This window comes from Leucoraja erinacea, chromosome 6, assembly GCF_028641065.1.
Source record: "Leucoraja erinacea ecotype New England chromosome 6, Leri_hhj_1, whole genome shotgun sequence".
NCBI classification, from domain to species: domain Eukaryota; kingdom Metazoa; phylum Chordata; class Chondrichthyes; order Rajiformes; family Rajidae; genus Leucoraja; species Leucoraja erinaceus.
Window position 1 is genome coordinate 26603133 of NC_073382.1, and position 144179 is coordinate 26747311.

Below are 144179 nucleotides of genomic sequence, written 5' to 3' on the forward strand. Positions count from 1 at the left end.
GGAGATGCCATGGTAGTCTGGCGCGCTGATCTCGACAAGGTTGAGGCCACGAACCAACTCTCAGACATCTCCTCCTACTTATCCTTGGACCATGACCCCACAGACGAGCACCAGGCCACTATCTCTAACACTATCACTGACTTCATCACTTCCGGCTCCCTGCCCTCCCAAGCCTCCAACCTCATCGTTCCCCAGCCCCGCACGGCCCGATTTTACCTTCTCCCCAAAATCCACAAACCTGACTGTCCTGGCAGACACATTGTTTCTGCCTGTCTGTGTCCCAACAAACTTATTTCCACATACCTCGACTCCATCCTATCCCCCCTGGTTAAATCCCTAACTATGTTCCAGACACCTCACACACTCTTCGTCTACTCCATGACACCTGTTTTCCAGGCCCCCATTCCCTCATCTTCACCATGGATATCTAGTCACTCTACACCTCCATCCCCCACCAGGAGAGTCTTAAAGACCTTTGTTTCATCCTCGACCACAAAACCAACCAATCCCCGTCTACTGATACTCTCCTCCACCTAGCGGAGCTGGTCCTTACCACTAACAACTTTACGTTTGACTCCTCCCATTTCCTCCAAATACAAGGCATAGCTACAGGAACGCGCATGGGCCTTAGCTATGCCTGTCTCTTTGTTGGGTACATCGAACAATCTTTATTCGAGGAGTACCATGGCCCTATCCCCAAACTCTACCTACGCTACATCCACAACTGCATTGGTGCTACCTCCTGCACCTATACACAACTCACTTACTTCATCCATTTCACCGCTAACTGCCATCCAGCACAAACACACCAGGACCATTTCAGATGTTTCCCTACCATTTCTAGACCGCATTATCTCCATCGCAGGTGATAGGCTACTGACCGACATCTACTATAAACCCACTGACTACCATGGCTATCTGGACTACACTTCTTCCCACCCTGCTCCCTGTAAGGACTCCATCCCCTACTCCCAATTCCTCCGTCTACGCCGCATCTGCACCCAGGATGAGGTGTTCCACACCAGGGCATCGGAGATGTCCTCATTCTTCAGGGAACGGGGGTTCCCCTCTTCTTCTATAGATGAGGCTCTCACCGGGGTCTCTTCTATACCCCGTAACTCTGCTCTCACTCCCCATCCCCCCACTCTTAACAAAGGCAGAGTCCCCCTTGTCCTCACCTTCCACCCTACTAGCCATCACATACAACAAATAATCCTCTGACATTTTCGCCACCTCCAATGGGATCCCACCACTGGCCACATCTTCCCATCTCCTCCCCTGTCTGCTTTCCGCAGAGGCGGTCCCTGGTAACTCCCTGGTCAATTTGTCTCTTCCAGCCCAAACCGCCCCTTCTCCTGGCACTTTCGCTTGCAACCGCAGGAAATGTCGCTTGTCGCTTTACCTCCCCCCTTGACTCCATTCAAGGACCCAAGCAGTCTTTCCAGGTGTGGCAGAGGTTCACCTGCACCTCCTCCAACCTCATCTATTGCATCCACTGCTCGAGGTGTCAGCCGCTCTACATCGGTGAGACCAAGCATAGGCTTGACGATCGCTTCGCCCAACACCTCCGCTCGGTCCGCAATAACTAACCTGATCTCCCAGTGGCTCAGCACTTCAACTCTCCCTCCCATTCCGAATCCGACCTTTCTGTCCTGGGCCTTCTCCATGGCCAGAGTGAGGCCCACTGTAAATTGGGGGAGCAGCACCTCATATTTTGCTTGGGCTGTTTACATCCCAGCGGTACGAACATTGACTTCTCTAATTTCAGGTGGTCCCCGCTTTTTCCTCCCCATCCCAAGCTCTCCTTCAGCCTCCTCCTTTCTTCTTCTCCCTGGAGCCCTACATTATCAGCATTTGATTTTAGGAATATGATTACAAGTAATGTGCATTGATGATTTACTTGAACAGTTGTAATTGGCAAAATAGTAGGCTGAGCCAAAAATAAAATAAATGAAATAAAATGGAATAAGGCAGAAAATGTCAGAAATACTCTGGAGGTTATGGAATATCCATGAAGAGTTATTTTTTCAGGTTCAAGCCCCTTTGACAGAACTAGGAAAGTGAGGAAACATGCTCGTTTTCATAACAGAGGGGTGGCATAAACAAAGGGTATATCTTTGATAGAACATAGAACAGCATAGCAAAGGAACAGGCCTTCCATTCCACAATGTCTATGCTGAGCATGATACCATTAAACTAATCTCCTCTGTGATCCATATCCCTCCAAACCCTGTATGTCCAGATGCCAAGCTAAAAGCCTGTTAAATGCCACTATAGTGTCTGCCACCACCATAATCCCTGGCTCCACATTTCAAGCACCCTCCATTATGTGCACAAAACCTTTCCTCACACACCTCCTTTAGATTTTGCCCCCTCCCCTTAGAGCTATGCCCTCTAGTTTTTGTTATTTCCATGCTAGGAAAAAGGTTCTGATTGTTTAGCCTATGTTATAATAATTGTTTAACTTCTATCAGGTTATCCCTTAGCTTCTGATGATCCAGAGAAAACAATCCAAATTTGACCAACCTCTAGGATGAGACCAAATTAGTCAAAGTGGAAATTAGAAGCATGTTATGTTTCCTTGTTTGTGTTACATGTTGATAAGAGAAGGGCTGTGGAACATGTCCTGCAGGCCAGGCAATACGAACAGAGAGAGAAAATCTGAGCCAAGATCAAGATGGATTAGTCACATATATGGCCAATTCTGATACAGACAGCAAGAAAGAGTTATGCCCCTGTCCCACTTAGGAAACCTGAACGGAAACCTCTGGAGACCTTGCGCCCCACCTGGAGGTTTCCGTGAGGTTCCCGGTGGTTCCCGGAGGTTTTGGTCACTCTCCCTAATGGTCGAAAGTGGTTTCTGCTTAGTCGATGCGTCGTCTATATTCCTGCGATTATTTCAACAAAATCAAAACCAGCCTCGACTAAAAATGGGTTGCCGTTTGGTGAAAGCCAGTGGAGTTGGGGTTGCTATTTACTTACAGGCAGCCAAAGGCAATCTTCTTCGCTGACCGGTCATTTTGATTGGCTCATTGGAGTTTCCAGCAAAGATCCTGTAGGATCTTTGGTTTTCAGGACCTAGAAGATCCGCTGGAAGGTAAAATGCCCGCTAACTTTATTAAACTTCTTAAAACTGTCTTCACTTCTTCTCCCCACTTCTCTCCCCCTTCTCTCCCCATTATTTCTCCTTCTCTCCCCTTCTCCCCCATTTCTCCCCCCTTCTCTCCCCCTTCTCTCCCCCCTTCTCTCCCCCTTTCTCCCCTTCTTCTCCCCCTCTCCCCCCCTCTCTCTCCCCCTTCTCTCCCCTTCTCCCCCCTTCTCCCCCCTTCTCTCCCCTTCTCTCCCCCTTCTCTCCCTCCCTTCTTCTCCCCCTTCTCTCCCCCCCTTCTCTCCCCCTCTTCTCTAACCCCCCTTAAACTTCTTCTCCCCCTTCTCTCCCCCTCTCCCCCCTTCTCTCCCCTTCTCTCCCTCCTCTCTCTTCCCTCTCTCCCTTCTCTCCCCCTTCTCTCCCCTCTCTCCCCTTCTCCCCCTTCTACCCCCCTCTCTCCCCCCTTCTCTCCCCTTTCTCTCCCCATTCTCTCTCCCCTTCTCCCCCTTCCTCCCCTCCCCTTCTTCTCCCTTTCTCCCCCTTCTCTCTCCCCCCTCTCTCCCCTTCTCCCCCTTCTCTCTCTCCCCCTCTCTCTCCCCCCATTTCTCCATGTCTCCCTCTCTATCTCTCCCCTTCTCTCTTTCCCCTTCTCTCTCCCCTTCTCTCTCCCCTTCTCTCCCCCTTCTCTGTCCTTCTCTCCCCTTCTCTCTCTCCCTCCCCTGCTCTCTAAAGGACTTACCGTGCTCTGTGGCAGCTGTTTACCTTCCTCTTCATCGCGCAGACAATGCTCATCCGCTGTCCCTAGCCTCCACCATCGCGATGTGTTTGTGTGTGTGTGTGTGCGGTCAGTAACAAAGATCCTGTAGGATCTTTGGTCAGTAGATGCAGCTCACGCTTCGGTCAAGGCTTTCCAGGCAAGTGACCAAAACCCCTGGCGACTTATGGAAACCTTGGGTGGGGCCCAAGGTCTCCAGAGGTTTCCGTTCAGGTTTCCTAAGTGGGACAGGGGCATTAGTTACTTAAGGTTGGAGGATTCAGTGCTGAGTCTGGAAGGCAGCAGATTCCGAATTATATCTAAACCAGTAGAAAAGTTAGGAATTGCCATTCCTGAAATATGTAATTACCTCTGGAGTCTAAAAATGCAGAGTTAGCTTGAGTTACGTGCTTAACCGCCCTAAACATTCAAGAGTATAAGCAAATAATATGGTCTCACCAAATCTTGGCACAGCTCCAGCTTGTTAAATTTACGATTTCATTAATCCTCCATGATAAATAGCAAGATGAGTACTTAGTCTCTTATAAAATTCTGGTCAACTGGGACACATTATGCAATTTTTAGTGTGATAGTTAACACAGAGGTTCAACAGTTAAAATATGCTTTGGATCTGTTAGCATAGGCTCACCTTGAGGTGAAGCCTGCAGTCTTTTCCGTCTAATCCAAGACCATTTTAAATGAACTCCGAAGGCATTCTTAATTACCACAAATTTACAAAACTTTCCATACTAATATATTAAAAACTAACAGAACCCTCCCATACCCCCACCCCCTCGGGGAATTTAGATTGAAAAAATTAAATGCAAAAATGAACTTTATTTTATTAGCATTCAACTAGTACCAGCAGGCAGCCAAGCTACAAGAACATGTACAATTGACTGGACTATGCAATGGAGGTAGAGAGTTCTCTCTGCTTGTCTGAAATAAATGGAAGTTATGGGATCGACCGTCCACTCTAATCCTCTCTAACTTCGAAGGAGAGCGAGAGGGAAGTGCCATCACAACTGTGCCCACTGAGCAGTGGTGACAAAAAATATATCTACCACATAGACTTTTCGGCAGACTTAATTTTGTTAATCTAAAGGCATCACAGACCTGAAAGTGGGAGCTGCTAATGCACCAAGTCCAGATACCTCACACTGAATTTTATTTTGACTTCAAATGATCTAATTTCCAATATACAGTGCTTGAAACTCCGGTGTGGGAATGCAGAGGTGACAGTTCAAAGCTGGAAAATGCTAACATAACAACCAACCAGACAAAGAAAAAGGATCTCCCCTTTTTATCTTTTAAAGTGTGCCTCAGAGTGCACAGTATCTGCCTGCAGCCATGGTTTGCCTGCCTGGTTTAATTTGTCTTTAATATCAGATGCACTGGTATCGATTTCTTCTGTGTATGTTTTCATTCTGAATAATTCAGAGGCACAATTTTTTTCCATTATGGTCAATAGCAGAAGCAAATTTTTGAGGATAATCAATTGAGTCTTGCCTGACGATTAGTGGTGTTAGTATCCCCTGACGAAACAGGGGTAGGGAAGCCAGGCAGATAATATGACACAACAGTCAATCACTGCAATCAGCAGATGTATCAACACTGGTTTCATGTTGGGAGTCTAGATCCATAACTGAGACCCATAATGGCCTCTAATAGTTCACACTCTTGACTTTTCATCATATGTCATTTGTCAGCAGCTCAGTTAGCTGTGTGTGTTGCTTTGAAAGACAGTCACTTTGTCCATCTGCAATAGTATCTGTTCATTAGACTTCAGAGGCTGGCTTTGCTATTACTGCGTCAGATTTGTGACACAATCCATTTCAATAAAGGCAGTCAATGAAGGAGGTGTGTAAATGTGGAAATGTAGATTTTTAAATTAGTCTTTAAAAAAAGATGAATTGTTTAAAATTTGGAGGAGACGGACAAAAGTAAAGCGCCTGTTCATTTTAAAGTCATTGTAAAAAGGTTCTTGAGCATAATTTTAAGTTTAGTGGTTGTGTGATTTGATTTTTCAGTTGAAAGGGAAGTTGAGCAGACTTCACAATGGAACCACCCTGACTGTAACTTAAACTGCAATGTATTGGATGATCAAAGTCTTGGTCAACAAGAATACAATCACCCAAAGTGTCGAGGCCCAAGGAAGAAACCACTGCAGCCATTTCAGACGAACCAAAGCAGGCAAGAAAGGAACCTTGCCTGTGTTGTGAATCTTGGGAAGCATAACACTACTCAGTTGAATTTGGGGTGCTTTTTATTTTTGATCCATCCTGGGTGCAATCTGGGTTGAGCCAAAAGTCATTTCACCCACCCAAACATGGCAAAAGAGTTTGATTTGAAAATTAGAATTGTAACCGTGGTGACAACACATAGTCCTGTTTTCTTTACCACAACAATCAATCTGGTGCTGATTTACTCCTGTCCATTTAACTTCTTAAAACAAATCTCTATCTTGTCAGCTTGCAATATATTCAAACCAAGACCCCAGAGATGAAAGGACAGAAAACAATCCACAAGCCCAATCCTTGCTTTTCACCTCCATAAATTATAATGCACTTTAATTTTTCACAGTCAATGCATTTTTTTGAATTTCATTACACAGTGAATTCCCGAGTTAGCAAAATAGAATTGCCAGGGTAATAGAAGTGATGTAGTCTTCAACCACATCAATAACTATCAATATCATTTAAACCACCGATTGCTACACACTATGAAAGAACATAATTATTGCAGTTTCTCTGCATATAAAACTCAGAGGAATGTAGACAAATAAATCACTCATTAAATTCCCATCTGTTCCAAGAGGAGTGTATTATCTCTTGTGCATTACTCAGATCAGGGGGTTCTGACCTTTTCCTTCCCCTGTGTTTAGTATTAATAAGATGGATCACATAACAACCTTGTACTACAATACCAGCCCCGCACAGGCAGTGCTTGAAAAATACAAGGAAGCAATGTAAGAAAACTGAGGCTGGCAGAGACATATTCTTTCCCAAGTCAAACCTCCAGGCATATTTCCAACAAAATTAACACATGGAACATAATTATTTTTGAATGTCTGTTTGGTTTATATTTTCTGAACTAAATTATATGAGTACATTTCATTTAAAAGTTGATCAAAAGGATAGCATCGCAGTGTATTTTAAGGAGGGGGACCTGAAAAACATTTTGATTAATAATAAGAACACTAGAACATCAGAATTAGGAGCAGGAGTAAGCCATCTAGTCATTTGAGCCTGGCGTCACCATTCATCAATATCATGACAGATCTTCTACCATTGTTCCATTTTCCTGCACCATCCCCAAATAACTTGATTCCTTTAATATTCAAAAAACTGTTTTGCACTGAAGGGGACCAGTTGGCTCATTGTGACTGTGCCAGCTCCTAGAAAGAGCTTGCCTAAAAGCTCCATTACCCTGATCATTCTCCCAGAGGCCTGAATTTATTAGAGCATCTTAATTGGGGAAATCTAAGATTCATCGTAAAGAATAATGAAAGTAGTCACTAAAAAGGCTATCACGTGGTTGTGTATGATTTATTGTCAAAACCTTCAATAGGATATACACAATAACGAGAAGGTGAAATAAGTTAGGCTATTGTTTATTTCATGAATCTGAGAATTGAAGAATCAAGAGCAGTCCAACCCCAACTCACCCATGGCTTGCTAACTTGGTCACTGCAAGCGAGGAAGTACTGTCCCTATTCAAGATTTATTTAAGCCCAGTCGTGGAGGCTTCTAAATTATTTTACCGCCATTCTTTGTGAAGAATGGTCATTGTCAGTAAGATTTGGATAATATTCATGAATGCATACTCCTGGATAGAAAATCATTTTCGAAAAATGAATTTAACTTCAAAAACTACTTTTCAACCTGTGTTTGACTGTTAACTGGGGATCCCAATTGCTTGTTCTTGAACCAGTTTTGGTACACTTATCATTTGTTTTATTTTATTAGAGACACAAGATAAAGAAAGAACTTGTATTTACAAAGCACCACATCAAGATCTCCCATAATATGTCAATGCCAGTGAGGTACTCTTTAAATCCTTGTCATGTTGGAATGTATGAAAATGATGACCAATTTGCAATCAGCAAGACCTAAAGGCCAACAAAGTGCTAATGCCATGGCAAACAGGGACAAGTTGTTTCATGAACAAGCAATCTGTTGTTGTTTCAAGAATAAATGTTGGCTTGGATTCACATTAAGTGATAAGGAAAATCAAACATATCATAGTCCCTGCATCAAGTGTATAGTTTGCTTGGATATAAAGATACACACTAAAATATACGGAACAAAATTTGCCATATTAAATGAATTACTGTCTCACAGATTTTATTTTTCTGGGAAATCTGTCTGATTTGGAGAAAATTGAATACATTGTGATATGGTATGCACTCAATAAAATATTTAAATTACCAGCCACCTTCTGAAAGTCCATACACAATCCAATTGCCAATTAGTTTAAATTTCTGTCCACTGGTTACTGACCATCCAGTCATTGGAAAACAGTCTCTCTTTAATGAACCCATCAAAATGTTCCAGAATCTTGAACAGCAATGTTAATTATTTTTCAGAAAAAAAGGAACTTTATATTGCTTTAAAAGATAATCTTACACAATCATCAGGTGTCAAAATGTGCTCCTTATGCCTATTCTAATTTGAATCAATTGTAAGCTTTATGAAATATACACAAAACTAAGGGCAGCACGGTGGCACAGTCGTAGAGTTGCTGCCTTACATCGTCAGAGACCTGGGTTCGATCCTGACTGTGGGCGCTGTCTGTACAGGGTTTGTATGTTCTCCCCATGACTGTATGGGTTTTCCCCGGGTGCTCCGGTTTCCTCACACACTCTAAAGACGTACAGATTTGTAAGTTAATTGGCTTCAATAAAAAATTGTAAATTGTCCCTTGTGTGTAGTATAGGGCTAGTGTACAGAGAGCGCTGGTCGGTGCGGACTTTGTGGGCCAAAGGAGCTGTTTCCACGCTGTATCTCTCAACTAAACTAAATTAAAATTGTTTCTACAACCATTTTTTGAAAGGTTTGACATTGTCACTGAGCAGCTCCAGAATGAAACACCAGTCTATTGAATGAGTCTGAAGCACATTAGCTTATATTGCTTTGGTTCTGGATATCAACAGGTAAAACAAGTATGCTTTCAGATGATTTTCAAATCTCCACTACATTTCAAAGTTATCCAGAATTGGCACAAACGATTCAGGAGCACTATGTTTCCCCATTTACTTTAACCGTTACATTTTCCTATCCCTAAAATAGGAACTGTGTGCATGGCAAAGAAATTCCCGTTGGTATTAGTCAGGACAAATGAGTATATCCTAGTTGGAGCCAATGCTATTTTGATTAGTTTCAGATTGTAAATAGTTTATAAATGCACTCTTATAGTCTCAGCCATTTGCAACTCAGCCATTTGCAACAGTGTATAAATGCACCCTTATAGTCTCAGCCATTTGAGAGAATAAAGTCCAAAGATACTTCAAATTTGTCACAAATCCATTTTTCCTTTCTTCATTGGAAGTGTTTGCCATATAAGCTATATTGATGGCATAAAGTGGATATGACCCAGTTCATGAACTGAGCTGCTTATGTTCTTAGTGGCCATCATGTCTCTTTTCTTCTTATTGTGAAGCACTCTGAATGTGAAGAGGGACATCTAAATGCAAGATGTTATACTTGTTAAAAGCCGTAGCTTTCTTTGCAGCAATGCTGCTTTGCCTCAATATTTAAACAGAATTCTCTTTGTTAAATGAAAGAATTGCCAGAATAAAAACTCTAAGATAATGAGAAATATTGTGATGTCAAAATGTAACATAGAAACATAGAAAATAGGTGCAGGAGTAGGCCATTCGGCCCTTCGAGCCTGCACCGCCATTCAATATGATCATGGCTGATCATCCAACTCAGTATCCTGTTCCTGCCTTCTCTCCATACCCCCTGATCCCTTTAGCCACAAGGGCCACATCTAACTCCCTCTTAAATATAGCCAATGAACTGGCCTCAACTACCTTCTGCAGCAGAGAATTCCAGAGATTCACCACTCTCTGTGTGAAAAAAGTTTTCCTCATCTCGGAACTAAAAGATTTTCCCCTTATCCTTAAACTATTGGCTTATTTTATGTGTCATTAATTATGGCATGTGTCTTTAAATTTTAGACTGCCCGTTATTACGTGGGTGGGATTTATTACATATTCTAGGGCATGTTTGGAGCTAGGTTTCTTGCGCAGTTTCTTCTTTCTAGGTTTTAGTTTAGTTTGGGACTTGCATGAGGAAGTCCCTTTGACCATGCGCATGCGAAGTGTAACGGAGACACGAGTTTTCTAACCTTAAAAGCGATAAACTAGAGTTTGACGAAGATTAAAGTGTACGAGTCGGAAGAAGGTTGGATGTACCTTATAGTTTTTTTTATCAACAATAAAGAATCTAGTAATCAAAAGACTGTGTTGTGAAGATTTATCTGTGAAGAAGCTCTGAATGTCTCTGAGCTCACATGCGTATTATGACATTCTCCTTAATCATGTAGTCCACTTAGTGTCTAGAGGGAGCACTTGAACGATATAAAAATCTGCCGCTCCGTTAAGTCAAAGGATACTTCTGACGGGGAATGAAACCCAGTCCCAGGGAATGGGACAGAAGATTTGGCTAAGATCTCGATTGAGGTTTTGGTCAGAAGACCGGTTTCAGCCGAGGAACAGAAGACAATAGATCTCGGCCACAGAAGCCTAGAGGATTATCGACAGCAACACAACTTATCTGAAGACATTCATCTGAAGACATTATCACAGATATTGTGAGTAAATATTGACTATTATTTCTTTGAATTTTGAAGCTGCAAAGCTTTAATTTTTAAACGGCTTCTGTAAGAAGATAAATGAATGCCAGCCACTAGCTTGGAAGATAGCCAAAAAAAGTGTTTTTCCAATTTGCCTGGAGAAATCTAGACGTCCCACCTTCAAAATTGTTTTTGATGTCTTGATAACACACATTCCTTCTGAATTAACGTCACTGCATAAATCACGTGGTTGTTGATGAGATGTTGGCAACAATCTCAGTTTGTTATTGTTCTGATGAAAATGTTGACAAAATAAAATTAGAGCAACCAGCAGAGGACTTTGTTCAATCAATTTAAAGACTTGGCAATCTGCCAAGACTTCTTTAAAATCATGGAAGCCACGCCAGAGAAATCACAATGTGGCGAAGTCAAGCTTAGTCAAGGACCAGCTGCCTACCTGAAAGAAACTAAGAAGGAGGAACACTCGATATGGGAACAAGTTAACGAGTCAATTGAAAGCTACAGAGAACTCATGTATCGAGCAGAAACAGATAATACACAAGCTGCCTACCTGAAAGAAACTGAGAAGGAGAGAAACAAATTATAGAAACAGGTTATCAGATTAATTGAAAAACAGAAGAAACTAATGGAATCACTACATAACGCGATCAAAGTAGAATCTAATCTGGGCCAACTGTGGAACCTCTGCCAAAAGGTTGGAAAGAAACAAAATGTGTTGCTGTGTTCACAACTGCCTCGGGAAGAACGCGTAAGACACATCCAGTGGTGGGAAGACAGGGTGAAGATATTCAATGGTTTCATGGATAAGGCAGTAGAGTGGTTATCGGAAATTATACCCCACTTACGCACTCAACAACTGGAAGTGCGATGCAACAATGTGCCAGAATGGAAGATGAGATTACACCACACGATAGTATCTTGAATATATCAACACAAAGATCAGGACATAAATCTGGTTCTACAGCTAGTTCGGTATCAAAGGTTTCTGCTCGATTGGGCTTGAAGCTGATCTAGTCGCTCTCTCAATAGAAGCGATGCCTTGAAGAAGAAACATGAGATTGAACAAGAAGAAGAAGAAATGAGACGACGAGACGAACAGATGAAGGAAAAGATGACGCGACAAAAGGAAGAGATGACGAGACAAAAGGAAGAGATGAGGGAACGAAAGGAACAACTGGAACTAGACACAAAGATGGAGGTGGCCAAATCGAAGAAGGAGATACTGGAAAGTGAGGGTTCAAGATGCAGCTCTAGATCATCGAAGACGATGAATTCTGGACCAAGAGGAAAAGCTGCTCCAAATGAGTCAGCAGTTGGATCAATTCCACAATCGAGGTGCACCGAATTTCATGGCTTTGAAAACCCATTGGAACAGAGTAAGATAATGAGTGCTAGATCGAAACAAACTACTAATGGAGTGTCTGTAGATGCTTGGGACAAACCAAGAGCGGACTACGCTTTTCAAAGGCCTGGTGCACAGGTTCGAGCAAGCCATTTAGAGCCTAGGCCTGTCTATCGTCCGTTGGAACCAAGCCAAGTTTATCAGGATGGAGTATTGGTGTTGGTGAAAAGGCAAGCTGAATTCAACCAGATCATAGCTCGACAAAATACCTCTCTCATTCTATCACCGTCAGAAATTCGTACATATGATGGAGATCCTTTGCGGTATGAAGCTTCTGTAAGGGCATTAGAAGAAGTATTAGAAACAAAAATTACGGATGAAAAGGAGCACTTACGATTTCTGGTGAAGTACACAAGCGGAGATGTTCAGGTACTTGTAGAAAGTTGTCAAAACTATAAGGCGATAAAAGGGCGAGAAGGTTACTTAAAGAACGTTTTGGTAATGAACTGAGGATTGCTAACGCATATATGGAGAAAGTCCATGCTTGGAAAGAAATCAAGCCAGAAGACGGGGAGGCATTGAGTAAATAAGCAATATTTCTGAGATGTTGTTGCAGCTCAATGAAAAATCTCGGCCACATGAAGGAAATGAATCTTGCGTGTAATACTCGAGTCATCATTAGCAAGTTTCCCCGAAGACTGAGAGAAAGGTGAAGATATAAAGCAGACAAAATAATGGATAAGAAGAAGCAAGTAACCAGGCTACGAGACCTGGTGAAATTCGTAGAAAGAGAAGTACGGTACATGTTAGAGCCACACCACGGGACTATTGAAGACCAACAATTGCAACTAACAAAGGTTCTACCTTTACCAAAACTGAAGAAAGATCAGAACCTATGATAGTAGTTTTGCTACCACAACCATACCTGTGGAAACCACAGCTGGAATGAAAGGAAATGTATCTACTAGCAAGCAAATAGTATTTTGTTTGTTATGTGATGAAGTTGGTCACACCATAAGATGGTGTTGAAGATTCAAGATGAAAGAATATGAAGAAAAGATGGATCTCTTGAAAGAGAAGGGAATCTGTTTTGGATGTTTGAAAAAAGGACATACGGTGAGAGTCTGTAAGAGTCCTATAATTTGTTCTAAGTGCAGGCAATATCATCCTGAAGCACTTCACACTGAAGAAGAGCTACCAGAGCAAGTGGAAGAGGAAGAACTGGAACAAATAGAAGAACTATCAGAGCAAATAGAAGCGAATGAACCGGAGCAAACGGAACATAAGGAGAAGCCAGCTACTAGTGATGCTGTCACCTCACCTCAAGTAACTGCTCATATTGGGGCCGGGGTTGAAGCTTTTATTTTTTCTATCTTACCAGTACAGGTGAGGAATAGTAAGACAAATACAGTGTTATAAACATATGCTTTTCTGGATCAGGGAAGTTCGACTACCCTTTGCACAGAAAACCTGACGAGAAGGCTGAATATTACAGAAGAGACTAAGATTTGATTATGTACCATGACTAAACATAAAGAGAGCAGGAGTCATTACATTACAAGTATGGAGATGAAGTCTGGATGAAGATAATTTTATACCAATAACTGAAGTGTTTACACATGGAGCCATGCCTGTTGGTCGTCAAAATATACCAAGACATGAAGACTTGAAACAATGGCCTTACCTGAAGGATGTCAAGATATCTGAAATAAATTCTAGTGTTGATCTACTTATGGGAACGAATGTTTAGAAGGCATTGGAACCTATACAGAATGTTAGGAGCCAAGGTGATGGACCTTATGCTACAAAAACCCGACATGGATGGGTTATCTATGGCTCCTTGAAAAGGAACAACAAATACGAGAATCAGAAGAACTATCATTGTTGTTCATCAAATACAGTGCATTGAGAAAGTATTCAGACCCCTTCACTTTTTCCACATGTTGTTACATTACAGCCTTATTCTAAAATTGGTTACAGTCATTTTTTTAAATCCTCAATCTACGCACAATACCTCATAATATAAAAGCAAAAACAGGTGTTTAGTAATTATTGCAAAATAATTAAAAAATATCACATTAACGTAAGTATTCAGACCTTTTACTGTGACTCTCAAAATTGAGCTTTGGTGCATCGTGTTTCCATTGATTATCCTTGAGATGTTTCTACAACTTGATAGGAGTCTGCAAGTGGTAAATTAAATTGATTGTACATGATTTGGAAAGGCACACACCTGTCTATATAAGGTCCCACTGTTGACAGTGCATGTCAGAGCAAAAAAAACAAGCCATGAAGATGAAGGAATTGTCTGTAGACCTCCGAGACAGGATTGTGTTGAGACACAGATCTGGGGAAAACCTTTTTTGGAGCATTGCAGGTCCCGAAGAGCATAGTGGCCTCCGTCATTCTTAAATAGAACTTTGAAACCACCAGGACTCTTCATAGAGCCTGGCCAAACTGAGCAATCGGGGGAGAAGGGCCTTAGGATAGAGACTTACTAACATATTCAGGGAGGTGACCAAGAACCTGATGGTCACTCTGACAGAGCTCCAGAGTTCCTCTGTGGAGATGGGAGAAACTTCCAGAAGGACAACTATATCTGCAGCACTCCACCAATCAGGCCTTTATTGTAGAGTGGCCAGACAGAAGCCACTCCTCAGTTAAAGGCACATGACAGCCCGCTTGGAGTTTGCCAAAAGGCACCTAAACAAGATTCCCTGGCCTGATGAAACCAAGATTGAACTCTTTGGCCTGAATGCCAAGTGTCACGTCTGGAGTAAACCAGGCACCGCTCATCACCTGGCCAATACCATATCTACGGTGAAGCATTGTGGTGGCAGCATCATGCTGTAGAGATATTTTTCAGCGGTAGGAACTGGGAGAGTCAGGATCGAGGTAAAGATGAACAGAGCAAAGTATAGAGAGATCCTTGATGAAAACCTGCTCCAGAGCGTTCAGGACCTCGGACTGGGGCAGACGTTTACCTTCCAACAGGACAACGACCTAAAGCTCAAGTCCAAGACAACGCAAGAGTGGCTTTGTGACAAGTCTGTGAATGTTCGTAAGTGGCCCAGCCAGAGCCCGGACTTGAACCCGATCGAACATCTCTGGAGGGATCTGAAAATAGCTGTGCATCGACACTCCCCATCTAACCTGACAGAGCTTGAGAGGATCTGCAGAGAAGAATGGGATAAATTACCCAAATACAGGTGTGCCAAGCTTGTAGCGTGATACCCAAGAAGACCTGAGGCTGTAAATGCTGCCAAAGGTGCCTCAATAAAGTACTGAGTAAAGGGTCTGAATACTTATGTAAATGTGATATTTCAGTTATTTATTTGAATGTGCAGGTATATGGGACTAGGGGAGAATACGTGTTTGGCACAGACTAGAAGGGTTGAGATGGCCTGTTTCCTTGCTGTAATTTTTATATGGTTATATGCTTATATGGCATACCCTTTGACCATGTGTAGCATAATGGAGACAGGAGGAGTTTTCTAACCTTTAAAGTTAAAAGTTAGAGTTCGATGAAGATTAAAGTGTACGAGTCAGATGTACCTTATTGTTTTTCATCAACAATAAAGAATCTATTAATCAAAAGGCTGCTATGAAGATTTATCTGTGAAGAAGCTCTGAAGGTCTCTGAGCTCACCTGCGTATTACGACATTCTCCTTAATCATGTAGTCCACTTAGTGGCTAGAGGGAGTAATCTCTTGAACGATATAAAAATCTGCCGCTACACACATACTCTGACATTATGCGATCAGAGCTAAAGAGGAGCTTCTTATGGTCCAGTTCACCAGTCTCTGGAAAATCATGTGAGATAATTTGGATCGGGATTGAGTTCAGTTATTGGGGAATAGTTTGTCTATGAGCGTGTTGGGGGGTTCAAAGTGGTGGAGAGGTAGAGGAGACTGGGAAAGGATAACAGAGTAAAACTTGAAGGATCTTTTGGATCCCATGACAATAACGCTATGTAGGATGTGATTTTTCAGTTCAAATGGATACAACTAGAAGCAGTTTCTAACACAACTCCACACAGACTGAGAGATGCTCAGACACAATCCCATATAATCGATAACACATAGCAGGCCATCCATGAAGTGTATGAAAGTGTCACGGAATCTGCCGTGGTGCCACTACGAAGAAAGACCAGGTGGGCGGCCCGCAGCCCTGTGCAGCAACAGGCATGGTTCACAGCCATGAAGAAGGAAGAAGGACTGCTGCCTGCTGCTGGGAGGAAAATCGGAAGCTGCCGAAGTCAGCCCCGAAGCCTGGAGTGTGGAGGAGGAGGGAGCCGCAGGCGGTGACAGATGCAAGCAGTGGACCAGTAGGACTGGGACCAGGGTATTGCCTTCAAGAGGCATTGGATGTCATGGTGCATTGGAACTTTGCATTATTGAATCAAATAGATGAAATGTTCAAATGTAAATGGGCAAAATTTGAGGCACTTGCAGTCAATGTCAAACTTACTTTGACAATATTTTTCATGACTTTCAATCATTTATTATGCTTTGAGGTGAATTATAGAATTTGAAGGCTGTCTTATTTAAAGATAATAATTGCAAACTCACAATGCTTATATGAGTGGTACACATTTATCCAACTGAAGTGGTTGGGTTTTTTTCACAGTCAATTCCAGTCCTAATGCTGCTGCAGAATCCTTGCAAATCATGAGGTGCATGATCTATTTGTGTCTTTGCACATTGTTGTAAATGTGGTGGCAAGATATAGCTATGACACAGGGCACTCACAAGGTCACTTGCAGGGCGTGATGTACTATTTTGAGGCAGTATGATAAATGTGGTTAACCTCTTCACAAATGATATAATCATTAACCTAGATCTTGCAGTGCAAATGACATTAATATCCATTGGAAAGACAAGTCTAATGCCTGTATTCGTAGACAATTTGAAAATGTATGCTATTATCCATCAGAATACCAGCCTCTCTTGCTCTATCTCTCTCACTCTCTCTTTCTGTCTATGAGAAAGTACTGACTACATTTCTTGAGATGTGGCATCAGTAAGTGTAGCTGTTAATCATGAGCAATTTAGTCAGAGATCAAGACAGGGTAATATCAGAAAAATACTACATTCAGTAAAATAGAGGATTGTTTGCTAAACACATTGCTGTAAGGATAATTCTAATATGAACTTTCCTAAACTATTGTTCTCTAAAAATTAGCTCAAAAGATTGTGGCCTCACAAGTTACAACATTTATGACGATCACTGAGATTGCTGCAGTATCTGCTGCTGTAACAGTGGATAATTGTGCAACCAATACAGAGCACCATTTTCAAGATCACGGCAGGTTACTGAAATGTTAGGTTGAAATACATGACAATTCATTGGCCTTAACTATCAAATGATTTCATTATTTCAAGAAAAAGCCAAACTCTGAAGAGATTCTTTATTTCATAAGTTATAGGGGCAGAATTGGGCCATTCGGCCCATCGTCTTCTCTGCCATGCAATCATTGCTGATCTATTTCTCCCTCTCAACCCCATTCCACTGCCTTCTCCCCATTAACCCTGATGCATACTAATCAAGTATATATCAATCTCCGCCTTAAAAATATCCATTTACGGCCTCCAGAGCCTACTGTGGCAATGAATTCCACAGATTAATCACTTTCTGACAAAATAAATTCCTCCTCATATCCTTACTAAAGGTACATCCTTTTATTATAAAATGTTAAATTTTTCTGAATTATTTTGAAATTTTATTCTAAAAACTTTCATTCTTAAATTCAAAATGGTCTGGACTGAGAGGAATGACATTCAGAAGGAATTGGCATGTGCTGAGTAACTCATGTATGTTGAAAGAATCAGCCTTGCCTCTATATATGTCAACATTGGTTTTATGCTTATTTGACAGAATTCCATTAACTCAGCTATTGCACCCCAGTTTGGATTTGTGATGCAGTGTTGTTTTGTGTAGCTTCATTGCTTTTAGATACTGTTGCCATGACTTTAAAAGTGTGCATTTGCATTCAGAAATGATATGGGCTTGACAGACCAACAACCAAATAAGAGCCTTTTAATGAATGGAGCAACATACTCAAAGGCATCTTTGGTCATGTTTCATGAGTCAAGAGTCAACAGTGTTTTATTGTCATATGTCCCAGATAGAACAATAAAATTCTTACTTGCTGCAGCACAACAGAATATGTAAACATAGTACACTGTAAACAATATGATAACCAAGAGAGAAAATAAATTCAATGTGTACATACTCACAAGTACACACACACACATACATATATATAATATATATATATATATATACATTCTCAAAAAACAAACAATAGTAGTGTAATAATAATAATAATAATAATAATAATAATAATAATAATAATAAAAATAATAAAATAATAATAATAATAGTCTCTTGTAGTTCAGAGCTTATTTGTGGTTGTAGTGTTTAATAGCCTGATGGCTGGTGGGAAGAAGCTGTTCCTGAACCAGGACGTTACAGTTTTCAGGCTCTTGTACCTTCTTTCCGATGGCAGGGGTGAAATGAGTGTGTGGCCAGGATAGAGTGGGTCTCTGATGATGCTGGCAGCGACTCCGATAAATCCCTTTGGTGGTGGGGAGATCAGAGCCGGTGATGGACTGGGCAGTTCACAACTTTTTGCAGTCTTTTCCGCTGAACAGTCACCTTAAATTCAGAACTGGTTTCAGGAACAGCAGTGGAGTGTCATGCTCTCCTCAGGAGATCCAATTTCCATTTGCAGTTCATGCTGACATTAACACTCAACATTCCTTTTAGGATGTTCAACACACTCACCTGGGAAAACAAGGACTGGAAATTCTTCCTCTATTGTATATGCTAAATGTGCAATGTATTAATGTATGCACACTGAACTCTGCTTCTGAAATTTGCTTCCAGTGACAAATTTCATACACTGGCTTTTCCGAATAGAAGAGTCAAGACTCAAGAGCGTTTTAGACAATAGACAATTGCAGGAGTAGGCCATTCGGCCCTTCGATCCAGCCATTCAATGTGATCATGACTGATCATCCCCAATCAGTACCCCGTTCCTGCCTTCTCCCCATATCCCCTGACTCCGCTATCTTAAAGAGCTCTATCTATCTCTCTCTTGAAGGCAAGGCAGCGCCTTTACCACCTCAGGCAATTGAAGAAATTCAGAGTGTCTCCGAGGATCCTCCAGTGCTTCTACGCAGCGGCGGTGGAAATGCTTACCCCTTGTTCTTAAACATTGGCACCTGGTTCTGGACTCTCTGCCAAGGACAAGATGTTTCCTGCAGAGAGTATGTCCAATCCCTTCAGCCGAATATACTATTCAATAAGACTCACCCCCCTGCTAAATTCCAGAGTATAGGAGTCCAGCAACTCCATTCTCTCAGCAATCATGACAGTCCTCGCCACCCCGGCAATTAACCTTGTAAACCTAGCTGCTACTCCCTCAATAGCAAGAATGTCCTTCTTCGATTTGGGGGACCAAGACTGCACACAATACTCCAGGTGTGGTCTCACTAGGGCTCTGTACAACTGAAGGACACAGAGACTTTAAATTCACTGATGCAGAGCAAACAGAAAGATCTAAGTGCCCTTCTGTGTGGTGCCATTTATTCCCATTCACTCCAATGAGATTATTGTATATTGTATATGAGTCAGGTATATAGCCAGTTGATTTTGTAAACAAGTCATTTGTAGTAATAATGAAACCAGGCATTATATCAACCACACCTAGTTAAAATTCTTCTCACAATTCATTGTACCAGAATCGGAGGTCAACTGAAAAAAATAATCATAATTAAATTTGGGCCAAGAAGTTATTCTGGTTCAAACACCCTGGGATATGGAGGAATGTCCGACCTTTCCTTGGTATTGCAAAATGTTGGTTGCTTCCAAGTTACATATTACCACAAATTATTAACAGTGTGGCGTGTTTCATTTATTTATTCATGATTTTATATTCATTTTGATCAGAATATAAACCTCTTCAATTCTTTCAAGTGTTCTGAAATCACCTTGCTCCAGCATTTTGTGTCTTCTTTTTGTAAACTAGCATCTTCAGTTCCTTTTTCTACATCCTCCATTCCTCTTTACATCTGCCCGACATGGGACTCCAAACCCATTAATATGCTTGACTCTTAACTGCCGTGTGAAATGACAAAGGTTTAAGAAGCATTTGGGAATGGCCAGGGATTATAGTAAACCTGCATGGACCACTGCGTTGGAGAGGATGGAAGCAATGCAATCACTAACGATGGATTATACCAACAATGTTTACAATATGACTATACTGGTAAGAAATTGTAGTTACTTCATCCATGAATAGATAATAATTGTTAGTTTAGTTTAGTTAAGTAGTTTAGTTTAGTTTAGTTTACTTTAGTTTAGTTTAGTTTAGTTTAGTTCATTTTAGTTTAGTTTAGATACAGGTTGGAAACAGGCCCTTTGGCCCACCGAGCCCATGCCGACCCATACACCAGTCTATCCTACACACTCTGGACAATTTACAGAAGCCAATTAACCTAATAAGCTGCACAACTTTGGAATGTGGGAGGATACCGGAGCACCCGGAATAAACCCACAAGGTCGCAAGGGGAACATACACACCCCAAACAGACAGGACCCAGAATCAGGATAGAACCCGCATCTCTACCGCCCCACAGTGGCCTTAACAGCAACATCTACATCTCATAAATCAAAGAGAACAAGAGCAATTCAGAGGCTCCTGTGATGAGTGATTTACTTCATGAGTTCCCAAAGCCTTTCCACAACCTGAAAACCAAAATTCAGGTCGATGATGGAAAATTCATCGAAAACTCCGCACCATGGACAAGATTGACTACTTGATTGTCTTTCTATCCTCTATCCTAAACTTCCACTCCCTCCACCACTGATAAACACTGACAGCAATGTTTATCATCGACAAAGTGTACTTCAAGAACACACAGAAACTTCTCTGCCATTACTTTTCAAACCAGCAAACCAAGAGCATAGAAACATCACCATCTTCCTTATTTGGAAATGCACCCCCTTCCTTCAGGATCACGAGCCTTCCTAGTAGCTCTATGGAAATATATTTTCACAATGGCTGTAGTTTCCCGGAAATAGAAATCACCGCCACCCTGTAGGGTTATTAGTCCTGGGCAATGAATACTGACTATCAAGTGATGTGTATATATGTTTGTGAATTTAAAGAAACTTAATCCAAAATATGTTCAGTGATTACTTCCCAAATTTCACATCATAATGAGAGGTCACACACTGACCCATAGGGGAGCCCACCGAGATGCCGACCCATACACCAGTCTATCCTACAGAGCATGTGGACAATGTTGGAGAAGCCAATTTTGGTTAATAAGCTGCAAAAGTGTAAATAGTAATTGCAAAACCGGATGCACCATTGCTCAGCACAAGTTCGCAAGCTGCCTGCATTTGGACCCCAAACTGTGGTAGGATAATGGCTTTCAGGATAGAACCCGCACTCTACCGTACATTGTTTAACAAATGTCTAAGGGTTAAAGGTCACAAAAACAAGAGAAACTTCAGAGGCTCCTGGTACCATCTATGGAGCAAAGGATGAAGAAAGCCTCTCGACCCGAAAAAAGTCAAAATATTTCTTTGCTCCATAGATTCATCGAAAACTCCGCTATGTTTCTCAAGATTTTTGACTACTTCGATTGTTTTTTCATCATCTGCCTAAACTTTCTTAAACAAGCTTTAAAAACACTGACAGCAATGTTTGTCATTTGGACCCCTGTACTTCAAACACACAATGCCGTTTCTGCAGCCATACTTTTCAGACCCCAGACACACATAATTTACATTTTACATAAACACCATCTTCCTTATTGGAAGGCCAAATGCACCCCCTCTCCTTCAGGATCACGAGCCTTCCTAGTAGCTCTATGGAAATATATTTTCACAATGGCTGTAGTTTCCCGGAAATAGAAATCACCGCCACCCTGTAGGGTTATTAGTCCTGGGCAATGAATACTGACTATCAAGCCCCCGATGTGCGCTATATGTTTGTGGCCATTCCAAGCCGCGAAACGGTAATGTAAAATATGCTCCAGGAGCTACTTCCCAAATTTCCGCAACTCAGGCGGGGGAAGTCGACCCATAGGGAAGCCCTACAAAGCGGTCATAATTTAGGGCATGTGACCTCCCGGAGCAGTCCGTTTTGGCAGTAGCAGCATCCGAAAGTGTAATAGTAATTGCAAAACTGAATGGTGCATTGCTCAGCAAGTCGGATGCTGCCTGCCTTTGGAAACCCCGCGACGGCGAGTAATGGTTTTTACCAATAATAGAGGTCAGCTAATTGTTATTAAGGGCCGCTTAAAGTTGTTGACCCCAACGACATGATGGAGAAACTCAGACAAGAAAAGGTCGGGTCATCTATGGAGCGAGAGATTCAAAAGGGTCTCCCCCCGAAACGTCACCCCATTTCTTTGCTCCCCCCAGACACACTGCCCCACATAAAAGTTTCTCCTACATATTTTTAGACAAAAAATAATTCGATTTTTTCAGACTGCAGCAGTTCTTTCTTACCAGAGTCAAGCCTTATAAAGGTTTGTCATTGGATAAATAGTGCATTTCTGTCAACCTGTATCAGGTTTGTTTAAAAAGCAACTGCAAACCAAAGAAGAGAATTGAGCTTGCTCAACTTTCATGTTTAAAAGTTAGTCTTTGTGTTTGTGCTGAAGGATTCAATGTCATTTGAATAATTAAAATTAACATGCAATTAATTTTCTGTGAAGTGTAATGTGAAATTTAAATCCCTGTTGTATAGGTATTTGATTAGATGGAAATTCTGTGCTATAACTCCAGCAGTTTTCTGATAAGGGAACTAAAAGAACAGGGAGGTTTGTTAGTTACTGATGATTGAAATGCACATGCAATTTTCTTTTAATTCAAAACTAAAAACTATTATATATTGAGAATATGTTGGACACAAATATACATGCACATGCATACATTCACATTTGCATGTACCTAACATATATGTTTGTATATTGTGTATATAATATGGAAAACCTTTAAGATATATTTATAGAAAATAAGCTATGATTTGTGCTGACTGTGAGTAAAAATCAAACCTCTCTCAAGTTATTGAAAGCTGCAAGGCACTGGAACTACTGTGCTGACTGATTGTTGGCGGGAGTACAGTATCATTGTCCTTGGATCTAGAAACCGATACTTCAATACCTGAATGCACTGAGAGGATGTTAATGAAGGTGCTTAATGCTGTCATTGGCTGTAAGACAATCCAGGGCACAAAGAGAAATAGAACTCGGATGTGGCTTGCAGTGTTGTTTATTATATTCAATTTGAAAAAAAATCTCAGGCCTCCAGAGGGGCAATTCAGAAAAGCTGTAGACAGATGCTATGAACCCTGGAGTCCACTTCAAATGCACTCAGGTCAGAGAGGAAGATTAGAGCCACATTGTTACGTAAAATGAATGGAGAGAAATACTTTGGACTCCCATGACCTGATGCAGAAGTATGTAGATTATTTCCACTCATAATTTTCATTATGTTGCAACATCATTGAAGTTCTTTAAATGAGCATTTACTTGTAATGAAATAACATATTTAGTTATAAATACAGCAAATGAAGTAATGGATGATTATGAGCACTGATTTTGAAGATTTTAATTGGTTAAATCAACTGTGTCTAATGCTTTCCATCTGCTGGTAAGGCAAACATTTTCTGAAAATTGACAGCATGCAATATTACATTGTTTGCACATCACATTTATATGATTAAATCATTAATGTTACAAGATAATTGAAAGAAATAGAGTAAATATCCAACCCATGTTGGAACCTGGATGGACTCAGCTGTATGCTAATATGATGTCCGTATTGGCTATGACCAAAACCATCAAATTAATATAAATAGGCTGCATATCTGAATATGCCCATTGGTATTGCATATCAAGGGCCACTTGCAAGTATTAGGTGGAACATGTAAGGCATTGGATGTTGGGACCTCTGAGTTAAATATGCAGTTACCATGCTGGTCATAAAAAATGCAGATAGCAAAAAGGTAGAATCTTTTGTTAGACAAATGTGCTTTACCTTGCAATAGCTATGAATTAAAGTTTTATTCAGTCTGTGTAATTCCACTTCATGTTGCTGTCACTCTTTACACAGCTTTCCTTGAAACTACATTTTATTGGGAGAAGCAATTCATTGGAGCTTTTAAATTGCAGAAGTCACTTAAATTAAATATCTCTGACATGCACATTGTGAAAAAAGGTGGGACTGAAGTGCCACTAAAGGTTTCTTTTACAAGTATTATTTTTCACCACACTTTGATTTTGTTATGAATATTAGATGTAATATATTATAAATGTATCACAGTGAGTAAAACAAAATGTGTAAGCAGGAAATATTGATTATATTTATTTCATACCTTTCTGATTGAGAGAGAGAATTCCTGTTTTAAAGTGCCGATGGGCTTGGATAACCTTTTCTGAGTGGTGGTGGCATTTGTTTGCTGTCATTGTTTTTAAAATGGTTTTGAAACATAGAATAATAGGTGCAGGAGTAGGCCATTCTGCCCCTCGAGCCAGCATCGTCATTCAATATGATCATGACTGTTTATCTAAAATCAGCACACCGTTCCTGCTTTTTCCCCATATCCCTTGATTCTTTTAGCCTTAAGTAGCAATGTTACAAAATTTTGAGATTTTAAAAATCAAGTCTGCAATTTATCCCATCAGATAAAGCATAAAAAGAAGTTTAATTTGACACCTAATTCACTTTCATATCTTCAGTATTAAAAAAAGTTATGGCAATTTTCATACTCGGAAATTAGCATCTTGTTCCCTATTGCTTTTCCATTGACTTAACACAAAAGCTGTGATCGAGGACAGTCAAAAGCTCATAACTTTCTTTAAAATTAAGAGAACTGAAAGAGATGTTCAGTTATTATAGATTGAAGCATTCTGAAACAAATATGAAACAATCTTACTTGGATGACCTGAAATTAAAGCATATAATTAGTTAGTTAGCCAATTGTAGCTAATTACATAATTCAATGACTAGATCTAAACATCTATCCATTTCTTAAGAAAAGATCAACATTTTTAAATAGCCTAAGTGTCCAAATAACATACACACAAGAATTCATAATATTACATGATTTTTAAATCTCATTGTCATGGATTTATAGGCCAAATGGAAGGAATTTAGTGTTTAATACCTGAAAATTAATGGCCATTTAAATCATCATGCGAGTGGGTTTTTCTGGAACGCGATGGTTTGGAACATTGCGGTTGCAGTGAATTGAACCCCATGTCGGCATGAAAAATACTGCAAGTTCGGATGGGCTCCAAGTCACCTTCTCGCAACTTAAAATGTTGATTAAAGGCATCTTAAGAAGCACTTTTTAATGCCTACCTTGCCTTGTCCCCTACGTGAGATCCGTCCCGTTGTCGGCGTTCGCAGCTTTAGAAGATGATTTTTAATTTACTATAGTAATTAAATTATCTAACAGTTTAAAAATAAGTGCAGAGAATGGCAGTCACATTGATTTTTTGTCAGCAATTAAACAGGCTGATCGACATCGATTTAAACAGCATGGAGGAAACGCCGTTTTAAACCCGCCCCCCTCTCAAAGGCACCAAAGTTGCGCGCACGGGCAGTGACAGAACTGCAGCGCAGCTGAAGGTAAGTTTTGCAACATTCCTACCTTAAGAGCTAAATCTAACTCTCTCTTGAAAGCATCCAGTGAATTAGCCTTCACTGCTTTCTGTGGCAGAGAATTCCACAGATTCACGACTCTCCGGGTGAAGAAGTTTTTCCTCATCTCAGTCCTAAATGGCCAACCCCTTATTCTTAAACTGTGACCCCTGATTCTGGACTCCTCCAACATCAGGCACATTTTTCTTGCATTTAGCCTGTCCAATCTTTTAAGAATGTTATATCTTTCTATATGATACCCTCTCATCTTTCTAAATTTCAGTGAATACAAGCCCAGTTGACCCATTCTTTCATCATATGTCAGTCCCGCCATCCTGGGAATTAACCTGGTGAATCTACGATGCACTCCCTCAATAGCAATAACAATACCCAATTTTGGTCCCTTTGGCAAATTGGGAATCATAATTAAATGTCTAAAGTCTATGGCGCTATAAATGTGCTACTAAAGCTCACATCCTGATTTGCCAGACAATAAAAATAAACTGCAGTTAATTCTTCTAACAACAGGATGCCATCCATAAGGGACACAATACTTTCTGGGGGATTTCAGATATTATGTCTTTGGCAGGATAGGGAATATTTCAATTGAATATCTTTAAAAAATGCAATTTCCGTGTTCTTGTTAGAAATCAGAAACAAAGAAAGAAACAGCATTTATTTCGTTTCCACTAAACACTATTTTAAAAGGATTCAGGAACATAGAAATGACCAATGTAAATTAAACATTTGATATGAAGGCAAAGATAAGTCAAATTTGTCCTGCCTACTGAAAGATTGTCATTTTGAAATGATCACACTGCACACAGAGATTTTGTGTGCCTGCCATTAAATGACTTACCCAGTTCTGAGTCAATCTTTTAATTAAATAATTTGCATCCCTTTTAATATAAAAACATTATTGAATTTATGTTTGTCTTATGCCCATGTAAAAGTTATATAAATTAAATGACCCGTAATAATATAAGATGCTAACATATCAGTGCTACCTTTAAAAAACCCTACCTGCGTGAGGACTATTTATTTCTTCTGAATAAAAAGGTAACAGATGTAATAGCACACTAAAATTGGTAAATTTATATTTATTGCTTTGAAGTGTTGATTCTGTTTAATTATTAAACCACTAAGGTAGCTCTTGACTACTGCATCATTCCCAACACCAAGATTTATCACATCAACAACTTACATTAAATATTCAAACAGAAATCTGTTGATCACCGAAAAAAGTTCTCAAATAGGCTCATTAGTGAACAAAAAATATTTTTTTGTAACATGATACCAAGCCAGCAAAGATTATGAGGAGGACTTTTACAAAGCACAGAGCGAAAGAGTGTCACCTTTCTGACCACCCTCTGTCCTCTCTTCTGTACACCCTCATCAAATATTTATTGTTGATTCTGAATGACCATCCTCATTATTCTTAGAATCCTCCCAGATTCCCCAACGATGTCATAGAAATGTTAGAACCATTAGGTTAAGGCAAAACTACCATCTGCAATGTGCCTCATCTCAATCATGGAATCTTCTGGGGTCAGCATATGAATTTCATCATGAGACATCACTGAAATAGATAGCCCATGATTGCTTTCTATGTGCAGAATTAAAACTTGCATTGTGCTTTGAATTTATAGAGATCAAAGTTATAAAATAGTACTTTCCAGACTTTGTCATGATACATAAATAAATCCTGAATTCATTGCTTTGGAAGGAGTGGCGTTATGATCATTTGCTTATTTACTTTTGTGTCTCACAGTCGTTTATTATATCTAAGTATGTCTGTTTAGTGGATAAACTCAAAGGATAGCTTTCATAGAAACGTTGACCTCACACCCACAATTATAACCATCCAGTTACATATAACCAGAGAATTTGAAGCATTTGCAGCTTGTTTTAGTTTTCACGTTCCAATGATTTTTAAGGTGGTCTCTTTTCTACTATCCACATAACCTGCTGAAGCATCTAATGGTTTAATCATGCTTCATTGTCACATGTGTCAATTGACAGTGAAAATCATTTCCACAGAAGGCTGTGGATTCCAAGTCAATGGATATTTTTAAAGGCAGAGATAGATATATTCTTGACTGGTACAGGGATTATGGGGAGAAGGCAGGAGAATAGGGTTTAGAGGGAAGATAGATCAGCCATGATTGAATGGTGTAGATTTGTTGAGGCGAATGGCCTCATTCAGCTCCTATTGCTTATGAACTTATGGACATGAATTTATTTTCTTACAAGCAGTCCAGTAGAGTATAGCAGTACCTAAGCACATCCCGATAAGCAAAGTGTACAGAAATAGTCCACTGAGCTTCTCGCAAGAGGCGCCATGTTTGGTGCCATTTTCAAATACCAGTCCACACTTAGGATCTATGATCATTGCCCAATCAAGGCAAGCCCCAGGCTACTGCAGGCCTCCAGCCGTCACCTTCCTTGGATGTGTAGATCGACCTGTAAACTGACATCCCTTTTCTCGCCTGTCCACCTTTGTGCCCCGGGGCACCTCCTGCCATCAACCTGGAAGGTGTGTTAGGCCATTCCCCAGTTCCCTCTCCTAACGTACTTGCGCCCCTCTTCTCGCCTATTGCGTCCGTTGTCATCATCGGTCCATGCCCTCGGTCTCCGGTCTTCTGGGAAGAGCGGGGCCTGCTTGGTGGCTTCCCCTTTACCGACCGCAGTCCAGTGGGTTATAGTGCCTCCAGCCACTGGGGATGAGCAGGATTAGCTCGGCAGCTTTCGCCAACAGGCCTCTGCCAGTTGGAGCTTCTACCACTGCATGCCCTGCTGGGAGCTTCTGCTGCCGGGCCACTGTTTATCTGTGCAAAAATTTCTAGTAAAATCTTAAAACTTTTGCATTGTTTAGGAATAAAGCTGTAAAATAAATGACTGGCATAAAAATGGAGGTGAGCATTGTTAACCATTTCTACTAGTATTAGCAAAAAGAGCATGTTGTATTGTTGTTTAAATGTTAACTTAATGGTCACAAATATGAAGTCTTCAGTTTATAGAGATGGTTTGATTATGCAGTGCTTCCCACCTAAAGAAGTTCATTAGAACATAAGACAGAAGCAGAATTAGGCCATTCAGCCCATCAAGTCTGCTCTGCCATTCTATCATGGCTCCATTTAGAATGGAGATAAGGAAAAACTTTTTCACGCAAAGAATTGTGAATCTGTGGAATTCTCTGCCTCAGAAGGCAGTGGAGGCCAATTCTCTGGATGCTTTCAAGGGAGAGATAGATAGAGCTCTTAAAGATAGCGGAGTCAAGGGATATGATGAGAAGGCAGGAACGGGGTACTGATTGTGGATGACCAGCCATGATCTCATTGAATGGCGCTGCTGGCTCGAAGAGCCAAATGGCCTACTCCTGCACCTATTGTCTATTGTCATCCTATGGTCTATTGTCTATTGATCTATTGTCTATTGATCTATTTTATTTTGTCATGCTTTAGCTATATTTTTTGTTGGATGTGAATTATCTTCACTAAAGAGCAATGTAAATTGGAGAACAATAAAGGGTATACTCCATATTTCTTCTCGTAAAAAAGCTCCATAAGACCAAACTCCTTAATCTTAATTAATATTGTTTCATTTAAAACATGAAACATTATTTAATTACGTAAAGGTGTTTGGCCCACATTTTTCCATGGTAATGTTTCTGTGAAAGTCATTGAAAATTTCTTCTACTTTAAAGCATGCCATATAAACGGGAGTTGTAGTTGTGGTTGCTGAGTAACCTTGGTCCATGCACGATTGGCTCTATTTTATTCAAAGGCATTCCTGGGCTTTAAAAAAGACTATATGCACAATATTTCATATAATGCTTTAATGTGGAATGGAAGTAAAGAATTCTTCTGATGAAGCACTAATCTGATCATAGTAAGTCATTATTAAATATTTCACAGCATCACTGGTACTTTAGTCTTTCTGTTGCTCGGTTCATCAAATGTCTTTCAGTCATCCCCACCAGAAACAAACAGTTAATCATCTTGGGGTCCCTAAAGGCTGGGAGAGGCAAAAAAAAAAAGCATGTTTCTTTCTTTGACTGTGATCAGATCAAATTCCACAGAAGCAATGGCCACTGGTGGGAAGAATGGTGGGGAGAGATACTTTGTGGATGGGAATGCTAATAGAGGATGCTAACAACCTTTAAACTGTACCTCTGCAAAGACTGTCCTTTCAAGTAGAAAAAGATCAACCCGTGTTCAAAGAAAGATCAATGAAAAATAATCTGTAAATGGTTTTTGACAACTGAAATAACCATTGCGTGAATACTAGATTTAAACAGGATTATTAAAAAATAGTTTAAAATAATATAGCTAAGAAATGGGCAAAATCTTCCTGGAAATGTAATGGCAAATTTATTAATGATCAAATTATGGCAAATTCAAAGGATGAAGAGATACGCAGTCAGTTACAAACCTCCAGAACCCAATGACCAACTTGTCTCAAACAGAAATAAGCTTGCAAATTGCTCACCGATTAATAAGGAAGGCAAAATTAAAACATTAGCATGAAAATACTTTTTTTTAGAATCACTTTACACTTGGAAATCCATCATCCATTTCTCTCCTCTTTGAAATTGTAGTCATATATTTCACTTGAAGTATATGTTATTTTCTTTAAATTTGTATAATAAATTCTCAGTTGCTCGATTTCTGTGGAACAATTCAGCGATCCAACATAGTGTTGAACTATTCAGAATAGCAAGAAAGCAAGGCAGGCTACTTTCACTTTGCCAAAAATGTAGCCACTCAGTTCTTTGCAGCTGGCTTGGCCTTGTTTCTGAAAGCCAGATTTTTAAAAAGAGGAAAAATTCAGGTTTGCCAGATTTGCGACGAGTTTCCAACGATGTGCATCTTTGGGCATCATCAAAACTGTACGTTATCTCAGCTTACTCATAATGGTGAACTTTAGGAATAGACACTGATTCTAGCAGTTTAGGAAATGTCTAATCAATTTGGTTCCACAAACTTAAATAGTTTAATTCTGCTCTATTTTCTAAGTTGTTGGACAATATCAAGTCAAGTCAAGTCAAGTCAAGTCGTCAAGTTTATTTGTCACATACATATACGAGATGTGCAGTGAAATGAAAGTGGCAATGCTCGCGGACTTTTGTGCAAAAGACAAACAACTAAACCAAACAAACTATAAACACAATCAGAACACGCATATTCTTTTACATAATAAATAATGGAAGGAAATACGTTCAGTAGAGTTAGTCCCTGGTGAGATAGGCGTTTGCAGTCCGAATGGCCTCTGGGAAGAAACTCCTTCTCAACCTCTCCGTTCTCACCGCATGGCAACGGAGGTGTTTGCCTGACCGTAGCAGCTGGAACAGTCCGTTGCAGGGGTGGAAGGGGTCTCTCATGATATTGTTGGCTCTGGAGTTGCACCTCCTGATGTATAGTTCCTGCAGGGGGGCAAGTGAAGTTCCCATAGTGCGTTCGGCCAAACGCACTACTCTCTGCAGAGCCTTCTTGTCCTTGGCAGAGCAATTCCCAAACCAGATGGTAATGTTCCCGGACAAGATGCTTTCCACCGCCGCTGCGTAGAAGCACTGGAGGATCTTCGGAGACACTCTGAATTTCCTCAATTGCCTGAGGTGGCAAAGGCGCTGCCTTGCCTTACTCACGAGTGCTGAGGCATGTGATGCCCATGTCATATCCTCGGAGATGTGAACTGCCAGATATTTAAAACAGTTCACCCTATCCACAGGATCCCCATTTATCCTCAATGGAGTGTACGTCCTCGGATGATGTGCCCTCCTAAAGTCCATGATCAGCTCCTTCGTTTTTTTGATGTTCAAGAGGAGGCTGTTATCCTAGCACCAGAGTGCTAGACCAGCCACCTCCTCCCGGTAGGCCTTCTCGTCGTTGTCTGAGATCAGGCCCACCACCACAATGTCATCAGCAAACTTAATTAGTGAGTTGGAGCTGAACCTAGCCACACAGTCATGTGTGTACAGGGAGTACAATAGGGGGCTGAGGACGTAACCCTGGGGCGATCCTGTGCTCAGGGTGGGGGACTTCGATGTATTCCCTCCCATCTTGACTACCTGGGGCCTGGCGGTGAGAAAGTCCAGGACCCAGGCACACAGGGAGGTGTTGAGCCCCAATTCCATTAGCTTCCCGGCCAGTCTGGTGGGGACTATCGTGTTGAAGGCTGAACTGTAGTCTATGAACAGCATCCTCACGTAGCCCCCCTTCTGGCTGTCCAGATGGGAGAGAGCGGTGTGCAAGACCTGGGAGACCACATCGTCCGTGGATCTGTTCGGACGATATGCAAACTGCAACGGGTCCATGTTCCGAGGGAGGAAGGCGCAGATGTGTTTCTTCACCAGCCTCTCAAAGCATTTCATGACTACTGAGGTAAGGGCCACCGGACGGTAGTCATTCAGACAGGCTGGGGAAGCATTTTTTGGTACCGGTACAATGATGGATTTTTTGAAGCAGGCAGGGACCACGGGCTTGTCCAGAGAGAGGTTGAATAATGTAGTGAGCACTGGAGCTAGCTGCGTAGCACAGGACTTGAGTACTCGCCCCGAGATGCCATCGGGGCCTGCAGCTTTTCTCGTGTTCACCCGTGTCAGAGCCCTCCTCACGTCGTGCTCGGACAGCGAGAATGTGTGCACATTCCTCCCTTCAGCTTCGGTAGCCAGCCTGCTGGCGGTATTGTCGCACGTTAAAAAAATAAGAAGACCATAAAACAATGAATCGATGAGTAAATTATTAATGTTCACAGCAATTATCACATCCTGCTGCTTTAAATGCTTTTACTGTAATGGCTTAATTAGAGTTCATAACCTCAAAAAAGGCTGCTCACGGTAATCTCAGCAGTATATCTCCCTTGCACTATTGGATGCAAACCTGAACCTGCGGTGACAAAGCAGGTTGATATATTTAATGAAACTGTTGGAACAGGGATATCTCTCTGTTGCAGTAGTACAATAAGGTTGGTAATCAATTTGAAGTTTAATATTTATTGCATTCATTTATTCCACATTCTGGAAATGTGAAACACTAAAAGAATGCCCCGCAAAAGCACGGAGAGAAGAAAAGAATGTTTTGCTTGGAAAGAATGTAGATGAGATAAATTATAAAGAATTTGAACAATGTACTGTAAATATATTTCTGCTCTAATTACATCTAATATAGATGGCAATCCAAATAGTTATGCTAATTGATGCATTGATTACTAGGTCGAAAGTAGATATCCTCTGGCAATGCAGAAGTGATAATGATAGACAGTAGTCTTCACTGTGAAATTACTCCTTTCACGACATGTTCAAAAGCAGCTTTGCAGAAAATGTCAATATGAAGATGCAATTTAATATTGACTGTAAATGTTTCATTTATGACTAATGATTTAATAAAAGCTCCAGCTCCAGATGTTTAGTTTAGTGTATTGACTTCTCCTAATACCAATTGTTCTTGTGGCAGTTAAAAATGCTTATTCTTTCATTACATAACTGCCTGTCAGTATATGTCATAAGCCTTCACTGCACAATGAGTTTATACATGGAGTATCACCTTCAGTAAGAGAACGCATGTTATCATCAATATTTACTCATATTCAATGTACTTAAAAAAGGAAACATTTTCCAGTGCCTCATTCAAACCCCATTATAGAATTTAAACACCATTGCAGAAATTCAGTTAGATAGTATATACATATTATTCACAATCATGTGCACACTATTCCAAATAATACAATCCACAACATCAAAAACAAATAGTTAATCAATTAATTATTTTAGGTGAAATATTATGTTCTATTTAACTGTCTTCACATGGACTACAATGCACTTACAAACTCATTCAGTCCAAACGCAACATTTAAGGATATTTTTGAGAAGCTCAATAAGATACAATATAAATGTAAGCTCTTCTATTATTTTAATTTAAATCTATTGCATATCTTTTTATCTGTGTTTAATTGAGTGTTCTCATTAATGCTGCAGTTATAATAATGAAGTTGAGTAACAGGTCTCTGAAATTTTAAGTAGAAAATCAGTACTTCACTACTGAACAATTCTCCTTATACCTTATTGTACTTCATCATTCAGCTGTGTGGTCACATTCTGCTATAATGAGAAACATTTGTTTTCACAAACTAATTTTATTCTATATCCTTTGAGTGCAGCTCTTTTATCTTACCAGAAACTTGATGCATAATAAAAAAATGTTTTCTTTGCAGAAGCAAAGTGTTTTAATGAGCAAAATCCATTATTTTAATAATGGCTCAATTACTGAGGGTCTTATTTTCCTCATTTTGAATAAGCAGGACAAATTATTATTTTGTTTCATAATTTATGACCCACTAATGAAATTGCGGAAAAGAACAGTTTTGAAATGTCTATTTCCTGAGAATGTGATTTGAAATCATAGTCTGATGGTAATAATCTTGCTCTCGCCTATTTAATTGTAGGTAGGTTTGCTGTCATTGTGAAAAGGGTCAGTAAATACCATCAGTAATTCCCTATCTAAAGCACAACATTAGGAAAGATTTCTGTGCTTTATATTTCTTTTTTTAAATCATCTGTAAAGAAAATTTAAATTTAACTATTTATAGGGAATAAACAAGAAAGTCTGAGCCACTATTAATTACATTAGGTTATCAATCAATCATCTATCAGAGGTTTGAGGGATCTGATATATTTAGACCAGGTCTTCTAAATAACAACACAACTATGACAGTATCTATAGTGGCTATTGATACTTTCAGTTGCATATTTCCCTGGATATATCTCTTGCCATCCTTGAGATCCTACAGAATCCTCATTCCAGCCTTCTATTTAGAGGGCAAACCCCCAACTTTTATTTTAATTTATGTTATCTTTAATAATTTCTTATTTTTTTGATTGCTTTTATTTTGTGGCTATTATTTTTACTCATGTTTTATGTCTTTTAATTTATTGTTGTATTTCATATGTAATTTTTGCGCCTCATGTGAGCTGTTATGGTGTCTGTTTATGATGTCTTGTTTATTCTTCTGTACAGCACTTTGGTCAACATTGGCTGTTTTAAAGTGCTTAACAAATAAAGTTGGATTGGATTGGATTGGAACTTTAGGAATCCAGGCTGCCTGGAATCCAACTTGGATTCACCCCGAGTCTCTTTTCACTTTTTTCTAAAAAAATCCCCTTAAGATGCAATCCTTTGGTCTCACCTGTTCTCCTTAGGATCCAGCATTGGCATCTCTTGTTACAAAGAAACATAGAAACATAGAAAATAGGTGCAGGAGTAGGCCATTCAGCCCTTCGAGCCTGCACCGCCATTCAATATGATCATGGCTGATCATCCAACTCAGTATCCCATCCCTGCCTTTTCTCCATACCCCCTGATCCCTTTAGCCACAAGGGCCACATCTAACTCCCTCTTAAATATAGCCAATGAACTGGCCTCAACTACCTTCTGTGACAGAGAATTCCAGAGATTCACCACTGTCTTTGAGAAAAATGCTTTCCTCATCTCGGTCCTAAAAGATAGTAAGATTAAACGAGAACTTACCAGTTCGAAGTTTGATCATTATTTTATGAGGAGTACATTGAGGGAATACGTGAAAAACCCCACCAGGACCCCACCAGGACGCATGCGTGTCATTCTTCAAAGCAGCGGTGTGAAATCACAGATAACTGTAATAACTTAAACATAGTAAGATTAGAGAAAGAAATACCAGTTGAGTATATGATCATGGGTGGGAGCGGAGGGCACGTATTCCCTCAACGTACTCCTCATAAAATAATGATCAAATTTCGAACTGGTAAGTTCTCGTTTAATCTTACTATTTTACTTCGTGAGTGACTACGTGAAGATTTCAAAGCTCTGATTTCATGCCGTGGAAACTAGTCCATGCATCACATCTGCCTTAATGACTGTAGGAGGAATTGTGTCAACATATTTTAGACATGAATCCAACATTGAAATCCATGAATTGATTAACACAAATTATAGCCCCTATTTATGGGGTAATTAAATTGCAGAACTTAAATTGTTTCTGCAAATGTTCCAGATTTAATGACTGGTTTATGATAAAATAGTTGGAATGTTTTATCCCCTGACCATCCTGCTGCCTTGAGGATTTGGTCCATTGGTACATCCAACTGCATAGCTGCCGATGTAGCTGCAGCCCTGGTGGAATGAGATTTAAAATATTAGTATCCACCCCAGCCTGTGTTAGAACCTGTTTCAGCCATCTTGAGATGGTCTGGACCGACACTTTTTTCTGTGGTTGCTTATGGCTGACTAAAAGTGCCTTCTCATTGCCTCTGATGATTTTCGTTTTTTCCATATATAACGACAAATGTTTTACTATACAGAGATGAACGTCTGTTAGGTAAGACCTAAATTAGATATTGAGGCCCACTTCCAGATTCCTGTCTGTTCTGTTTCACTAATTCATAAATATGAAACGTAATGTTTTCAGATGAAGAAGTCATGTTGTCCAGTCTTAATTTATGTAATGACTGTACCCTTTGTGCTGTGACCAATGCCATTAGCATGACTGTTTTGTATGTCAGTCTATGTAGGGACAGAGCTGTTGCTGGAGACCAATTCCTGAGCATCTTCAGGACAATACTCACATCCCATATTTGGGAGTACCTGGTTCTTGGGGGATTGGTATTAAAAATTCCTCTCATAAGTTTTGTTACCAGTGGGTGAGTTCCAACAGAGTGACGTTCTGTTCCTTGCCATAGATAAGTCGATAAGGCACTTCTGGCGCAGTTGATGGCACTATAACTGAGCCCTTCATCATAATGGAGGCCTGCCAGGTATTCCAGAACAGACGGGATGTTCATATCTCTGTAGGTGATGCTGTTTTTGTCACAATCCATCTCCCACTTCCTGATATAGACCAGATACTGTTTTTTGGTGGACTGTCTTTGGGCCGCCGAAATCATGTTCACTATTCAGTCCGTCAGTCCCAGCTGTAGTAGAGGTATTTTAAAACTCTACAAATTAATAAATTCAAATAGTTATGGCATGGGTGGCTATCCCTTGTTACAGGATGAACCAACAAGTCTGGTCTATTCGGGATGGTGATACATGGTTCTAATACCATGTTCATTATCACTGGGAACCATGGTTGAGTAGGCCAATCGGGTACTACCAACATACCAAACGCAGAGTCCTGCTGTATTTTCCTTAATACCTGACTGATGAGGCAGAAAGGAGGGAATGCATAAATAAACAATTTCCCCCCAATGCAGTGAAAATGCATCTGTCGCCACTGCCCCAGGGTCTGGTTCCCATGAAACATAATTTGATAACTGGTGATTAAGCCTGGATGTGAATAGATCGATATCTGGTCTGGTTGATGTTGGAGGTTTGCGTATCTTCCAAGAAGGCCAGTCTGGGCCATGGCCTAAGAAGGACTCATGTTTGGTGTACCGGACCTTCGAGCTTTCACCAGTCGGTCTTGTTCTACTGGTGGGTGCGTAAGAGTGCTGTCTATGGCCGTGTGTTGCAAAGCAGTGCCAGTGCATCCTGTTGGTTCTGCGACATGTCCTTCTCATCCACTGTGCGGGTGAAAGCTGTTATCCCCGCTGTTTAGGAGTTTCCATATACAATTATTTACTACAGGAAACATTCCGGGATATACAGTTACCCGAGGTCAGCTGTCCTCCAGGTTTTGGCCAGTCTGGTCTGGCTGTATGAAGTTGGACACCATGTCCAGTAGATGTTCACGTTCCTGCACCCCCTGCACACTTGATTTCTGTTCTGCAAACCCCTCTTCAGGATCAGCCCAGAACTGACCCCCAGTACTCCCGGTGCGGAGGCGACATCGTGCACAGCTGATCCCATTATAGGTGATTCAAGTGCCGCTGGCCGCTGCTAGCCCACCAGCTTTGTCGCAACCCGTTGGTTTCTCCACCTGTAATCAGCATGGGAAAACACAAAAAGACCGCAGCTCTTACCTGCAGGTCCTGGTTTAAATTTTCGCTACGGGGGAACGTCGTTCCACCCCGCCTCCTGCCGTTTTTGACTTGTCAAAAGTCAACGGCCCCATGTGAATAGTCTCCCGCCCGACCGTGGTGTTCTGGCCAGCGCGGGACCAAAAGTCGGCACAGCTGATCCCTTACGGGGCTTGTGCCTTCAGCTGCTGCTGGCTCCCGCAACTTCGTGGTCCTCCCCAGCCAGCTTCACTCGCAGCACTTGTGGACACTATTTTGTCCAGCTTCCCCCCCTGTGTAAAAACAGCGCGGGGACAAAAACTACCGCAGAGTAAATCACTTACCTGCAGGTCGCGGTTTCAAACTTACCGCTGCGGGGGAACGCTCCACCCCGCCTGTCGTTTCACAAGCGTGAAAGCGATATGACACGCATGCGTCTTGGCGGGGTTCTTCACGTAGTCACTCACGTGACTCCAAAGTAAAATTTCCCCCTTATCCTTAAACTGTGACCCCCTGTTCTGGATCCTTAACATTGAATCCTTAACATTGCCATTTGGTTTTTTTATTTGTCTTTTCAAAGGGATGTGGGGGTTTTATCCTTTATAATGGAAACCGATCCCCATAAATAATTATATAAAGACCTGTGTACACATCCCCCTTTACAGATTCTGTTGATCTCTTGGCGTAAAGCTGCTGGATACTGGTGATACACAAGGAAATTCAAACCAATATTCCATATATTCTTTGTGCATTATACTATCCAATATAATTATTACATTATTCTTGTACATACATTATAATTACATTCTTCATTTTAATATCATATTGAATTGAGTTTTAGAGCACTAAGCATATGAATTGAGCAAGAGACAGGAAGTCGTAATGCAGCTTTATAGGACTGGTTAGGCCGTACTTTGGAATATTGCATGTCAAGTCAGGTCAAGTCAAGCAAGAAGTCATGTGGAGGATTTGTCACAACACATGCGAGATGTTTTTTGAACCGAAAACCAATGCTCGATGAGACTTTATTAGCTACAAGACAAACAACACAACAACCAAACAATTTTAAACACAATACACCGGAGATATTCTTTTACATAATAAATAATGGAAGGAAAAACGTAGGTCTAATGTAGGTCTAATTCAATGCAGGAAGGATGTGGAGGATTTGGAAAGATTGCAGAGGAGTTTTTAACAGAAAACCATGCCTGGATGAGAGGGTATTAGCTACAGGAAGAGTTTGGACAGACTTGGATTGTTTTCTCTGGCACACCAGAGATTGCGGGGATATCCACTAGAAGTAAAATTATGAGAGGTATAGATAGGATAGACAATCAGAACCTTTTTCGCAGGGTGGGAAAAAAATACTAGAGGGCATAGCTTTAACATGAGAGAGACAAAGTTTAAAGGGAATGTGCAAAGCAACTTTTTCCACAGAGGGTGTTTAGTGCCTTAAATGCACTGCCTGGGATGGTGGTAGAGGAAGATACGATAGTGGCATTTAACAGACTTTTGGATAAGCATGAAAATGCAGTGAATTGAGTGATATGGATAATGTGCTGGTAGATAAGAGATGGTTTTGGCATCATGTTCGGCACAGACATTGTGGACTGAAAGGCCTGTTCTTGCACTGTACTGTTCTATGTTCTGTGTTCTGTGTTCTGCATTTGGGAATCCAATTACCTTTCATGGAGCCATTGAATATTAAAGTGAAGTAACAAGCTATCAAATCAGCAAGAGTGTGCATCTCCAAATTGCATAACTATTTAATCCACACAGATACACAAAAGATTGCAGATGCTGGAATCTTGAGTATAAAGCAAACAACTGGAGGAACTCAACCAGCATCTGTAAAATAAATGTGCATCACCTGTCTATTTTCCTCACAAATGCTTCCTGGCTCACTGAGTTCCTCTAGCAGTTTTTTTTTACAGTTTTATCTACATGGTGGAAAGCAATGAATTTCTTCGTGATTATATCCTACTGTTTTTTGGGGAATTTCTGATGTTCATTGAAAATTATATTTTTACAAACAGGGATTTTCTGTATGTCCTCAAAGTCATAGTTATTGTAGTGAAAGTGGGATTAATATACAGCCCTGAGATTGAAACAGGTACCGGAATCAAAAATTCAAGCACTTTGTCAGAACACTTGAAAACCAGTTCATTTAAATTGACTTGGCAATATCCACATCATTCCCAGTGTATTCATGCAGCAATCATACCAACCCCGCTATTATTTCTCACTTACTGAGTAGTTTACGTATGTAAGGGGTATAATGGCTTAATAAGGGGTATTAAGAATAAGGGGTAAGCCATTTAGAACGGAGATGAGGAAACACTTGTTCACACAGAGAGTTGTGAGTGTGGAATTCTCTGCCCCAGAGGGCGGTGGAGGCAGGTTCTCTGGATACTTTCAAGAGAGAGCTAGATAGGGCTCTTAATGATAGCGGAATCGGGGGATATGGGGCGAAGGCAGGAATGGGGTACTGATTGGGGATGATCAGCCATGATCACATTGAATGGTGGTGCTGGTTCGAAGGGCCGAATGGCCTACTCCTGCACCTATTGTCTGTTGTCTATTGTCTATTGTCTATTGTAAGAATGTAGAGGACTAGAGAAAAAAGTATTCATTTCATTACTACCACAATTCAAAACTGGAAGACACAATTTATTACCTAACTCTCTTAACTGATATCAGTCTGGTCATATCCATTTAAATGTTATTGATCTTCCAAATATTCACTACCCAGAGCAATAAAAATAAATATCTGATGTTCTTCATTCACTATTCCACTGAGTTTCATCAATGTCACATACTTCTTGGTATCCGAAATATGATGAATGGATTCTTATATTCAAGTTACTGATAATTGCAGCAATCTTTACAATTTTGTGTCTTTCAATGTTAAAACAAGTACGCAGGAAATATAGCTACTTTTTTCCGTAACCTTGATGTCTTGGTGTTAATAAAGAGGCAAGAACTTCATAAATGACTCTAAAGAGAAATAAATCAATGTCCTGTACACATTCGATATCACACGCTGTCACGTAGGTCATCTCTGTGCCACATAAACAGCAGCAGATTAATTGCACTTATTGTTGTCACAGTAATAAAGGTCAATGGTAAAAGTCTTGAAAAGTTGGTCAATCTCCAATTTTCCCAAAATTAACGTGTAGATTGGGAAAACAATGTTTGGTTATTCTAAAAATATATAATTGAATGCACATCATTGGCAAAATTAATATGATAAAAGTGACAGTGAGACAATACGTTTAGCATTTCTCGCAAGTGTCACTATAACGCCATCGACTTAGAAGAATTTGAAAACAGCTCCGGAGGCCACACAACTTAAACTGCACAATGGAAAGATTACAGTGGCTTTGCCAAATAATAAAGCAAGACATCTAAGAAGAACATATGGGTAAGTACGCTATACCCCAGTGCAGTGATATGTTAGCTGGAATGCAGAACGTAAACAACGAAAGTCGAAATCGTAAGACTATGAAAGCTAAGTTATTACGTGTGATGTTAGAGGATATTTCATTAAGAAATTTCCATGCATGAGATTGTCCTCTCAACCCCCACGACCCTGGCGTTTAAAGGCTAATCTTGCATATAATTGCAAGGCTGCAATCTGGAACACGACCTCAAATCGTCAACAAATAACCGAACGTTTTATTTCGGTGAAATTTGGTGGTGGGGGGGGGGGGAGAGATATGTCTGGAAATAAATTTGGTGGTGGGGAGATATGCCTGGATTGGAGCCGAAGGCTCAATTCTTGCTAAGTATAATATTATTTGCCGTGGTTCATACCATAAAATCTTTCTGTCCCTTAAGCTCACACACACATGTCTCATTAGAGTTATGCTCCTTTCGGTGAGAGCGCCCAGCTGCACAACCGAGCATTGACTCTCCCACAATGAATTTAACACGAACTTAGCAAGTAAAAATTAGCTTTCTTCTCTCAACGTCCACGGGATCGCATTAACCTTTTTCCAAAGGTCATGAGTCCGGACGTCCCGCGAAGAATTGGACCAAAAACGTAGAATTGATCAATGTTTTCCCGTCAGTTCTGCACTGGTTTTATTCTTCGCCCGTGAATATACTGTTTAAATGACTGTACAAGAAAATACACTTATATTTTAAGATGTATGCTGAACTTAATCGGCCACCAGGAGGATATTATGTAATTAAAATTAATTTTATGTCAATAGAAATTATGAAGGGATATCACATTAATTTAGATACTTCTACTTATTATGTCTTCGCATTCTTACATCTACTAATGTGACTGTGCAATTTACACAACAGATCTTGTTATTACATGCACGTATCTCAAAACTTAGATACATGCTAAAAATAGACTCGAACTTAAAGTTGTCTTTGATGCCCAGCCCTGATATAGCTGTGACCTGTATCCTCCAATCCCCAGCTGCTTCGGATCCTAATTGAAGCTCCCTTTGTTGTTCCTTTTATGTGACGCCATCGGTGTTAACCCAATTCAATCACCGAATTATGCAGTTGACTGATATCTTTCTAAATTAATATGCTCCTAAATCCTTGAGGTGTGTGTTTCACAAATGGGTACCAATCTTTTATCCCTGCTCTTCAAGTTTAAAGCGAAACGAGTCTGTTTGCGTTTTTGCTCATCAATGCACTAACATTTTAATTTGAGAAAACAATCTCCCTTATAAATATCCTGCATGTAAAGCCTTTGGCTTTCTTTGTTCCGCCCGCAGAAAATGTCACACAGCTTCTCAAAACAAAAGTTTGCATAAAATAAAAATGCGTGTAGTGCACTTTCCGGATTGAAGGTTAAACGGCGATTGATATCAAAGTTTCTAAAATTAAGCAGAGCGTATTGAGTCCAATCTTTGCAATACATTTAGAATGGGCTTTAGCTCGCAGCCGACCCCTTAGGGCACCTTCGGCTCTATGAGGATGTAACTGGCAATGTTCGCTGGATTATTTGAAGCCCGCTCGCTACTTCAGTGTTATCAGAAGTGTGTGGTTTTGTACCTAGAGCGTGTCTGAATATGTGATTGCCGGATTTTGTGTGTTTATACACAAATATAGCGAAAATATAACAGCGACATGCTTATATGTTATGTGGCATGCATATATCGATAGAGATACCACATATAACACGTTAGCATTCAGGTCATACAATAGAACATATTTACAAACTGTAAGCGCAGAAAACCGTGCAAGCGTCCCATAGGTACAAACACGTACGTTTCTAAAAACATTAAAGTGGTAAGTGAGCTTCAAAAGTACATTCTGTGTTTCGAATAGGACAACTGCGTGATCATGTACGTGCTTTATGTCTGCACATTAAACAATATGTGCGGTGTGCATGTCTGTATGCACATGTTCATCTTGTCGGTCGCAGTGGTTGCATGTGTGACATGTAAGTGCATTGCAAGTATTGATACCCTTTGCATGCGATATATATGGCGTGTACGTGTGCTGTGCATTTATGTACAGGCACGATTTTAGGGTTTTCCATCGTATATGTTATACTTATATTGTTCTGTGTGCACTATGTGTGCACGTATGTGTGCGTGGTGTGTGTTTTTTCGGATGCTGTTGACTGTACGACGTCTAAGGGGCAATCTGGCTCACGGAAAAGACACGTTCCGAGCAGCTGTGTTTGAGCTTGTTTTTTTACAATACCACTCAGTACCTGCAGGCATTAAATGATCATCTTGATTCTGCATTTGCAAACCTGCTGGAATAAATGTGACTTTTGGGTAACAGGAGGTCAAGTACGGCTGCTCAAATATTTTTCTTACAAAATGACGGATTTATTAGACAAATAAGTAGTCCGGCTGATGCAAATACCCTAGTGATTGAATTTTTACGTTAAGTCAACAACAACTCGAACTACATCAGTGCCCCGAGATTTAGTGATGATAGCTGAGATTACTCAACAAATAGGATTTTGAAATGAATACAGATTTCTAGGGATCTGTTCTGGCACCTTGCACTTGACATTTCCACCACAGTGCCAATCAGCTTCCCTCGCCAACCCTGTCTCTGAAACCAGAGCTTAACTGCGAGGGGTTTAGCTTGCAATAAAAGTGTTTAGAAGTTACAGATCAGTAGATAATTGTGCTTTCAAATGACTGTAAACGCAACAGTCATGTTATAGAGAAATAACACAACAATGTCTACAATAGATAAAGAATTCATAAAACCATCCTGCTGCACCCGCTGAGTTTCTCCAGCATTTTTGTGTACCCTCAATATAACCTTTCCTTCTTCGTTAACTGATTGCACAAATGCGTTCCTATTCTGCGTGCTAGTTTGACTGCTTTGTGAGATGTCGTTGTTTGGATGTGAAAATAAGGCTTTAAAAACACACAGCTCAGAAACCACATTAACCGCTTGCCTTTCTTATTTGCACATTCTTGGGTGTTTTTTGGTCAAACGCTGCAAGAAACAGCTGTGTCTTTTTTAAGAGCTTTGAGGTTTCAAAAAGTATATTGCTTATTTGTCTGATGTTTATTTCTGTTGGGTTCCAGTCGAATGCTGATTCATCTTTAAAGCATTATTAAAAAGCTTCGACTTATTAAGTCGAATGGGTTTGAAATGTTGGTGGAAGGAACTGACCAGGGTGCTGAAATGTATCCCCTGTTTGTCTGGCTTCCTTGCAAATCACCCAGATAAAATATTTCAAATTGCTAAATGCAAAAACAAAGCCCAGACATCTGAATCGTGTTCATTCCTGTCCGATGTGCTGGTAGCAAATAATATGTAGGACCTAATAAATCCAGCTGGCATTTGCTATATAGCCTCTTGTAGAAATAATTATTGTACTGCCCCGCCGATGTCAAAAGGCCTCTTCGTCTCATCTGTCATGAAACCAATTTCACTTTATTTACATCCATTTGGTAGTTTAATTACTGTGCTGATGAATAGCCTAAAGGAATTAAGTTACGATTCCGTAGAAACCGGAATCGACAGATATATGGGTTTTTGTCGAGAAGGAATAAAAAGCTGATTGCTTGCATGCATGAAAATCAGACGGAGATGCGCCGAGTACCTCGTGTAGGCAACCATGTCAAACTCGTCCTCTTGCATGCTACAACTTAAAACGTGGTTGTATGTTTATTTCACGATATTCGCCACATGTCCGGCCGAACAGGCGGAGGAAACAAACAAACTGAACGTGCTCTCGACAGCCACACTTGTTTCATTACTTTCCCCTGACTTTGTTCAACCGACGCGGTGCACCGTTGAATATATATAAGCTCAGAAACGAGTCCACTGTGAATTTAATGCCGTAAGAAATCAGTCAGTAATTAACTAGTATGAGTTGGTTGAAGTGATCTTGAAATAGCGAGGAAATAGTTCATGGTATTTTTTTTTATATCCGCGCTATTCGTCCATTCCCAAATCCCATGAGTATTGCAAGGGTACCACTAAAACAACACAGCATTAATAACGCCGGTGCTATTGCTGTATATCTTAAAATATAGATCCAGTTATTTTTGTTTGTTTTTATTTCAGCTGCGAATTTCTTGATGGCCATTTGCGTTAACTGACGCATGCTATTCTGAAATATGGAGTAAATCGTGAATGTCTCAACTCATTTGTTTTCCTCAGTAGAACTTGGTTGGCGTTTCCGAAAAGAGGCCAGATTGGGTTTGGTGTGAATCATAGTAAGGTTCCGGTCACTTTCGGTCTAGCAGCACCATAAAATTGAGATCCTTCGGGGGGAAAACACCTGACAAGTACTGAATTTCCCCGAAGGACGAGTCATATCCCAGGAGAACCTAGTAAACTTAAATTTCTCTTTCCCACACCCAACTGTTACAACAGTGCGTTGAACACCATTCTCAATATGTCTTTAACATTGAAATATGAACTAGCGAAGTTATGTTTTACTTCTCTTAATTTCGTTTTCATATAAATTAAACCCCTGCCACGACAATGTACAGTCCGTGAAACCTTATCACTGAGATGGCTCAAAAATGACTCCTCTTATGTTGCCCATGTTAGAACACAATTAATTCAATTAATAAACGGCGTATATATGTTGAAGATGTTGTCATGTGCCAAGCATCAGCTCACGGCTTTACACTTTGCAGCAGGCAGGAAGAGACGTTAAATAATTAAGGAAACTAACATCCTATTAAAATTATAGCTTCGTAGCTTCGAGCTTTTTTTGTTCAATGTCATGTGCAAATAAAATCGAAACTATTGAGGTGGTCACACATAATGGTGCTGGGGGTGGGATGATGTTTTGCAGTAACCGCTAATGACCGCTGGTCATCTTTGAGAGTACCCTGTTCTGTTTTATTTGAAAAGGTCAGACTTTTTCTCTCCCTCTCTCTCTCTCTGAGATTCCCTGATCGTTTTGGGAGGTGCTGGCATGGTTGAAAAAGGTGGGGTGGCTGGTGGTTCTGGTGTGTTTCCTTTTGATTAATAGATACATGTGGCAAACGGCCCGACATATGGTGTGCGAAGCAGCTTGAAATGGTACCTTAGGCATCCCCTACGGCGATTAACATATTAGAGGCTTTTGTGCAGTCAGACAGTCAGACTTCATCTTCTGTATGCCTCGTAAAGTCAGAGCACCAGAGCTGTTTGATATGCTTTCAATAATGCATTACTCCAATGACAGACTTATACTTAAAGGGATCTCAGCTCTAATGCCTTTTATATTTAAAAAAAAAATCACTTTAAAATAGAGGTTCAAAGAGTTGAGTGAAACTGCTATCTCCAGCGCTCCTTGTAGAATTTGAAACTTCAAATGAGACTGCCATATAAACGTTGTTGTCGAGATGCTCTGCACAAAATTTATGTAGTATGGAATGTAGTGGTGACACTTTTCAATGAGGACCCGAACATGTCAACAAGCATCTGACTGCATTGCAACTACTTTCTGATGTTATTTCAGAACCATCGTTATGTTACTTTAGTCTGGAAATCCTTTAAAGTTTGTTAAACGCAGTCGTTATGTTGCCATTACAGTTGCTTGGCAGTTGTTTATTGCCAGTGTGTTCGAAGATAAAAACGGCAGGCTCCTTGACATTTAGAATGGTTATGTATATGGATAATGTTTTCTCTGGTAAATTCAATACGGAAAGGTATAAGTTCCGTGAAGGTTTGAAATTAGATCTGGTAACTGAGACGGGACAGCAACTGGTGGGCTATATCCTTAGAACACATTTTCTTCCTCAAAGAAAGTCAGGAAGATATTATAGTTAACAAAAGTGGTATAAATTATATTTTCCTTTCTGTGATACACATGCCTCTAGTTTTCCTGCTATTTGGCCCATGGTCGGCTGGATCGTTGGGGTTTTCAAAGAAATACCTCGCAATGTTATTGAAAGCAATACACAAACTCAAGAAGAGCTTCTCAAAATCTACCTGCTCAATAGTTTATGAAGAGAGCGAAATTACCCAGTTCGTTGTGTGCCTTATTAGAACGTAAGCATCCATAGAAATGATTTCTTCGATGTTAATTCCACATCACTATGATAACTGCATAATGTTTAAGATTTACAAATAGGGTTGGTTCTCACCAAATAAAGCCGACATTCATATGACATTGGTGTCTGATGGTAATTATAATTGGAGAATGCGGAGCAGGGAGGTGATTAAATAAATGTCGATTCCTATGTGTTTATTCAAGAAAGAGCAAAACGATGCATTGCGTTCATTTTTATTCCAGTCACTGGATTATAAATATAGGTTTATGGCTGTGTATTATATTATACGGATACGGCACCATTCCTTTTAAAAATTAATCGCTGAGAGATCACAATCTAAATTCAATTATATCTTGCAAATTTCATCAAAAAAGTTTTGAAAACTTTCGCATAAACTGCATGGTACACTTTAAATAAACAATTGCTAGTGCTATATTTTTAGAACCTTGATACGCCGAAGCTTTTTCTCTCTCTTCTTCGTTCCTTGCAATGCCCATCGTGGGCAATACACGCACAACACATTTCAGGCATTTCTAAAGTCGTTTCTTACTTTATCAGAGATCCCGATTTCAAATTTAGACGCGACGACTCCTGCTGCTCCGTGAACATTTAAAGATACTCGCTGTACTTCTTGCATTTCGCATTGTTTCTGCAAAGTTACCTGCTATCAGGGTTTATTAGATGAAATTATCTGTATACCAGGTCGCAGTGAATTATTTTATTGAATTTTCTTTTAGAATAGCTCACGGTCACAATGCACCTAACGACTAGTTTGCAAAAGAAAAGCCCGTTGCTCAAGACCTGTAACAGATACTTAAGACAAAGTAAATGTCCTTACCCCATAAACGTGTCTCGTTCTTGGCAGGCAAAAGTCAGACAATGGCTATAAATATAGCATTTTGTCGAGGAATGACTGCAGCTGTGGCTCTTTTCGTCAGCTCACTGATAGGAAAAAATCCGATTGCTGCCTGAAAATATTGAATTTTATATCACCGAAGGTGATTAATATTGCATTAACTATATTTAACATTTTTAAACGCGCTTTATTTCGGTATAGACTTAATCCATGTATTGAGAAACTGCCGCGATGTCAATGTTCAAGAAATATATATAATATATAAAATATAATAATATATAATATTATGTATTATATAACATATATAATGTACGCACATAAAAAATGTGGTTGCAAAGCACAGGGAAAAAGACATGAGATGTTCTTCTTTTGCACGTCTCCCCACAACCCCTTCCAACCGCCCTCCCCTTACACCCACCCCCCTCACCCCTCCCAAACTCATATAATCTGTAATCAACTCTTTGATGAGGGAAAAGTCATGCTAATGTTACAGTTAAATTATTCTGACACAGTCCCGAGACACAGAGGTCTCAAGTTTCATTAAATGTTTATTGTCACTACCTGACTGCCTGAGAATTCCTTGTGTAAATGACTTTCCCATAGACTGATCAAACAGTGAGGAGATGTAAAACGAATCCCAGTGTTTCGAGGGTAGTTAATCCCTCTTACAAAACTATAACGTGTCAAGTCCATATAAAATTAAGAGGCAATTATATTATACATCGGTATAAGTATAAGTAGACTGACACGAAAGAATGTTATGATAAATAATCGCCATGCATGGGACAATTCTTAACCCATTTGGAAGTGGTCCTCGCCAGCTTGACCTCTGACACTGCCATCTAGTGTTGATTTTACATTGTCGTTGATTCAACAAAGCCACTTTGCAATCTAAACTGTCAGCATATAAAATCTGTAAAAAACCAACTGTGGCGATGACTAGTACGTGGGTTCATAGACTAGATTTGATTCAGTCTAGTTATTACTTTTACAAGGGAATAATCGGTGTCATGTTTTATCTGTGATATCCACCTGGTAATGGCAATAGCGAGTTGAAGTTAGCACTTGTTCATTCAATCTTTAAAGATCTGAAGCATGTTATTTTTTAATTTAAAAAACACTGTCTTTTTCTAGTAACATTTTTCTGCCATCTTATACATTTATCATATTTAGCATCATTGCAGAAAGTCAAATGAATTATGCGGAGTTCTTTCCTGAGATTAACTTCGGAACATTTCAACCCTTCAAGAAATGAGTAAACGCTGTGAATTTCAGACAAATCTCTTTGTCTTTTTCTATTCCTGGTGATTTGCGGTTTTGCTGGTCAGCCAATTTTGGTCGCAATGGCTTCGCCCGCGCTTTAAAATTAGTTTTTTTTTTTAAACCTGTGCGTTGCGTAGATTTTTCCAATATAAATAATTCTTCTGTTTGTGTTTGTGAGGGAGAAGGCGGTGGCTAGGTTGCGGGGGTGTTGCGTTGGTTGAATTGCGGACGAGATTGCCTAAATTGGAGGCAAACAATTGCCAGCGTTTTTCAACACTAATTTCAGTGCTTTTTTTGGTAACCTTTGACGTCAAAAACAAGTCGAGAAGTCACTGAGAAACAGAAGGAAATAAATCAGTTCCTAAATGTAATTACAAAATTATTGTAAATTAAATAAAGTTCAAAGTGTTTAAGAGCCTACTGGGACATTTTTTTTATCAAAGCAGATTTTCGTTTCAAAGAAGGTTTGCACCGTGCCACACAACAAAGCTGTCGTGACAACAATTACCAAAGTTTTAATTAGCCTCTTGTCATCGTTCGTTTTATTAATTTGTTGAATCTCCAAACATGAATTATTTACAATGAATTGCAATTACATGTGTAAGAAAGATCTAGCATTAACAAAAAACGCAGATATGCGAACATTTTCGGGTCGGCGAGATAAGCTCCAGTTTCAAAGACTATGGTTATTACTGGGGAAAGTATTTAATTAATAACAGTTGTATCTGGTGCGTGAGTATTTCTATATCTTACAATATTGCAAAATTTAAGTCTCATTTGGCATAATGGAAAATATGTTTTCAATTAAAAAATAATTATGATATGTAATTAAATTAAACTCACAGCAAATCACTATAAAATATCGCGTTTTACTACGAAATTATGCGAATTGTCTATTTCAAATTCAAGAGATAATCGTATTTAAAATAACAATTTAATGGCAGACCAAATGCTCACGTGACCACGTCAGCGGCAAAGGTGCAATTCAAGGGAATTGTTTCAACAGTAATTTAAAATTGGGTCTTCTTCAGGCTATGCCCATGGTTTCTGAAATAAACCTCGGTTTCTCTGCAGCACTGGTGCGTTTATCTTGTTGAAGCAGTAGAGAAATTAGCCAAGGTATCAGACAAGAAGAAAATCAATAGGATCATGGCAGTGAATGTCTATTATTCATTTATGATGGTTTAATATAAGTTGAAACCAATTGCCGTACAAGTGTTACATGCGAAATCCACAGTTCTCACATTATTCCTTGTGGGTTATGACCTATTATTATCAGCGACTTTCTCTATGATTAAAGCGATGGAGAGCAGTTTGAGCAGAAATGCGTACAACTGTTCATTTCTTAACACCCCGCGGAAAGGCGAGATCACAGCCGTTAGAAGTTAATCTTAAAGTGTTTCTGGAGCAAATAAAACATATTTTACGGACAGTTGCATTTCCACGTGTTTGCTGAAGGTAGCAAAGGGTTTAAAATCTAATTTAATTAAATTAAATGTGTAGCATTTGTTTGTTAATACACATATAAAGTGTATTGTTTCCATTTGATTAAACCGGGTGAAGGCATTGTATCTTATTAACCACGCACTTTCCTTTACATTTGATTTGACATAACTATCATAATAAGAAAAAAATATTTGTGGAGTTATGAGATCTTATCAATGCAACAACTTGTGGGTGGGGGATGGGGGGGGGGCATTAAAGGTACGTGAATCATTTACATGCATAAATGTACGAGAGCGTCGTGCTCATTTTAATCATTCAGTTTATTCACAAGTAATGATTGCAACATTGGTGCGTTGCCAGAGTAGACGCAAAGTGCAGTTATAAGACTTCACACCCAACGCGTTTACAAATAACCAGTCCCGAAAAGGTCCACTGGATTAAGGGAGATGCATCCGTATTTTGCATTCATTATAGTGCGCTCTATCCTTCTATTTTAAGCGGCGAAAATTTATTAGAACCCGAAAGTTAACCTTAAACGGTTCAAGCTGAGACCCAAACTAAAAATGTTCCACTAGTGCAGTAGGTGGCATCACAAACGTGCCCAATGATGTTTCCGTAAGTGCAAGTGTGACGACAGGGAACGCATATTACTATGGTTTAAAGTACATTGGGGGGGGGGGGTTGTTTTTGAGTTACTACTTTGATCATGAATGCAGAGACTCATATGTCCCAATTTGGAAACTGTGAACAGCAAACATGTAAACGTCTGAAAACCATTTCCATATGGAAATATTGCTTCTACGCATAATTGGGATATCCACAATTAAGAATTAATTTGGACTGCTCCAATTTTCGAATATTTGCTTGTTTCCCTTTGCTGCTTTGGTGCGTTGTCATAGTTTACACGGTGACGATAAAATTTAGAAACTTATTTCGTATATCGATGCTTTAAGGATACCTCCAACCTTTCAGTTCTTTTTATCATCTAAGATCAAGTTTTACCAAAATTAAGCAAATAAATGCTACACCTATAAACAGACAAACGTTACCCTTATTTTCTTTTCTTTATTTGTAAATGTGCGAAGAAGACACATCTCCCTGTTGTATTTGGCTTACAGAAATAATTTAAATAAATAAGTAAATAAATTTAAAAAACACAATTCAGGAGAAAGCTTGGCAAATATACATTGGACAGGGATTGACTTAAAGTGAGACATTTTTTCATGTATGATGCACACGTGGCTGCGGTTTGTAAACACACATGTGCGCAAATTATAACGTTATTTACAATAAACATCTATGTACAATTATAAACAGGGTCGGAATGTTGTGTCTAGTGAAAACAGGCAGTTAACAGTGAAATCACACTATCCACAAGGTCTATCAAGCTACTCTATAGTGTTCATTTCAGTTCCAATGCATAGAATGTTTGCGCTGCAAACGGATAATAAAACAATTTTTTTTGTATCGAATCCTTAGGCGCCAAATTCGGTATCCATCCTCAGATCATGCAGTTATTTTGCCTCTGCGCACGTATTTTAGATGCCCATAAAGGAGATATTCCTTCCCAAAACAGAATCAATAATTCAGTGTGAATATTTTATGCGCAAACTTTTGGTAGTCCTATATCAAGCTTCGATGCAAGCATCGCTTGGAATTTTGATCGTAAACCATAATACACTAACATGTTTTCCAACCAGTACAATATACTAAATTCTGCAACATATTTTAGTGCAATTACCAAAACGGAGTGCCGACAGCTAATGCCCGTTACATTTCACGAAAAAAGGTGATTTGCTCAGCATGCAGACCTTTGGAAACGATTATCACTGTAAAATGTCAATTGTGTGATTATTTTTATATCTTTTTTATCTCTTTTTCTAAGAATCCAAAATAAATAATAATGACGCTATAACTTGATTCGAATAAATACTGTTTCAAACAGCAAATCAAGTCAGATTATCTACAAAGCACGCCTGTGCCGTTGTTTCCCTTGAAGGAAGGCTGTACTTGGGGAAACTATATTCTTATAGTGCCCTTAACTTGTACTCGAATGTGGAGTCACAAGACCATTATCGCTGCCGTTGTCAGATCTGCCTGAGTTGTTTTACTGTATATATATATATAACTGTAGGAATTGCCTTCTGAGAGTCAGAAAGACAATCTCAAACGGCATCGGATTCGCTGAACTGGATAGTAACCAAACACGAGTTGTGATAAATATAAACGGGTAAAATGAAACGAACTACAGCTTGAACAAAATACTGTAACGTGAAATAACACTGAAGTGACTGAACATCAATCAACTTTCATTCAGATGTTGCCTTCTTAACGAGATGGGGGCCGAGCAGGCTCGGACCCCACCGTTTTATCTAGCAACTGGGCGATCTGATTTACCTGTGATTTGCATACTTCACCAATAACGTGAAAAATTAACATAAACATCACGATGTGTCGAAAACCGGCGATTTTGGCATGGTCGTCATTAAACGCGTTTCTGCCTTTGCAAACCTCCGTTCGCTCCGCTACACAGTCCTGGACCCAAGTCTGGTGTCAATAGGGGAGGAACAACTGTTCCTTGGGCGACCCTCCCTTACCAATTGTCCGTTGCTAAACTAAGTCAGCCACGCGAAGGGTGCTTGCGGCTAGTGGCTGGCGGAAAATTTCATCCGTTTCTGCTTCTGTCTTTGATTGCAAAACCATACCCTAACCACGTTCTTTTTCAGGTCCAGTTTCTCGGCGATGGCCGCGATCTTTTCAGAGGACGGTCGAGGTTGCACGGCGAAGTAAGCTTCCAATGAGCGCTTCTCCGGGGCGGCGATCGACGTCCTTTTGCGCTTCTTCTCGCCGCCGTTGAAGAGGTCGGGCTTGCTGAGTTTCTCGCGGTGAGCGCCCTCCGCCTCTTCCAGCCAAGCTTGTAGAATGGGCTTGAGAGCGATCATGTTGTTGTGGGACAGGGTCAGTGACTCGAACCTGCAGATGGTGCTCTGGCTGAGCGAGCCCACTCCCGGGATCTTCAAGTTAGCCAGGGCCGAGCCCACGTCGGCCTGGGTCACTCCCAGCTTGATCCTCCTCTGCTTAAAGCGCTCGGCGAAAGCTTCCAGCTCCCGCGGGTCGGCGTCCACGTCGTTGAGGGTGGGCATGCCAGGGGCCACACCGTGAGCCGCCAGCCCATGAGGGTGCGGGGTCATGTTCAGGGCGCTCTGGTGGTGGGGGTGGTGGTGGTGAGGGTGATGAGGGTGCGGGCTGCTGAGGTGGCTCAGGCCGTGCATGTGTGCAGGGTGCGAGGTGGGCACCACCCCATTTTCTCCGTTACCGGCCTGGGCCATGGCCCCGGCCAGGCTCAGCGAGGAACTGCTCAGGTGGTCGAGAAGCTCTCCGGGGTCCAAGGTCTGGTGAGGTTGGTGGTGGTGATGGTGGTGGTGATGGTGGTGCGAGGACAAAGCGGACGGATGCGGCAGCGGCGCGGCCGAGTTAGACGTGCATGGCACACTATTCATGGTGTGGTAAGTGGCATCCGGCTTGTATGGGTGGCTCTTGCCTTGAGATACGGCGATATCCACGGCAGCCAGAGCCTCGGCGCGGGCCAGGAGAGTTTCATCCAAGCTGGCGAAGATATTGTTCTGCAGTTGCTACCAGAAAGACACAGAGAGGCCAAAACATGATCAACAAACCAATTCTCAATGGGAGGAAACTGACACACAAACACTTTAAAAACATTACTTTACACCTTCAGAATGAAGGGAGCCTAGTTGCAATTTTGCCATGCCTGTTGTTGAAGGCTTGCAACTCTAAACCAAATTTTAACAGTTGAATTGTTAAATTGCACGGCAGAAATTTAGCAACTCAAACCAAAATCAGAAAGGAGTTCAAGTTGCAGTCTTGCTGCGAGTCTGCAAGTAAGGATGATGGTTTACGTGGGTAACAACAACAACACATTTTAAGCAGCATCTGTCCCACACGTTCACCACAGACACACACAGAAAGGGAGATAGTTACAAAGCTACATACCGGTGGCGCTGGCAGGCAGGCTCTCCTTATTGCTTCCGAGCTGGAGTGTAGAGAAGTGTACTTGTGCTCAGGTAGGGTATGATGCATACCGAAGGCTGGCTGCTTGCTGTTCATGGACATCATTTTGAACACTGTACATAAGGATGCCAGACAGAGGAAATGAAACTGCAACAGTATTTAAAACGAAGTAAAAGTTCAAAGTATATATATATATATATATATTTATAAATGCATTTATGGTTTTTAATGTAAATAAATATGAAGCGACAGGCCGCTGTACTGCCTGCACACCCAGGCTGTGTGCGCGTCTCTCTCACTCACTGCTGTCTCCCTATTACTGCTGGGCTAGACAGATGAGGCGCTTACACCTGCTTCTGAGTCTCGTCCCATCCCCTCTGCATTCGCGCGAGATGTGCTCCCCCTTCTCCCTCCCTCCCTCCCTCCCCACTACCACCGTCCAGAGTCCGGAGCAGCGCATGAGAACCGGATGTCGCCAGGCAGAGGGAGGGAAGGAGGGAAGGAGGGAGGGGTGTGACAGACAGCGCGAGGGACCTCTGACCACCCTCTCCAAAGCGTGCGTGTTGTGATCCGCCTTAGCACTCAAACGCCTCGCCGCTCCCGCCCCCGGCCCCCGGGCACCGGCAATTGACAACCTGCCCCCCCCCCCCCCCCCCCCCACCCCCTTCAAACTCTGGCAGCAAATCCAGGGATGGAAACTACAGATCCCGTCGTACAACATCTCTCTCGCCAGTTCAAGGGTCTGAGCGCAAGCACGTGCAGAAACCAGTGGCAAATAGTTTCATTCACCAGCTACACACACATCATATGTTGGCCGCCCTCTTGACATGTCTTGCAGCATCCTGGGAAATATACATCGAATCGACGCCCATCGGTATTGTGAGCGTTGCAAGCATTTCAGAAAGAAATATCTGAAGAAGGGTCTCGACCCGGAACGTCACCTGTCCCTTTTCTCCAGATATGCTGCCTGACCTGCTGAGTTACTCCAGCTTTTTGAGTTTATCTTCGGTTTAAACCAGCATCTGCGGTTCTTTTCCTGCATATTTCAGACAGATATCCAGGCTCCGGTTGAAATTACCCGAACAAGTTTTAAGCGCACCGATACAGCGCATCGAGTAACAGTTGGCACTGCATCAAAAGGAAGTATTTGCAGCGAAAATAAAACAAGAGGATGTCAAATTATCCTTGAGCTGTATGCAATCTGGGTTGAGAAGGATATCAGTGGCCGGTGAATAAATATTGCCGTCACTCATCTTGGAGAGGAGGCATGCCGTGTGCGCACGCGCACCCAGTGCTCCTGAGTACATGTTCAGTGTCAGTTGGGATGCGAACTGCACGAATTTCTCCGTTTGTCTGGGTAGGATTTAATTATCCTCCATTCAAGTGTTTTTCTCCCCACTGGCGTGCAACGTCATGTTAATATCCCCGCCAACTCTGCAATGCTGTTGCAGCATTTAAGTTCTATCTCGCGAGAACGTTATTGAAGTAATAATATAATTAAATAGATATATTCCAAAACTCAATTAGAACCGAAGAAGTGAACGGGTGCACTTAATATAATTAATTCGATCCTGTCCGCGAGCATCGTCGGATAGATTAATGATGAATTAGTTACTTTCAGGAGTTCTGCCCTAATAATCTTGAACTCACATCAATCATTAATCCTAATAAACAAAATAATGGATCGGGAGGGTGGTAATGTTATATATTAAGTAGACAAGAACAAGGTATATATACACTTTGCAACAACTTTGTTCTACTATTTCAGAAATCTAAATATTTGAAAGTTTCATTAAAAAGAACTCGGAAAAAGTTTAGAGTAGTTATTTTTGCAGAATTGTATAATTCTGTCCTGGAATTTTTTTAACATTGGTTATATTTGCTTTACGCGTCCAACAATTGTAGTCTCGTTGAATGTGATTCCACCGAATGATTTTCAACAATCCACCTACTGAAATCATTCATGATAAAGAGTTTTTTTTTAATCTCATTACTCTGTAGATTCATAGCATGATGAGCTTTAACAATACTTCCCGGTTGTATCTGACAGTCCAATATATATATTTGTAATACTTGCATTCTATATCAGTGTAGTTACACATTTTCCCATACAGTAGTTGGGTGTAAGACGTTTAATTGGAGATCCACTGGGGATTGCCAGGATTGAAATGTGCTGAGAATAGAATACTGAAGATAGACACAAAATGCGGGAGTAACTCATCGGGACAGGCAGCATCTCTGGAGAGAATGAATGAGTGACGTTTTGGGTCGAGACCCTTCTTCAGACTGATTATTTCGGGACAGAACCAAAAACAAATGCTGAGTTTTATCGCTGACCACCGAATGTATTTAAACAGGATGACACCGAACAATAGTATTAGTCTGTTAATAGTTTATCACTCCACTTTATTAACAAGCGTAATCCATTCAAACCGGATTTCCTTTCAGTTCGAATATGTAGTTGAAATACATGTAATGCACAATAATGAATTGAGCAGCAGTGTTCGCGTTATTTTACAATTAATACTCAATGTAATAAAAATCAAACTTCGTTGACATAAACTAAAGTTCGGAAACACAATATGGGTCGGGGTGATTGTTTGCATGGATGCGCTCCCGCTATTAGCACCGGTGCAGCATAAGTAGAGATATTAACTGAGCAAAGGCACAAAATGTTGGAGTAACTCATCGAGTCAGGAAGCATCTCTGGAGAACACGAGCAGGCGATATTTCGGGTCGGAACTCTCAGACTTAAAATCGCCGGCTATCCCTGTTCTCCAGAGATGCTGTCTGCGCCGATGAGATTCTCCGGCACTTTATGCCTTTTCTTTTGCAAACTCCCATCCGATGTTCCCTGTGTCTAGATAGTAACTAAACGGTCAGATTCGGGGGATGGGTGTGTATGGTAAGTTTATATTCTTCAATATAAAAAAGATTTTCGATTCAATAATTAAAAGCGACTTCGGGAGTGCGTAGGAAGGAACTGCAGATGCTGGTTTAAACTGAAGATAGCCATAAAAAGTTGGAGTAACTCAGCGGGTCAGACAGCATCTCTGGAGAAAAGGAACAGGTGACGTTTCGGGCCTTGACGCTTCTTCGGTCTCGACCTGAAACGTCGCCTATTCCTTTTCTCTAGAGATGCTGTCTGACCCGCTGAGTTACTCCGACATTTTGTGTCTAAAAGCGACTGCGAGGTGGAAGTCTATGACTTTAACTTTTATATTTGTAGGACTACCAACACTCGTTTCCAGAGAAATGTTGCTGAAACATCAGACTATATGTGTTTGAAATAAATTCACGATATGGGTTTCGAATTGGCGTGACTTTCATATATTGGAAACATTTTAACGTCCTACAACAAGTTTAATGCTAACTTTGTTTCTCGCGCTCATCAATAGTCTATGACAGGTGACAGGAAAATAAATATGAAGCATCGCCCCTCATGTTCAATCTTCTCGTATTGTAATTGCTAAGCAAAATAGGCTTCACTAGGTGGACCAAGTTTCATGGAATTGCAATCACATGGGAAATGCAAGGTAGAAACTACACAGCCAACAAGTGGCAAGCAGAAGGGGATCCCCTCAACCATGCCGTGTCACAGGCAGTCGATGTCGATATTACCCTTCTTTCAGCCCGCGATTTTCTATCAACTGAAGCAACATTGGAAATTCGTGGAAGGACAAAAGCGGTAAGTATCTGCACCACATATTTATTGCAAATTGAGTCGTTTTGTTCTTTATCGAGCTAGTTTATTTCACTACCTTTTGATTTTTTTGGCAGGAGGCCATTAGATGGAGCGACCTCGAAGGCCACACGTTAACCATGACTGTGAGAAAGACTTAGTGGACCATTGTATATTTTCCCAACTGTTGATTTTTATACACTCCTCATGTTTCTGCAAATAAAGCGTATATAATAAACCCATGAAAGTCAAGTGAGTAATTAAAATGTTTTCTTCGGTAATCACATTTATTTCATACAATAAAACTTTACATCTAATATCTACGCATTAGGTTTCTGCAGGTCCCAAGCTGAACTGCCATCGGAGGTTACAACCCAGAGTAAGCAATGGTACATAGTAAAATAACAGTGTTGCGTAATGCAAGATGTAAGTAGAAGGAACTGCAGATGCTGGTTTACCAAAAAAAAATACACGAAGTACTGAAGTAACCCAGCGAATCAGACAGTATCTATGACCCACTCAGTTATTCCAACATTTTGTGTCTTTTTTTTAATGTAATGCAAGGATTATTTTTAATGCGTCTACAGGGTGTGTTAGTTAATACTCTATAAGCAATTACAGTGATGTATTTATAGCTGGACAGAAAATTAGCAAACGAGGAAAATTGTCACGGTATCGCCGGATTTAGCAGTGGACCAGATTATTCCAGCAGTTTCAACTCTTGAATTAATATGTATGAACAGCAGTTCTGAATGTAAACTGTAACAAATTCCGGAAGCATTACGACTATTTCTGTTTGAAAAAAGAGTCTGAATAAAGGCAGTGATTAAAAATAAATCTTTCCCCTTAAATTGTGTTTCAGTATTATAAGTAAGCACAGTAAGTGGGCTATTTAACGAAAAAAAATGATAGGCGTAAAAAGAAAATCTTTCTTATTTTGCCGCACCAAAAGTAATGAAGAAACATGTTCTTTGTTTTACAGGCAAAGATTGTTTTTATTTATTTTTAATATTTTGTCATCGGTTCTGTGAATAGTCTGATATATTACTACGTTAAGAACAGTTATGTGTGCTATTGTTGCAGATGACCTATCTAGGTAATTTAACACGAAGCATTGGGGAACAAGGTTATATACTTACTTGAAATTGGTAAGAGTTATGATTACATTCCAGGATCATTTTTCCCAAAGATCTTTCCGAGATATTTGACTGGATCTGCGCCCCTCTCCCTTACAACGTACATAATGTTTGGGACAAAGACCCATCGTTTATTTATTTGCCTCTGTACTCCACAATTTGAGATTTGTAATAGAAAAAAAATCACATGTGGTTAAAGTGCAATAGACAATAGACAATATTAAACAAGCATTAAAGGTCATTATTAAAGGCAATTTTTATACCTTTTGGTTTCACCATGTAGAAATTACAGCTGTGTTTATACCTAGTCCCCCCATTCCAGGGCGCCATAATGTTTGGGACACATGGCTTCACAGGCGTTTGTAATTGCTCAGGTGTGTTTTATTGCCTCCTTAATGCAGGTATAAGAGAGCTCTCAGCACCTAGACTTTTCTCCAGTCTTTCCATCACCTTTGGAAACTTTTATTGCTGTTTATCAACACGATGACCAAAGTTGTGCCAATTAAAGTCATATAAGCCATTATGAGACTGAGAAACAAGAATAAAACTGTGAGCGACATCAGCCAAACCTTAGGCTTGCCAAAATCAACTGTTTGGAACATCATTAAGAAGAAACAGAGCACTGGTGAGCTTACTAATCACAAAGGGACTGGCAGGCCAAAAAAGATATCCACAGTTGGTAACAGAAGAATTCTCTCTATAATAAAAGATAAATCCCCAAGCACCTGTCCGACAGATCAGAAACATTCTTCAGGAGTCAGGTGTGGTTGTTTTCAATGACAACTGTCCACAGAAGACTTCATGAACAGAAATACAGAGGCCACACTGCAAGGTGCAAATCACTGGTTAGCTGCAAAAATAGGATGGCCAAGTTACAGTTTGCCAAGAAGTACTTAAAAGAACAACCACAGTTCTGGAAAAAGGCCTTGTGGACAGATGAGATGAAGATTAACATATCAGAGTGATGGCAAGAGCAAAGTATGGAGGAGAGAAGGAACTGCCCAAGATCCAAAGCATACCACCTCATCTGTGAAACATGATGGTGGGGGTGTTATGGTCTGGGCATGTATGGCTGCTGAAGGTACTGGCTCACTTATCTTCATTGATGATCCAACTGCTGATGGTGGTAGCATAATGAATTCTGAAGTGTATAGACACATACTATCTACTCAAGTTCAAACAAATGCCTCAAAACTCATTGCGGTTCAAACAAATGCCTCAAAACGGTTCATTCGACAGCAAGACAATGATCCCAAACATACTGCTAAAGCAAAAAAGGGGTTTCTCAAAGCTAAAATATAATAAATTCTTGAGTGACCAGGTCAATCACCCGATGTTAACCCAATTGAACACGCCTTTTATATGCTGAAGAGAAAACTGAAGGGAACTAGACCCCAAAACAGCCATAAGCTAAAGATGGCTACAATACAGGCCTGGCAGAGCATCACCAGAGAAGACACCCAGCAACTGGTGATGTCCATGAATCGCAGACTTTAAGCAGTCATTGCATGCAAAGGATATGCAACAAAAATACTAAACATGACTACTTTCATTTACATGACATTGCTGTGTTCCTAACATTATGGTGCCTTGCAATTGGGGGGGGGGGGGGCTATGTATAAACACAGCTGTAATTTCTATAACCAAAATGTATAAAAATGACCTTTATTAAAACCTGACAGTGTGCACTAACCACATGTGATTTTTTTCTATTACAAATCTCAAATTGTGGAGTACAGAGGCAAATAAATAAATGATGGGTCTTCGTCCCAAACATTATGGAGGGCACTGTAACTGATTAACAATGAGCAATGATGGGAGGCGGGGAAGAACTCCGCTAACACGTTGCCATGGAACACGCTTATCACAGTTCCCATAGTTTAACACGTCTGCGATCCAAATCCTTGTTGTGATATTTAAATTGAGCCGTCTTTGTAATGCCACTGTCCTAAATCCGACAAATGGCGATCAGCTGGCTGTTAATTGGTAAACTCATTCACAGAAAATGGTGATTGTTTGCAATTTTCAGCATCCAAGAATATATTTTACCTTTTAAAACATGTTTCTACTAAAACCACATAGTGAAACGTGCCATTAAGTGTAAAGGTGATTTTGATACATTGTTTCATAAGTGCGGTGGAAATTATATAAGATGCAATAAACACTTTTGACAATGAAGTTCACTTTAATGCAGCCCGCTGTGTTCGACGGAGCCTACTAATTTACATGTACTGCATGTGTATTCTTTGAACAAATAAAGTTGTGGACCCGAAGACCAATTAGAAGGCTAGCCCTCTTTTCCCCCGATTTTATTCTCAGTGCAGCAGACCTTTAAAAAAAATACTGATCTATAAGAAGACATTTCATGTAACCAAAAACAACAAACATCACTTGACCCGCCGTAAGTATGTGTAATTCCACTCTTACCTACAACATTGCTCCGGAATTATTGAAAACATCTTAAAAATCCGCAATATTTATAAGCTTTTGAGACAGGAAATGAATGTACTATTTAATTTATTTCGCTCTTTAATTGGATGTGGGAGACGTGGGTGGTGAATCTTTGTGAGTCGTCTATTGCAATCACCAATATCTTTAGTTGGAGCAATAATATTCTCTTTTGATCCTATGGGACTGTAGAATTTCTTCCCACAAAGACACGCATACATAATGGACAATGTTCAGCTCCTACTGGAATTGCCAGTGGATCAGAATTCTGTTGAGAATTATGTGCAGGAATGTGTGATTGCACTCCTAGGGTCGGTATTATTTTGAATTATTTTTAATGAGGCACAACTAGTTCTGAATAATTCTTCAGTAGAGATCTTCCACAAATAGTTGGCCAAGATTTTGGAATTTAATGGTGCTGTAACACTAGATACAATTAAACGCTAAGGTGTTGTGATACGAACCATGAACTGCTGGATGAGAACTATACTCTTGCTTAACCATGAGCATTTCAAGGAAAGTTGTAATGATGAGCTTTTTTAGACTTACAACAATGATGCATAGAATGTGCACTTTTGCTACTTAATGAAACTGTTATAAATTAGTATTCTTCCTCTCCATGGCGATTATAAAGTATTATTGTGTAAAACGTTAAAAATTGCACAGGAATACTATGATTTGTTTTCATATTTTCAAAAACGAGGTAAACTAAATCACGAGACTAGCTTTGAGCATATACTTCCGCCTTGCTCCCTACCGCTGTAATACAATCAAGAATTTTTAAATCGATTTTAAATTTCAACAGCAGCACCCATTTCCTACAGAGGATGATCTATTTTTGGTTAGTTTTACAAACTCAGAATGCAGACAAGCCACATGTAGTGCTGATTTCAAAGGCCAACACCCAATAAGCGGGCCAATTAAGAAGGGGTCAAAGGCCAAATAATGCCTTTATAAAATTAACCTTACACTCGAATTTCAAAGTCTGGCATCGGGTAAGAGAGTAAAACAAAGGCATACTTGTATTTAATTGCAATCAGTTTTGACGCAAAATACGTAAATTGGAAGTTAATTTGTTTAATTACCGCAATTAACGTTTAATTTCAGTTACCGATTTTATATGAATTTTATTCTAAACGTTGTTGTTAGTATATAATAACATGGAACAGCTTATGAAGTGATATTGCATATGCATTCAAATAAATCAATTCCTTTGATTAGCAAAGAACAGCCAACTGTCTACGTCCGACGTAGTAATTGCGATTTCATTCATAACGATGTAATATTAAATATTGAAAGCCTTAATTGTGCTTTCCATCCCAGGGTACTTGCTGCTGTACCCCTTCAGGGGGAAGATAAGAGCATGCTTGCTTGGGATCTGGATGTTACTGTTCTGATTATATATAGAACATCTTGCAAAGCCCATTGTAATCTAATTACCGCTTACAAAAGCAGAAGACCTCTTGCGGAAAAAAAGCGAAGGCTGAATACAATCTTTGAAATTCGAAACCACTATAGCAGCGATTTCAAGTTCTGAGAAATCGCTGTCTTGTCCCGCATCTGATCTGATTTATTAGATTTTTTAACGAAATCATGCATCTTTTAGAAGCCTTTAATCATTCCATGAAATTTTAATTCATGAACTGTGGTGCGTTTAAATAAATGAAGCGTTAATTCATTAGGATTAATTAATTTGTTAAAAAGTTCTATGCACGACCGAGCAGCATTGATCTGTTAGTGTTATGTACTAATAGGATAATGAAGAGCTGACGATAAGATTAAGCATTTCTTAGCCGGGATCAACATTTACAAATGTTTGTTGTCCAAAGTTTATGATCTAATATGAAGTGACACATAGATAAACAGCAGAGCACATCCGTAAATCGAAATATTGTATTTCCTTTTATGTGTCCGCAATACTCTTTTATTCATAGGATTGATTTATTTTTAGATTCACAGCGCAAATATCTACCCGCGGTCTTTCACTCCATGCGATCTGAGTTTGAAATGGGCCGACAAAAACAAAACCGCGAATCCACCCTCACTTGACCTATACCTCTGGACAGGTGTTAGAGACGGTGAGTTCGACCTGCCTCTGTCCCTGCGCCTGAGTAGAATAGGCACCTTCAGAAGTGGATTGATCTTTGCAAAGAACACCCTTGAATGGATGGCGAAGAATTGTTTGCTCCGTCCCGTACTGCATTGTTGAATTCGAAGCTTTGTGTTCTCCAAGTGTAAACGGCGTTCCAGTTCTCGCCATTCATTCACTTTAAATCGATATCTTATAACGTGTCAATGAGAACGAGTTTAAAATCGGATTAGAGCGCATAAAACGAACCGACAATACTGCACAATCAACACAAACCGAATTGCGATTACAGTCTTTGATTATACCAGTTTTATTGACATTAGGGTGTTTATTGTCTAGAGTTTATACTTTCTAACCGAGGACGGGGGCGCAATGCGAAGAAGTGACGTGGACGTTTGACTGGTCGGCGTGGACTGATTTATCTCCCAATGCAAATCGCGACGAACGCACATGGTTACATTGACCCACATACTGGAGAGCCGATCGTGTTACCGTACTGCTGCAATACTGTATAGCCTTCAGTTTAGACAGCATTACCGTAAGATCAAGCCGCGGTACTCAACTTGCCAGCAAATGCGGGTAAAGTGGGCTTTCCACAGACAGCAAGCGGACTGAGACTGCATCCAAGTCGCTGAACCGTGTACACTCACTGCTATTGGGATTTCTCTTATTCTTTGCAGCCTTGCCAAGACCACGTTGCACGTTGTCCCAATCGGGGGTGGTTCAGAGACGGAAGCGCACAAGCCGGTCCGATAACCCCGTCGCTCCATCCCTCCCCTAGTGGCCCACGCAGGGGCTGCGACACTGCCGCCTCGCGAATGAGAAGTGTAAAATAAGTTGTCTCACGGCGCCCTAGACCCGGGTTGGATCGCGATCTCGGTCGCTGCCTGTTTGGAGTTTGCACGTTCTCTCTGTGACTGCGAGGTTTTCCTCCCACGATGCCAAAGACGTGCGGGGTTGTAGGTTAATTGACCTCTGTAAATTGCTCCCAGCGTGTAGGCAGCAGATGAGAGAGTGGGACAACATAGAACGAGCGTGAAGGGGTGACCGATGGTCGTCGTGGACTCGGCGGGCCGAATGGCCTGTTTCCATACTATATCTCACTCAATCAATCAATAAAAAATAACACCTCATATTTCCCTCGGGCAGCTTACATCCCAGCTTGGGCAGCTTACACCCTAGCGGTATGAATATTGACTTCACTAACTAAGTAACCCTTGCTTTTCCTCTCTCCATCCCTCCCCCCTTCCCAGTTCTCCGACCAGTCTGATTGTTTACGTATACTTTAATCTCTGTTTGCTTTGTTACCTTCTCCTTGTTAACAATGATCTATTCTATATGTTCGTTGCCCTGCATCCTCTTTGCCTTGTTTTCACACCTTACACATCCTCATCTCTGTATTTCCCTCTCCCCTGACTCAGTCTGAAGAAAGGTCTCGACCTAAACATCGCCCATTCCTTCTAGCCAGAGATGCTGAGTTACTCCAGCATTTTGTGTCAATCGTCGGTTGAAACCAGCATCTGCAGTTCCTTCCTACATAATAAAATATAACAGATGGACGCAAAATATCCCACGCAAGATGCTGGGTGCAGAGTAGGAGAGCCCTCCAATGCCAATGAAAATAAGGCATGTGGGCTCCAACTAGGTCCTGCTCGAGTGGCGCCTTTGAAATTACAAGCGGGGTGAGACTTGGCTTTGTTGTCTCAGAGACTAGCTTGGAGCTTTGTGGCATGGTACATGGAGTTGCTAAATGCGAGCTTTTCCCTTAATATCAAGCACACGAGAAGAATCGTTCACTGTATATAACAACCCCCTTCTCTTTACATAGACCCTTTAATGCACCGAAAACAACGGATGGTGTTTCCATTTCCATGGCTCCGAGAATTCAGGTTCGACCCTGACCACAGTCGCTGTTTGGGTGGAATTTGGATATCCTCCCTGAGACCACACTAGGGCGTTCCCACATCTCAAAGATGCGTTCAGGGGTGATCTTATTGAAGTGTATGAGAAGAATAGGGTAAATGCATAGTCTTTTACCCAGAGAAGGGAAATCAAGAACTAGAAGACATAGGTTTAAGGTGAGGGGGGAAAGATTTAATAGGAACCTGAGGGGCCACGTTTTTACATAAAGTGTGGTAGGTATATGTAGTGAGCTGCCACAGGAGGCAGTTGAGGTATGTACTATCACAATGTTTGAAAAATATTTGGAGAGGTACAGTGGTGTTACAGTAGTGCAGCTAGAGTTGCTGCATTTTCAGTGCCAGTGGCCTGGGTTCAAGTCTGACTTTGGGTGCTGTCTGTACAGAGTTTGTACGTTTTCTCCGTGACCACGTGGGTTTTCTCCAGGTGCTCCAGTTTCCTCCCACATTCCAAAGATGTGCAAGTTTGTAGGTTAATTTGCTCCTGTAAATTGTTGCTTGTGTATGGGATAGAACTAGTGTGCAGGTATTCGCTGGTGGGTGCAGATTCAGTGGATGTCTAAAACTAAAGGTACATGGATACGATAAATTTAGAGGGCATGGGCCAAACACAGGCAGTTGGGACAGGTGTATATGGGGCAGATTGGTCGGCATGGGCAGGTTGGGCTGAAGGGCTTGTTTCCATGCTGTATGACTTCATGACTATTTGGCCACAGTAAATTGCCCCACACTGTCTTGGAGAAACTCAACGCGTCAGGCAACATCTCTACATGTCACACTTACCACACCTCTGGGCACTTGAGTCCCGTAAGTTGGCAGCCCGGTTTATTGGCCCATTCTCAAGATTATTAACCGCTCTGCTGTCCGCCTTAGACTGCCCGGGTCTATGCGGATTCACCCCCACCTTCCACGTATCTCAGGTTAAGCCTGTGTCCACCAGCTCCCTGATCCCTGCTCCTCTGCTACCTCCGCCACTCCGCATCATTGACGGTGGTCTGGTGTACACGGTGAAACAACTACTGAAGTGGCAGAGGAATCCAGTAACTGGTTGACTGGGAGGGCTGCGGTCCAGACAGGAGGAGCTGGATTCCTGTCCATGACATCCTGGACCCCTCCCTGATCCGTGGCTTTACTCAGCAGTATCCGGAGCAGCCAAAGAGGATGCCAAGAGGTGTCCCCGGGAGGGGGACCCCTGTCATACTTGCTATGCCTCCAGCCACTTGACTCTTTCCACATTCATCCCCTGCTATTAGGACTCTCAATGACTGGTGTACCATGACACCCAGGTCTCGTTGGATCTCCCCTTTTCCTAATCGGCCACCATTCAGATAAAAGTCTACTTTCCTGTTTTTGCCACCAAAGTGGATAACCTCACATTTATTCACATTATACTGCATCTGCCATGCATTTGCCCACTCACCCAGCCTATCGAAGTCACCTTGCAGCCTCCTAGCATCCTCCTCACAGCTAACACTGCCCCACAGCTTTGTGTCGTCCGCAAACTTGGAGATGTTGCATTCAATTCCCTCGTCCAAATCATTAATATATATTGTAAATAACTGTGGTCCCAGCACTGAGCCTTGCGGTACCCCACTAGTCACTGCCTGCCATCGTGAAAAGGACCCGTTTACTCTTACTCTTTGCTTCCTGTCTGCCAGCCAGTTCTCTTCCACATCAATACTGAACCCTCAATACCATGTGCTTTAAGGTTGTATACTAATCTGCTTATGTGGGACCTTGTCGAAAGCCTTCTGAAAGTCCAGATATAACACATCCACTGGTTCTCCCTTATCCACTCTACTAGTTACATCCTCGAAAAATTCTATAAGATTCGTCAGACATGATTTACCTTTCCTAAATCCATGCTGACTTTGTCCAATGATTTCACCACTTTCCAAATGTGCTGTTATCCCATCTTTAATAACTGACTCTAGCAGTTTCCCCACTACCGATGTTAGACTAACTGGTCTGTAATTCCCCGTTTGCTCTCTCCCTCCCTTTTTAAAAAGTGGGATTACATTAGCTACCCTCCAATCCTCAGGAACTACTCCAGAATCTAAAGAGTTTTGAAAAATTATCACTAATGCATCCACTATTTCTGCGGCTACTTCCTTAAGTACTCTGGGATGCAGCCTATCTGGCCCTGGGGATTTATCGGCCTTTAATCCATTCAATTTACCTAACACCACTTCCCGGCTAACCTGGATTTCACTCAGTTCCTCCATCTCATTTGACCCGCGGTCCCCTGCTATTTCCGGCAGATTATTTATGTCTTCCTTAGTGAAGACAGAACCAAAGTAGTTATTCAATTGGTCTGCCATATCTTTGTTCCCCATGATCAATTCACCTGTGTCTGACTGCAAGGGACCTACATTTGTTTTAACTAATCTTTTTCTCTTCACATATCTATAAAAACATTTGCAGTCAGTTTTTTATGTTCCCTGCCAGTTTTCTTTCATAATCTATTTTCCCTTTCCTAATTAAGCCCGTTGTCCTCCTCTGCTGGACTCTGAATTTCTCCCAGTCCTCTGGTAGGCTGCCTTTTCTGGCTAATTTGTATGCTTCATCTTTTGTTTTGATACTTTCCCTGATTTCCCTTGTTATCCACGGATGCACTGATTTATTATTTTGCCAAACTGGGATGAACAATTGATCATCACCAATTGGGTGCTGACTTAATTATTTCTGCATTGTCGATTCGATAGCAGTTCTGAGGTCTGTCGGTTCTTGGTCTATATCATTCAGTTCCATTCGTGTCTGGGTTTTGGGTTTTCTTCAGTACTTCTCGGTGAGCCTGCGTCCTTTCCATTTCGGGGCCCCCTGACACTAGAGGACATTGACAGGTGATGTTTAGGGTCAGGACCCTTCTTCAGAGTCTGAGAATTGTGGGGTCTATCCAGCTGGATTTGTGAGTCTATCCAGCTACATGAAGAATACTGGAAACTGAGATCTTGAATATTTTAAGGTAAAGGCAAATAATTTCAATGAGCAAGAGTGTGAAGAATTATCATGGTTAATTCAGAATATGATTTGAGGTTACAATCAGAGAAGCCATGATCTTATTAAATGGCAGAACAGACCTGTGGTGGAGTAGCCTTCCGCTTATTAATGTTAGCAGGCATGCATAAGAACATAAGAGGACATACTGTGCAATTATACAGTATCTGACGATCATTTTCCATACCTATTCCCATATCCTTTGATACATTTTATATTCAGAAATCCATTGATCTCTCTTTTGAATGCAAGTAATGAGCAAACATTCATGGTCCTCTGGGATCGAGAATTCCAAAGATTCATCATCCTATGGGTGAAGAAACGTTACTGCATCTCGCTCCTTGGTGGACTATCCCTTATCTTGAAACTGTCATCCCAGCTCCAGCCAGGGGGAAATTCTGTGTGAATCTATCCAGTTGAGACTCCAATGATTTCTGTTTCAGAGAGGTTATTCTTCATTCTTTTTACGAATAGAGGCCTATTTTGTGCAATTATTTATATGATCAATGTGGCTTTGTAGAACATTGTCGAGTGAATCTTTGCTTTGTGCTCTGTCCGTGCCACATATGTAGTTACATATGAAAAGAGGACCTATGCCTCTCATAATTATATATTGTGTCTCCCCCTCAGCCTCTGATGCTCCAGAGAAAACAATCCAAGTCCCATGAGATTTTTATAGTGGCAAATATAACACTGCTACTTTACAGGGGTAAAATAGAAACAATATACCAGTTAGCCTGAAATCTGTGTTTAAGAGGGAACTGCAGATGCTGGAGAATCGAAGGTTACACAAAAAAGCTGGAGAAACTCAGCGGGTGCAGCAGCATCTATGGAGCGAAGGAAATAGGCCCGAAACGTTGCCTATTTCCTTCGCTCCATAGATGCTGCTGCACCCGCTGAGTTTCTCCAGCTTTTTTGTGTAGCCTGAAATCTGTCATGGGGTTAGATACAAGGACTGGTTTTGGCAAAGGAGTAAAGTGCCACTTGGAAAATCATAATCTGTAATCTGATTGCAGGCAATAAATCAAGTATCCGAGGAACTCAGTGTTCAGACAACATCTGCGCAGGGAATGGGACAGTCAACATTTCGGGTGAGGACACACTTCAGCGAAAGAATAAAGGTGTTTGCCAGTATAAATAGATGATTCAAATCTATTACAGGTCATTGGATTCTGCAACGTTCATTTAAATTCTTAAATATTCATTGCATTGAATCAAATATTTGTACCTCTAAGTGTTTCTGCTATTACTTCCATACTTGTAGGAACATTTGTTTCCATGTGATCATATCAGAATGCAGTCTTTTAAATGTCAAAGAACACCATGGACTGTCTAGTAATGGCTGCAGTACAGGCCGATAACTAAATGTTAGTGTTATATGTATTCTTCATATAAAGACCAAAAGGATATAAAATCAGTTGATGGAACCCACAGGCATGTCTATAGAATGCGTCTTTAAAATAACTGGTAAAAAGTTGGAAAAATCCAACTTAACGGTTATCTTTTACGATTTTTGAAAATATTTTATTGCATGAACACATTATTACGGCTGATACTGCATTTCTTCCTTACTTTTTAAATTGCTCTTGCAGATGTGTAAAGAATATAAAACAAATGTGCTTCCAGTGATTTAATATTGAAGCAAAGACAAATACATTTTTAAATAGATCCGTGCAACATTTTAAATGATCAATGTAAGAAAACATAGAATGCACAAAAGTTTTTTAAATTTCATTTGAGGTGAAATAGGACTTCAGAAGACCACACTTTATATTTTTCATATTGTACTCAAGGAATCTTTAAGAAATTCTAAGATTCCAGAATCTCTTCAACAGAATTTGCCTATTTGTATATCATTTGCACAATCCAGGGTGCTATTGTGGAGGTTCATAACTTTCACCAAACTGTTTTATGCTCAATCGACTGGCAAATGTAAAAAGTAGATCATTTTGTACTCTTTACCAATAATATCTTTTGAAAGGTTGATTAATTTCTAACTGTGCTTAATTCACAGTTCATTCTCCATTATGTTGAAAACTGCACGATGCAGGAAAAGAAAGCCTCACAAAAGGACTATTATAACAATGAACTATTTTCCTATTAGCACTAATATTTTAAGAGGTGGAATTTCAGAAATACTTGTTGGAAATTTACTGCACACAATAGCTCAGAGTGAACATTGTTGGGTGTTAAATTCAAAAGTAGTTGACTGGCTTACTTTTAGTTGCCAATTTGAAGTGAGCATGGCAGCTTCCAAATCTCCTAATAATTTAACTACAAAACAATGAACAACTGCAATTGCATTTGACACACCAGACCTGATATTTTGCTTTTCTATGCCTCATAGCATGGTTCTCATCCCATTTAATGAGGATTAATATAGGTGATTGGATTGTAAAAACAGGAAATGTGTACCCACAGGGAAAGTGTAATTGTGCTGTCCCAAATAATACAGGACATAATAACAAGATATGGTTTGGGGTGTGGGAGGAGAAGGATGAAACACAGTGTGATGATCAGATGGATTCACGATTCCACAGGGAGTGTGGGGGTCAGAGGAATTACCATGGAGTTAGGATTTCAAGGCACAAAATCTTTTTTTGAAGTTTTAGATGGACTGGCCAAGTCCTCACCATAATTTGGTGGCTTTCTCTTACTGGTCGGGCATCTGTTGGCTGGTCCCAGCAATTGTTCATTTTCAGCCATTAAACAGTTCCACAAAGACGGTTTCTTGTTCTCGAGGACAGATAACTCTGAAGGTACCGAAAGAAAAGGGGAATTAAACCTGCAATGGAAAGCGGATTTCTCTTCTGAAGACAAATATTCTTCCTTTAGGTTTGAAGTGACTGGAGACACTGAGGGCAATGGAACTGCACTTTTCCCCCTGTTTTTCATCTGTTCTCTGGTGTCAGAGACAGGCAGCTGATTTTGCCTCCTTTTCTGCTCTAATCTTTTCTCAGCTTCATTTAAAAGTTCAGCACACTGCGCCAGATCTGATGTTGAAGACGTGTCAAGGTCAGAAAGATCTTGGGATAACGGAGAGCACCGAGGATTTCGAGTATTCTCAGTTTCATCCAACATGAAATCCAGTTCCGATATCTTTTCCCGATAGGCGGCCTCCATTGATGTCTCACTGGAGGTCCTGGAACGTTGACTTTTAAACTCAGCAAAACAAGGAACATCAGAAACCAGGCTACCTATTAAATCTGACATTTTGCCCTTTGATTTGAGATTATCAGATACAGGAGTCTGAGAGCTCTTTCTTAAATTTCCTTTATGAGCACTTTCAGTAGAACCGGGATGACAATCCCAAAGCATCAAGTTTTCAGATACAAGGTCAGCATTCTGCACACGATTGCAATCAACATTTTGCCTCGACAAAATTTGCTCCTCAAAACACGCATTTCTCCAACGAGCATCATCAAAACAAAGTCTTCTCAGGTAGCCCAACTTCTTGTCTCCTCCTCTCTTTTTCATCAGGGGACTGGCTTCGTCATCTGTGCTATCAAGGTGGAGGCCACCAAGTGACGTAGATGGTGTACATGGGCTAGGAAGTTCAAATCGGATCTCACTCTCACTAGCAGACAAGACGCGTTCTTCATCCTTTGCATCGGATGCAGGACTACGCAAAACATTGTCAACAGTGGCTGTAGCTAAAAGTCCATTGTCAGTAGGGAGACGTTTATTTGGAAGAGACTCGCATGCTATTTTACCTACATTATCCTGGCAAGACTGAGCACTAGCCAACTGGTTGACAGATGACTGCTCAATTTCACTGAGGCTTCTCAAAGGCATAATCCTCTTTTCTTGGAGGTCTTCGCGTCCGTCCCACAATTCCCCACTGCTTCCATTTTCTCCAGCGTGTTCAGAAGAAGGTGATGACTCTGAAGAGAGTTTCACACCATTGTTTTCACTTTTCTGACTCTTTCCCTTCAATCGCTCAATCTGGAACTCCATATCCTCGATGTACTTGTCACTCCGTTCCAAAGCCCTTTTCAGACGATTCATCTCACGCTCGTTTTGTTCCACCTTTGACTGAAGGGCAGCAACAGTGAACCTTCCAAATCTGCAAGCAGAGATAAATATTTTATCACTGTGTGAATAGGCATAATATCTCTTTAACTATCCAATACTTGGCCACTATATCTGGCCAAAAATTCTGATGTAAAAGCAAAGTACACCAAGCACAGTGGTAAACGGAGAAGTGTTTAACCTGTGTTTAACCTACTGGAGAAACCGCTTCGGTCGCCTCCTCCACAGAGAGTCGACTTTTTCCATGTCGCCTCCCCCATGGCCTAACATCAAAGATCGGTGCGGCCTTTCCCGGACAAACGCCCGGGGCTTCAGCCACGGGCGCAGCGCGGACTCTCGTTGCGGAGCGGGCGAGCCCTCGCCGGGGGTCGTCGGAGGGCAGCGCTCTATTCGCTGGCCCACGGTGCTTCTGGCTGCGGCGTGGTGGGAACTTTAGATCTTCGACCGCCGGCCTGCAGCCTACACCATCTTGAAGCCGCGGTCTCCGGCCAGGAAGCACCGATTCAGGACTTACCTTATCTGCACATCTGGACGCCCGCAGCGGAGCGTTGTGGTCCCGACCACGGGGGAAAATGGAGGAGGGCTGACCAAATGTTTGTGCCTTCCACCACAGTGACGAATGCTGTGGTGGATGTTTGTGTTAAATTTTTATTGTGTATTGGGTGTTCTTTTATATTGTACCGCCGCTGGCAAATTCATTTCACTGCACTGTATGTGCAAGTGATGAATAAAACTTGATTTGACTATGTAGCCACTATTCCAAATCAGCCCAATCTCAAAGATCAAATGGCACGTGTTCTTGCATATTGGGAGGCAGAAATCAAGTCTTTGTTGACTTCTTCAATGCAACAGACAGAGTTTGGGTCTTGCACCTGAAAACAACCTGTCACTGTCCAATAAAGGTCCATCTCGAGACAATTGAAAAATGTGCCATATCTCATATCTTGGAAGCCATTGCTCAGTGACAGCACACATTGATGATGGAAATTGTCAGCACCATTTTCTTACATTCTTGAAAGACCCCTGATATTTCAAAAATATCTATTTTATCTTAGATTACTTGCCCCCAGAGCTCTGCATGAATGAATTCCTACATACCTCACTTTTAAATGATTACCCCATGTCGTATAACTAGAATAGGATGCCTTTTATTGTCATTCAAACAGCTTGGTTTGAACGGAGTCATCACCTTCTTCTGAACACGCTGGAGAAAATGGAAGCATTTCTTCAGTCTTAACATTACAAAAAAAAAAACCAAGACCCACACTTAACACAAACATCCATCACAGTGAATCTCCAACACCTCCTCACTGTGATGGAAGGCAAAAGTCTTATCTCGTCCCTTTGTTCTTCTCCCGCGGTCCAGCAGTCCAACTGCAACGTCGAGGCGACTGGGGCTCCCGATGTTAAACCCCCCGGCGGGCGATGGTTAGTCCCGCGGCCGCTTAAGCCGCGCCGGGCGATGTTAGGCCCTTCTCCGAGTCATTTAAACTCCGCGGGAGAAGTTGCTGTTGCGGGAGCTCTGGAAAGCGGTCTCCCACCATGGACCTGTGAGCTCCCGATGTTCCTGTCCACTGGGCTTGCGGCTGGAGTCTCCGAAGCTCCGAAGTCGGATCGCAGCCGCACACCACCACAGCTCTTCCCATTCCGAAGTCGGCCAGCTCCGCGATGGTGAGCCCGCAGGTTGGTTCCGGCCAGAGGCTGCCGCCGGCTCCACGATGTTAGGCCCAATGACATCGGAGACCAGACAGGGAAAAAGTCAGGTCCCCGTACAGGAAGAGTTTAAACGGTTTCCCCTACTCCCCCACCCCCACATATACACAGTTAAAAAATAATAAAAACTAGAATCAAAAACATACATTTGACGAGACAAAAATGTAACAAAAGACACGGACTGCAGTCGAGCCGCTGGCGTTAGGCGCCACCACACGCCACTCCAACTATGTTCCACTTGTTCAAGATTCTCCCAGTAGTGGAAACATCTGAACATTTCATCATCAGGATCTTACATGTTTCAATAAGATTGACCCTTATTCTCCTAACTTTCAAATAATCTAGATCCAAATAACAAAGCATTTTTATGGAGGTGTTTGCTTTTAAAGATTGGAAAGCCCTGTGCTCTCTGCCTGAGCAACCTATTGCCAAAGTCTGGTGGGGGAACATCCACTGAGAGGTATGACCCTGGCAGACAAGGGTGCAGGCAGTGTGAATTGCTTGCTACTCCCAGAAAATATGAAACATATATTTGAATTTGAAGCCCAACTTAACTTAGGAGAACTGGATCGTAAAGTTAATTTCACAATATAATTGCACACCTGGATTTGCATTGGACAATGATCCGGCTATCTCTCTTCCTCATCTCCTCTATCAGACATGCAACTTCTGACTGCTTTGAGTATGAAAAATTCCAGAAAAAAGTGCTTGTCAACCAATTCATGGATTCCCCCCCCCCCTCCATCCTGCTCACCACTGCCACTTTAATACATGGGATAAGTACCAGTACTTTTTGAATGGAATTTCCATCAGTAAAGCTTGTTAGTTGTTGTGGGGGAATAAACACAGAACATGCCAGTAGGTCAGTAGGTCAGAGAGCAGCTGGAGATAGAGATGACATTTTGGGACACTTCATCAGATCTGTAATAGTGACAAAACAAGCACAATTTATATTGCAGATAAGTGGAGATTAAAGGGACTGCCTGTAAAAAGGTTGCCATGATATCAATTAAAAAACCTGAGACAGAATAAAGAAAAAAAAGATAAATAAATAGTGGAAACACAAGAGACTGTAGCTGCTGTAGCGTGGGAGATGAAAATCTGAACTACTGGAAGAGATTCTGATGTAGAATCTCGAACTGAAGTGCCAATTATCCCTTTGCCCACAGATGCTGTATGAGCTACCGAATTCCTCCAGCAGCTTGTTTCACGCATGGAACGAGAAACAGCACCTGTTCTGTTTGGGAATGTTGCAGCCCTTGTGAATTGACATTGAATCTAGTTGGGACAGAAAAGCTGCAGCCATAGCTGTGGAGAGAAAATGTGGTGGTTATCCATCATTGTTAAATTCAAGCTTACATTGAATGCCGTTGGAGTCATCTATTTCGTCAAAGGTAGAATGGGAATAGGACAGATAATTAAAGTGATGCCCTACCTACCTGCAATGCCACTTTCAGGGAACATGTACGTACTCCTGGACCCCTCTGCTCTGGAACAGAGCGGGTACATAGAAACATAGAAATTAGGTGCAGGAGTAGGCCATTCGGCCCTTCGAGCCTGCACCGCCATTCAATATGATCATGGCTGATCATCCAACTCAGTATCCCGTACCTGCCTTCTCTCCATATCCCCTGATCCCCTTAGCCACAAGGTCCACATCTAACTCCCTCTTAAATATAGCCAATGAACTGGCCTCGACTACCCTCTGCGGCAGAGAGTTCCAGAGATTCACCACTCTCTGTGAGAAAAAAGTTCTTCTCATCTCGGTTTTAAAGGATTTCCCCCTTATCCTTAAGCTGTGACCCCTTGTCCTGGACTTCCCAACATCGGGAGCAATCTTCCTGCATCTAGCCTGTCCAACCCCTTAAGAATTTTGTAAGTTTCTATAAGATCCCCTCTCAATCTCCTAAATTCTAGAGAGGTTCACTGTGATAATCCTGCCCTAGACATCCTAAAAAGGTAACAGCTCACATTTACCATCTATTTTAATGTCATCTGCAAACCTGCTACTCATGCCTCGTTCATTCTCATTCAAATCATTGACGACAAACAGCAATGGGCCCTGCACAGATCCCCGAGGCACACCTCTAGACACAGGGGAGAAGGTGAGGTAGTGCAGCAGTAGAGTTGCTGCCTTACAGCCCCAGAGACACCGGGTATGATCCCGACTACGGGTACTGTCTGTATGGTATCTGTACGTTCTCCCCGTGACTGTGTGTGTGTGTTTTCCCTGGAAGCTCCAGTTTCCTCCCACATTCCAAAGCCATACAGGTTTGTAGATTAATGGGCTTCAGTAAAGATTGTAAATTATCCCTAGTGTGCAGGATAATGCTAGTGTATGGGAATCACTGGTTAACACGGACTCGGTGGGCCGAAAGGCTTGTTTCTACGCTTGTTAAAACTAAAAAGAGAGGGAAAGATAGGTGAGTCATGATTGAATGGCACAGTAGTCTCGATTTTACTCCTATGACTTATGAACTAGGCTTCCAGTTTACTCCTATGACTTATGAACTAGGCTTCCAGTTTGAAAAAAAACCCTTTCATCACCATACTTTGCTTCCTACCATGATTTCATGGCAAATTCATTTCACTTGCACTTTATGTGCAATGTGACGAATAAAACTGTATTGTATTGTATTGAAGCTACTTCTGTACACAGCCATTGTTCTCTGGATCCCATATGATCTAACCTTGCAGTGCAGCCTATCATGCGGAACCTTATGCACGGATTAATCTGATAAATTTGAATAACGCGTAAGGCTTTAAAACTATTTCACATCTCAAGTTAATTTTTGGTTTCACCATTTGCATTTTAGTCAGTACACTCTTTGTTTGGGATAATGGTCATTAATTGTGGAATCCATCGAAAAATGATTATTGCTTTAGAATGTGCTTTATATACAATTTTTAACACTCTACTTCAAAAGTATGACTCAAACCCCACTAAGAGCTTTTTACATGATTGACATTGTTACAATGTAAATTGATGAAAGCCTGTTTTCCTAAGTGACGAAATGTGAACACACACAAAGCTAGTTTGATGCATTAGTGGATCCTTTCAAAGAAATCCCTGCTTTAAACAGCTTGACTGACAATGAAGAGTTGCTGAGAGATAATTTTTTTAAAAACTAAAACGGCTATTAAATTTAAGCAAGTACTTTAGGATGTACTTAACATCAGTATTCTCCATTAAGAATAAATCCCTTGTTGTCTCAAACACTATGAAATGATTTATATCCCACACATACAGAAAGAAACAAAGTGGGATGAATCTAACTTCATAATTTCTATGAAAATCTGTATGTCTGAATTTATTTTGGATAGATGACTACCCATGCATTTACCAATTTTGATCAAAACTAAAACTACCCCCTAAAAATATTATATTTGACTATTACTGCAGGTATCGATTGGGCAACTTTGCACATCAAGAATGAAGGCAAACTTACAAAGTGGAACGTTGACTATCCCACAGGCTTTCAAACTAAAGATATACATCAAAGCAATAAGTAATTAAGGGCTATAATTTTGGAAGTTGAAGTCATTGGATTAATTTACAAGGGTAATCTTATATTAGCACTAATATGTGTGCAATTAATTCTACAGAGGAATTGCCATAAGATTAAAAAAGCGTGGATTGCTTCATTTAGCAGTCTTGCAATATTGACTACAAAGTGAAACCTATGTAGAAAGATGCAAACAAACACAGAACATCCAGGCAACTACTTTTCCCTTTTATCAATTTGCTTGGTTGCTCAAGCACAAGACTTGGGGCTCATGCTCCTATTTGGCTAAAATGCTTCTGGATTATCATTCACTCTCTGGTGGCAACATTGATGTATCCAATGAAACTAGGCAATGGTGCATAATTTAAAATTCAGATTCAGTTACAAATAAAAATATAAAATACCAGAAACCTCAATAGGCCAGACAGCATCAGCGAAACAGTTAATATTTCAGCCCTGGATCCTTCTTCAGAACCAGGAAAGAGTAAAGGTTGGTTTTAGGAGTAGAGTATCAAAGGGAATGGCTTTTAGGGTGAAACAATGAGATAATGTAGTGTTTAGAACAGTACTTTGTTATGAGTTGCTAAAAGTAAAGCCCCTGTCCCACTTACATGTCCTTGGCACGCTAATTACGTGACCTCATGGTCGCTTTGAGGCGCGATGGTCCCACGAAGGTCGCACGCGACTTCATGTGCTCACACAGCCGCCTGGAGCGCGTGACGTCATTTGAAGATGGACAAAAAAATGCAGGAGTTACTCAGCGGGACTGGCAGCATCTCTTGAGAGAAGCAATGGGTGACGTTTTGGGTCTTCAGTCCGAAGAAGGGGCTTGACCCGAAACGTCACCCATTTGGTTTACACACACACACACACAAATCCTCCCCTCTCCTGGAGTTAGCGCTTCTTCTCCGCGCTGGCTGTAAGCCTGGGCCGTCACTGCTCTGGGCCGGTGTCCCGTCAGTCCAGGCTCACCCCGGACATCTCTGGCCACCACTCTCGGGAGTAGCAATTCAGCAGCGCTTGCAGTGTTGTAGACCTGGGTTCGATCCTGACTACGGATGAAACGCAGGTCTGTATACATGCAGCAGCACAGTTCCCGAGAATGTTTATCGCAAGTGACCTTCGACAAATCCCATGATTGCTTCCTTTTTTCGGAATACAGAACTCGCTTACAGGAAAGACCTTCTGTGCATGTCGCACAGCCTTGTTATTAGCAACTTTTGTAACAGACATAATTGGCTTAATGGACTTTAACTGACACCTTAAGTCACTTGGTCTTCCCGTGTCAGATATTCCTTTTGTTTTACCCATCATGCCCCATTTCCATAAAACGTTAACCTTTTCTCTCTCAAGCATGAATGGCTACTTTCAGCATTTTGTTTTTACTTCGGATTTCTAGCATCTGCAGTTGCATCATTTTTCAAATATGCCATCCCTGATGGAATGCATAACAAAAGACAGATGATCTGCAATTAAGTGTTTACAATTCTTCACAACAGACCAAGACCACAAATGGTGCAGATTTCTAGGCTTATGATTTTAGAAAGGTTTAATGCAAGTTAGGTATATTAACTTGCAAAGAATGTAGATTTACAACTTGAAAACCAATTATCACTAACTGGGCGAAATTGACATATAGCTTCCATAATAAGATACTAATGAGTACTCTCTTAATAGTAGAAATATAAATTGCTTATAAAAGACTGAAAAGGTTGAAAATGATATCGAATAGAACAGATTTTTAATTAAATGCTGGAGACATTGCTACATACAAGTTATCATACGAGATAACTTTATTAACATGGAAGTACCAATGCACAGTCCAATGGTAAATCATTCTTATGACAGCCAAGGGAAGCACCTTGATCAGTGTGTTAATGCTTCCATAACTAGGTCAATCTCATTTTTTTCTCATGTACATTTTACATGTGAATTTAAAATCTGAAATTATTCTGAATATCAATATGCTAGTTTGCATATCAATATGACCACTTATTATACACCATCTTAAACTTTGGCGAGTTCTCCAGTAGCTTCACGGAAGGCTAAAATATAAATGTGAAACCAAGCGTGCAAGATATTAAGCTATAGGATCAAAAACTTTCAGGTAAGCTATAAACTTCTCAGAGAGGTGCAGAGGCATGGGTTGAGGGAGAGAATTCCAGTTTGAAGCCAGTAGATAAAGATACTCCATCAAAAGAGTGAATGAATTAGAGTAAATCACAAGACCAAGACTGGAAGAGTGCAGATACTTGCCTTTCTCAGCTGTCCAAGTATGCTTGGATTAGTATTTCTAACCGTAATAAAATGTTCTCCCCAAATGCTCACACATGGAATACTGGTAGGTTTCCCCAAAGACTAACAATTGAAGAAGATGGAACATTATGGGAAATGTTTTTTGATTCTACAAGAACGCCCTTCAGAACGCTGACAATCAAGAAGGAAATATGTAAAATTACCCATGTAAAGGGAGAATTTTTTTATTCTTCCATCTTTAAATGAAAAGATTTCAGTAAAGTCAATAACGAAAGCAGCTGCTTCCTTGATTAAAACATGAAACAACAGTTTGTCAGAAAGATAACCAAGTGTGCACAGCACCCGCGTTTACATTGCAGTTTCAAATTATTCCAAATACATTTTTGACTGCATTCTTAGTTAGGTACGGGTTTTGGTGGTCAAAACAGTCACCTAATAAATACGTCCCATAAAGATTACAGTATCATTGGACAAAGTATATTCAAAGTTTAAACACTTGGACCGTTAGAGGTTTAATTTAAGTCTGTTGTTCCAACTAGGTATCTCCAATTCACCTTGAATTGGAAACTATTTGCCATTTGTGAGTCAGACATAGTGAGATGGTTTTATTTCAAATGTAGCTTTTCTTCCCTTGGTTGATAAAACACCAATGATTTAACCTAGATAAGCACAAAATGCTGAAGTTATTCAGGCAGCATCTCTGGATAGAAGGAATAGGTGGCAACAAAGCATACGGAGATAAAATTAAATCAGTGGGACAATCAGACTAGTCGGAGACCTAGGAAAGGCGAGGTGAGAGAGGGAAAGCAAGGGTTACTTGAAGTTAGAGATATCAATATTCATACCACTGGGTATAAGCTTTGTTGCCACCTTATACTAGCTAAAAATGATCTATTCTACATGTTCCTTGAACTGCATTCCCTTCGATGTCTCATTTCCACACCTTAACTTTGTGTCTCCCTCTCCCCTGACTCGGTTTGAATAAGGGTCTCTAGCCAAAACGTCACCCGTTCCGATCCAGAGATGCTGCCTGTTCCGCTGAGTTAACCAGCACTTTGTGTCTATCGTCAGGGTAAACCAGCATCTGCAGTTCCTTTCTACACTTAATAATTTAGCTTAAGTATTTTGGTTAAGTAAATTGTTTCCAATTACATTTAAGGTTTAGAAAGATCACTCCAAGCCCAAGCAGGATATAAGTTGGATGGGAACCAACAGGCATCAGAATCCTCAGATTCTGGTTTTGAACACTGAAGCTTCTGTTTAGGCTTCAATCTATGGAATTCTCTCCCTCAACCCCTGCCCAAGGTTTAGGATTGGACTCAATGAACATTAAGTCTTGGAAATGTAAAACTGCAAGTAGAGCGTTTTCAAAGGCATGCACCTGCATATAAACCGTTTAAGATCACATTTCTCACTTTCTTGTTTGAAACCTGGTCAGAGGTACACAATTGACAATTAGTGTATTACAGTCACCGTGTTAACAGTTTGCTTACAACCAGCCTTGCTCTTTTAGCATAGCAATCATACTTACTTTTGTGGAGATCTGTTTTCCACTTCAGCCTTCAGATGCAAATTCTCTCGCACAAGATCACCATTTTGCATACGAAGTTTTCGGTTTGCCTAAGAGGGAAAAAAATTGAAAGCATCAAAGCATTATTCTGGATCTTGAAAGAATGCAAAGAAGAAGCTTTACACTAAATTGTTCAAAGTAAAATTGACCAGTTCAACAACATTGTTGATGGGACGTATCTTTATGGTGACTGTTTTGACCATCAAAACCCATACCTAACTAAGAATGCAGTCAAAAATGTATTTTGCTATTGAGGGAGTGCAGCGTAGGTTCACAAGGTTAATTCCCGGGATGGCGGGACTGTCATATGCTGGTAGAATGGAGCGGCTGAGCTTCTATACTCTGGAATTTAGAAGGATGAGAGGATATCTTATTGAAACACATACGATTATTACGGTTTGGACACGCTAGAGGCAGGAAACATGTTCCTGATGTTGGGGGAGTCCAGAACCAGGGGCCACAGGTTAAGAATAAGGGGTAAGGCATTTAGAACGGAGATGAGGAAACACTTTTTCCACACAGAGTTGTGAGTCCGTGGAATCTCTGCCTCAGAGGGTGGAGGCCAGTTCTCTGGATACTTTCAAGAGAGAGCTAGATAGGGCTCTTAAAGATGGCGGAATCAGGGGATATGGGTAGAAGGCAGGAACAGGGTACGGATGATCACATTGAATGGCGGTGCTAGCTTGAAGGGCCGAATGGCCCACTCCTGCACCTATTGTCTAATGAATGACATGCACATGTATCCAAGGCTTAAAATCATGTGATTGAGGACAGGGTGCACCTTTGAGAGATCTTTCCCTTCCTTTCAAGACTCACCAGTTTGAATTAAAACACATTTTGGAAATTAATATTTTACAGCAAAAATGTAGTGTATGTTTTTAATACTTTAATGGCAGCTAGGAGTCAATCACAAGACATCAAGGGAATGTGCTGAAAGTAAAATGTTTGTTGAACAACTGATTTGAACATCCATAGTACTCAATGACAATGTGCATACTTCAAGAAAATTGCTCCTCACCAGCTACTAGGAAGAGAGGAAAAGCATTAATTCAAGTTTCATGTCACATTAGACCAAAGTTAATGCTAAAAGGCAGTATTTGAGGTGTAAATGCAATTTTGCAGCAAACATTGACCTTTCTTCATATTACAACAGATGATGATGCAGCATTTCACACAAGCAAAATATACCCTCCAAGACTTATTCCACTGGCCTTACAAGATTCGATTTCACTAATGGGTTTTATGGGTTTGGAACATATCTGTAAAGAATGAACATACCAATGGTGGATTGGTACCAAGTCCACTACTAAAGTAGCACACTTATTGATTTCTTCAACATCTTCAGCTTCTCATCTGGGTCTACACCAATTTAAAAGAGTAGGACTAACAGAGTTCAGTGAATATCAATGGAGAAAATAAAGTAGTTCAGCACACACGGAATTTCAATGTGTACATAATTAAGTCTCAACAACAGGCACTGTAGCTTCGTCTAAGCTGTACTCCCAAGTACTATCCTCAACCAAGTGAAAAAGGTTAAAAAAAACTCACAAAAATATTTTAAAGAATAGACTGAAGCTAAAGCTAATAATGTCTTGAACATCTAATGTCTTGCAGAGCGTCAGAGAATTCTATGCGTCTAACATCAAAGAGTCAAAATCTGAGATGACTCGTGCCGAGGAACAGAGAACATAAACTGGATCAACAAGCCCCTGCTCTCCCAACAATTTCCTCACTTATTATCACATATAATTCTTGCAGCATAACCCATTAATATTTTCTTCCTTCACATCGTCTTATTGGGATCCCAGAAAACCAGCTATATTATTTACTGTAAATTGTGGGAAAAAAACAATTCCATTTCTATCTCCACAAATGCTGCCTGACCTGCAGAGTATTTCTCATACTTTATATTTCCAAGGAACATAGTTATCCACATTCTAGCCATTCTTTGAGCAATATTTTTCTGAAACCTCGTTTGATTTTGGTCAAATACCTCGCTAAAATCAATGGGTCAAAAAACAAATAAATAGATTTTTGGATACAGAATGAAGTATAGCTTTCTAACAATGTTTGTGTGCAGTTTTGATATTGTGTGCAGTTTTGGCCTCCTAATTTGAGGAAGGACATTCTTGCCATTGAGGGAGTGCAGCGTAGGTTCACCAGGTTAATTCCCAGGCTAGTGGGGCTGACATATGATGAAAGAATGGATCTACTAAGCTTATATTCACTGGAATTTAAAAGGGTGAGAGAGGATCTTATAGTAGAAACATGTACATTTTTTAAGGGATTGGACAGGCTAGATGCAGGAAAAATGTTCCAAATATTGGGGGATTCAGAAGGGGGTCATAGGTTAAGAAGAAGGGGTAGGCCATTTAGGACTGAGATAAAGAAAAACCTTTTCACCCAGAGTTGTCTATATGTGGAATTCCCTGCCACAGAATGCAATGGAGGCCAATTCACTGGATGTTTTCAAGAAAGTTAGATATAGCTCTTAGGGCTAATGGAATCAAGGGAACGGGTAGGAACGGGTAGCAGGAATGGGTAGTGATTTTGGTTGATCAGCCATGATCATATTGAATGGCGGTGCTGGCTCAAAGGGCCAAATGGCCTACTCCTGCACCTATTTTCTGTTTCTAATGTTCTAATGGTTGCTTATAGGGTTATGCACAAGCTATTTCCATATTGTGAAAGATTATTCATCCTGATTTTCTTGGAACTTAAAACCTGGTCCTAAAATGTTTCCACAGCTTGAAACCATGCTGTTATAGAGTAAGATACGATGATTCATGTCAAGAAAAATAGATGAAAGAGATTAATTTTGGTTAGGATCAAGTGTAGTGTGTGGATGGGAGATTTTGCATTCATGACCAGGATCAATGCAAAATTGATATGAAAAGGTTCTGAATACAAAACCAGTGGAAAATGCATTTGGAATCTAAACTTAAAAATATGTCATCCACATATTAAATGGAACATTACACAAGGTACTGAATCACATTAGAGCCAACTTGTCCAAGGATTATATAGAGGCAATGCACAGAACTCAAATTAACTATCCAATTTTAATTGTTTCAGAGATGCAAGAAGATTACCAAGATGAATTGTCAGGCAAAGGAAATGTAGATTCTCCATCCCACCCACTCTTACCTTATTATGGGCATGATGGATTCAGTGGAGGCCCCCTCTACTTTGTGATTTTGTGATATTATTGTTAAATAATTTGTTAAGCATCTCAAAAGGCATTTTAATGGTTTCAATTACTTTTCACACAGACCATTATTGGAATCATATATTATAAAATTTATGGATAACAAAAAATATTTCTTCAGAAAGAGCAGGAGTAGTTTCAGATGTGGGTTGACTTGAATGGTCTCATTCCTTTCAAAATAAAATGGGCATGTGCAAATAACAAGCCTAAAAAATAAATTGGACGAAGCAGACGATTGCTTCAGAGACCAGCATGGAAGTAATGGGCAGAATGGGTTGGGAAAAAGGGAAGTAGTGGGCATTAATAATTATGCATCAGCATTTACAGTGGAGAGGAGACCTCGTGAGGCATCCCTGAGAAAATACTGAATCAGGGACAAGAGCCATAAAAGTAAAATAAAATCACAACACAACAACATAACAGTAATGATAGGGAAAAAAATCATAAGGGAGCAACAAATCTTTTGGACTAGATGATTTGCACCCAAATATTTTTAACAAAGTAGAAAGCACATTGCAAATCCTCTACAAATGAAGGCAGGTATAAAAACACAAAGGAGTGGGCGTCTGGAAAGTGCTGCCAGTTGGGTGGTTGAGGCAGATACGACAGTGGCATTTAAGGGGCTTTTAGAAAGGCACATGGATATACTGGGAATGAAGGGATATTTTTATATATATAAAAATACACACAAATACATTATATATATATAAGATATACACACATATATTAGGTATGTTGCAAAACCTACCTGAAGCGTCGCTGAAGATCTGTCCCAGCCCGTGTGTGCGATTTTGGCGCCGTTTAGAGGGGGGTGGGTTTAAATCACGATTTTCCCTAGGCTGTTCAAATCGAGCTTGTTCAGCCTTGTTGGTGACGAAAAATCGCTGGAAGATTCTGTCGCTTGAGCTATTTTTACTTTTAATGGTTTTATAGCATTGTTATAGTAGGTTAAAAATTAACCTCTAAACCCGCAACTGCCGACAATGGGCCGGATCTCAAACAGGGGACAACGGAAGGTAGGTTGTTTATTTTTACATTAAAAAGGGCTTCTTAAGATCCCTTAATACAAAGTTTAATGTTGCGAGTAGCTCATTTGGGGCCCATTAAATCCCGCAGTATTTTTCTGGGCATTTGGGGACACAAATCTACCGCAATGTGAACGTTCTAAACCAGCGCGTTCCACAGGATCCCACTGGAAAGCCGATTTAAATGGCCATTAATTTACAGTAATTGAACACTAAATTCCTTCCATTTGGCCTATAAATTAATGTAAATGAGATTTAAAAAATCATGTTTTATTGTGAATTCTTTGTGAATATTATTTGGACACTTAGGCCATTTAAAAATGTTAATCATTTCTTAAGAAATTGATAGATGTTTAGATCTAGTAATTGAAGTTTGGAATTAGCTACAATTGCGTAACTAACTAATTATATGCTTTAATTTCAGGTCATCCAAGTAAGATTATTTTATGTGGGTTACACAAAAAAGCTGGAGAAACTCAGCGGGTGCAGCAGCATCTATGGAGCGAAGGAAATAGGCAACGTTTCGGGCCGAAACCCTTCTTCAGACTATTTTATTTTATATTTGTTTCAGAATGCTGAAAATTTCATTCAGTTCTCTTAATTTTAAGAAAGTTATGGGCTTTTGACTGTCCACGATCACAGTAATGTTATGTCCATAGAAAATCAATAGGGAACAAGATGCTAATTTCCGAGTATGAAAATGGCCATAACTTTTTAAATGCTTTAGAAATGAAAGTGAATCAGGTGTCAAATTAAACTTCTTTTTATGCTTTATCTGATGGGATAAATTGCAGACTTGATTTTTAAAATCTCAAAATTTTGTAACATTGCTAGATATATGTATATACACACATATATATAATAAATATATACACACACACACACACACACACACACACCTGCGTATTAATACCCCTTGAACTTTTCCACATTTCGTCACGTTACAACCACAAACGTAAATGTATTTTATTGGGATTTTATGTGATAGACCAACATAAAGTGGCGCATAATTGTGAAGTGGAAGAAAAATGATACATGGTTTTGAAATCTGTTTACAAATAAAAAACTGAAAAGTGTGGCGTGCAAAAGTATTCAGCCCCCTTTACTCTGATACCCCTAAATAAAATCCAGTGCAACCAATTGCCTTCAGAAATCACCTAATTAGTAAATAGAGTCCACTTGTGTGTAATCTAATCTCAGTATAAATACAGCTGTTCTGTGAAGGCCTCAGATGTTTGTTAGAGAACATTAGTGAACAAACAGCATCATGAAGCCCAAGGAACACACCAGACAGGTCAGGGATAAAGTTGTGGAGATGTTTAAAGCAAGGTTAGGTTATAAAAAAATATCCCAAGCTTTGAACATCTCACGGAGCACTGTTCAATCCATCATCCGAAAATGGAAAGAGTATGGCACAACTGCAAACCTACCAAGACATGGCCGTCCACCTAAACTGACAGGTCGGGCAAGGAGAGCATTGATCAGATAAGCAGCCAAGAGGCCCATGGTAACTCTGGAGGAGCTGCAGAGATCCACAGCTCAGGTGGGAGAATCTGTCCACAGGACATTAGTCGTGCACTCCACAAAACGGGCCTTTATGGAAGAGTGGCAAGAAGGAAGCCATTGTTGAAAAAAAGCCATAAGAAGTCCCGTTTGCAGTTTGCCACAAGCCATGTGGGGGACACAGCAAACATGTGGAGGAAGGTGCTCTGGTCAGATGAGACCAAAATTGAAGTTTTTGGTCTAAATGCAAAACGCTATGTGTGGCGGAAAACTAACACTGCACATCATCCTGAACACACCATCCCCACTGTGAAACATGATGGTGGCAGCATCATGCTGTGGGGATGCTTTTCTTCAGCAGGGACAGGGAAGCTGGTCAGAGTTGATGGGAAGATGGATGGAGCCAAATACAGGGCAATCTTGGAAGAAAACCCGTTAGAGTCTGCAAAAGACTTAAGACTGGGGCGGAGGTTCACCTTCCAGCAGGACAACGACCATAAACATACAGCCAGAGCTACAATGGAATGGTTTAGATCAAAGCATATTCATGTGTTAGAATGGCCCAGTCAAAGTCCAGACCTAAATCCAATTGAGAATCTCTGAATTGACTTGAAAATTGCTGTTCACAAACGCTCTCCATCCAATCTGACTGAGCTTGAGCTATTTTGCAAAGAAGAATGGGCAAAAATTTCAGTCTCTAGATGTGCAAAGCTGGTAGAGACATACCCCCAAAAGACTTACAGCTGTAATTGCAGCGAAAGGTGGTTCTACAAAGTATTGACTCAGGGGGGCTTTTGCACGTCACACTTTTCAGTTTTTTATTTGTAAAAAAATTTGAAAACCATGTATCATTTTCCTTCCACTTCACAATTATGCGCCACTTTGTGTTGGTCTATCACATAAAATCCCAATAAAATACATTTACGTTTATGGTTGTAACGTGACAAAATGTGGTAAAGTTCAAGGGGTATGAATACTTTTGCAAGCCACTGTATATATATTTTTAATACATATTCTTAATTTTTAATTTTTAATACATGTTCTGCAGCAAAGATAAAACCAGGAAAAAAATAGAGTTAGCTTAAAATATATCATCGGAAAATATATCATCGGGAAATGCATTATTCTTTTGTAATATTAGCTGATCATAAAGAATAGGCAGGTATTAGTAAAGGTGATGCCTAAGAAACCTGACTTTTCTTTTGGCAGGATATTTAAAATGGTAGAAAATGAAATCACTATGGGTTTTATCTATGTGGATTTCATCAAGGAATCTGAAGTTTGAAAATGTATGTTAGCTGAAGAAACTGAAAAGAAAATATTGACCTGATCAGGAAAAAAAGAAAAAGTTGGAACAGACAGGGAGTGAACTTTGAGACAGCATGCAGATTGCCAGAATATGATTGTGGTGTCCCATCAAGATCCATGTTGTGATCTTACTATTTACTTTCTTTATAACGAAGTTAAATGAAATGAATAAAAATTCACATATTGAAGATTCTTAAAGAAATAAAAGATAAGCACCCAGCATAAATGGAAGTAGATGAGCGTAACTATAGCAAATGGCAGGGGCGGAAATTGTTATAGAAACCAAGATTGCTAAAGCAGAGGAGAATGAGGACATTTAATAGCAGTGATCAAAAGCAAGGTTTTGTAACCAGCATGACACTCTATCCGCTGGCAGGAAGGACAGAAACAAGAATATAAAGACAGATTGCAACAGCAATGTCAAAATAGAAACTGGAACTACACAAACAGAAAAATATTGTAGGCCAGTAGGAAAGTTGGACAAATTGTAGAGCTCTATCAAGGAACATAGAAAAATAAGTGCAGGCGTACGCAATTCGGCCCTTCGAGCCAACACAGCCATTCAATTTGATCATGGCTGATCATCTAAAATTAGTACCCCATTCCTGCATTTCCCCTCATATCCATGGATTCCTTTAGCCCTAGGAGCTAAATCTAACTCTCTATTGAAAACATCCAGTGAATTGGCCTCCATTGTTTTATGTGGCAGAGAATTCCACATATTCACAACTCTGGACGAAGAAGTTTTTCCTGAAGTCAGTCCTAAATGGCCTACCCCTTATTCTTAAACTGTGACCCCTGGTTTTGCACTCCACCAACATCAGGAACATTTTTTCTGCATCTAGCCTGTCCAGTCCTTTGAAGAATTTTATGTTTCTATAAGATCCCCTCTCATCCTAAATTCCATAGATTACAAGCCCAGTCGACCCATTCTTTCATATATCAGTCCCCCCATCCTGGGAAATAACCTGGTGAACCTACTCTGCACTCCCTCAATAGCAATAATGTCCTTCCTCAAAACAGGAGACCAAAATTGCACATAATACTCCAGGTGTGGTCTCACCAGGATCTCCTTGCTCCTAAACTAAAATCCTCTTGTAATGAAGGCCAACATGCCATTAGCTTTCTTCACTGCCTGTTGTGTACCTGCATGGTTACTTTCATCGACTTATGTACAAGCACACGCAGGTTTCGTTGCACCTCCCCATTTCCTAATCTGACACCATTCAGATAATAATCTGCCTTCCTGTTCTTGCCACCAAAGTGGATAACCTCACATTTATCCACATTATACTGCATCTGCCATGTATCTGCCCACTTACCCAACCTATCCAAATCACCCTGCAGCCTCATAGTATCCTCCTCGCAGCTCACACTGCCACGCAGTTTAGTATCATCCGCAAACTTGGAGATGTCACATTTAATTTCCTCGTCTAAATCGTTAATATATATTGTAAATAACTGGTGTCCCAGCACCGAGCCTTGTGACAGCCCACTAGTCACTACCTGCCATTCTGGAAAGGACCTGTTAATTCCTACTCTTTGCTTTCTGTCTGCCAACCAGTTCTCTATCCATGTCAATACTCTACCCCCAATACCATGTGCTCTAATTTTGCACACTAATCTCTTGTGTGGGACCTTGTGAAAGGCATTTTGAAAGTCTAGACACACCCCATCCACTGGCTCTCCCTTATGATAAGGGAGAGCCAGTGGATGTGGTGTATCTGGACTTTCAAAAAGCCTTTGATAAGGTCATCCATGCTACTTGTCACATCCTCAAAAAATTCCAGAAGATGATTTCCCCTTCATAAATCCATGCTGACTTTGTACAGGTTCAGATATGAAGGCCCATTTCCATGTTATGGCATTGCACCAGTTAGTGCTGGAGACTTGCAACTCGAGGGATACAGCTTCGATTCTGACCTCGGGTCTTGTGTGTGTTTCTGCCAGCTGCTCTGGGTTTCTCCCACATCACAAAGGTTAATTGGCTGCTGCAAGTTACCCATTAGTGTAGACAAAATAATTAATGGGGAGATGATATACATGTTTGAGAGAACAAGTTGCAAGGATTCAGGGAAATAAGGAGAGGGAGAATAGGGCTGATGGGATTTCTCTCATGGGAACCAGCAGTGACCCAATGGGTCAAATAGCCTTCTGCTCCGAATTATGTTACATAAATTAACTTACATTCTATCTTTTATACTTGACATATCACATGTATACACATTACATGCCTACTACATGTAGAAATCATATTTATTAACATTAGGTAAATGAAATAGATCGCATAATTTGTAAGCCATTGTATTACAAGCATGGAAAAAAAGCCCTTTGTCCCAACTTGCCCATGCCAACCAAGATGCCCTATCTAGGATAGTCCCATATGCCTGCAATTGGCCCATCGCTCTCGAAATCTTTTCAAACCATATACCTGTCAAAGTGCCTTTTCAATACTGTTTTCGTACCTACCTCAATTAACTCCCCTGGCAGCTAGGTCCATATAACCACCAGTTGCTGAGTGAAACCAATACCCCTCAGGTTCCTATTAAATCTTGCCCTTCTCACCTTAAACCTATGTCCTCTGGTTCTTGATTCCCCTACCTTGGGATAAAGACTTCACCCTATCTATTCCCCTCATGATTTTATAAGATCAATCTTCAGCCTCCTGTGCTCCAAGAGGAATGCTCTGGTTTGCTGTTATGCAGTGAGATGCGTCCCTGAAACTTAGTGTTGTGTGAATTATGCAGATTCACTGCTTATGTAAATTATATTATATTATAAATATTGTATCTTGCAATAAATGTTGTATCCTTAACCTTTATCTGTGCACTGTGGACGGCTTGATTGCATTCATTTCTGTTCTTTGACTGGATAGCACACAAACAAAAGCTTTTCACGGTACCTCAGTACACCTGACAATACACAATATTCTCTCTCCATGGGGACTATTACTAGAAATATAATTATATCACTATATAACGCAGATATACCCTATTCGCCAATGGATTTTCTAAGAGAATTAAGGAAGTGAGTTCATTGGAATGTGTAGGGGTATCACATCAGCACCAAATAACTTGCTTGTAATTTACTTCACTGATAAGAGTGATTACACGGAAAGCTGGAGCTTTTATCATGTTTGCAGTATACTTTTGGACTGTACAATGAGAAAGCAAGGCATGCACAGGGCAAATTACCAGTATGTTTGATTATAGCTTCAGATAGGAACAGTGTTAAAGAGAAATTCAGATAGAGATAGACAACTAGAAATAGTTTAAGAATCTTTTTTCCTTCATCAGGAAGTCAATTACCTTTTCATCAGTGGTAGTGAAGTTGTTGAAGATTTTGAGGCACAGGATTTGTGTTCACTTGGAAAGGCAGGAATTGATTAGGAAGAGTCGACCTGGTTTTGTGTAGGGAAAGACCACGTCTCACAATAGGGACGAAAAATGCTGGAGTAACTCAGTGGGTCAGGAGTTTCCTTGAAGAACATGGGTGACTTTTGGGGGGGAATGGTGTGGGGGGGGGGGGGGGGTGTGGGGGGGGGGGGGGGGGGGGGGGGGGTGTGTTGGGGGGGGGGGGGGGGGGGGGGGGAGTGGGGGGGGGGGGATTGGTGGGGGGGGCCGGGGGGGGGGGGGGGGGGGGGGGGGGGGGGGGGGGGGGGGATGGGGGATGGGGCCGGGGGATGGGGGTGGGGGTGGGGGCTGTGGGGAGAGAGCTCGGGGAAAAGGGGGAAGAGTGGGCTATCACGGGGATTAGGGCAAGAGCCAGCTAACCGTTGCGCCTCAACGCGACCACGAGGTCGCGTAATTAGCGAGGACACATAAGTGGGATAGGGGTTAAAGGTGATGGGGGAACATTTAAACGAGATTGGAAGGTTAGGTTTCTCTGCACAAAAGATGAGGAATATCTGGAATGAGGTGCTGGAGGTTGAAGGCAGAAGCAATTACAACATTTAAAAGGCTTTTGGACAGATATATGGATGGGAAGGTTGTGGTGGAATAGGGCTGGAAATAACTAAATGTGGTTAAGCATAGATGGGCATCATGGTCAGCATGGAAGAGGTGGGCCAAAAGGTCCTGTTACTTTGCAGTACAATTCTATGATAAAAGCAATCATTGCTGGAAATTACATTTCCATCAGTCACAACCCCAAAATTAAAATGCATGGAAAATACATACTTCCTTAAGTTTATCCAAATCCACTTTGGTTTTCTCATAGATCTCAGTGGCTGCTTTGACCTTTGCTCTCCATTCCCGCTGACTGGTTAAATTAGGCACACTGTCCTGTCCAGTCGGGCTCTGCTTTCCACCCTTATCTTTGGTTGGCAGCACCGCTGGATCTAAGACAGTCTTCAGCTGTGACTCCAGGCTCAGATTTTTGCCACGAAGGTCTTCAATTTCTTTCTGTAAGGACTCAATTTCTTCCTAAAAGTAAAAAGACCAAGATGTCTTGTGAGTAGAGAAAAATGCTGGAGAAACTCAGCGAGTGAGGCAGCATCTATGGAGCGCAGGAAATAGGCTACGTTTCGGGTCGAGACCCTTCTTCAGACTAATATGGAAAGATGTCTTGTGAAATAGCCACCGAGGAATTGCTCAGAACAGCCTTTCTATTCCAAAATACTGCAAAGCATCCAATATGTGAATGGATACCAAATGAAATTACTTTTTGTCAGGTGAAACAAAGAAATGGCTTGTCAAAGGAAACCAAATTGGACCATGATCAATTAAAGAAAAAAGCATGTGTAGGAAGGAACTGCAGATGCTGGTTTAAACTGAAAATAGACACAAAGTGATGGAGTAACTCAGACAGGCAGCATCTCTGGAGAGAAGGAACGGGTGACGTTTCGGGTCGAGATCCTTCTTCAGACTGAGAGTCGGGAAAAGGGAAACGAGCGATATAGACGGTGATGTAGAGAGATATAGAACAAACTAATGAAAGATATGCAAAAAAGTAACGATGATGAAGGAAACAAGCCATTGTTAGCTGTTTGATGTTGTGTAATGAACCAGATTTGATTACAGGGTGTTGGTGCTTAAGGTGAAGGAATCCGTAGGAGGCAGTGATCATAATATGATGAAATTTAACCTGCCATTTGATAGGGACCCTCTAAAATTCGATGATTCGGTATTACCATTGAGTATCGAGGCATAAGGGAGGAGCTGGATAGAAACCCTAGATTTTTTGATTAATTTGGAAGACGCAGTATCTTTTCATCCCAATGAGAAAGAACGATACTTATTGGAGAATGAGGCAACGGTGGCTGACAAAGGAAGTCAAAGAGAATATGGCAAAGGTTAGAAGGAAAACTAACAGAAGGCAACTAAAAATGCAATGAGATGAAATATGAAGACAAGCTAGCCAAAAACATTCAAGAGGAAACCAGAAGATTTTTCAGATGTATAAAGAGTAAAAGAAAAGCAAGTGGTGTTGGAAAATGCCACTGGAGAAGTGGTGATTTTGTTGTACCTATACTTGTATCTGTGCAATGACAATAAAGTTGAATTGGAAAAAAAAAAGAAAAAAAAAATTAATGGGGAACAAACTGATGACGTATTTTTGCATCAGTCTTCAGTCTGACATCAGCAGCATGCCGGAAAGAGTCAGGGGCCAGAAGTGAGTGCGGTGGCTATTACTAAGGAGAAGGTGTTTGGGAAGCTGAAAGGTCTGAAGTTGGATTAGTCGCCTGGAAAAGATGGAGTACAACCCAGGGTTCTGAAAGAGGTAACTGTAGAGGCATTAATAGTGATCTTTCAAGAATCACTAGAGTTGGAATGGTTAAGAGGACTGGAAAAATCCTGAACGTAATTACGATGTTTAAGAAGGGAACGAGGCAAAAGAAAGAAAATGATAGGCCGGTTTGTCTGACTTCAGATGTTAGTAGATTTGATGATACAAAGATAGGTGGAGGGGCAAGCAGTTTTAATGAGGCAGGAAGTCTGCAGAACTTGGACAGGTTAGGTTGGGAGAGTGGGCAAAAAAGTTGCAAATGGAATACAGCATAGCAAAGTGTACGATCATGCACTTTGGTAGAAGGAATGAAAGCATAGACTATTTTCTAAATGCAGAGATGATTCAGAAATTGGAGGTGTAAAGGAACTTGAGCATTCCCAAATGGTTAATTTGCACGTCCAGTCAGTAGTAAGGAAGGCAGATTCAATGTTAGCATTCATTTCAAGTGGACTAGAATATAAAAGCAAGGATGTAATGCTGAGGCTTTAAGAGACGTTGATCAGATCACATTTGGAATATTGTGAGGAGTTTTGGGTCTCAAGTCTGAGGAAGGATGTGCTGGCGTAGAGAGGAGGTTTGAGAATTTTCCCAGGGATGATTGAGTTAACGTACGAGGAGCGTTTGATGGCACTGGGCTTGCACTCCCTGGAGTTTAGTAGAATGAGAGGGGATCTCAGTGAAACGTACCAAATAATGAAAGGCCTAGATAGAATGAATGTGAAGAGGATGGTTCCAGTAGTGCGAGTCTAGGACCACAGGGCACATCTCAGAATAAAAGGACGTACTTTTATTTGAAGAGGAATTTTTTTTGCCAGTGTGTTGAATCTGTGGCATTTATTACCGCAGACGCCTATGGAGGTCAAATAATGGGTATTTTTAAAGCAGAGATTGAAAAGTTGTTGATTAGTAAGGATGCCAAAGGTTATGGGGAGAAGGCAGGTGAATGAGGTTGGCAGAAAAAAATAGATCAGCCATGATCGGCTGGCGGAGCAAACTCGATTGGACAAATGGCCAGGTTCTGCCCCCATGTTTAATGTTCTTATATACCAAGTTGATGTCCTATCTCACCCAATCAGGCGAGCATAAGACTATTCAGAAGTGTGCAAGGAAGTTTTCCCTGGTGTTCTGACCAATATTTAACAACAACCACCATCATCATCACAGTACATATTTGGCCATTAACTTAATGCTACCTTTGTGCACAAAATGACTGGTATTTTATATTAATCTCAAGTAGTATTTCATGGGTTGTAATTATTTTAGGGTAACAAGAAATCTTGAAATGCACCATATAAATTCAGCTTTCATTTTAGTTCTTGTTGGGATGCTGCATGTTCCAATTTATGCAAGTGTCAAAATATCTTTGTGTATAATGACAAATGTAAAATGAAAGTGTGATGACTAAAGTGTGGGCAATGTAGCATCGAATTGAACTGGAACATCAATACTTGCATAGTAAAGGACACAACTTGCTCTTTTCAACTCATAAAAATCCAACACTGTGGCCAAAAGACATGAATATAAAACAGGAAGGACACTGCAAGATTATAATGTTTAGGCCTTGATTGGAAAATAAATTTGGAAAACAGAACTGGAATTCTTCAGAAAGCAATTCAGTTAGGATATGGTTAATACAGGCTGTAAAATGTTTATTTACTTCCTGCTTCCCTTCCTCTCCATGGAAAAAGGTAGTCATGACCTTACGGAAGTGTAACGATTAAACATATTTGATGTTCAAAATAGCAAAGTAAAGTTGTTCATGAAATGGAAATGGTTGAAATGTTTTTTTCCAGGTGGCACAGCGCCTCGCGGCAGCGGCCTCTGCAGTCCGTCTGTCTTTTTTTTATTTTTGTCCTGTTGAGTGTATAGCTTGGTTGTAGTTACATATTGTTTTTTGCTGTGTATATATGGGGGGCGGGGGGGAAACTTTTAAATCTCTTCCCTGTACGGGGGACCCGAACTTTTCACTATCGGGTCCCCGTTGTCGTTGCGGCCTAGCACCATGGAGCGGCCTCTAACCGGAACGATTTGGGAGCTCCAGTCGCGGAGCCTGCGGACTTATCATTGTGGAGCTGGCCGGCTTTGGAGTGTGGAGAGCTGTGGTGGCGCGCGACTGCAACCTGACTGGAGCTTCGGAGGCTCCAGCTGCAGGCCCGGTGGACGGTAACATCGGGAGCTCACGGGTCCCTGTTGGGAGACCGCTCTTCGGAGCTCCCGCAACGGCAACTTCTCCTGCCCAAATTGCGGGGTTGGAAATGATCCAGAGCGGGGCCTTACATTGCCCTGCACAGCTTTAACGGCTGCGGGACTTGCCATCGCCCGCCGGGGGCTCCAACATCAAGACCCGGAGCAGGGCCTTACATCGCCTGGTGCGGCCTTAATGGCCGCAGGACTTGCCATCGCCCGCCGAGGGCTTTATCATCGGGAGAAGAATGAAAAACAGGGGGAGACAGTGACTGCCTTCCATCACAGTGAGGAGGAGATTCACTGTGATGGATGTTTGTGTAAATTGTGTTAATTGCACGAGTTGGTTTTTTTTCCTTGTTGTATGACTGCAGAAACCAAATTTCGTTTGAACTTCATTTGGGGTTCAAATGACAATAAACGGTATTATATTGTATTGTAGAGTTGCTGCCTTACAGCGCTTGCAGCCCCGGAGACCTGGGTTTGATCCCGACTACGGGTGCTGTCCTCGGTTTTCTCCCACATTCCAAAGACGTACAGGTATGTAGGTAAATTGGCTTGGATTAAGTGTAAATTGTCCCTCGTGGGTGTGGGATAGAGTTCACATGCGAGAATCACTGGTCGGTGCAAACTCAGTGGTCCGAAGGGCCTGTTTCCGCGCTGTATTTCTAAGCTAATTACAGAAACAGTCCACAGCCAACAGTGGCCCGATCTTATATTCCTCTTACTTTACTCATGAGAATCTGAGTAAGAACACAAGCAACAATAACCAAGTGCATGATTTAAACAGTAATTCAAATATTTCCCAGGGTACTATTGAATAACAAAATCAAATCAAACTTTTAATTAAAACTTGAACCACTGCAGTTTTTGGAAGTGCAGATAAATTTTAGTGGGACGATGAAGTCGTAGAGAGATACAGCATGGAAACAGGCCCTTCAGCCCACTGAAACTGCACCGACCATCGACCACCCACTTATGCGAATCTAATCCAGTTTAATTCTTCCCACATTCTCATTAATTTCCTAACAACCCCTCCCCCCCCGCAGATTCTCTAATTCTCTAACATACCAGGAGCAATTTACATGGGCCACTTAACCTATCTACTCACGCTTTTTTTGAAATATGGGGGGTGGGGGAGACAGACAGCCGAGGTTAGAATTTAACCTGGGTTTCTGGGGCTGAGGAAGCAGTCCTTCAAGCTGCGCAACTGTGTCGCGTTTCTACAACAATCAAGCATTCCATGATCGCTATTGCAGAAATCTTTATATTTCAATTGCAGCTTTGCTTAAATTACTTGAATTTAAATTTCCCAGCTGCCAAGATGAATTTCACTTTCATCTCTAGATCAACCACTATAACACCAACCTATAAGACAGTAGGCTAGGCCATTGGGTATCTCAAGCCTGTCTGCTTTCCAATATGCCATGCTCGATCTGAATGTAACCTCAAAATTCTCTTCTACCAGCAATAACCTTCATCTCTTCTAAATTTATCTATCAATCTCCACCTTAAAAATATTCAACAACTCTACTTTCATTGACGAAGAAAGTTCCAAAGACTTACACCCTCAAATTATTTTGCTACATGCCTATTTTAAATTAAATTGACAACTAATTTTTTTTAAAACAATGACCCTTTGGTCTTGATTCTCCTTCAAGAAGAAATATTCTCTTCACACTCACCCCATCAAGACCCCTGAGAATGACATGTTTCAATCTATGCGCCTCCCACTCTCCAGAGATACAAATCTATTTCAACAGTAACCATTGTCTGGCATTAATATATTGATAAACAAATTTAATTAAAAAAAAAAAAAAAAAAAAAAATCATACCTACAGAAACTCACCATTCATATTTCTATCAGCCTGTTAGTCACAACTCCCCAAATCACAGGGCAAGACAGAAAAAAAGAGAAAAAGGCTAAATAAAAATACCCTTAACAGAGCACGTTTGGTAGGTGACAGGAGGTTACACAAAAAAGCTGGAGAAACTCAGCGGGTGCAGCAGCATCTATGGAGCGAAGGAAATAGGCAACGTTTCGGGCCGAAACCCTTCTTCAGACTGATCGGGGGCGGGGGTGGGCGGGGACAAGAAAGGAAAAAGGAGGAGGAGCCCGAAGGCTGGGGGATGGGAGGAGACAGCAGGGGGACTAGGGAAGGGGAGGAGACAGCAAGGACTAACAAAATTGGGAGAATTCGATGTTCATGCCCCCAGGATGCAGACTCCCCAAACGGAATATGAGGTGCTGTTCCTCCAATTTCCGGTGCTGCTCGCTGTGGCCATGGAGGAGACCCAGGACAGAGAGGTCGGAGACGGAGTGGGAGGGGGAGTTGAAGTGCTGAGCCACCGGGAGGTCAGCTTGGTTATTGCGGACCGAGCGGAGGTATTCGGCGAAACGATCGCCCAACCTCCGCTTGGTCTCACCGATATAGATCTGCTGACATCTAGAGCAGCGGACGCAATAGATGAGGTTGGAAGAGATGCAGGTAAACCTCTGTCGCACCTGGAACGATTGCTTGGGTCCTTGAACGGAGTCGAGGGGGAGGTAAAGGGACAAGTGTTGCATCTCTTGCGGTTGCAAGGGAAAGTGCCCGAGAAGGGGGTGGTATGAGAGGGAAGGGAAGAATTGACAAGGGAGTTATGGAGGGAGCGTTCTTTGCGGAAGGCAGATATGGGGGGAGATGGGAAGATGTGGCGAGTGGTGGGGTCACGTTGGAGGTGGCGAAACTGACGGAGGATTACTTTTTGTATGTGACGGCTGGTGGGGTGAAAGGTGAGGACTAGGGGGACTCGGCCCTTGTTGCGAGTGGGGGGATGGGGAGAGAGAGCAGTGTTGCGGGGTATGGAAGAGACCCTGGTGCGAGCCTCATTTATGGTGGAGGAGGGGAACCCCCGTTCCCTGAATAATGAGGACATTTCAGATGTCCTGGTGTGGAACGCCTCATCCGTGGAGCAGATGCGGCGTAGACGGAGGAATTGGGATTAGGGGATGGAGTCCTTACAGGAAGCAGGGTGGGAAGAAGTGTAGTCCAGATAGCCATGGGAGTCAGTGGGTTTATAGTGTATGTGACAGGAAGTAGGAAATGAAAGGCATAGCTTGTTCCTTAATGGAGAGCAATTAATTTAGAATAATTAAAAAAAAATTAGACCAAAATGTTTAGTGCCTAAATGACGTTAAACAAAAATGTTAAAGTAATGATTTCACCATGATTTTGTTTTCCCCTTTCACCATATTAGTCTTGGATCTAATATCTACACTTCAAGAAAACTTATCTAGTTACCCCACATCCAGAACATGAGCAGTGAAGTGTCATCCCTTAACCTCCCAGCGGGAATTCACCTTCATCATCATGATTGCAGTCTACATCCCCAGGCAGACGTTTGGATAACACTGCAGGAGCTGCAGAATGTGGTCAACAAAGATGCAACAGCATACTCCAACACCTTCCTCATCGTAGTCAAGGAACTCCCTCCATCATATTCAAGGACTTCAACAAGATTAGTTTGAAGAAATCACTTACTAACTACCAGCAGCACGTTTCCTGCAACACCAGATGATCAAATAGTCTTGATCATAGCTACTCCAACATCAAACATGCTATTGTTCCCTCCCTCTCACTTTGGAAAATCCTAACTGGCTACGCTCTTTCTTCCTGCGTATAGGCAGTGACTGAAGTGAGGATTGTACAGAGCTGGTTGGGGGAAAACAGTGGAACAAATCTGTGACTGCTTGGCATTGGTAGACTGGGTGATTTTCAAAGACTCAACAACGGACCTGAACGAATACGCCATGGTTATTACAGACTTCACGAGGAAATGTGTGGAGGAGTGTGTTTTCACCAAGACTGGAGTATTCCCTAACTAGAAGATTTGGATGATAAAGGGAGCGCCACAATATATAATGAGGACCAGATCTCAGGCAATCCAGTCTAACTATCGTCAGGGTCACAAGTGAAGTCAAGGTACAACCTCAATTGGTAACTAGAAAAGCAGAGACATTTGTGTTTAAACAAGAGGACGAGATGGACTTTTGACAGACGTGACAGCTCTTGCTATTATGCCCATCACTTCCTATAAGGTGAAAACAAGTAGTAGTTCAAGTAACAGTGAGGCCGAGCTCAATGCTTTCCAGGGTCACTTTGAAAGGGAGAACATTGACACACCTTGGGCCCCCGTAGATACCAATAACACAAATTTCAGTCACAGAGGCCAATGTCAGATCCTTCACAAGAATCAACTCTCGGAGAACCTGGCCCTGATGTACCTGACCACATTCTTAAAACCTGGGCAGACCAACTGTCTGAAGATTTTGCAGACATATTCAACCTTTCATTAGGAAAGACCGAGATTCCCATCAGCTTTAATAGGACAACAATAATACTGCTTGCCCAAGACTAGTAAGATGATGTCTGAATGACTACCAACCATTGTCACCTTTGGCGATTATGCACTTTGAGAGTTTGGTTATGACGCATATCAATTTAGATTTCAATCTATTGTAAAAAAAAAAAATGCGGGTGGGGGTGGGTATGTGTTTTAATTTTTTTTTTAATATTTTAAATAGTAAAATCAACAGATTTTTTTTTTGTTTATTTTAGACAGTGAAGTAGAAATAGCCCCGAAGGTTAAAAACACGAACCAGCAAAAAAGAGCAAACATGACCAAGGCTCATTTTAAATTTAGTTTAGATTAAAGATACAGCATAGAAACAGACCCTTCAGCTGCATGTACACTAGGGACAATTTATAGAAGCCAATTAACTTACAAACCTGCATGTCTTTGGAATGTGGAGGGAAACCAGAGCACCCGGAGAAAACCTACGTGGTCACAGGAAGAACGTTAAAAACTCCATACAGGCAGAATTTGTGTCTGTGGTGCTACAATGCTGGAACTCTACCGCAGTGCCACCCCGTGGGGAGGACAAATCATTCCAAGCTTGATAGCAGTCAGAGAAATTGGTAGTTATTGAGGCAGATCTAAAAGTATAACTGAAATTTTCAAAATGCAATTACCTGAATCCCGATTATTAGGAGTTTTGCTTCCGTCCTTAATACAAGAGATGCATAAAACCCACTTCACCATCCTCTCTCAACACTCAATTTGCAAAACACCTCCAGATTCATTTCTGAACTCAGATATTCAGGAATACTGAACGATTCTGACACCCAGATCACTTTTCCTCCCTGATCAAAATTCTGTCTGATGTACTAAAGCACGCAGGACATGCATACATTCAATGCTCCAAGACTCAGAAACCGATGCAATTCTCCTTAATCCTGGGCAATGCCTTTGTTGCTTTCAGCATGATGTTGCTCTCACAATTATTTACGGAGAGAAGGCAGATACGGATGCCCTTTCCAAAAGCATTGCTCATTCATTATTACTATACTCCAAATACCACTGACCCACAATGCTGTTGATACTAATATGCCTTCTGCCCAATAGTAGTTATCAACAACTTGCCTTGAGTATTGAATAACATTTCAGATTTTGAAATGTGTGCACACACACACACGTTAATATTGGCTAAATTTAGGATCACTGCACTTGTCAGAATTGCTTAACTCGTGTCAGCTGAACTTTACAGGCTTTGATTGGCGCCAGCCAGTCTAGACTCAGACTGATATGCAGGATGGTAAGGGGTCCAGGTGCTCTCCCTGTTTCTCTTAAATTGATAACATGTATAGCAGTTTTGCAAACTAACCTTAAATGCATAATTTCTATTGGGTGCTGCAAAAGCATTGTAAAAAGTATAAATAATGTTGCAAGACGGTCATCCTGTTAATTGATGATTGGTTGAACTGTTGAGCCTTGGAGAAATTGTTTGAATCTCAGGGCACCTGCTTCAATGTTTATTCTTGTTTGCTTCCTTCGAGAGCTTTCTTTCTTATACAATGTATAAGCTGCTGTATTATTGGGTTAGGGAAATGTTTGTTATGTATGGGGTTAATCAATATCTGTAAATGGATTATTAAGAGACCACCCCCATGTGGTTTGGCCCCTCGAGGTCCCGGGACATATAAAAGTCCGCTACCACGAGGTCCAGTGTCGATCTTCTGGGAGAGCGCTTGGGATTGCGTGACTTTCTGGAGTGTCTCTGTTTGAGCGAGGCCTAGAGGGCTCGATCAGGCAGATACGAGGATCGAACTCGCGGTCGGATAGGTACAGTAGTTGAACTGTAATTGCGCTTTTGTAAAAATAAAAATTAGTTGTTCAAGTGCTTGATTCAGTGTTTTTACTGAAACTAGACTGGGGGGGAAGCTTAGATACGAGCAATTTACACACACACACCAGAAACCAAATGTTAGAGGATTCCGATTGCTTCCTGTACATTCAGAAAGGTTAGATTATACATGTAAGTGAATTGAAAACCATTAAAATCTTTCAAACTATAAAAGCTTGGTTGAACAGCATGTGCATTACCTCATATTCTGTATGTAACAGTTCAAGCCTGGTTTTTCGCAGAGATCGCTTGACTGATGAACTGTCACAATTTTCTGTTCCATCTGATCCACCTGAATGAGAATTAAATACACATCAATTAATGTGTTGCAATAATAAAAAGTAAAATTTGATTGAGTATCTGAATATTCCTTTCCCTACAAAAGGTCAAAGATCTTTAGAAATTCCAGTTTCCATTTTAACATCCTACCTCTCCAACTTAGTTTTTTTGGAAAGAGATGCTTAAATTTACATTTTTAGTAACTGCACCCAGCACCGTCTAATATCACTCTCTCCTGAATGAGATCCATAACATCAGAACATACTTTAGAAATCTGACAGCACAAATCATAAATTAAACTTGAAACTTTCCACAGCTGTATGCAGTCATAACTATTGAGGCAAAAGTGCAGCAAATGCATCTAGGATAATGCAATCACTTTACAGAATTAGTTGACACCAATGGTGTCTAATGCTACAATGGGCTAGATTTTGTTAACTTAGAATCTAGGTATGGTTAATTGAACTTATCAAACGGTAAATAAAAAATAAGCACATTCCACTGTTGACAACGTGAATTCAATCCATATTCACAATATCTATGCATCTTTATTTTTGGTGAAAGAGAATTTTCCCATCAAATAGTGGAATATGAATACATACGAGAACCTAGATTTATTGTTGCAGAGGTTTATTTTATTTATATTTGTCGTCAAAATAGTGCTGGTGTAGACACATGCATGAGTTTCTAATAGTGAATACCAGTTTATACAAATGTTGGATCTAGATTTGGTAATTTAACAATTACCTCGGGCCTTATTTTCTTCCATGTATTAAATGACAAACTTCAGATGACAAAGGAAAACAAACAGCAAATTATATTGAGTGGAGGAAAAGGCACTAAATTCAGCTGAACACTAGTAAAGAATAGGAAAAGAGTAATTTCTGCCTTTACCCAGAAACAACTAGCTCACCTTCCTTGCTACAGGATGTCCTGTGCTTGACAGGCAGCCGAGGCGAACTCTTACCATTATTGTTACCAAGTTGCGCCACAAAATCACAATTTTTGTTTTATCTGCACAGAATTTAAAAAGTCCATAATTCCAAACAACATTTTGAAAACAGCAAAGCAGTACAAATCAGAAAAATGTAACAGACAAGTGCATTCATTTTAATTTTAGTGGCAGCATTGTCGTTGCAGAGGAAGCATTTGTCATTCTAGGCAATATATTAATTGACATTCATTGTTAATTCTGAACCCAAGTAATTCATGGATTGTGCACCAAAATTCTATGTCGCTTCATCAGTAACTAGGTGTTACCAAGCAAATACAGAACCTTGTTTATCAATGCTGGCCAACAAGCTGGCACACTGAGTGGTCAGCAAGATTTCAATAACAGTGGGTGTTGTCAATCAATCCAAGACACCACCACGCATGTCAAAGTCATATGAAAATCAGCAACAGCAGAATGTTTTTTTTTTTAATTCAAATATAGAAAATACATCACTTTAAAGAAAATGCACGGAAACACTAGTTGGGAAAATGAACAGTAATAATTCTGCATCAATATCAAACTAATGTCACCTAGTTTATTTTTAATTTCTATATGTATCACTCGGATTAAGGTTAGATTGTTCCATTTTAAAATGTATTCACATGTGGAAACCACCAAGTGCAGCAATTATTACTCATGCTTGCACTCTTAAGATAGTATTGAAAAACAAATACTTTCTAAAACACACTATTTTTAATTTTTTTTTAATTTTTAAATAATCAACACGAAAAAAAGGGACATGTTAATAAGAAACACTCAAATAATACACAAAAGAAAAAAAAATACAGAAACATAACATATATATCTTTTTTAATTATATAATACAACCATACCATCAGTCACACACCCATCCACCTCACCTTGGCTAATTAAGAGTGAAGCATGCACCTACACATAACAACATTTAATAAACCAGCCCTTAGTCTGGCAGAACCTGCAAGTTTGTAAAGTATGATAAAAAAAAAGGTTGCCATTTGTGAAAACAATTATCAGTACATCCCCTTAATGTATATTTAATTTTCTCAAGTTTAAGAAAAAACACTACATCTTTGAGCCACTGTGACACAGAGGGTGCTTTAGGAGATTTCCATTGTAGGAGTTGGCGACGTCTGGTTATTAAAGACGTTAAATTAATAATTTATTTTTGCACAGAGTTTAATCGACCCGACTCATTCGGGGCCCCAAAGATGGCAATCAATGGACAGGGCTGTAGAGGTATTCCCATTACGGTAGACATTATATTAAAGTAGCAGGCCCAACAATTATGTAATCGTGGACAAAGAAAAAACATATAGCTCAGATGACAATGTGGGGCCCGAACATCTATCACATTTATCATCCATCTCTGGATAAATCCCAGACAGTCTTGATTTAGAAAAATGGACCCTGTGTATAACCTTAAACTGAATGAGTGCAAGACGAGCGCAAGACGTGTCAGTATATAGTCCACCCACAAAGTTATCCCACCACTCCTCAGTAAGTCCCAGCTCTTCCTCCCAAGCAGCCCTTGTTTTAGAGTTGGACTGATCGCAAAGATCCAGAACGTGGTTATACATCTCTGAAACAATCCCTCTTTGTTGTGCCTTGAAAGTAAACAAACTATCCTATAATTGTCGTGGAGGTGAAGAAGGAAAATTAGAAAAACATTTAGAAACAAAGTGTCTAACTTGGAAGTACCTTAAAAAAAAAAAAGGATTTGCTGGTAATCCATACAATGATGACAAATTGGTAAAGCTGTTAAAAATACCATCTGAAAACAGATCAAGAAAACATTGTATACCTTTGTTATGCCATACGGAAAAAACGGAATCCAAATGTGAGGGAGGAAACAGGTGATTGGTACATAATGGACCTAAAGGAGATGCAGCTACAAATTTGAAATGCTCCCTGAATTGATACCAGATTGTTAAAGTATTAAGCACAACAGGATTTTTGAAAAACAATGAAATCTTGGTTGGAAGAGAGGAATATATAAGAGCAGATATAGAGGATGAAGGAGGGCAAGAGCGGGCTTCCAGTTCGCACCAAGCTAAAAAAGGAAAATCAACCCAACGAAAATGGTGAGTAGCCCAGTAGTAGAATTGAAAGGTCGCTAAAGCGAGACCACCACTGAACTTACATCGTTGGAGTAATGATTTACGGACCCTCGGGGACTTCGCACCCCAAACAAAAGAGCTAATCATTTTGTCTAAAGAGTCAAAAAAATGTTTTGGTAAGAATAAGGGAATTGATTGAAACAAAAAAAGAAATTTAGGCAAAACATTCATTTTAGCAACATTAATCTTCCCAATTAAAGAGAGAGGCAGATTATTCCATCTCTGAAAATCAGATTTCACTTTAGTCATGAGCAGGGAAAAGCTGGCAGACAAAAGGCCTGAGAATGTACACGTCACATTGATGCCAAGATACTGGAATCCAGAACGAGTGATTTTAAAGGGCAAATCAGCTTCCTGAAGTTGCAAACCTGCTGTGTTAATGGGGTAACACTCACTCTTTTGAAGATTTAGTTTATATCCTGAAAAAGAACGAAAAATATCCAGAATAGGTTAAAAAAAACCCGGAAGGCAAGATGCAGGATCAGTTACATACAGCAACAAATCATCCGCATACAGAGATAAACGATATTCGACACCGTTATGAATAGCATATTTAAAGGAAGTGGAGGACCTTAAAGAAATTGCCAGTGGTTCAATAGCCAAAGCGAAGAGAGATGGAGATAAAGGACAGCCCTGACGTGTCCCACGTTCTAGTGCAAAGTATTCAGAATGAATATCATTTGTTTGAACACCAGCTTGTGGCGATGCATACGGTAATCTTACGCCAACTGATAAATTTATCTCCAAAACCAACTTTCTTCAATACCGCGAATAGGTACCCCCACTCAACCCTATCGAATGCCATCTCAGCATCTAATGAGGTTACAATCTCAGGTAAATTATCAGAATGTGTTAAATGAATATTTAAAAGAGTACGAGTGTTGAAAAATAAATGGCGTCCCATAATAAAGCCATTCTGTTTTTCAGAAATTATACTAGACAAAACCCTCTCTAGACGGAGAGCAATAATTTTGGCCAAAACATTTACATCAACATTCAGTAAAGACAAAGGTCTATAAGAACCACAGGAAGTGGGGTCTTTATCTTTCTTTAAAAGAAGAACTATCAAAGTTTAAGTCAGAGTGGGAGGTAACAAACCATTTTCCAACGATTCATTGAACATCAACAAAAGTAGAGGTGCCAATTTATCAATAAATTTCTTTAGAAACTCTATTGGAAATCCATCAGGACCTGAGGCTTTGTTAGATTGCATTGCTGTAATTGCAAAACGTAGTTCTTCAAGGGAAAGTGGAGCATCCAATTCTTTTGCACGGTCAGAATCAATGATAGGATTCTCAAGATTGTCCAGGAACTGATTCATTTTGGTAATATCAGCAGGGAATTCTGAATTGTATAGGGAAGAATAAAATGATTTAAATGTGGCATTAATTTCTACAGGATCCATAACAGACATGTTAGAAACATTATTAATTTGGGGTATAAGACGTGAGGTGAACTGACGTTTTAATTTGTGTGCTAATAATCGATTTGCTCTGTCACCATGTTCATAATACGTACCACGAGTTTGTAACAACAGTCGCTCAGCACTTGTGGTAGAAATAAGATCAAACTCCGCCTGAAGATTAAGACACTTCTTAAATAGTTCTGGAGAAGGATCGGATGAACATTCTTGATCGAGGCTATTAATAGCAGATGTAAGCTCTGTAAGCCTGGTATTACGTTTTTTATTCGAATAGGAGGAATATGAAATAATCTGCCCTCTAAGAAAAGCTTTTAGCGACTCCCAAATTAATGAAAAAGATGTAGATTCACTCTGGTTAAAGAAGAGAAACTCATCAATTGAGTTTGAAACAAATTCACAAAATGTTTTATCAGCCAACAATAATGGGTTAAATCTATTAAAAAAAAAGGGGGGGGGAAATAATCTATTCTTGAATATTACTGATGTACCTGAGAAAAGAAAGATAACTTTTGGTTGAGGGGTTACGAAGTCTCCAAGGGTCAACCAAACCACTCTGGGTCATAAAATTAGAAAAAGATTTAGATATAGCTGATTGGGATAAAGTGCAGGGACTAGAACAATCTAACATTAGGTCAAACACACAATTCGGATCACCTCCAAAAATTAACAGATGGGTATTTAAATAAGGTATATTACTAAGTAATCTATTAGAGAATTCAGCATCAAAGTTAGGTGCATAGACACTTACTAACAACACCTCTGTTTGCATTAATGTACCTGCAACTATAAAATATCGACCATTTAGGACGTACATGGTAAATTTAGGACGTACATGGTAAATGGTAGGGAATTGCAGAATGCAGGTGAACAGAGGGATCTGGGAATAACTGTGCACAATTCCCTGAAAGTGGAATCTCATGTAGATAGGGTGGTAAAGAAAGCTTTTGGTGTGCTGGCCTTTATAAATCAGAGCATTGAGTATAGAAGTTGGGATGTAATGTTAAAATTGTACAAGGCATTGGTGAGGCCAATTTTGGAGTATGGTGTACAATTTTGGTCGCCTAATTATAGGAAGGATGTCAACAAAATAAAGAGAGTACAGAGGAGATTTACTAGAATGTTGCCTGGGTTTCAGCAACTAAGTTACAGAGAAAGATTGAACAAGTTAGGGCTTTATTCTTTGGAGCGCAGAAGGTTAAGGGGGGACTTGATAGAGGTCTTTAAAATGATGAGAGGGATAGACAGAGTTGACGTGGATAAGCTTTTCCCACTGAGAGTAGGGAAAATTCAAACAAAGGGACATGACTTGAGAATTAAGGGACAGAAGTTTAGGGGTAACATGAGGGGGAACTTCTTTACTCAGAGAGTGGTGGCTGTGTGGAATGAGCTTCCAGTGAAGGTGGTGGAGGCAGGTTCGTTTTTATCATTTAAAAATAAATTGGATAGTTATATGGACGGGAAAGGTATGGAAGGTTATGGTCTGAACGCAGGTGTATGGGACTAGGGGAGGATACGTGTTCGGCACGGACTAGAAGGGTCGAGATGGCCTGTTTCCGTGCTGTAATTGTTATATGGTTATTTTTATCAGCAGTAAATAAAAACTGAATTATTTTATTAATTACAATAGCAACCGCTCTAGCTTTATAATTAAAATTGGAGTGGTAGACCTGACCTATCCAAGAGGACTGCAGCCTATGATGATCTTTAAGTCTAAGATGAGGCTTCTGCAAAATGGATCCGAAGAAAGCCAGGATGGCTGCCCCTCCCCCCGCCCCCACATACACAAACCTCCATACATACACACGCACACACCAAAAAGGTCTCCAAAAGGGTGACAGCAGTGCAAGAAACAAGTTAAATTCCCCCTGTGTCTAAATGTAAACAAACATCAAACGTGAACAAGTATTTAAATGTAAACTAAAGGCGTAGATGCATGACATTATTGCAACATATTGTACAACATCACCCAATATTCATCTTGTTGACGTAAGCCTTGGCATACCCCACCGAGTCAAAGTGTTTCTCCACACCTTCGTAGCTGATCCGGAGTCGGGCCGGGTAGAAAAGACCGTGGCGAACCCCCTCCAAGCGAGACAGCCGTTTTCTGACCTCGTTGAACGCTGCCCAGGCCCGAGCCACCTTGGCAGTGTGGTCGGGGAAAACGGAGATCCTCATATCACCGGTATAGATCTGTCGAACCTCTCTCGCACGCCGTAAAACAATTACACAACCGTTGTAGTAATGGAACTTGGCAATGATGGGTCGTGGTCACTCGCCGGGTCGTGGTTTTGGCTGTGTGGATCTGTGCGCCCGGTCCAGTAGCGGCTCTTTGTCCAGCTTGAACGAGTCCTTAAGCAGGGTGGGGATAGCAATGGAATTGACGATCGTCTCCTCAGGAACCCCCACTATTGTTATGTTGTTGCGGCGCGATCTGGATTCGAGCTCCTCACATTTTTTTGTCCAAGTTAAACAACCCAGCAGTTAGACGCTTGATCTGAATCTTCAGCTCAGCAACCCCTGTCCGTACAGGCAGAAAGCGACTCCTCCATTATCCCCACAGTACCTCGGAGTATGGCCACCGCAGTGTCCATAGCAACCTTATCGTTCGCGAGTTGTGTTTTCAAGGCTTGAAGGTCAACTCTGATTGTGGACAAATCATCACCCAATGCAGCTCGTAGTTCGGTTTTAAAAATATCCGCAATGTCCAGTCTCAAAGATGCTAGTAATTCTAGCTTCAGGACCTCCGCGTCGACAACTTGTGGTCCTGCCTTCGGCGAGGTCGAGCCATGGGGCGGAATCGAGGTACCTGTAGACATGGTCTCTACCTGCGAACTAGGCCTCTGTTGTTGAGCCGCATCCATGAGCTCTGGTGCTTTTAGTAGCCATAATAACTCATCCAAAACATCACGTAGCCAGCACAAAACCCATTGGAATATCTTTCCTCAAAATTATTATCGAAAAAAGCGCCAATGAATAAGTTTTAATCAAAATCCGTGATGCACACTAACCACATGTCCTACTCCATAGGTTGCTCAGCAGTGCCCCCTCTAAAACACACTAATCCATGTTGTGAGGGTACTTTCATGGCTGATTTTATGTGGTTGGCACAGGATTGCGATCCAGTAACAACGAAGGAGAAGAAATGGATGATGCGTCACTTGGAGGAGTCCTGCCTGAAGGAGTGGTGGAGGCAAAGACTCTCACAACATTTAAGTATTGGATGAGCACCTGAATTAGCAAGGCATAAGCAGCTACAGCCCATTTGCTAGTAAATGGGAATGGTAGAGATAGTGTTCAATAGACAATAGGTGCAGGAGTAGGCCATTCGGCCCTACAAGCCAGCACTGCCATTCATTGTGATCATGGCTGATCATCCACATATGGTCATGGACATAGTGGGCAGAAGGACCTGTTTCTGCACTGTATAACTCTAATCTTATTAGTGTGTACCTGCTCATCAAGTCATGCCTCACTGAAGGTGGAGTTTGCGCATTTGTTGGAAATCGCTGACATTTATCTTTTGAATGGAGGCTTTACAACAGAAAGGGTAAGGTAAATCAGTTTTATACATTATTTTAGCAAGCACATTTTTAATTGTCAGCAAGTTTTATTATCATAAAAATGTTTATAATTTGAAACTACACCTATTTGAATTTTGATTTGTTATAACCAATTTAATGCTAGAAACATGTTGGGGGAGAGGAAGAGAGAGGGGGAGAGGAAGAGAGGGGGGAAGAGAGGGGGGAAGAGAGAGAGGGGGAAGAGAGAGGGGGAAGAAGAGAGAGGGGGAAGAGAGAGGGGGAAGAGAGAGGGGGAAGAGAGAGAGGCGGGAGAGAGAGGGGGAAGAGAGAGGAGAGAGGGGGGGAGAGGAAGAGAGAGGGGGAGAGGAAGAGGGAGGAGGAAGAGAGAGGGGGGAGGAAGAGAGAGGGAGAGAGGAGAGGAAGAGGGAGAGAGGATGAGAGGGAGATGGGAGGAGAAAGGGAGTGAGAAATGGGGTAGAGAGAGGGGGAGGAAGAGAGGGGAGAGGAGGAGAGAGGGAGAGAGGAAGAGAGAGTGGAAGAGGGAGAGAGGAGGGGGAGGGAGAGAGGGGGGAGGAAGAGAGAGGGGGGGAGGAAGAGAGAGGGGGGGAGGAAGAGAGGGGGGGGGGAGGAAGAGAGAGGGGGGGGGAGGAAGGGAGGGGGGGGGGAGGAAGAGAGAGGGGGAGGGGGGGGGGGGGGGGAGGGAGAGGGGGGGAGGGGGAGAGAGGGGGGGAGGGGGGGGGAAGGAAGAGAGGGGGGGGAGGAAGGAAGAGAGGGGGGGGAGGAAGAGAGGGGGGGGAGGAAGGGGGGGGAGGAAGGGGGGGGGAGGAAGGAGGGGGGGAGAGGAGGGGGGGAGGAAGGAGAGGGGGGGAGGAAGAGAGGGGGGGAGGAGAGGAGGGGGGGGAGGAAGAGAGGGGGGGGGGGGGGAGGAAGGAAAGAGGCAGGGGGGGGGAGGAAGAGAGGGGGGGAGGAAGGGGGGGGGGAGGAAGAGAGGGGGGGAGGAAGGAGGAGGGGGGGAGGAAGGAAGAGAGGGGGGGAGAGAAGGAAGAGAGGGGGGGAGGAAGGGAAGAGAGGGGGGAGGAAGGGAGAGGGGGGGAGGAAGGGAGAGGGGGGGGAGGAAGGGAGAGGGGGGGGGGAGGAAGGGAGGGGGGGGGAGGAAGGGAGGGGGGGGGAAGGGAGAGGGGGGGAGGAAGGGAGAGGGAGAGAGGGAGGGAGAGGGAGGGGGAGAGGGAGAGGGAGGCAAAATAGGCAATAGGCAAAAGCTTATTAACACAAAAAATATTGACGATGCATTTCTATCAAATATAAAGTTGTTTCAATGATTAAAGGATATTTAAAAGTGATTGTACTGAAGATTATCAATATATATTCTGGTACAGGAACTCAGGTTGGTATTTTGAAATATGTAATTAGACCTTTTCATAACTGAACTGGTGGAACCAAAATTTACCAAGCACATTAAGAAACTGGAAAGATCTCTTACCCAAAACTTCCTTGTAAGGATTTTCAGAAGTGATCGGAATCCTACAAGTTGGACACTGGGTGCTGTTTTTGAGCCAGGATTCCATGCACATGAAGCAGAAGACATGGTTGTTTGAACAGATAACTGGGTGGCGTACCTAAGACATTTCCAAAAGTGTAATCATTAAGGTTATCAAAGTTGTCAAATACAGTACCTCTGCATCAAAACTAATGGAAGTGGCAGAATCAATTTAACCACAGACAAAGCCCATTTTAGTAAACAAAAACGTTTGGTCTCCTACCAGACTCAGAAAGTTGTGGGTTCCAATTCCACACCAGAAACTTCACTATATAAATCAGACTAAAGGGCCTGTTCCACTAACCCGTCTTTTCAGCGACTGTTTTCGACCTTCAAGCTCGAGGGCACTCACCTGAAAAACATCGAGCTGGATCGACCGTCTGCGCACACACACACACATCGCAAAGGCGGGGGACAGGGAAAGCGGAGGAGCGCTGTCTGGGGGGAGGGGTGGGGGTGGGAGGGGAGAGGGGAGGGGAGGAAGCCAGACGTTTTAATAAAGTTTAGGGGGCATTTAACATTAACGAGTTTACTTAACCTTTTCTTTCTCAACGAGCTTTACCTTCGACGACCTACGATAACATTACAACCTACTACGACCTACCTCAACTAAACCTACGAGTAAAAAAATATCAATTTTTCCATGGCGACCTTTTTTCAGCTTGCTGATAAAAACACCGCCACCTAACTGAGGCCTCGAGTACGCGGAGACTACTCTCGAGCATGAAGGAGAGTAAAAGGGCTGTCCCACTTGGGCGACCTAATCCGCCAGTTAAGACGTGTTTCGACTTACAAGCTCGAGGGCACTTGCCTGGAAAGCCTCGGGCTGGATCAGCCTTACGCGTTGAAACCGCGAGCTGGATCGGCTGACCTCACATAATTGCGAAGGCAGGGATAGCGGGGGAGTGCTGTCTGAAATTCACACCCGCGATGAAGAGGAAGGTAAAACAACTGCACAGTAACGGTAAGTCCTTTAGAGAGCGCGGGGGTGGGGGTGGGGGGAAGGAGTGGAGACATAAAGTTTAGCAGGCATTGTACCTACCGGTAGGCTTTCCATGGTCCTGAAAACTCCAATGAGCCAATCAAAATACCCGGTCAGCGAAGGAGATTGCCTACGGCTGCCCTCAACTGCATGTAATTAAAGAGCGACCCCACTCCTCTGCACTACGAGTTCAAAAGAACCATGCCGACCAAATTTTACTCGCGGAAAATTTTTCAACATGCTCTATGATTTTCCGCGACCTAGCTGAGGCCACGAGTATTCGGGAACTTCCCTCGAGCATGAAGGAGAGTTCCAGCGACCTCATAGGACCTCCTAGGACCACGTGTCGACCATGCTGCGAGTTTGAAGGTCGAAGACACTCTTCTAAACTCGCAGATTAGGTCGCCCAAGTGGGACAGCCCCTTTACAAAGACCTCCTAGGACCTCGTGTCGACCATGCTGCGAGTATCAGTCGAGGGCAAACTGTTCTAAACTCGCGAATTAGGTTGCCGCAGTGGGACAGGCCCTAATCCGCGAGTTCTGATGAGTTTGCCCTCGACTGATACTCGCAGCATGGTCGACACGAGGTCCTTGGAGGTCTTTGTAATTCTCCTTCATGCTCGAGCGTAGTCCCCGCGTACTTGAGGCCTCAGCTAGGTCGCGGCGTATTTTTCCACATGTTGAAAAATGCCCGCGAGTGAAAAAAGGTCGCCATGGAAAAAATCCATCTTTTTTTACTCGTAGGTTTAGTCGAAGTAGGTCGGCATGTTATTCGTAGGCAATCGAGGGTAGTCAAAGGTAGTCCTTGATAGCCTTCAACATAGTCCAAGGGAGGTCGAAAGAGATCGAAGGAGGGCCTCTTCACTCCACTATTCGGTGTCCAATTTTCCCAAAGCTACTCGAAGCTAGTCTTCAACATAGTCGAAGGAGGTCTTCAACATGACATTTTTTCAAATTCTCCTAAACTCGCCAATTAGGTCGCAGGAGTGGGACAACCCCTTAATACTTTATGGCAGTAAATTCAGGAATGGGGAATTCTACAGACCCCAGCCAATATTTTTTGTTTCAATCGATACTTAAAACAGATTATCTGGTCAGACATGTCAATATCATTTGTAAATATAACACGAAATAGCGATCGGCACTTTAAAAATACAACGTTGGTTTGGCATCTCATGGGAGTACAGTACTAGAAATTCCATAATCTAACGTCTTTACATGTATATAGGGAGGTTGCACGGCAGTCGGGTCACGATCCGTGACCCGTACTGTTGCCAAATTTAGCTTCAGAAGCGTTTTCCTTTTGCACGTAAAAACCCACTTCAGAACCATGGGCGATTTTTAAATTTTACAGCCAGATTTATGACCAGAAACTTTTTAGATACCAAAGGAATCAAGAAAAAACACAAATAATGTCTTACTGTTGATGAAATGCAGTGAGCAAACACGATAATTGCCAATATTTTCAATCTCGATATCTGCACGGCCAATGTTCGCCAAGCACTTTAGCTGTTGTTGTCACATTCAGCTCTCGCTTCTCTCTACCATAATTTCTCCTCACTTTTGCAATTCTGAAGTAGAATAAATGTCTCTCACGCTTAGCCCGATTTCCACAATAATTTAGCGTAAAAAATGACATTTACAGCTTTTTTTAACGGGTAAGTACGCGTTTCGTGTATTAACAGTATATGCCGGAAGCTGCCATGTCCTCCACACGGATTGAGCTGGTCCGTGCGTCACGCCCTTTGACACGATGACCTTACTTGCAACCCCCCTATACTTGCGTAGACTTGCATTGCACATGCATAAAAGGACAAGACTAACTGGATACTTTCAAGAGAGAGCTAGATAGGGCTCTTAAAGATAGCGGAGTCAGGGGGATATGGGGAGAAGGCAGGAACGGGGTACTGGTTGGGGATGATCAGCCATGATCACATTGAATGGCGGTGCTGGCTCGAAGGGCCGAATGGCCTACTCCTGCACCTATTGTCTATAATATACGCAAAAAATGTTCATTCATTATTCTTTCTGTAAGTCTGCTGTGCAAAGTCGACCCGTTACTACTTTTAAAGTACTTAATTTACAGCTTACTGGGACGTCCTGAGTGGAGTAAGACTCGCGCATAAATTAATCACCTTCATTTAACACGAACGTTAACCATAATAATTTTTCAAGTGTCTAAATCAATTAATTAAAATGTTAATCGTTCAAAGGTGTTTTAATGATCCAAAATATATTTGAAATCGGTACTTTGCAATACACAACAAATGTGCAATTAAAAGGGTACTCCGTCTTCAGGGGGAGGGAAAGTACTAAAGCAAACTTTATGGAAGTTTTCGTTAAAATAAATTCAACCGGTTAGCCAGGCGTTTGAGTTTCCGTGAACACTTTCTTTGTGTTTCGACTGACCGACACAACGATACGGAAGTGGAGTCTAACCCAGAATTCACGAGTTGCCTTCCTTTCAAACTTCAAATGGCTCTAACGTCTGCATTGCAGAGTTTGCAACGCGTTAAACACAAACATGAATGGACTCCCTCTTTTGGAAATACATAGTGCAAGACTCTTTGCTTTCCAAAATCTTACAATCATTTTACGACCGTGCAGATTTTTAGTATAATCAAGAAGGTGAGATCCGTTTTGTAAACCAGACGCGGGGCGAAGTTTGAGCAGGGAAACGCTCTGGCCGCGGGTTCTTGCCACACTTCCCGTGCGCGAGCACATTACCTTCCCCAGGCAGATCTGACACGAGATGGGCAGCGTTAAACTGAGTGTAACATTCTGTACGTTCTGAAGCGCCGGCTTCTGCATTGTGCTTGGAATTTCGCCCTGGAGCACGCGACCCAAATCTAGCCCCGGAGCGCGCGACGCCGCTCTCCCTCACCCCGCCCCCTTACTTGCCGCTCCGCTCCGCGCTTTGCAAAAGAAAGTGAGCGAGTGATGGAAGCCGCCTTCATCCGCCGAAGGTTGAGTTGCGACCACTTTTGTGTTTTTTTTTGTTAAGCACCAGTACTGCACAAAACGAACATTGCAAAAGATTCAAAGGGCGCAGCGTTAAACAATGGGTTAACCAAAAAAAACCCTGAAAGGTATGCTTTGCAAGCATAAGAAATTGCAAACATTCAGCCCTAACATTCAGCTCTTCAAGAGTTAAAAACATGTCTGCAATCAACAATGGTGTAGGTGTACCGCTGCGAATCCGAAGGTCCGGGGTATTAAATTGAAATCGCAGCACAACGATTTTAAAACAGATATTTAAACAATTTAAAAAAAATATGTGGGCCCAACAACAACAAACAAGTTTAATTCAGATTAGTATGAAGTATTGCATTTTGGGAACTCAAACTAGGCCAGGATCTTCACAGTAGAGCCCTGGAGAGTACAGAACGGAGGGATCTTGGAGTACGTACATAGTTCCCTGAAAGTGGCATAGCAGGTGTACAGGGTGATGAATAACGTTTTTGGCATAGATGGACACAACATGCTTGCGTAACCCAGTGGGCCAGGCAGCATCTCTGAAGAAAATGGTTAGGTGACGTTTAATATCGGGACTCCTTCTCAGCCTGATCTGAAGAAGGGTCCTGACCCAAAATGTCACCTGTCCATTCCCTCCAGAGATGGCCCACTGTGGTACTCCAGCATCTAGGTATAAACCAGCATCTGCAGTTCCTTAATGTTTTTGGTATGCTAGCCTTCAACTGTCAGGACATTGTGTATAGAGGTTGTAGTGGCCACACTTCAGGGCTGCCAACATTGGGCGAGAGTTGGTAGTGAGATATTGTGAGAGGCCAAGCCCAAGGGAGCGTAGTCCCCTCCCATGGTACAGAGTTTTTGCATTTTTCAGCTTGAAATTGTGCAATCTGGTGCATATTGTAGCGAGTCTTTTAACTTACACTTGAATGCAATATTTATGCTTTAAATTAGATTAGCTATGAATAAGGTTAGGCTAAAGTACATTCCTAATTACATTCCACAGTAGAGCCAGGCTCTGATCAACAGGTGCTGCAGATGAATGACCTTAGTGTATTCATGTGTGGAAATCTGATTATAATCAAGCACTTGGCCCATGTTGACCAACCTGGGTCTCACTGCACACCTGGTACCACTCCTGACCCAGTTGCATACCTTCTCTCATTCCTGACCCTGTGTCCATCCTTACACCTGGCCCCCTATTCTACCCTGATCATAGTTGCTTACCTGCTTAGGTTCCCAGTGCTGAACACTCCCATTGTCCCAGCTTTGACTGCACACCTTGTACTATTCCAGACCTTGACTCTGGACGCACATTTGGCCTTGCTCCTAGCCCCTCTGCACTGACAATATATCTGGCCCAACAGCCCAGGACGCTTACACTGAGGCTGCTCCATGGCCAGAGCTGCAGCGAGCGACGCACCAGCCCGGCAAACACTCGCCAGCCCCGGCTCCCCATCCGCATCTGCCCCCGACGCTGCTTCTGCTTTCATCCCTCCCTCCCCCCCGGCTCTCCAACACCCACGATCAGGTTGCTCAGAGCACAGCAGCGCCTCGTCCAAAGCCGGAGATATTGAAATATGTCTAGCCATGTCTACTCCCCCCCCCCCCCCCCCCCCCCCCCCCCCGGTTCCGCGGCCCATGTCCCTCCTGCAACTCGCCGTCAACGCTCATGTCAGCCGCTTCCCGCAAATCCTTTAATTCTGACTGCTGCCGAGAGCAGGACATGGCCTTACTTGCTTTGGTCTTAACTAATTTTTTCCTCTTCACATACCTAAAGAAGCTTTTACTATCCTCCTTTATATTCTTGGCTAGCTTAAATTCGTACCTCATCTTTTCTCCCCGTATTGCCTTTGTCGGTATCTTCTGTTGCTCTTTAAACATTACCCAATCCTCTTGCTTCTCGCTCATCTTTGTTACGTTGTACTCCTCTTTTATTTTTATACTGTCTCTGACGTCCCTTGTCAGGCACGGTCGTCCCTTACTCCCCTTGGAATCTTTCTTCTTCTTTGGAATGAACTGATCCTGCACCTTCTGTATTATTCCCAGAAATGCCTGCCATTGTTGTTCCACTGTCATCCCTGCTAGGGTATCTTTCCAGTCAACTTTGGCCAGCTCTTCCCTCATGGCTCCATAGTCCCTTTTTTTCAATTGTAACACTGACACCTCCGATTTACCCTTCTCTCTCTCCAATTGTAGATTAAACTTGACCATTTTATGGTCACTATTTCCTACTGGTTCCTTAACCTCAAGTTCCTTTATCAAATCCGATTCATTACATAACACTAAATCCAGAATTGCCTTCTCCCTCATAGGCTCCAATACAAGCTGCTCTAAGAATTCATCACGGAGGCACAAACTCCCTTTTTTGGGGTCCAGTACCAACCTGATTTTCCCAGTCTACCTGCGTTGAAATCTCCCATAACAACCTTAGCATTACCTTTACCACATGCCAATTTTAACTCCTGATTCAACTTGCAGAATATATCCTGACTACTGTTTGGGGGCCTGTAAATGTCCCATTAGGGTATTTTTACCCTTACAATTCCTCAGTTCTATCCATACTGAGTGTAGATCTCCTGTTTCAATGTCACCCCTTGCAAGGGACTGAATTTCATTCCTCATCAACAGAGCTACCCCACCCCCTCTGCCCACCTGTCTGTCTTGATGAATATTCAGTTCCCAGCCCTGGCCCTCTTGCAGCCATGTCTCTGTAATTCCCACAACATCATACTTGTCAATTTCTAACTGAGACTCAAGCTCGTCCACTTTATTTCTTATACTTTGCGCTTTCATATACAACACTTTAGTACAGGCAAGCACTATCATAACATGGATAGGATAGGTTCAGATAAGGGGCAAATGCAAGCAGGTGAGACTAGTCTGGATGGGGCATGTTGGTTGGTGTGGGCAAATTTGGCTGAATGTCCTGTTTCCAAATTCCACAATGTATGATTCTAGGACTCTATGACTAACATCTTGACGTTGGTACAGTGTTAAACTGCAAGATTAATTCCTCAAATAGGGTTTGGTTCTGTGCTATGAGGAGAGACTGAGTAAAAATGGCTGTACTTCTTGGAGTTGAGTAGAGGGAGACATGACCTCATTGATGTTTAAAGATTCTTAAAATGCACAGACAACATTGAATCTGCAAGAATGTTTCCACAGGCTGGAGAATTTACAACTAGGAGTATAATCTCAGGATAAAGACAGAGAAATGTGATTTTTTAATAAATTCCTCACTGTATTTTTTATCATGGAAACTGCCTGTGTGAACTTGTCACAGTATTGACACTTGAGGCTGATTCAATGACAACAGCACTACCTTTGGTGGGAGGACATAATCACAAAATGACATGTTAAAATCTCTTGCGTTAAAACTTACTATTAAATGCCTTTCTATCGCAGAGGGCAGTCAATGGCAACATTAAAAACAATGATTGGTAATTTATTGGATACCGAGGAAATCAATGAATATAGGGATTGGACAGGAACGTCGACTTGAAATACATGACCAGCCACCATCTCATTGAATGGCAGAGCACACTCAAGGAACTATGTGGCCTGCTCCTATTTGAATGTCATATGTCATGTTACTATTTGAATTTGAGTGTTTAATTGTAATGTGCACCAGTACCTGGACAATGAATGTTGTACCTCCTGCTGTTTTACGGGCACATTAACATAACAACACAATAAATAGATATACAATAAATTGTCAGTTATTGTAAGTTCTTATGATCCAGTGAATAGTAAGGAGGTTAAACAGCCTACTGTTCCTCTGCTTCAACAGTAGGAAATAAATATGGGATGCAAGATGGAAATCACTTACAATCTTAAACTTTAAAAAACTATTGTCAAATACTTTCAGATCACTTTCTTGAGTGTTCAATAAAGATTGGAAGGTAACACATTTTATTTCAGAGTCAGCACCATATGAATATGAAAAGGAAAACTGAAAGGGTAAGAGAAGGAGAAAAAAATAAACTGGCTACAAACTGGAGAAGTCGAATCTCAAAATCAAAGTTCTGATTTACATAAGGGAAATATAATAATAATAATAATCTTATTTATATAGCACATTTTTAGTCAACTTGCATTGACCCCAAAGTGCTTCACATAATTACATTACATTTACACACAGGCAAAGGTGGGTGAAGTGTTTTGCCCCAAGGACACAACGACAGTATGCACCTATTGTCTATGCACCTATTGTCTATGTATCTATGCAAATGTTTTCTCCTCATCTTAAACTTGTGTCCTCTGGTTCTTGATTTCCCTACTCAGGGTTAAAAAACACTGCTTGCACCCTATCTAAGGACTTCATGATTTTATACATCTCTATAAGAACTCCCCTGAACCTCTGCATGCCAAGGTATACATTCCTAGCCTGCCCAACCTCTCCCAATAGCTCAAACCCTCAAGTGCTAGCTACATCCTTGTAAATCTTCTCTGCAATGTTTCCAGCTAAATAACATCTTTCCTATAACAGGGTGACTAAAACTGAACAAATATTCCAAATGTGGCCTCACACAACATCTTGTACAACTGTAACATAACATTTCAATTTCTGTACTGATAGACGTTTGACCATCCAATCTAATTGTGACTCCACTTCCAGTGAACTATGTACCTGTACTCCTAGATCCCTTTGCACTACAAAATTCCCCAGGGTTCTGCCATTCACTGGGAATGTCCTGCCTGGTTTGATTTCCCATAATCCAACACCTTGCACTTACCTGCATTAAACTAAATTAACCAATACAATAGACAATAGGTGCAGGAGTAGGCCGTTCGGCCCTTCGAGCCAGCACCGCCATTCAATGTGAACATGGCTGATCATCCTCAATCAGTACTCCGTTCCTGCCTTCTCCCCATATCCCCTGATTCCGCTATCTTTAAGAGCCCTATCTAGCTCTCTCTTAAATGTATCCAGAGAACCGGCCTCCACCGCCCTCTGAGACAGAGAATTCCACAGACTCACAGCTCTCTGTGAGAAGAAGTGTTTCCTTGTCTCCGTTCTAAATGGCTTACCCCTTATTCTTAAACTGTGGCCCCTGGTTCTGGACTCCCCCAACATTGGGAAGATGTTTCCTGCCTCTAGTGTGTCCAAACCCTTAATAATCTTATATGTTTCAATAAGATCCCCTCTCATCTTTCTAAACTCCAGCGTATACAAGCCCAGCCGCTCAATTCTCTCAGCATATGACAATCCCACCATCCCGGGAATTAACCTTGTAAACCTACGCTGCACTCCCTCAATAGCAAGAATGTCCTTCCTTAAATTAGGGGACCGAAACTGCACACAATACTCCAGGTGTAGTCTCACTAGGGCCCTCTACAATTGCAGAAGGACCTCTTTGCTCCTATACTCAACACCTCTTGTTATAAACACCTCTCGTTTTCTTCACTTCCTGCTGTACCTGCATGCTTACTTTCATTGACTGATGAACAAGGACCCCAAGATCCCATTGCACTTCCCCTTTTCCCAAATTGACACCATTTAGATAGCAATGTTACAACATTTTGAGATTTAAAAAATCAAGTCTGCAATTTATCCCCTCAGATAAAGCATAAAAAGAAGTTTAATTTGACTCCTAATTCACGTTAATATCTTCAGTATTAAAAATGTTATGGCCATTTTCATACTTGGAAATTAGCATCTTGTTCCCTATTGCTTTTCCATTGACTTAACACAAAAGCCGTGATCGAGGACCGTCAAAAGCCCATAACTTTCTTTAAAATTATGAGAACTGAATGAAATGTTCAGTTATTATAAACTGAAGCATTCTGAAACAAATATAAAACAATCTTACTTGGATGACCTGAATTAAAGCATATAATTATTTAGTTACCTAATTGTAGCTAATTACAAAATTTAATTACTAGATCTAAACATCTATCCATTTCTTAAGAAAAGGTTAACATTTTTAAATAACTTAAGTGTCCAAATAACATTCACACAAGAATTCACAATATAACATGATTTTTAAATCTCATTGGCATGAATTTATAGGCCAAATGGAAAGAATTTAATGTTTAATTCCCGTAAATTAATGTGCATTTAAATCATCTTGCGAGTGGGTTTTTCTGGAACGCGATTGCGGTGAATTTGAACCCCATATCGGCAGGAAAAACACTGCTGGTTTGTATGGGGCCAAAATCACATTTTCGCCAAGGAAATTTTGATTAAAGTCAACCTAAGAAGCAAGTTAATATGTAAAATAAACGACTTACCCCGTGTTTTGTCCCCTACGTGAGATCCGTCCCGTTGGAGGCATTGAGGGAGTTAGAAGTAGCTTTTTTATTTTACTCCAGCGATTAAATTGTCCCACGATTTTATTTTAAAACTTCCGAGAACGGAAGTTGGAAAAAATTTTCTGCATCAGCTGACAGGCCGAGGAAATCCATCTCGGACAGGCAGGAGAAAACAGCATTTTAATCACAACCCCCCCCCCGCCCCCCCCCCCCCCCACCCCCCCCCCCCCCCCCCCCACCCCCCACCCCCCCCACCCCCCCCCCCCCCCCCCCCCCCCCCCCCCCCCCCCCCCCCCCCCCCCAAGGCGCCAAAGTCGTGCACACGGCCCAGTGGTAGAAACTGTAGCGCCGCTGAAGGTAAGTTTTGTAACATCGCTAATTTAGATAGTAATCTGCCTTCCTGTTTTTGCTACCAATTGTATAACCCCACATTTATCCACATTAAACTGCAACTGCCATGCATCTGCCCATGCACCAGGGCTCGAAATTAACGGTCGTCAATGGCCATCTAAAGTCGTGCTGGGGAACCTAAAAGCTGCGTCATTTTGCCCGGCTTGGCCCCCCTCTCTATATCTCTCTCTGTCACTCTCTGTCTCCGCCCGCCATCCGTGTCCGGGCCGCCGAGTCTCCGCTCTCCGGCCGCTCCTCATTTGCCGGCACGGCCGGCAGCCTTGCACATGCCCACCTGAAATATCATACTGCTGGGGTGTAAACGACCCAGGCGAAATATGACGTGCTGTTCCTCTAATTTGCGGTGGGCCTCACTTTGGCCATGGAGGAGGCCCAGGACAGAAAGGTTGGATTTGGCACGGGAGGGGGAGTTGACCTGCTGAGCCACCGGGAGACCTGGTTGGTTATTGTGAACTGAGTGGAGGTGTTGTGCGAAGCGATCGCCAAGCCTGTGCTTGGTCTCACCGAGGTTGATTATATGCTGAATAATCCAACCACATGTTTGTTTGTAAGTGGAAAGAAATAATAGAAATTGCATTCATTGCAATGTGTAAAAAGAGTTGAGATACTGTTTTGTAATTTTGCTGCATGTCATTGTGGTATATATCATGTCTTGATTGGTGAATATGTTTAGTTTGTGACTTTATAGAAAGCAGAAATAACATGTGAATGCTTCATTGAGTATAATTCTGACCGGTAACAATGCACTTCGTCCGAGCACATTATCGCATGGATCATGCAAGCTGCCTTAAATAACAACCTAAACTGTCATTTGGCCACTTAAAAAGCTGCCCAGGTTGCCCGGCTGGCATCAGAGAAAAAAAAATTGTGAGAGCCCTGTTCACCCAACCTGTCCAAGTCACCCTGCATTCTCATAGCATCCTCCTCACAGTTCACGCTGCCACCCAGCTTTGTGCCATCTGCAAATTTGGTAATGTTACTTTGAATCCCTTCATCTAAATCATTGATAAATATTGTAAATATTGAGATGCCAGCCTTGCATAACCCCACTATTGTCAGCTCACTTGCCCCGCTTATCAAGATCCTGCTCTAATTTTTGATAATCATCGCTGTTATTTACAATACCACCCACTTCAGTGTCAACTGCAAAGTTACTAATCATGCCTTGTACATTCTCATTCAAATCATTATGTAAACCAGCAATGGGCCCAGCACCGATTCATGAGGCATGCCACTAGTCACAAGCCTTCAGTCTGAAAAATAACATTCCACCTTCACCTTCTACTTACTTCCATTCTCTGTTGTCAGTCTGAAGAAGGGTCTCGACCCAAAATGTCACCCATTCCTTCTCTCCAGAGATGCTGCCTGACCCGCTGAGTTACTCCAGCATTTTATGTCTACCTTCTCTGTCCATTCAGTTAGCTCTGCCATGTGATCTAACCTTCCAGAGCAGCCTACCATGCAGAACCTTATAAAATGCTTAACTGAAGTCGATATAGACAACGTCTACAGTTTATCCCTTGTCAACCTATTGGTTTACTTCTCCAAAAAATGTTCCTTAATATTATCTGCTGGAGCTATTTCCTGTCCCCTATTGCCCTTCTAATTTCCTTCCTAAATATGCTCCTCAGTTCCCAAAACCTTGATCCCAGCTTCTCATACCTGTCCCATGCCCCCTTCCTTTTCCTGGTCAGAGTCTCGAACTAGGCTGTTTTTTTTCCAGCAGCAGTTTGTCTCAGTAGGCTTCCCTGGGAACAGGTTGTAGATCACAGACTTCTCTGGTACTGGCTGTTTGGGGAAAACCTCAGCAAAGATCATTGCATCCTTTTCTAGATCCTCTTGTCAAACGCACGATCCACAAAGAAGTGGATGATTTTCTTATTTGCAAACCCAGCGATCCTGTCCAGTGTTTGTGAGACTCCAGCCGTCCAGGAAGTATCTGACAAGGAGGAACCCCTTCACTGCCAAGCAAGTGAGGTTTTGGCACTTGTTTATGAATTCTGGCGATGAGGCGGAATTACTGACAATCTTCTTGGAAAAACATCCAGTAGGATTCACTGTGACCTTCTCCCATAGAGTCTGCAGGACATTCTGTACTGACCACTGCCTGATGGACTTGTGGTGAAAAATATTTATCTGCAGAAAATTTGCTATGAAGGACAGAGAGTATAGCAAGATTCAACTGAATGGAACTTTATGCGGCAACAAGGCCATACCTATCCTTCACCATGGTGGGAACAGGTAGAACCTCAGCACATTTACTAGAATGTTGCCTGGGTTTCAGCACCTAAGCCACAGAGAAAGGTTGAACAAGATAGGTCTTTATTCTTTGGAGCGCAGAAGGTTAAGGGGGGACTTGATAGAGGTCTTTAAAATGATGAGAGGGATAGACCGAGTTGACGTGGGTAAGCTTTTTCCATTGAGAGTAGGGAAGATTCAAACAAGAGGACATGATTTGAGAATTGAGGGACAAAAGTTCAGGGGTAACATGAGGGGGAACTTCTTTACTCAGAGAGTGGTAGCTGTGTGGAATGAGCTTCCAGTGGAAGTGATGGAGGCAGGTTCAATTTTATCATTTAAAAATAAAGCACATTGAATGTTTCTGAAATTTTCTGACATTCAAAGCAGTCAAAAAACAGTTAAAACAAAGTCAATTGTTCAACAATTAAGAATTATTAGAAATTAAAAGCACAAACGCATTAACATATTTACCCCCAAAAATCTGAAAACTTTTATTGTATACAGGATCAATTTGTAAGTGTGATTAATTAATGACTAATTTTAATTAATCACAGCTATTTTTTATTCACTCCACTGCCTATGTATTAACTATATCCCACAATTGTGATGTCAGCTGTAAGTTTTAAAATTGTACTTCTAATTCTTAATTTTGAATTATTTATACAGGCAACTCCAATATTACAGCAGTTCAGGTAATGGAAATTTGCCCTTACCAAATTCACAAATCACTATCTAAAGATCTGAGATATGGAATTCACAAATTGAGATGTGGGAGTGGAGGTTTTTTCTTCTTTTAATTGAGGGTAGTTTAAATTAGTGAGCTGGTGATGGTTGAAAGGTATGTTTCTCAATAGTGGGGGAGGAAACAGCCTGAGAGAATATTGATTGCTAATTATCTTGCTGTTATCACAGCAACACTAAAGATGGGTCAGATGGCCAGAGTTCAAAACTGCCCGAGTGTAAGCATTCCAATTGCTGAGGCAATGAAATTGCAAATGTAAAGCTCTCCCAACAATGTTCATGATCGCCTAGATTTTGCTACAAAATATAATGGTGTCCGATGGATACACATTATTATTAATGCATAAATCAACCAGTAAAGAGCTTGTTTTTTTGCTACAAATAATCACAAATCGTGGGTTGATTTACGCCGCTCTCCTATTACCTGTGTGAAAACGGCATCTTTACTATAAGCAAGTTCGGTATCTCGATAAACGTGGGAATCATGGGATTTTTCAAAACTCATTCGGGATAGTAAAAAAGGGAACGCAACGCTGTATAACGACAACGCTGACCCAATTTATGACAATACGGCTTTCCAGGCGTAGGCTGGTACATAACTTCAGTATTTTTAGTGCTGATGGTAAGACCGAAGTTGTCGCAGGCTCGTGAGAGGCAGTCCATTTCGAGCTGCATTTTCTGCTCTGTGCTGGCAGTGAGGGCACAATCATCAGCAAATAAGAAGTCTCTGATGATGGTCTCCTTCACCTTTGTACCAGCCTGTAGGCGCCTGAGGTTGAATAACCCACCATCAATCCTGTACTTGACGTGTACACCATCCCGACAGTCAAGGGCCTGTCCCACTGTACGAGGTAATTCAAGAGCTCTCCCGAGTTTAAAAAAAAATCAAGCTTGTGATAAGTACATAGAATGTGCGTAGCGGCTACGTCGGAGCTCGTGGATGTCTCATTGCGGCTCGTAATGCTAACGGAAACATAGAAACATAGAAATTAGGTGCAGGAGTAGGCCATTCGGCCCTTCGAGCCTGCACCGCCATTCAATATGATCATGGCTGATCATCCAACTCAGTATCCCGTACCTGCCTTCTCTCAATACCCCCTGATCCCCTTAGCCACAAGGGCCACATCTAACTCCCTCTTAAATATAGCCGATGAACTGGCCTCAACCACCCTCTGTGGCAGAGAGTTCCAGAGATTCACCACTCTCTGTGTGAAACGGTAGGTAGGTACTCGGGAAATGCGGTAACTCGTGAAGTTTTTTCAGCACTGAAAAATGTCCACGAGAGCCCTGAGTACCTATGAACGGCTATTACCGTAATTCTCCGAGTTCAAATCAGGGGAAACTCGGGAGAGCTCTTGAATTATCTCATACAGTGGGGCAGGCCCTTTACAGAGAGCATCAGTCAGCATGGCGGATCTCATGCAGAACTCATTCAGAAGTCAACAAACATGCACACAGCCCGTGGCCATGGACTCGTATAGTAACAGGTGAAAACCCCACAAATACTTTTCATATTATCTTTTGACAGTTTTAGAAATCATACATTTCATTTAATTCTCTCCCCCCACCCCTCCAAAACAGAAACAATAAAAAATGGTTGTTGTTCATCGTCATAATCTCGCCCACTCACCAAATCATAGATTAGATTAGATTCCTTTATTGTCATTCAGACCTTTCAATCTGAACAAAATTATGTTGCCTGCAGTCATACACAGAACCAATAAAAACAAAACATACAATAAACACAAATTAAACATTCACCACAGTGATTAAGAAGGAACTGCAGATGCTGGGGAATCGAAGGTTACACAAAAAAAAGCTGGAGAAACTCAGCGGGTGCAGCAGCATCTATGGAGCGAAGGAAATAGGCAACGTTTCGGGCCGAAACCCTTCTTCAGACAATTCACCACAGTGAGTTCACCAAGCACATCCTCACTGTGATGGAGGCAAAGTCTTGTCTCCGTCTCTTCCCTCCTTGTTCTCCCTCTGCACTGAGGCGATCGATCCAGGCTGGAGATGCCGCCCTCCAGTCCAGTAGACCTCCGTGGTGATGTCGCAGCCGCCGAAAGCCGGAACGCCGTCTCAGCATCAGCTCCGGGTAGCCGCCCCAGCTCCAGGCCGCCGCCCCAGCTTCGGGTCCCGCAGTCTCCGCTTCGGGCCACCGCTCCAGCTCCGAGTCCCGCAGTCTCCGCTCCAGGCCGCTGCCCCAGCTCCGGGCAGCCGTCCTAGCTCCAGGCCGCTGCCCCAGCTCCGGGTCCCGCAGTCTCAGCTCCGGGCCCCGCTGCATCAGCTCCAGGCCGCCGTCGAAAGCCAGAACGCCGCACCAGCAAGTCGGGCCACCGCTGCCTCAGCCCCATACAGAAATAAAACCACCCAAATCATCGTAGTTTTGTGCAAATGAACCATAATAATACACCTAGTTAATAGTTTTGAAAGCAATATTTTCTTGCCTCGAAGAAGCAAAACTGGAAAATACGTATGAAATTTATTCAATTCAATGAAACGCAGTTCCGTACACACACAGTAGCTCAGCTGCCGAGAATGTTTATCCCGAATGACCCATGACCTGGGCATGCGCTGTTGTAATACTGAACTCACTTATTAACCTCCCTATGACTTTCCTGAATTTGTTGCATTTGTATATTAATTCCCACGAGGTTTCTTACTGAAAGTAAAGCTCCCTAATTAATTGCTTAACTACCCTTTTAACGACATGATAATTGTTAATGGCTGTCAATCAAACTCTCTTTTCAAGAATGGCATGTTTGGTGTCACATTCCTACAGGATGTAAATACTTTGAGGAATATTATTAAAGTAAATTTAATTTTTTGTTTTATTTTCCATGATGTCTCCTTTGTTCTCTCTATATACATCCAATCTTTTTCTTATTTTGCTCGTTGTGCCTTATTTGACATTGACTTTATGTGTTTGTGTTCACTCTTCTTCTCTGGCTTTCCTCTCTTTATTTGCTAATCCTTTGCTCAATTTGATTAAAAAATACGAATGTCCTATTGTTTACGTACGTTCCAGGCACCTGTTGCTCTATCATCAGCTCGCACATCCAGTAACTTCACAGACAAACATGATGCTCTCTGATTATTCATGAACATATTTAACAAAAGAGACACAACACAAAAGAAGCCTGATCTAATAAATCAGGAGAAATGTTTTATGACAAAAATCATCTCGCCCAAAGTTTTTTTATTCTCTGCTCAAGAAAATAGCTTCCATGGTGGCTTACACTACAGGTTGCAGAGTAGCTGTAATCCCACAATGATAACTTAGAATTAAATTCAATTAGTTAAAAATAAAATAAAAAATATAAGTTAGTAACAGTAAATGCAACAGCAATCAATTTGTTTAAAAAATAAATTTGGAAGAAAATTTGCCTCCTTACACAGTTTGATATGGAACCTATCTCCTTTGTGTAAATGTCGAAACAGCTACTAAATGAAGTACAAAGATCATAATTATGTACAGCTAAATCTCCACAAATCACAATGACATTAGAAAAAATGTGATTTGATGCAATTAGGTGAGAGAGAAATTTTGGCACTGATACAAAGGAGATCTTAATTCTGCTCTTCAAATGGTATCATGTGATACTAACAGCCAACCAAACTGTAAAATAGCCTTGCCGAGATCCCCAGTTTGGCATCTATCCATGAGTCTATTCCACTGAGAATGCAGTGCTCTTTTCTCCTAATATACGAGGACGTTAGGGTTTGTTATATATACAGCCTCTGGGATGTGATACGAAATACAGCCGTCTGACTCGGAGGAAAATTATTAACAACTGAGCTATTTATAAGTAAATCTAACAGGCTAACTTCAACTTGAAACATTTCTGAAAAATAAAACTGCAGGAAACTTAATGAGGATGTGCTCTTGAGGCAGGAGTCAGTAAAATAAAGCAGAACCATTTTGATTCAGCAATTAAATTAATACTTGATCAAAATCTTATTATATTTTAATTAACATTATTAAAGGCATGGATAAAGGAAGAAGCTTCAACAATGATTTTCAAAGTGAATCAAATATATCCCTGAAAGACGAAATGTATAGAATTATGGGAATATGGATATAGGGCTAGGATGAACTGAACACCTCAGTAAAGAGCTGGGACAAGAATGATAGGGCCAATTGCTTTAGTCTATGCTACAGCTTCATTGATGGTTGAGTGTGATGATACTATATTGGATTTATGCAGAAATTATTTTGAGATTTGTGCCATTACTAAATGTGTGACTTTTAAGAATTTTGCAAAAAAATTGATATGGGGTAGATTTGCCTGCGTCACAACGTACATACCAATATATTTCTAAGCAATTACCACTCCACAAATAGCAGAAGTGTATTGAGTTGCAGTTTTCTGTCATGGTACCTTCTTCATGGAGTATTATATGTTTGCTCTGTCCTTGCTTCCCTATTATCATGCAGAACAGGGGGATGCACAATGAGAGGCTGCATGCCATGGGGGTTATTTTTATTATTTTATAGGATATGGGCATTTTTAACAAGACTAGTATTTAATGCCGTCACATTGGTCTTGAATGGATGGAGGCAAACTGTTCCAGTCTAATGTTGTTGGGAAGGATGTTCCTATTATGCATCTTGAGCACTTGTGTGCAGTTCTAATCGCTGCGTGACTGGAAAGATGGCTTTTAATGGAGAAGGTCCGAAAGAGACTAGGAGGATATTGTCAGGACTGGAACATGGTAGCTTTGATAAAAAATAAATCAACAAACTAGGGTTGTTTTCTTCAGAAAATAGGTTGTCTACCATGAGACGTGTAAAATTATAGTGGCCTTCACAAGGTATTTAGGAGGAAATATTTTATTTTAGCATCACAAGGGGAAATATATTTCAATAACTGTTAGATGGATTAGAGAGATATAAGGATTTTGTTTTCATTTAGAGTGCCGCATCTCTCGGCCTAAAAGGATAAGGAAGGTAAAAATAGTTTTTTCACTGTGTGCTCCAGTTTTCTTCCACACCTGGGGCAGATCAACCACGATCATATTAAATAGCATTACAGTATCCAGTCCTGCTTTATATCATGATTCAAATCCTTTAGTCCACACAATCTGCTTCTTCTTATCCAGTCCACATACAAGATTAGAAGTTGTTCAGCCAGAGCTGAACACACTTCTCGGCATCTGCGCAATGGTGTCTGTCTAGCGCTTCTTGTGCTGCTTGTGCGTGGTGGTGGGAAGATTGGTGGGAACAGGGTCGCGACATGAACGCTCTTTCCTTGACCCCAGTCCACACAATGCAACATGCCCTAATGTTCCAATTTCATATTCCCACGCACAACAAACAATCCATTGCTGGATTACCTCCAGTAGGAAGGTGCTTCTCAATGCACCTTCATAAGTGGTAAGGTGTTGCAGGTTCTGAGGTGGTTAATGCAGCCAATGTGTGAACTGTAGACTCCCACACTTGGGGCAGGTGGCGACTGATGAGGTGGTTAGTTTGGGGGTGTTTGACTTCTTTTACTGCTTATGTAAGGTCTCTATATTTTTCCGATACATGGGCATGAAGTTTAAAATCCCATCCCAACCGTCATGGACCAGAGATTCCCAGGGTGCTGCATTTTTTCAAGGAGGTTTGGAGCACATCCTTGAATATTTTCCACAGCCCTCCCAATAATCTCATCTCATGCCAGACCTTGAGTTTTTGGAAATCTGATGACAAACGCACCAATGACTTGTCCTGCCCAATGCAGCAATTGAGTGTAACTGGGCCCTATGTTTTGGTCATGTTGGCCTGGGAGATAACCATTGACACAGGTTCATGTTCTTTTAATGGATGCCTGTTGCTATCTGATGAACTGCTCTAAATTAAATTAAGGGAAAAAATAGAATATCACAGATATGATTTAAAATATCAAGGTTATGACAGGACAATTCTGAATTTACGTATATTGAATTGAATGAAATTTAAGTTCTCATTGTAATTCCAAAGCTGAAAATGTTCCCCATGCAATACCATGTTGGTAACATCATCATAAGTTTATACATTTCTGTGACAAAAAAATTGTATATCAAAATTATTGGATAACTTTTATGTGTAAGGTCTTCTGGTTCAAGGCTTTGTATAGTGTGGATCAAATATAAAAAAATCATATCTATCAGCGGTGCTCTAAATTTACAGTTCTCCCAATTGTCTGTTTATTAATTTTAATGTTGGGAAAATTGAGAGTGCAGTGTGTCAGTGGCAATTGTTTTAGCCCTAAAATGTCCCATCTAACTTTCCTAATCCTCCCAGATCTGCTAATACATTACATTCACCCCGATTTTACCCCTAAATTCGCCACAAATTTCACTTTACTAGCTGTATAATGTGACAGTTTTTATTGCAAGTAAAGTTTGTATCAACTCATAGGTCTTAATCTTGCTGCACAACTACTTACTTAAATAACCAGTAGATTATTGAGGAAGTGCCTGTTGCTTTATCCTCTTGCTGATCCAACACCAGTATTCAATATTCAATACTGTATGTAATGGAAGCTACTTAAGTGTGTTGTTATTTGTGAGCAAAGCACCAAGGCAAATTCCTTGTTTGTATACATACTTGGCTAATAAAATGTATTCAATTATTCAATTTAATTATTATTCTTATGTCTGTACTTCCATAGTCAGAGCACTGGTTAAGGGAGTATTTAACATTATTATTTACCATTCAAATATCTTTATTTAGGAATGACCTGTATATATATATATATATATATATATATATATATATATATATATATGTGTGTATATATATATATGTGTATCTGCTCTTTAAAACTTGTCAAAAGGGTTGGTTTTATATTATGATTACGTTACAGAAATTGTCACGTTCATTCTACCTTGATGCATGTTGACTAATTTGGATTTTCTGCCTGCAGATCACAGATGTGATGCTCCTAATGAAGCTCCATTCCATATGGTGAGAGCAAAGATGAAACACTCATACAGAAGTGATGAGTCTCTTAGCTGCAATTTTTTTTTTTTGCTTTCTCATATCTAACGACGGAGAGGTTTACTTGCTTCTGTACAATTGTCTGGTGGTCATCACATTTATCCCCTTTGGGAGTCTGATGCCCAATCAGCAACCAAAGGACAGATGTCAAAGTCCCATTGAAACTGGGGCCTGGCAGGATTGCCTATGTGTACTCCCACAGGCTTGTGGATCAAAGCTTTCAGTGACAACTGTTTGCATTTATTGCCTCTGATTTTCTTCTCACATTTTTCTTTTGCCTTGAGGTAAGATGAACTGAGATGTGTTTGTGTTAATACAGAAGTACAAGTGGTGGCTTGCTCTCTGTCCCCTATTATTGTTGTCAGTCCCCCTGCTCAGGGTGGTTTTGCAGTCCTCTTCCAGGCTTTGTATGCTGACTATTAACAAGGGGTTAAAAGGCACAGCATGGTGGCTTCACGTCTGAAAGGTCCCTGGAGCAGCCAGGATTCTTCTGCTTATCCTGTCCTTTATAATGCCATGAAATACAAATAGTTTTTCACAAATGTAAATACGATCCAGAGGGTCATAATCAGTATGTTTCAATTTTGAATTAAGAATAGATTGCAACAATGCTGTAAATCATACTTAATTTCCCCCTTAGTTATCACATCCATTGTTCACTTTGAGGTTAAAATAAAATAAATAAAATGAGCATTTATGTAGCAGCTTTCCTAACCTTTGGACGTCACAAGTGTTTCAGCTAAGTAAGTTCTGTAGAAGTTTAGCTACTGCAGTAATGTTGGCAAAAAAACCCCCAACCAATTTGAAGTAATGCCCTACATACAATAAGACCATTCTGACCTTTGTTCAAAATGAGTAAAGAGTCGTTATTAGATTGGTCTGCCTGGGATCTTGCATGTCCACTTGAGAGGGGAGTTGATTCCTCAGTTGAAGATTCCTTCCAGAAAGTGGATCAAGACATGTATATGTTCATTATGGATGTGTATGTATATGGCATGTTCATGAGTGCCTCATGAACCAGTAACCCCTCAGTATAACATGCTCATTATTTATGTGGGAGTTTCACCTTTTACTTGATTGTGATAATGACATTGTTGTACCTGATCCACACAACTCATGGACTCAGCACATCCATCAGCATTTAACAGATGTTACTGCAGAACAAGCAGGAACTGATGATAAATAAATTTATTTTAAAGGGGGCGGGAAGACATGAGCAAAGAAACAGGGAACTATTTAGCTTGACGTGAGTAACAAGGACAATGCTGGAATTTATTATTAAAGATCTAATACAGAGTACCAAGAAAATAATATTAAGATTAGATAGAGCCAGTGTGGATTTATGGAAGATAAATTACATTTGACAAATCTATTAGAGTTTTCTGAGGCAATAACTCGTAAAATAGAAAAGGGAGAATCGGTTGATAATGTAAAATAGAGCTCACAATATTGGGGGATAATACATTGGCATAGATTGAGTTTAACAGACAGAAAATGGAGGGTGAGAATAAATGGGTTATTTGGGCTGTGACTAGTTGGTACTGCAGGAACAGGTACCAGGGCCCTGGGTATTCACTGAGTGTTTCAATGTTTTGAATAGAACAGTAAGAATAATACATCCAGGCTTGCAGGTGGTGTTTGCTATGAGAAGGATGCAATGTGGTTTCAGGGGGACGTAGATAGGTTCAATGAATGGACAACCTTCTAACCCACTTCCCCCAGTTAACCCTGGCACCAAAAACCTTTGTTGGCTCCATGATCCTCCCCCAGGCAAATACCAGCACCCACTTATCAATTGTTTTCACAGCCTCACTGGTCACTTCCACGCTCAGCTCTAATCTTGCCTTCCATTAATCTGTGCCTCCTTAATCATATCCTCCACTGAAATCTCTATTCTCTCAAATTGTGGAAGATCACAGAAGAAAGGCATTTATTATATGTACAATTTCACAAAACCATCTGTTTACAGACACTCTAAAACATAAACTGAAGAATTTTGGCCAGGTCATTCTAAAATTCTAATCAGGACGTAAGTGAAAAGTAGGTTCAAAGTTGAATCAAGTGTTGAAAAGTGGGATATTGCAGCATATTTTCATCTGTGTTACTTGCAATAGGATGTCTTTGGTCAGTCCGTCTCATCGTCAACAAGATAGATCTTAGGGAAAGAAGACCCCAGGATAGTAAACCCCAGAATTTCAATCCATTCTTAATTAATTTGTTTGTTAACCTTGTGCCTCAAATTTATTGTCACAGGGATACCTCTTAGCAATGGATTGAATCTTTATCATGAACCTTGGGCTGCATTTGAGTTAGTATGCACTGGAGCTGAACATTGACCCTATTATATAGACAGATACATACACATGCAGGTAATGGAGGGATATAGACATTGTGCAGACAGATGTGCAGTTTAAGTTAGCATCATGGTCAGCACAGACATTGTGGGTAGAAGGGTCTGTTACTGTTCTGTACTGCTCTATGTTTTATTTAAAAATGTGACAGTCACATGACAAATACTTAATCAATAGATGGATTCCAGTGATCCTTTCTGTAGAACAAATTGCTCACATAATCTTGCCTGTTTACTTTTTGAACTTCCCAATTCAAATGTAATTTCAAAATAAAGGCTCTAAAAATCCATCTGTTAGGAAATAGTACTCAGATGAAAAATCATTATCAACTTGTGCATGTTTCAAAGCATATATGCAGGTTGAACAAGACATGCAGGGGTGAAGTATAATGTGCTAAATACATTACTTTATCTACTTTTGAAGAAAGGACAGATAATGATTATTTTTAAATAGTAAGAGTTTGGGAAGGGTAGATGGTGCAAAGAACCTGGGTGTTCTTGTACACGTAACGAAAACTGATATGAAGGTACAACTGGTAATTCTGAAGGCAACTGCTGTTTAGGCCTTTTTTGTAAAAGGATTTAAGTACAAGACCATCATCGAAAGGCATTGGTGAGATCACACTTGGACATGCAATTTTGTCTCCCTAAACAAGAAAAATTACATGTGACCCCTGCATTATGGTCATTCGTGTTATGGAAATTCACACATTTGACAAACCCTGCTATCTGGAAATTTGAAGTACATAATAACATTTGCTCTTTGGAATTTATGTGAAAAATAAGTCAATATATAAACTCAAGTTTATTTTTCCAACTCACATTTCTTGGCTTATGCAAAGATGTTGCAGCTTTGCATAATAGAAAATCATGATAAGACCATTTTCAAAGGATGCAACACCTCCCCCAGTGCAGGGATCACCTATACGTGACCTATAGAGGGATTGCAGCAAAGATTCACCAGACTGGTTTCTTAGTATGGCTGGTCTGTCCTATGGGGAGAAATTGAGTAGCCTTGACATCCATTCTTTGGAGACACAAGAGATTGCCGATGCTGGAATCTGGAGCCAAAAATGAATTGCTGGAAGATCTCAGTGGATCAAGCAGCAGCTGTGGGGAGAGATAGGAATAGGCAATGTTTTGGGATAGCCCCCCCCCCCCACCCATCAGGATTTTTGATTTCTTATGAGTTCCGAATGAAAAAAAGTGAAATATAAACACATTCTTAAAGGGCCTGACAAGCTACGTCCACAATAAATGTTTTAGTTTTAAATGTTAGGAGATTTAAGTATAAAATAATGAGAAATGTCCTTACTTAAAGGGTGGTATATCTTTGAAACTCTCTTCCCAAGATGGCCATTGATGCTCAATCATCAGTTGCATTGAAAACTGAGATTAAAAGTTTTTACATATATTGTAAAGGAATCAAAATAATAGTAATAGCGCATGAAACGGGAGTTGAGGTAGACGATCAGCAGTGACGTTCTTGAATAACAGAACATACTCAAGGGGTTGAATGGTCGGCTGCTGCTACTGTTTCTTTGATGTTCTTGCGCTGTACATTAACTCAAAATAGCCCAGTTTCCACCCCTTCTATTTATGAATTTAGATCAGAGGCTCAGACTGTGCTGGAAACTGCTGCTGGCTTTCTCTCGCAGTTACATTAATTTCTGGACCATGTGTTTGATCTGGAATATTAAGCATTGGTCTCCAGGTTAGGGTTTTAAGGACGGTTTACACTTTCTACACTTACCATCTGTAAGATCAAAATAATCAGGCATAAAATCACCTTGAAGTCACATGCTTCGCCAATATACTCTATCCATTTTCTCGTCGTCTTATTTTAAGATGTCAAATTAGTTCTGAAATTTCACACTTGGAAATGTAAAGCTGTTAGTTAAAAGCACTTATCGATTACACTGATAAAAATAAAGTAAGAATTTTTTATGCATTTGGCCATGTCAACAACATTTTTTGTATAATAGGATAGATCTTTGCGTATTCAATCCTTATTATAAATTAATTCTGCAATGGATATACCAAAATTATTTATGGCTTGTTTCACAACTTATGTAATTTGATTATCAGATATGTCTTGGAAGGAGAGAAGCCTATGAAATTCAGCCCACAAAACAGCACTGGAAACACTTTTTTCCCTGTACTGCCTTGAGACTACTTTATTATATCATTAAGGAAACTGGCAATGATTTATAGAGGACTCCACTACCCACACTGATTAATCTGAAAAATATCCATCTGCCTCTTCTTGTTACTTTCTCTCCCTCAATACTCTTCAATATTTGTGGCTACCGTGGATATAGAAATATGTGTCCAATAGCTTGCACTGAATGCCCAGTGCAGTTGTGGGTGAGTGTTATGTTATGCTTTTGAAATTCAGATCCATTAAAGTTAATTGAATGGAAATTTAGATATGTTTACATCGTGGTGATGCTACCATATTATGTTTTTGATGCAAGGAAATAATGAAGAATTTCTACCCCATTCTATGATTGAATATTTCTAGAGCACTCTGTATGGCACTATCTTTTAGAAATGCACCTATCCCACATTCAGTAGACTTCTTTAACGAAAACCTTTGTGATTTCGCCAAATTAAACCTATGTTTTAATTAGGAAATCTATGGTATGGGCTTCTCCATGGTGTCATGGTGGAAATGCTTGTGCGTGCCTAAGATCCTGAGAGTTAAACCAACCCGACAAAAGCACGGCCCAAGAAGAAGACTATGACAAAGAAGGCAGAGGATGATGGCTGCCTAGTTAGTGGAACACCACCATGGCTGACACAGTGGAAGAAGACTGTCATGGAGTCCATGCCAATGCATCTGGATCTGCCTTCATCAAGGACCATGTCATCAAGGATCATCAAGGACTCTTGGTGCATCAATCTCCCCATGTTAAAAGATGTCATGCATAGGCATCCACCTGGAGGGACATATTGTCAGGTCGGCCTATTCAGCCATCTCAAAACCCACAGAAAGAACCCATTATGGTCATCATCATCATCGTCAGCATCGTCCAATCTCAATGCTAGAAAGAAGGACTGTTCATTCAGCCAGAACATCAAGCATTAGATGAGTAATTGTGAAAGGCACTAGGTAAATACAGATCATCATTTTCTTTCTAAGGCAACTCATGCATATTAGTGCCTTTTTTGGAATTATTTCAAAGGACAGGCACATTCGTCAGCTTCTGGCCACAGCCCCAGAATCTGGTTCTCTTTGGCTCCTGGAAGCTGGAACCCACACCTCATACCAGGTTGATCAAGTACCATTTCCAATCCTAATCTCAACATATAGCTTTCATTTCAGTGTTGGGGCCTGGGTGTTATGGGTTGGGCCAGCATTTGTTGCCCTTTACTAACTACGCTGGAGAAGCTGGTGGTTAGCGGCCTCTTGAACTGAAGAAGCTCTGCTGATGATAAACCTACACTGCTATTAGTTAGAAAATTCTAGAATTTTAGCCCCGTGCTAATGATACAATTGTGATATATATTCCAAGTCATAATTATATATGATCTGGAACTGATCTTGTAAAGTGGTGATGTTTTCATGAGTGTGATGCCTTTGTCCTCCTAGCTGGTAAAAGTCATTAGTTTGTTTTGGAACTGATCCCGAATAATCCATACAAAAGCTATTGAATTTCTCTGGTATCAGCCAGAGAGTTGTGAATCTGTGGAATTCTCTGCCGCAGAAGGCAGTGGAGGCCAATTCACTACATGTATTCAAGAGACAGTTACCATATTTCCCGAGTGTAAGAACTATTTATACATGTAACATTTTTGTTTTTAAATCAATGTAACAAATTTTTGATTTTTAATGCCGAGTTAAAACCCCATCCTGTGGGAAGGGCTTGCGGCAGCTGATTTCATAGTGCCTTCATTGTTGGTAGATGCTGTCCTTTCACATGGACCGCTGTCAGTGCCAGTTTTGCCGTGGCCATGGGAGAGTGGGGGCTATCCTGAGGGATGCACACCTACGGCCGCTTACAACTTGGTGCTTGGGTTCGGATTGACCAGTCACCTATGACTTGTGTGGGAAAGTGACCCGCACCCTCCCGTCTCCACCAGCCAGTGATGTGAGGGATGCAGGGGTCTGGATCAATCACTGACAAGTCCCGCCCCTCGGCAATGTCATGTCCATTATTTGACTTTTCTGTTGAGCGGCATTCGGTTCGTTGGCTTGTAGGCGACGCCGCCTTTCGGGTAGGTGGCGTTTCAGCAGAACGGCCATTCAGTGAGTTTGCTTTTTCTGCGATGCAGCCTTTCAGTTAGTTGGCTTTTAGGCGTCCCGCCCTTTCAGTTAGTTTGCATTTAGGCATCCCACCCTTTCAGTTAGTTTGCATTTAGGCATCCCACCCTTTTGGTTAGTTGGCATTTTGGCTTTGTACACTTTTGGTTATTTGGCGTTTCGGCTTCGTTTCCATTCGGTTATTTGGCTTCCACTTCTTTGCTTCGGTTTCTCGTCCTTCGCGCCACATCCGGGTACAGAATCATCATACAGTTCTGGTCCCTTTCTCCCACTCCCACTCATCCGGTCAGAAGGTGGCAGAGCTTTTACCCACAACAAGGCAAAGAACATATAATCAAAAAAATTGGAATGGCAAGGCAACGTTCCAATAAATACTGCTTTCTGAAGGATTTTGTTAAAATCTTTTAGAATTGCTGCTTCATTCCATTTATTTTAGATATAGTGGTTAAAATTCTGTTCAAATCTTTGAAGATTATAGATTTAGTCAAAAATAAGGAATTCCCTTTTCTCGATAAATATATCTGCAGAATTTTGATAAGATTCATTCAAGTAACCTCCAAAGCAGTGTGATTGAGTCTTGGATGCAACATTTTTCTCTCTTATAGCTCGTGCATTGATCAGCATTCAGCAGCAGCGAAGTTATTAACTAGTACCAGCATATAACGAATAAACCAGTGCAAGAGGCTAAGGGTCCCACTATGACAATACTACAGTGCTTCAAGCATAATAGCAATGTTCTGTAGCGCATCTGCATCTTTAACCACACATCCGTCTGATTTTCTGGACTCATATTTTAACATAATTCCAGCCAAGTTACCAGTACAGAGATCCATCCAAGAATAGAACCATAATTTTTGTCAAGATATATCTCAAAGAATTTTGAAAAAATGTTTTAATTTTTCTCCAATAAAAGTGCATCACTGTTGATTTATGTTATCTTTTCTGCTGAATCTAAATGATTTCCCAGATTGTGATAAGAATTCTTACCAAAAATGTCAAGGACTTGAAACAGAATGTTGGAGCAAACAGAGAGAAATGTTAGGAAAGTAAACAGATAAAAATTTAACAGAGATCGGGGATATTAAAATGTTAAAAAAAAAAACTTCCTTTAACACAATCTATTCAGAAAGCTACATATTGATTAGATCTGATGTATCATCAATCCAGACTAGCAATTGAAAAATTGCAATGGGATAATATTCCTTATGAATAAACATTTGGCTGCTTAAGGGTTAAAACCATTGCTAATGAATGTTTTTATGCTCTTCAGTCCTCTCAGCCTTTATGTCCTATTTTGCCCCACAGGCTGGTATTGGCAAATGTGTCAAGAGTTGGTGTTCCAGCTGAGGCCCCACAGAAGGCAGTGGAGAGGTCCTCATGCGCTAGAGAGGGCTCAAGGGACCTGAGGGAGATTATTATGTTAATATTGGAGACTGCTGCCCCCTTCCTCTCACAGCTGGGCTCTCCCTCTGATTAAGTAGCTCTGCAGTAATATTGAAGCAATATGCTTTTTGAATTAGACACTGAGTACTTAGGGGGTAGGAGCTCAGCAGCTACTTTCCTGAGAGTAAAACATGTAACAGCTGGTGTGCTTATCGAATGCAAAATACAGTGGATGTGGTCATCATATCTGAAGTAAACTCTACCGCTCTCTCTCTCCTCTGAGCATGTAACATAATTTTTGAAAATTTAGTGTCTGAAATGGAAGATAAGTCTGTGCTTCAAATAACATAGGAATTAATTGTCCTGTATATAAAAAGAAATAAACGCTGTACTCTGCTAAAGACATAAAATCACTGATACTTGCAGTATGTTATGTTATTGTTATTGTATTGATGTTTCTAACCATTGATCCCATTCTCTATATATTTCTTGTACTGTATGGGCCCTAAATGCAACATGGGATCCCGTGTTGCACACATAAACCCTTTCTCGTTAACCTATTCAATCTTGAGCTACATTTGAAATTTCTTCTGTACAAAATTGTTAATGTTGGTTGTTAAAATACAGTAGATCATGCTCTTAATGGTATCAGCTGAAATATGGAAAAAGCAAAGTGAAGTTTCACTCTGTATTTAACCTGTTTTTTTTAATTGACCGAGTGTTAATGACACTCAAAAATCCAGAACAAGGGGTCACAGTTTAAGGATAAGGGGGAAATCTTTTAGGACCGAGATGAGGAAAACATTTTTCACCCAGAGAGTGGTGAATCTCTGGAATTCTCTGTCGCAGAAGGTAGTTGAGGCCAGTTCATTGGCTATATTTAAGAGGGAGTTAGATGGGGCCCTTGTGGCTAAAGGGATCAGGGGGTATGGAGAGAAGGCAGGTACAGGATACTGAGTTGGATGATCAGCCAAGATCATATTGAATGGCGGTGCAGGCTCGAAGTGCCGAATGGCCTACTCCTGCACCTATTTTCTATGTTTCTATGTTTCTACCCTAATAGCATCAGAGAGAAATAAAGCACGGATATTTCATGCATACAAGTAAATAACACAGCCCTTTTTTTACCCATGTATAATCTCATCAGTCATCCAGAAACTTAGTATAGTACATGTGAATCATCACAAAATAATCACAGCTACAATTAAAACTGAAGCATGCAAAATAAAGAGAAGACATCTATAAATAAAAAGGAAATTCTGTCAATTATAGCTCATGGAGGGAATAACACTATATTCAAGAAACCTTGTCATTGTTCACATGGTAAACATATTTTAATGTTCACTGTCATAGCGAGTTTTTGCTTTAAAAATAAGTGATAAGCCAAAAGTTTAAAAAAAATGCTGTCTATAGATGCTTGAAATCATGGCCAAATAAAAAGTGCTGGAAATACGTAGTCAGGTTAATACTTTGTGTGTGATAGATTTTTGCAAGTTTACAGCACATGTTTAACAACAGATTCTCAAATATTAATGTCTTTCCATTTAATTTGGTAATTTCAGAATATCTGCTCTCTGTTAATAGTTAGATTGTTGATTTTTAACGTATTGCATATTTTAAAAAACGATAAAAGAGAAATAGCAGTGTTTTGGAATGATTTGGTACAAAACATAATATTCTGGTTAATCCTTAATCTATTCAAACTTTACGCCTGTATTTTTCAATATCATTCGAAACCCTTGGATGTGTCACAACTGTTTCTCCATCTGATAAGTTGTTAATTATAAGCAAATTATTTTCAACACTCTTTTTGCAAAATCCAGGCCGTTTTATTTGTTAGTAACACATAGCATCACTACAGACTAACAAGCATGTTATGTTTAACAATTTGACTGCATTTAATACTGAATTATTATACTACAATTCAGATTTTGGTTTAGCTTGTGATAATGTGGGATGGGCTTGCAGTTAACAATATGTGTAGTTAGAAATTGTACACCATTTAGTCTTCACTTTCTGCATTCTAATTGACGAAGGGAACAGGCCTGAATACTTTTATTCTTTTTTTCTTATTATGCTTGGCTACTCATATGTGAAGCCAACAATCAGTGCTAACAAAGCCTAGGGTGGTTTGTAATCTGTTTTGCATCTAATTACATGGTTTTTATCACTTAGATGCATTATACGCTACTAGATTTCCGTGTTATGAAGCTAATATGTCAAATAACCATATATTGATCTCTGCTTCTTCAGTGTTCTGTGTTCAAGCCTTTTTTCCTGCAGAGCAAGTGAACTCTACTTAAAGGCAGTCAGCTCATTTATTTTCATTAGATTTGCAATCACAGTACTGAACAATCCATTATCCAAGCCGTACTTATGGTCCCTAAACTTGGGTGCTGTTATGATATCGAGGAATAAAGGGCTGAAGTAACCAGCTTTGACCTGCGGCCTGTTAAACACAAGTTTGTAAACAGCAGGGACTTTGCATTCATGAAATACTATTTTGAATAAACTTTCACTGTTTCCAACAGTTTTGAAAATAATAAATTATTGATCAACTTACTTTAACCTAAATTGAGCCAAATCTTGAAATTTAGA

At 41.0% G+C, this 144179-nt stretch overlaps 2 protein-coding genes across 4 annotated transcripts; both read right to left on the reverse strand.

The window, feature by feature from the left end:
* Positions 1-51478: 51478 nt before the first annotated feature.
* LOC129697976 (POU domain, class 4, transcription factor 3-like) lies at positions 51479-55004 on the reverse strand. The gene is made up of 2 exons (XM_055636779.1): positions 54609-55004; positions 51479-54229 (listed from the first exon to the last, which is right to left on the reverse strand). Exons 1-2 carry the CDS (start codon positions 54729-54731, stop codon positions 53243-53245), a joined length of 1110 nt encoding a protein of 369 aa, XP_055492754.1. The 5' UTR covers positions 54732-55004; the 3' UTR covers positions 51479-53242.
* A 16019-nt stretch (positions 55005-71023) lies between these two features.
* On the reverse strand, positions 71024-117046 carry obi1 (ORC ubiquitin ligase 1). 3 transcript variants are annotated; one of them, XM_055636781.1, is made up of 6 exons: positions 116888-117046; positions 112952-113087; positions 103359-103450; positions 93197-93442; positions 81936-82024; positions 71024-72963 (listed from the first exon to the last, which is right to left on the reverse strand). In XM_055636781.1, exons 1-6 carry the CDS (start codon positions 116945-116947, stop codon positions 71478-71480), a joined length of 2109 nt encoding a protein of 702 aa, XP_055492756.1. In that variant the 5' UTR covers positions 116948-117046; the 3' UTR covers positions 71024-71477. The 3 variants fall into 3 exon arrangements, with proteins under 3 accessions (XP_055492756.1, XP_055492755.1, XP_055492757.1); XM_055636780.1 differs by lacking the exon at positions 116888-117046 and adding an exon at positions 116718-116881; XM_055636782.1 differs by lacking the exon at positions 116888-117046 and adding an exon at positions 116577-116597.
* Positions 117047-144179: the final 27133 nt, after the last annotated feature.

Coding starts and splice junctions, on each gene's coding strand:
- LOC129697976 (XM_055636779.1), bottom strand. CDS start 54,731: ATGATGTCCATGAACAGCAAGCAGCCAGCCTTCGGTATGCATCATACC. Junction 54,230..54,608: donor CCTGCCTGCCAGCGCCACCG/GTATGTAGCTTT, acceptor TCTTTCTGGTAG/CAACTGCAGAACAATATCTT.
- obi1 (XM_055636780.1), bottom strand. CDS start 116,801: ATGCAGAAGCCGGCGCTTCAGAACGTACAGAATGTTACACTCAGTTTA. Junction 93,443..103,358: donor TGTTACATACAGAATATGAG/GTAATGCACATG, acceptor TTTTACTTTTAG/GAAGAAATTGAGTCCTTACA. Junction 82,025..93,196: donor ATTTGGATAAACTTAAGGAA/GTATGTATTTTC, acceptor TTTCCCTCTTAG/GCAAACCGAAAACTTCGTAT.